Source organism: Megalobrama amblycephala, linkage group LG12 (assembly GCF_018812025.1).
Source record: "Megalobrama amblycephala isolate DHTTF-2021 linkage group LG12, ASM1881202v1, whole genome shotgun sequence".
NCBI lineage: Eukaryota > Metazoa > Chordata > Actinopteri > Cypriniformes > Xenocyprididae > Megalobrama > Megalobrama amblycephala.
Genome location: NC_063055.1, coordinates 37921272 through 38065450, shown reverse-complemented (window position 1 = coordinate 38065450; position 144179 = coordinate 37921272). Strand labels below are relative to the sequence as shown.

The window sequence follows — 144179 nt, the reverse complement described above, 5'->3', positions numbered from 1 at the left end:
CAGCTGTGACCGGACACAAATATGGCGGCGATAACATACAGTGACGTCACATGAAACCCAACCTGCCAGCCAATCTGAGCACATTGCGTATGTCGGAGGAAGTGGTATCTTAGAAGCAGGAAGTCAAACGAGCCATTCATATGACAGTGGAAACAGAGATGTAGAATTAAGATAAAATATATGAAAAATACAGCGTTTTCAAAAAAACATAGCATTAAAGGGATAGTTCACCCAAAAATGAAAATTTGATGTTTATTTGCTTACCCCCAGAGCATCCAAGATGAAGGTGACTTTGTTTCTTCAGTAGAACACAAATGATGATTTTTAACTCCAACCGCTGCCATCTGTCAGTCGTATAATGGCAGTAGATGGGAACTTCATCTATAAGAGTAAATAAAGCTTGCTTAGACAAATCCAAATTAAACCCTGTGGCTCGTGACGACACATTGATGTCCTAAGACACGAAACGATCGGTTTGTGTGAGAAACTGAACAGTATTTATATCATTTTTTACCTCTAATACACCACTATGTCCAACTCCGTTCATGACTCCTTTAGTGATGTCTGATCGCGCTCTGACAGCGGCAGTGATGTCTGACACTCATTGAAGTATATGCGCGAGACATCACTTCCGTTGTCAGAGCGCGATCAGACATCACTAAAGGATTTGGATTTGTCTAAGCAAGCTTTATTTACTCTTATAGATGAAGTTCCCATCTACTGCAATTATTTGACTGACAGACAGACATCTTGGATGCGCTGAGGGTAAGCAGATAAACATCAAATTTTCATTTTTGGGTGAACTATCCCTTTAAGACATGTTAAACTGTGCCCCAAAAACACAATCAAGCCTAGAAAAAAACACTGAACCACCCCTTTAATTGGTAAGCAGATACAGCTGGGAGCAATCAGCTACCTGCCAGGCAGATTGAGTAAGAGGAGCCAAGAAGAAACAAGGAAAGAAGAAAAAAAAAAAAACACAACACACAATAAAGAAAATATAAATCAATAAAGACTTCATCTCTGAACGTAATACATATTGGTATTTATTATGTAAAAAAGTTTTTTTTTATTTTTTTTTTTTTAAATGACTACTGCATTTACTGTACCTAAAACAAAGAGTCTATTTTATTCCCAAAAATGTTTTCTAATGTAAATTTTGCAGCCATCACAAATGAACAGTTTATTTGATTTATTTAGTGGAAATGACTATGGTGGAAATGTTTTTGATGTTTTAAGGAAAATGCTAAAAATGACAGAATTTGATATAGTGTCTGGACCAATCAGGCACACAATTATTCATTATATTTTATTAATAATCCAGAAAACTCTACCAACAAAGTTCTGTGAACACATCCCCCAAAACTGCAACATCCCAAATAAAACTAACACAAGGCAGAACCAGGCGTCCTGTTACAGATTTATGATCAGAAAGAATTTGCAGAGACATGTGACTTAATTCTTGTTGAGAAGGACAAATAAAATCTATTCTATATATAACCACATGAGAAATGTATAAACATGTATCCAATTTTCCCCTCTCATGAGTTTCCTTTTATAGGGTTTGGTTTATGTATTACTTCTCTCTGTAGTTACTTTAAGGGATTTTTTTTCATTACAGGATATTTAAGACAGTTGGCTGATGGTAATACTGTTTGCTACATCTCAGACCTCAAATACATAAAATATTACCCATTATAGACAGTTTTCAAAGTAAAAAGTAAAGGAAACACTGTACAGTACTTATTGAAACAACCAGTACTTAATGTACGTTTGTAAGTTCACAAGTACCTTGTAAGACCCCCCCCCCCATGGAAGCATATATGTAGCAATATTCAATTTAAAATGTAATATGTAAAATGGCAATGCATTTCTGTGTTTAAATTTACATTTTCCATTCCATATATGCAATGTTTGGAGCAAAATGATAATTCAAATTCAATAATAGAATTTACATTCGCCATTTCCTACACTACGTTTAACAAATAATTTAAACATATATTTTAATGCTTTATAAGTTGCAAAATTAAAAAGAAAATGTATTAAAGAAGTGATTATATATGTTTAACACGGTCAAGCCAAAATTGTAGCAAAATGATCATTTAAATGTTATTTTTCTTAATTGCATTTACACTCACAGTGCGGTTGCATTTTCATTAAATGAAGTAGCAAAATTCAATGTGGATTTGAAAATGCATTTCCAGCCGATCAAGTCCCCGCCCCGCCCTGTCAATCACTTCATTAAGGCGGGGCCAGGTGTTGGAAACATGGCGGCAGCAGAGTTATGAAGAGCGAGGCATAAACTGGCAGATGATGCTGATCAAGAACAGAGAAATGTCAATGTTCCTGCAGATGATGCGCTTCTGTCAGTCATAGAACCAGTACCTACGTTATTAGAAGCAGTGCCGCGTTAAGCCTTCGCGGGGCCCTGGGCTAACGATCGCAAAGGCCCCCCTCCCCCTCGACATCCATAATCGCGCGTCTTATGCGAATGAGTCCGAAGATTTTAATATGAATAAGATATTATCATATTTAAAACATGCAGACAAAAATGGTAAAAACTTTTCTATGATTGACAACAACTTTAGTCTACTACAGTAGGCTCATGTGCGCTCCTCCATCATTATGACTTTGCATTGCTGATCTAAAAATGTAAAAAATAAAATTAAAATTAAAAAAGGCTTTTTAACAAGTCCAAGTTTAAATTCGACCGATTCGACTCTGGCTTTGGAATTTCAGAATGGTCATATCATCATTTCAGATGCATATGTCTGAAGATTATTCTAGTTGATTAATTATTGTCACAGACTTTTTTTAATGCACGTTTTATACCTAATAAATGTACTGTTAGTTTCTTCTCTAAATATGTTTCCATCACATTTTATGTGCATTTTATTTCGTTGAATAAAACGTATCCACCCCAACGAGTGTACAAGTTACATTTATTCACATCTTGTGCAGTATCTTAAAATGTGCAGATGTAGCGGTTTTTTTCTTTTCTTTTTTATTTCTGAAAACCAATATGACTCATTTAAAATTCTGTACTACTTACATTACTGCATGCATAAGTTTCAGAAACCCACTTTAAAAATGACGGTCATGCAATAGATCATGGTTAAGACATTGTATGGACCCTTTCTTTGTCAATTTATTCAGCTTCTTAATGATTTTAGTAGTAACATTTAACATAGATAGGCTTTAGCAAGTTATTGACAACATTATTTCTATTATGCTTCATTTTTATGAACATGCACACGGCTTCTGTGTCGCGCACAGACGCGCGTGCGAGCCTTTAAAAGTATGTGGCTGCGGAAAGATGCGTTCGGCGTGTACACTGCGCACTATCTAGTGGACTTTTGTTTTCAATCACTCAATTCACTTTCGCATGGGCTGTTGTAGAGTACACACACGGTCCGTGCCATCACGAAAATTGGGCTGCACGCGGACGGGGAGTTCGGACGACCGCGAACTCTCCTGATGACGAAAATTACGCGATGCGAACGCCCGAAGTATACCTTGGTGTTAAGCCTGTAATAGCGGGGCACCAATCCACCCAGGCCCATATGCACGTGCATACCCAGACGCCACGACACTGTCCTGGTTGTATTCCTGCGTGCGTGTCCGCTGCGCCCGTGACTCTTGATTCAGGTGTGTGACGACGATTCGTTTTAAAACGCGAAAGAGGATTGTCTCAGCACGATAAATCAGAACGATAAAAAGAGAAAAACAGACATCATACTGATAGAGCAAGCAATAATCTCGGACATCTTGTTTAAGATTATTTCTATGAGTAAAGGAACCTGTTGTAAAGCACCGCTTACTCGACGCGTCTGTTTCAGCACTTCGAGCTGCGCGAGCGCGCTCACCTCACGAGCATCAGGCGAGTTCACTGCGAGACGCCTAACCATAAATATCTATGCTTCTAATAACGTAGGTACTGGTTCTATGACTGACAGAAGCGCATCATCTGCAGGAACATTGACATTTCTCTGTTCTTGATCAGCATCATCTGCCAGTTTATGCCTCGCTCTTCATAACTCTGCTGCCGCCATGTTTCCAACACCTGGCCCCGCCTTAATAAAGTGATTGACAGGGCGGGGCGGGGACTTGATCGGCTGGAAATGCATTTTCAAATGCACATTGAATTTTGCTACTTCATTGCGGGGCATTTAATGAAAATGCAATCGCACTGTGAGTGTAAATGCAATTAAGAAAAATAACATTTAAATGATAATTTTGCTACAGTTTTGGCTTGACCGTGTTAAACATATATAATCACTTCTTTAATACATTTTCATTTTAGTTTTGCAACTTATAAAGCATTAAAATATATGTTTAAATTATTTGTTAAACGTAGTGTAGGAAATGGCAAATGTAAATTCTATTATTGAATTTGAATTATCATTTTGCTCCAAACATTGCATATATGGAATGGAAAATGTAAATTTAAACACAGAAATGCATTGCCATTTTACATATTACATTTCAAACTGAATATTGCTACATATATGCTTCCATGGGGTATGAGAACGAGAACCGTGACAGGCCGTGTATGACGAGGCTGAATCCAGCTTCTTATTCGCAGCTTCTTATTGACGCTATCCGGTCCACCTTAAAAGACGCGACGCTTCCTCGTTTGTAGCTTCTTATTCACGCTCAACTTAGGGACAGTGCGGTTTTTCTCTTTTTCGCGCTTTTTTAAGGTATTGTGTGTTGCTTTTAGGGTCTATTTTCAGAATTAAAGGAAAATAAACTATTTTGAAATCCAAATAACACTGATATATCAGCGAAAATAGGCTGCAAAAATATAAGGCACTTAAAATATAGTATTCTTTGTTTATTGAACGTGTCATCAGCTCAACTTGAAGGACCGTGTGGTTTTTCTCTTTTCACGCTTTTTATTCTATATTATCTATTTTTAGAAAAAAACAATAAACTATTCTGAAATGTAAATAACACCGAAATATCAGTGAAAATTACTGTAAAATTACAAAGGTAGGCTATATAAAACACAATTACATCATTATTTTTGCACGTCATCATTTGAATGCATTAATGAATTAACTGAATAAAAAAATTAATTCAAGCAAATATTACAGATTTCAATGTCACAAGGTAACTAGAGACTATCAGCTCCAGCTCCAGCTCCAGATTGGATCCAGCCTGTTATGAAGACTTCAGATGAAGGATTCCAGAACATCAAACATGGATGATTAAACAAAATGATCATGTTATAATTGTTTTGCATGCACACTACTTTTGCTTAAAAGAAGTAATATAACTGTACGTTCTGATATCATCTCATAAAAGAAGACTATTCTGTTTTTGCTACAAGTGAATGTGAAATAAATTACCTTTGAGGGTGCGTTAAAAGTTCCACGGGGGCCTTATTCCCAATGTACTTGACTGTCACCATGCACATTTTTACTGTAGCATTTTAAAGTTATGGACCCATGAATTTGACAAATGTGAAAATACAGTTACAGGAGAAATTGCACTATTAGCCCAATTGGAGGCGCTATATCTCAGCTGCCTTTGAGGGTGCTTTAAAAGTTGCACTGGGGCCTGATTCCAAGTGCACCTGACTGTCACCATGCAACATTATGAGCAATTTTACTGTAGCATTTTAAAGTAATGGACCCATGAATTTGACAAATGTGACAAAAGTTTCATGAGAAATTGCACTTTTGGCCCAATTGGAGGCGCTATATCTCAGCTGTTTTTGAGGGTGAGTTAAAAGTTGTACTGGGGCCTTATTTCTAACGTACTTGAGTGTCACCATACACATTTTCAGACATTTTTACCGTAGCATTTTAAAGTTATGGACCCATGAATTTGACAAATGTAACAATACAGTTACAGGAGAAATTGCAGTATTAGCCCAATTGGAGGCGCTATATCTCAGCTGCCTTTGAGGGTGCGTTAAAAGTTGCACTAGAGTGTTATTCCCAATGTACTCGACTGTCACCATGCACATTTTCAGACATTTTTACTTTAGAATTTTAAAGTTATGGACCCATGAATTTGACAAATGTGACAATACAGTCACAGGAGAAATTGCATTATTTGCCCATTTAGATTCACTATATCTCAGCTGCTTTTGGTGTTAAGTTGCTTTTCTCAAATTCATGGATCCATAACTTTAAAATGCTACAGTAAAAATCTCTGAAAATGTGCATGGTGACAGTCGAGTACATTGGGAATCAGGCCCCAGTAAAACTTTTTACGCACCCTCAAAGGCAGCTGAGATATAGCGCCTCCAATTGGGCCAATAGTGCAATTTCTCCTGTGACTGTATTGTCACATTTGTCAAATTCATGGATCCATAACTTTAAAATGCTACAGTAAAAGTGTCTGAAAATGTGCATGGTGACAGTCGAGTACATTGGGAATAAGGCCCCAGTAAAACTTTTAACGCACCCTCAAAGGCAGCTGAGATACAGCGCCTCCAATTGGGCCAATAGTGCAATTTCTCTGGTAACTGTATTGTCACATTTGTCAAATTCATGGGTCCATAACTTTAAAATGCTACAGTAAAAGTGTCTGAAAATGTGCATGGTGACAGTCGAGTACATTGGGAATCAGGCCCCAGTGCAACTTTTAACGCACCCTCAAAGGCAGCTGAGATATAGCGCCTCCAATTGGGCTAATAGTGCAATTTCTCCTGTAACTGTATTTTCACATTTGTCAAATTCATGGGTCCATAACTTTAAAATGCTACAGTAAAAATGTGCATGGTGACAGTCAAGTACATTGGGAATAAGGCCCCCGTGGAACTTTTAATGCACCCTCAAAGGTAATTTATTTCACATTCACTTGTAGCAAAAACAGAATAGTCTTCTTTTATGAGATGATATCAGAACGTACAGTTATATTACTTCTTTTAAGCAAAAGTAGTGTGCATGCAAAACAATTATAACATGATCATTTTGTTTAATCATCCATGTTTGATGTTCTGGAGTCCTTCATCTGAAGTCTTCATAACAGGCTGGATCCAATCTGGAGCTGGAGCTGGAGCTGATAGTCTCTAGTTACCTTGTGACATTGAAATCTGTAATATTTGCTTGAATTAATTTTTTTATTCAGTTAATTCATTAATGCATTCAAATGATGACGTGCAAAAATAATGATGTAATTGTTTTTTATATAGCCTACCTTTGTAATTTTACAGTAATTTTCACTGATATTTCGGTGTTATTTACATTTCAGAATAGTTTATTATTTTTTTCTAAAAATAGATAATATAGAATAAAAAGCGTGAAAAGAGAAAAACCACACGGTCCTTCAAGTTGAGCTGATGACACGTTCAATAAACAAAGAATACTATATTTTAAGTGCCTTATATTTTTGCAGCCTATTTTCGCTGATATATCAGTGTTATGTGGATTTCAAAATAGTTTATTTTCCTTTAATTCTGAAAATAGACCCTAAAAGCAACACAATACCTTAAAAAAGCGCGAAAAAGAGAAAAACCGCACTGTCCCTAAGTTGAGCGTGAATAAGAAGCTACAAACGCGGAAGCGTCGCGTCTTTTAAGGTGGACCGGATAGCGTCAATAAGAAGCTGCGAATAAGAAGCTGGATTCAGCCTCCTTGTATGTTCGTTCGTGTGCGCCGCGCATGCGCACTCATATCAGCTGCTCTGCAGCTCGTGCCCATCATTATCAGTTCTCTCTTCACAGCAGGTTAAATCACTGTACTGTTGGAGTAACTGAATAACTCCGGAATGTTGGTTTATTTCGAGAGGTAGTGTCAGGCACGTCAAAAAGTGAGTAACTTTAGTAATTTGTGGATTCATGTTTGCTACTGGAGATGCGAACTGTTTGGAACGATTCAGACCGATTTGGTGAACTGGTTCAACGGAGTGGAGCTCCACTGAGACTGTGGGGAGATAGCCTTCTCCAACTTTTTGCTGCCAGCTCTCGATTTTTCGCTGTGAACACTGACCAATGTTTTGTGAAAGAAACGGACGTTACTAAAGCCTAACAGCTGGTAAGTAGTTTTTAGTGTTTTATTAAAAAAGAAAACTTTTAAACTACTAAATCACAGCACACAACAGGCTTTTGTTGTCCGTATTTTTAATTCAGTCGACAACTGACCAATTTATATAAATGGCTCCGTAACTCTTTTATGATTATAGCGAAAGTGAAAGTAGCCTAGGTTATTTCCTTCTTTGGCTTGGTGTTTTCCCGCTTGAAAAAAAAGTATGCTAAGTATACTTGCAGCCAGACATACTTGATTAGTGATATTAAAGTGTACTTAATTTGTGTTATAAGTATACTTTATCTGTGTTATAAGTACACTTTATTTGTGATTTAAAGCATAACCTGATTTTTGCTGAGCAACATGTTCCTGGGTCAACATTTTTGTTGATCCTGTAACAACATTCAAATCAACCAATCAGATTTCAGGGACAAGTTAACATATTGTGTCAAGTTTAGGCTTAAAATCATGAATTGGTGCTTCTACATCAGTGTTATTCATCTATCATTTCCCTCTGATTTTTGGGATAACTTATGGGTAGGGTTAGGTTTAGGGGTACGAATAGGGTTAAGACTAAATTTTCAGACTAGAATGTTGTTCCAGGATCAACAAAATATGTTGACCCAGGAATGCATCTAACTCAGCAATATCAGGACGTGCTGATTTAAGTACATTACAAAATAATTACGAGAGTCTTCCGAACACACAAGCAATATACACTGAATATATTATTTTACATGTAATAGTATATACTGTATGCTCAGTACCTTTGGCTTATTCCAAATACTAAAAGTTACACACTTTGCAGTCAATAACAATACACATTATTACTTATACTTTGTATAATATAGTCAACATTTGAAGTGGATCAAAACCTTTAATCAAAGTTGTCCTAAAACCTTCTTCTTAGGACAACTTTGATGAACGTTTTTGATCCACTTCAAATGTTGACTACTGTACTTTGAATTGCATAATCTCACACAATACAGTATTATAATTGTGCTACCATTTAAATACCGTTTAACAAATTACTTAGGTGACATTTTCCCAAAGTTGAATGCATTTGTTTTCAAGGCCATTTAAATAAATAAAAATGTAACAACATTATTAATGAAGAGACATATTTCATTAACAAATCTAATAGTTTTTATTAGGGCTGGACAATTATGGCCTAAAATCAAAATCTCGATTAATTGAACATTTTACCTCGATTACGATTAATGAACAATTATTTTGTTTCAGGTTTATTTTTTGTTTTGTTTTTTGCCCTCATAGTTCACTGTTTTGTGAAACAGTTACGACAGATTGTGTGTGCTTTGTCTACGGCACGAATTCTATTCCTGTACTCCACTGGAAAAGCAAAATGTTCCCACACAAGAGACTTAAATGTGTCCGGGGGATCTGCAATCTCAGGCGGAGCAGCCATCCTGCGTACACAGTAGTAACCGAGTGTGACGCTCACTCCCAAGTCACGTGGCAAGGCAAGGCAATTTTATTTGTATAGCACATTTCATACACAATGGTAATTCAAAGTGCTTTACATAAAGAAAAATAATAAAAATAGAACATAAGGAATAGAAATAGAAAAAACAGTAAAAACAGAGAATTTTGCTCTCTGGATGGATGAGCTAGGAAGTCTTAGGGAGTTTTTTTGTTGTTGTTGTTGTCGTCGTCCATCAGAGCGGATCAGAATGGATCTTCCTCACACGACAGGACTGCTACCTGTTAAGGCACTTCAAACTGATAAACACAGTTTCAATCTCCCCTTTTGCCAAGACACCTCAAACTGCACCACACAGCCCTAATCCCCCTTCCGGAGATATCTTATCTATGCAACGCAGTTCAAATTTCCCCCTTTTGGAAAGTGTCCTGACTGTAATCCAGAGATATCTTAACCATGCACCACAGCTCAGATTTCCCCATGGTTTGTCCCCTTATCCAAATTTACCAAATTTTAACCTAATCACAAAATAACTGACATGGGAAAATTATGTCGGTTAGAGGTTCTGAATTTCGGTTTCGATTACTTTTCAATTAATCGTCTAGCCCTAGTTTTTATTTAAACTTAACATGGTTTTAGCTAAACTTACCATGTTTTTCATTAAAGAAAAAAGATTATTGGACCAATGGTGATCCTCTATACACAAATACAAATAACACATTATATTCCATTTTCTGACGAGCTTCTCATTATTGCATCTGATGGCCGCTTACTCAGAGGCTGCAGAAACACATGAAGAACAGCATCTGTTAACAGAATATAACCACATACTCAGAATATTAACCACATACTCACACATACACGCGTTTCCTCCGAGTAGGCAAGGGAGGTAGTGCCTCCTCAAAAAAATAGGATGAGAAAGTCACGCGTATTTCTTAAGGAACACTGCCCAACAGCGACACCCGCAGGTGAAATTACACAGAGGAGTCATGCCTCTCTTTGCTCTCATAGAAAACCATAGAAAACCAACAGACCCCCGGCATGCGGTGGGTTTTGTGGGGGGTAATTGAGAATGAATGGGGGAAAGTCACGTGAGAGGAGGCAATGTCTCCATCGCGCTATGATTGGATGTAATTGGTTATGATTGGATATGATTGGTTTGTGCAATAAATCCCGCCTCTTGTTGACGTGCGCGTTCCACGTGTCAGTTTGACTGAACAAATGATGGCGGCAATGGAAGACTAATTGAAAAGTAAACAGATCATCCAGTTAGATATCACCGCTTTGTCACATCAAAATCAAACTTGAAATGGACTGAAAGCATGATCACTGCGGGGTTTTTAGTGCAATCAGCTTTGTGTCTGTGACAGATGGTGTTTACGGAGCATTGCTGATGATCTAAAATAGCCTAAACATCAATACACAAATAAAATATATTGTTTAAATTGTTATTGCCTTTAGTTATTATTTTGGAATGAAGTAGAAATGCTTAAAACACTAACTTGATGAGACTGACTTGGTTTTGATAAATAGAACATTTATTACAATACATTGTTAATGTAAAATTACAAAGTAGAATTGTATTTGGTTTCTTTTTTGATGTAATGTAAAGTAATGTTCATTTAACAAGGAAGATGTGTCAACGTTAAGAGTAATGCATGAATTTACATAGATTCATAAATCAATAAAAAATGTGCCTCCTCATTTCAGAACACCACTGCACTCCACTGATACACACCCTATCAACCAAATACTCTCTCACACACACACACCCTGTAAACCACATACTCTAGCAACACCCTAACAACTGCATGCGAAGAGCCAATCAACCATCCATCTCCTAACAACACTTCAGCAAACACCCAGAACATTATCTATTCTGACAAAACTATTTAAAACAAGACTTTAAATTAGCTTTATGACAAGCCAGCATAAATTTGTCTTTGAAAGAAGTTCTGTCTAGGGATGCACCGATCCGATATTCAGATCGGGATCGGCTCCGATACTGCCATTTTTGCCGGATCGGGTATCGGCCGGACGGGACCGATCCAAATCCGATACTGTGCGTGTACTATTCTGTTATTGTTAAGCTCCACAAAAGGCACAAAAACATTAAAAAGCACCATAAAGTTTCTGTGCACTATATTCCAAGTGTTCTGAAGCCATTCCATAATTTAATTTGAGGTACAGATAAATATGTAAGTTGTTAAATTTCACGTAAATGCCTGCCTCCGCTGCGGCTGTCAGTCATTCTCCATTCAGCATTCAGACTGCGTGTCGCGTTCGGTTACGACAGTCAACACAATGAAACTCTCTCCAAGATGAATCAATGTTTCTATTATTATACTTCATCAAGATAACGGTAATACAGTACGCATCAATATTATCTTCACTAGTTTGTGCTTTGAATTTTCACTGCGGAGCGCTGTGACTCCATGATGCTTCAAGCGCATCATTCTGCACACGGGATGCGCATAAGCGCTTTGTGCCGCTCTGTATGGGAGCCATTCATATTATAATACTTTTGCTCAATGAACGATTGTTAATAGCATTTTTTTTTTGTTCTGTCCTATCTATCATATGTTGCTGCATCATTTTAATTTTTATATTTTAATGATAACACATTTAATAGCTTCTGATTTCGTCCACATTTTCATATTTATTCACAAACTTATAGGATAAACAAATAGGCCTAGGCTATGCATTTATTTATATTATGAAAAGAAAGTATTATGAAAAAAAAGTTAAACAAAGTCTGCGTCACTTTTCATCTTTCATCTCATCTTAAACACTTTTTGAGGATCGTGAGTGAACGCGATCATCTCTTCCTCTTTACTACTTTACAGAAGGAAATAAACATGAATGAATATCAAAATAATATGTTGAAAGTTGCAGTAGCTTACCGAAATCTGTATAACGTCAGTTCAATCAGTGTTGTAAACAATGTCACGTATTTACCTCAGAAAAGCCATTCGTTGACCATAAACTTGTAGTCAGCTGCAAGAAATATAAAACAACCTATTTAAAACAAAACGGATTAGAAACTTAACTAGATGAAAAAAGTTCGTCGAGACAAACTTTAAGTTGGCTTGAAAAAGCCGGTCCAGAAAGTTTGAAGCAGTTATAAAAGTTTTAAAAGTTTCAGTTTGAAAGTTTTTAGTTTTAAAGTTTTAGTTTTAGTTTTAGTTTAGTAGTTTTGTTAGTTAGATGAGTTTATGAGTTTGAATGAGCCGGTCCAGAAAGTATGAAGTAGTTTTAAAAGTTTTCAGTTTGAAAGTTTTCAGTTTGAAAGTTTAAGTTTAGTAGTTGATAGATAGATAGATAGATAGATGATAGATAGATAGATAGATGGATAGATAGATAGGTAGATAGATAGATAGATAGATAGTTGTCACAGATGGTTACTATGGAGTTTTTATAGAGTTATTAGCATTTTCTTAGCCCAGTTTAGCACTTAGCTAATCACTATTAGCATGTAGCTATTCACTGCTAGCATGCTGTAAGTCCAGATTGCTAGAATGAGTCAAAAGAGCCAACCCCCATGTCTCTACGATGTTCTGATGCCGAGATATAGATCTTGCTAGATAGATAGTTAGATAGATACTGTAGATATAGATAGATAGATTGATTTAGTTTGATGGATAGATAGATAGATAGATAGATAGATTTAGTTTAATAGATAGATTTAGTTTGATAGATAGATAGATTTAGTTTGATAGATAGATAGATATATAGATAGATAGATTTAGTTTGATAGATAGATTTAGTTAGATAGATAGATAGATAGATAGATAGATAGATAGATATAGATAGAATTAGATAGAGATAGAATTAGATAGATAGATAGATAGATAGATAGATAGATAGATATAGATAGAATTAGATAGAGATAGAATTAGATAGATAGATAGATAGATAGATAGATAGATAGATATAGATAGAATTAGATAGAGATAGAATTAGATAGATAGATAGATAGATAGATAGATAGATAGATAGATAGATAGATAGATAGATAGATAGATAGATAGATAGATAGATAGAGTAGTTTAATGAGTTTGAATGAGTTTCAGTGGATTAGAAATAGTACATAGAATGGCACTTGAGTCTAATTGAGTTTTTGAGTCTAATGGGCTTCCGTAGTTTAAATTTTAATTTTGACAGTTGGAATTTGAAAGTCTTGGCTCATTTGAACATTCCGTCAATGAAAGTCAATGGGATTTTTCCGAGTTTTGATCGTCATTTTTAGGAAAACAGTAAGTCCGATAAGTTAGAAAAGATATAGCAACTAACTTCAGAACAGTCTGAAGGTCTGGTCTGAGTTTGGAGTTTATAGAGTTAAAGCTCTAGGAGGAGTTAGAGTTGATAATTTTAGGGTCAGAACAAAATAGCATAACAATATGTTGGCTTTTTCAAGCCAACTTAATTATGTAAGCATAAGTATTATAATATAATATAATATATAATAAAATGGACAAACTGGGTGCATGTAATCAAACGCATCGTTTTCATTTTGTTCTTAACTCGCGCTCTGCTGCCACACTGGAGCGTGCTCACCACCTACTGGACAGGGGTGGGAATTACAGTTACAAGCAACATCAGCCTCAGTAATCTGTTAAAATGACGGACAGGCTGATTTTTTCCGTCACTGCTAAAAAAAAAATTCCATCAATGACGGAAAATTTTTGGTTAACGCGACCTTTGAGATTATATATTATATAGGCTACATGGCACACTACCGCCGGTGACACTCCACAACCGCGGTGGCACGGTTGTCATGCCGACCGTCACAGCCCTAAGTGAGGCATACAGTTTATTTAGCACTTTTCTTCTTACTTGAATATCGGATCGGAATCGGCCGATACTGAATCCCAGGTATCGGTATCGGAAGCAAAAAAGGCGGATCAGTGCATCCCTAGTTGAGTCATATGTGTTATTTATTTAGTTTTCCTGCTGTTTTAGGTTTTTGCCATAGTATCGTTTAAGTATCGGTATCGTGATATTTAAGTTGGGTATCAATATCAAAGTCAAAATTTTGGTATCATGACAACAATACAAGGACCACATGACCACTTGATGAGATTCAGCACTGTAAGTGTAATTAAGAGAAATAATCAGTGGAGCAACGGGGCAATGGCTTCTCCCACACTGGTACACACAGAATATCTTTCGGGGAGAAGCGAAAATCACATGCGTCATCGGCCTCATACACAAGTAGACTGATATTATACAATAATGGAAAAGAATTATATAAATATAAATCAATTATACTGCTTATGAATATATAAATATCTTGTTTTTCTTATACATCAGATCAATATTCTTAATCTATTACAATAAATATATTACAATAGTGTATAATATAAAATAATTAGTATATTAAATACAATATCTATATTTTAACATATGCATTAATTCAAATATTCATACGATATAACATTCTGTAATAAAACAAATAAACAATTATAATACCATTTGTATGTATAACCCATATTTCCACACATTACGTATCAAAAATGGAATAAAACATGGGATATATTCAGCACCGTACCATATGCAGGCCGCACCAACTGCGTCACAGACAGCATAAACAATTTAAATCCGATTCTTTCTCCCATAACATACTCTCTGTACCATATACATTAATTATCAGTCAACTAAATCTCTTTCCTTTTTGAAACAGAACTGATTGATCAACATACCTGTAATTAAGAGAAATAATCAGTGGAGCAACGGGGTGACAGCTTCTCCCTCTCTGGTACACACTAAGCATACAATGCTAATTAGTTAGCGTCATGATATACATCATTTAAATCAAATAGCACATTAAACGATACATTTTCAACATAGCTAACATAATCAAATGTTACTATAAGTCAATCACATTCTTCCGGCAACAAATATGCGTTTTAAACAAGTAACATCACCATACCAGAATATTTTTCGGGAAGAAGCGAAAAGCACATGCGTCATCGGCCTCATACACAAGTAGACTGAGGCAATCGCATGTCGCGCAAGAGGAAGAGCTGAAATCTCGCTCTCCGTTTGTTAAAGAAAAAAAAAAGTTTGTTAAATGTGCTCTAAGCGATGTCACGCGTTTTTAGGCCAAAACATTTTTTTCTATCTCACTATCCGCTAGCTGTCTGTTCCCTGAACACTCTGTAAAAAACGCGGCCTCTGTAGTCGCCACAAGCTCCAAAAACGGCACCAAAAACAAACTGGTGCAGCCTGGACCACGAACCATAATAAACATGCTCCAGCCAATAACCGACAAGAATGATTTTAAATGCGCGTTCATGACTGTTTCAGGAAGCACGGAGGGGAGGGGAGGGAGGGTCTAGTTAGCCTCTGTTTTGTTGACAACACTTCGAACGTCAACAGGAAGTTACTCCACCCAGGATCGCTTAGAGCACCTTTAACTGGTAGACTACAACTTACCTCCAAATAGCAGCACTTTTCTCCGGTTCTTTCAGGATCATGTAGGCCATTAAATTCCTAGCTGGTTGTCGTCGCCATCTGTCATTCTGCGATGTCACTTGATTGAACTGGTCAGAATTCCCAAGATCGAGCGATGTATTGCGCTTTCAGTGTTTTATTAAATAAATTATACATTTCGACATTATACTTCACCTGAAAGCCCTGAGTGACTGAGCGAGGGGATTCAGACGAGTACCGTGACGTCAGCAGCTCTGATTGGCTGAAGGCAGTGAGCAGCAAAATCTGATTGGTCACAGACCATGTTGAAGAGACATTTGAAATCCTCAAGTTCAACCTTTTTTACAGTCTATGGTTCAACCACTCAGCATATTTTTTCGCATGTCACGTTACACCTGTTTCACACTGCAAGCGTGAGCGCTACTACATCGTCACTGCAGCTGCAGAGACGCGCAAGTATTCACACTGGAAGCGTTTGTACAGTGTCACAGCAGCAGCTTGAAGCTGCATATAAAGTGAGCATTTCTTTTCAAAGACAACTATGGATTTGTTTTTATAAGTTGGTCATTTATAAACTTGAGAGTCTTGAAAGTTTGTTAACATGGGGCGGTGTACAACATTCGCATATAAACGTAAAATAAATAAAAATAAATCAATAAAAGCCTTGTGTCATCCATTGCTGCACACGAATGAGGTAAGCTTTGTGTTTTACATCATCTGCCGCACGAACATGTTTACAAGACAGCAAACTTGGCGAAAAAAAGCCAGCAAACTCGGGTTTGATTTGGGTATGCTGCAGCCTATATATAATATTATTATAATTATTTTCTATACATATTTTCTGGCTAGTCTACTTTAGTTTTTTTTATAATACACCATACTTTAACCCAAACTGAATAGCCTAATTAAAAACAAGTTTAAATGGGTAAATCTTCTATAGTTATTTTTAAATCTTTTCTTTTCTGTCATACTTTAATTCTTGTTAAAACACACTAGAAATGTTTATTATGTGCATTTTGAACACTTTGTGTGTGAAATTATATTTATTTTGTCCATCAAAAGTGTGCTTTCACTTTAATTGAGCGTCAGCAGCGCAGCAAAAATAGACTCGGCGCCGAAACCCCCGCTTCACTGCTGCCTGTTTGAATGTATCCGTTGGTTAACATGCACACCGAAAAAAATACACGCTGCTTACGCACTGCTAATGCTTGCACAGGCGTGAAACAAGTGTTACTTGTGCTGCCGGTGTGTTGTTTAATATAGATTTGTGTGTACGATTGTGAAATGATTACCAGTGTAAACTTATTAAACATATTTACTCATATTTGGAAATCATAGCTACACTGCATATATTAAAAAATGGGCTTTTAATGCATTAGTCATACTGAAATAAATAAGCACAAGTAATAAAATGAATGAAGTAAACTTAAAAAAAATATATACTCAAATTTAACTTTAAATACACTACAACTTCAGGATATTAAATAATGTATTTTTAAAATATAATTTGTGTATTGATACAATGATCATTTTCAGCACACAGTTAAAATATACCTCAAATGAATGAAAAATCTTTATTTCGGTTGCATAACATAAATGTATAATTTACTTACATAAGCATACAAATATAAACAGAATCAACCGAAAAGGTGTAGGCTGAAGCCATAGCTTATTACACCTACCCTTATTACAGCGTCACATACCCTCCAACTGATATTAGGTGTGCAATTCCATCATCACAATTTACAACATATTTACACATTACAATACACAACTTAAGCTTCCATCTTATAATTCATATATATTTTGGATTTGAACATTTTTTTAAACTGAAAAATAGTGTTACTTCTCTTAAGTTCGTCAGTTAGACCGTTCCACAAGTCGACCCCTTGAACAGAAACACAATTCTTTTTTACATTAGTTCTGTTTTTTTAAACATATCCTTTCCTCTTAAATCATATTTACCTTCCTTAATTTCAAACAAACACAATATACTTGCTGGCATAATTTGTTTTTTAACTTTGTACATAAAGCTGTGTTAAGACTAAGTCGTAAAATTTTAGTGTTTTAAATTTAAGAAATATTAGTTTAGTTGATTCATTAAATGAGGAATAATTAACAATCATAATTGCTTTTTTTTTTTTTTTTTTTTTGCAAAGTAAATATAGATTTTGTATTTGATTTATAGCTATGCCCCCAAATTTCAATGCAATAGGTCATATATGGTACTAAGAGAGAACAATACAAAATATACAATGTAAATTTGTTTAGGAAATACTTGATTTTATGTAATATAGCAATGATTCTTGACATTTTTGACAATACATGTGTTATGTGTGGTTTCCAAGATAATTTGTGATCTATTATTACTCCTAGAAATTTTATTTCCATTACTCTTTCCAAAACCACATCATCAATCTTTAAGTTTGTAATATTATGTATTTGTCGATTACCAAATATAATATATTTGGTTTTAGTAATGTTTAAAGATAATTTATTTGCATCAAACCACAGTTTAATTTGAAATAGTTCTCTCGAAACATTTGTGAGAAGCTGGTGCAAATTCTCACCAGAACAGTATAAAGTTGTGTCGTCCACATATAAGACACACTTTAACAAATCAGACACTTTACAAAAGTCATTTATATATAAAGTAAACAATTTGGGACCCATCAGAGACCCCTGGGGCACCCCACATGTCACCCTACATATTTCAGAGTTTTCATCATTAAAGTGTACATACTGGTACCGATTGTCAAGATAACTCTCAAACCAAGAATAAGCGGGCCCTCTAAAGCCATACTTTTCCAACTTATTTAGTAATATTTTATGATTAATAGTGTCGAAAGCTTTTTTTAAATCAACACAAAACACCCACAGCATATTTTTTATCATCTATTGAAGAAGCAATATCATCTACTAATTGCATTACTGTCATTGAGGTAGATCTACCTGCCCTAAAACCATATTGTTCCTCTTGCAATAAATAATATTTTTCTATAAAATTATCCATTCTTTTAACAAAAAGTTTTTCCAATATCTTAGAAAATTGAGATAGCAGTGAGATAGGCCTGTAATTACAAAATAAATGACGGTCTCCACTTTTGAAAATTGGTATAATTTTTGCTATTTTCATATTATTTGGGAATACACCCATTTTAAAAGATTGGTTGAATATATAAGTTAATGGTTCGGCAATACACTCAATAGTGTTTTTAACTAATAACATGTCAATATCTGTCCAATCTTTTGACCTTTTATTTCTAAAACCATTCACAATTTGCAGAATTTCTTTTTTATTCACTTCTGATACAAACATTGAAAACATATTTATATTAACTCCATTATTCTTGTAATTTGACTCTTTTATGTCATTTGCTATCTTATTACCCACATTAGCAAAGTATTCATTGAATTAATTTGCTATGTCTTTTGAATTTCTGAAATAAGTTGGAAATAACTTGAAATAATATCCCTTTTGAAATAACTTGGACAATCTTGTTTGGCATTTGTATTTTTAATTAAATCGTTTAACACTTTCCATGTCTTTAACATATTTTGTCTTGATTGATCTAATAACTTATGATAATATTCATTTTTACTATTTCGGATTATACTAACTAATTTATTTCTTATATTTATTTTCTGCCTCTTTTGTCCTATTTTTTATAAATTGTTTATATAATATATTTTTCTCTTTACACGCATTTTCTATTCCTTTAGTAATCCATGGCTTTGTCTTATAATTCTCCTTTACTCTGACTTTTTGCATGGGACAGTTAATATTATACAACTCAATATATCTATGCAGGAAGACATCATATGCTACATTGACATTTGTTGTTGAGTAAATTTCACTCCATGTTTGAATCCAGAGATCCTTTTTAAATGCTTCTATATTTTCTACAGTGCAGCATCTTATAAAATTGTATTGGGTCTGTGTCCGTATTCTCTTTCTAAATACATTTTTAAACACTTTGAATACAGGCAGGTGATCACTTATATCACAAATAAACAGACCCCCCCAAAACGGTTTCCTCAATTCTGTTTGTAAAAATATTATCTATCAGTGTTGCACTTTCTGTTGTTATACGGCTTGGCTTATTGATGACTGGGCATAAACAATTGCTGTACATTGAATTAATGAACTCTGTAGTTGTTTTAAGTCCAAGTGGATTAACTAAATCAACATTGAAGTCTCCCCACACTATTTTCACTTTATTTGTGCCCATTATATTCACCAGTTCTGACATTTTATCATTAAAGGTAGCTACATTTGTTCCTGGTGGTCTGTACACACAAAGCATTACATTTTTTGAATTTTCAACTTCAATTTCCACCGTTATACATTCCAGAAAATTTTCAATAATATATGATACCTTTTTTTACAATTGTACTTCTTAGTGTTTTATCAATATACAAACCCACTCCTCCACCCTTCTTATCATTTCTATTTGTTGTATAGAACTCATACCCTTCAAGACTTATTTCTGCCACTTTGTCATTGTCAAGCCAATTGTCTCTGATACTGCAGTCGCATTAAACTTTTTCAAAGACTTAAGAAAATGTTTTATAGAAGAGTGATTTTTACATAAACTTCTACTGTTAAAATGTACAACTGATAAAGCTCCTTGAATATCTACACTGGTGTTAAATTGTTCCTCTGAGTAATATTCACAATTTATTTCAAGATTATTATGACAGTTTGTTTCAGGGTCAATGTCATTTTCAATATCATACATCTTGTGTTCAGTTTGATCAGAATTATTAAGATTAGTCTGATTACCCATTAACTGCAGATGGTAGTCAACATTATTCTTTCCATTGACCTCAGTGTCTCTGTTAAGTCCATCTGTGTTCCTTAAAGATCCATGATTTGACGTGTAAACCCCTTGTTCTGTTGTTCCCTTTGACACATGAGTATTTCACCAGTTTTGCCAACATTGTCCCCAGCAGTTGCCAACATACCTGATCAGTTGATCCAGTCATTTATAGCGGTCCAACTCTTTCAAGTTTCTTATTATAATTGATCGATTTTGTTCAGCTCCATTTGGTCGGATGTACACCTTCCCATTCCTTGTCCATGTGGCTTGTATTTTGTTTTGCTTCCTGAGTAAGTGACCACATTTTGCTAGGTCTGCATTTTTTTTGGTTAAATGTTCATTTATATAGACTCCTGTGCCTTTTAGTTTTTTAGATTGTCGCAGTAGGTCATTTTTTTGCTTAACTGACACTAGCTGAATCACAATGGCTGGTTTCCTTTTTCGATCTTTGTTTGGAATAGTATGACAACTGGAGATGTTATGCATTTCTAAATTGATGTTTTTACCATTTAGAAATAGCAAAAGCTGTTGTTCTAGTGTCTGTAGTTCCTCAGTAGGGGCATCCTCACCTTCATCCATTCCAGCTGCAGCTCTTGCATAGCTGCGATGTTTTGTCTCTAATCCAGTAATGATGAGTTCCCTTTCGAAGGGAACTCCACTCTGCGTTGAACAGAACGCATTGGGGAATCGTCACGTGACCCAGGTGTCGAAAGCACTATCCAACAACTCCAATTGCTATTGGCCGGCGACAGCCTATGACGTCATACGGCGCGACCCGGATGTATAAAGGGAGCGCCTGGAGAGACAGTCACTATCTTTTTCGTCTTTCGGGACTGTTTGTGTCGTTGCACTGTCGTTTTCTCCAAGTGAGTATTTCTGGTCTAGCTATGTCTGAGGACAAAGTTAAACGTTTCAGGAAGTGTGCGGATCCTTGCCCGAGGTTTTTGACTCCGGAGGATCCTCACACCTTATGTGTCATCTGTTTGGGAGAGGAGCATGCATGGGCAGCGTTTGAGGACGCTGGCTGTGAGAAGTGTGAACGTTTTCCTATGAAAACGCTCCGTTCCCGCCTGGCTCTCTTCTCGAGGGAAGAGACGTCGACACCTGTGCCCGGTGGATCCGGTCCCGCTCGCGCTGAGGCAGAGCGGCGGCTGCATTCATGGGGCTCACAGGTGGAGCTCGCCGCCAAGTTTGAGAGAGGTGTTACGGTCTCTCAACCTCAGGCAGCGGCTGGCGGGGATGAGCTCCTGGATGACGATGATGTCCTTTCTTTGACATCATCGGATCCAGGGGCGAGTGCTCTTCTGGCGGAAAGCCCCCGAGAGCAGGAGGTGGCTATGGAAGAGGAAGAAGGGACCGAGGTCGCTTCTGTTTCCTCCAAGCCCCCCTGTCCAGCATATGTCGAATTACTGGAGGTTGTGGAGCGCGCCGCCGGCAGGCTGCAGCTGCCGTGGGAGCGCGTGAGAAGAGAGCCCGCTCGCGGCAGGCTGGACGAGCGGTTTCTCTCCGATCACAACCCTGCAATTCCAGTGAGCCTTCCATTCCTTCCGGACCTGCATTCTGAGGTTAAGAAGGCATGGAAGAACCCGTATTCGGCCAGGATTCATCTGCATCAGCGGGGGAATTTCGCTGATGTGGAGGGATTGGGCCAGTACGGGTATGTGTCGATGCCTCCCATTGACGAGACGTTCGCGAACTATCTCGCCACGGGCAGTGCACCGACACTTAAAGCTCCGGTTCTGCCGTCCAGACCCCTTAGAATGACATCTCGTCTGAATGGCAGAGCATATGCTGCTGCAGGTCAGGCTGGTGCTGCTTTACACACTATGGCGGTGTTACAAGCATACCAGGCTGACCTGCTGAAGGACCTGGATCAGGGGCAGGGTTTGTCCCCTGAAGCGGTGGCTGAGCTGCGCCACACCACAGATCTCGCTCTCCGGGCCACCAAGCAGACGGCCGCCTCGATTGGTAGATCGATGGCGGCTATGGTGGCCACGGAGAGGCATCTGTGGTTGAACATGGCGGACATCGGGGAGAGAGAAAAGGGCTCTCTCCTCGATGCCCCGATCTCGCCATCTGAACTTTTCGGCGGTTCCGTTGAGGTGGTAGTCGGAAGGTTCAGGGAAGCGAGGGCGCGCTCAGCAGCATTTAAGAAGTGCATTCCGCTCAGGTCCGATTCTGGGCCCAGACAGCCGGGAGGCTCTGGCCCGCCTCGAGCCGAGGCTCAGAGGCAGGGTCAGAGATCCAGTGTCGCCGCTCGAGCGCCTCCTCCACCACGGAGTAAGTCGCAAAAGCGACAGGATGCGAAGAGAAGGAGAGGTGATCTGAGAGAGGTGATCGATCGCCGGCGCGATCAGCGTCGCTGATCGATCCCCTCTCCTGGCGAGGGAAATTTTGTTTTAGTTAAAATTTCCTTCGCCCCTTCTCTTTGTCCTCCCGGGATACATTTTTAACTATGCACGTTCGGGATAACACCTTTGAACAGTCAGGCCGGTGGCCGGCCGATGATGAATTTTCTTTCTGAAGGCCCGCCTTCTGGCTTGATAGTGAAAAGGTTCGGTGGTTTACGGAACCAGGGATATCGTTCTTCCCCTTTGATAAGGAATGAAGACGGATTCTTTGGTCTGCGAGCCACGGGAAGGTAAGACAGGGTCTGGTTTAAATTTGACCTTGTTTTTTATTCCTGTTTCATTTCCTGAATGTGTAACAGTAAATGTGTTAGGGGTTCTTTGGGCAGAACTGGAGTGTGAGATTGACTGAGCAAGCCACAAAATAGCTGCTGTTCAGTTTTTCTCTGTATGCTCAGCCGTTCAGCTATCTTCAGTATAGTTTGAGCTGGCACTCATCACTTCAGTTGCTTGGGCTAGGACTATGGTGCGTATGGTATATGTGAAGTTAAGTTCTCATATGTATTGTAGTTCTGGCCTCCTCCTGAGGGAGTGGCCTGTTTTCTGTTTGCCCATATTATCCCCTTGCTATAATATGTAGGTGCAATTATGAGTGTAACAGCTAGGTTGTAGACTGTTTTGTTAGAACCTGATGCTGTTTTCTCAGGTGGTAGGCTATATGTTGTCTAGGCCCCACTCTCTAGAACTTTCATGCTGTGAGAAAATGTTCTCTTCCGAGCTCCTTGTTTTCCTTGAGTTGACGATGCGATTAGCTCCGTCCTCTAGGCTTGGAACAGATTTGAGAATCTGTGGTTGGGATACGTTTTTCTCCTTTTCTTAAAGCATGCATATCAAAGTTCCTTTGAAGTTCTAGACGTTTGCCCTACATTTGTATGTGAGCTTAATATGCTGCCACAGGTTGACACCTGCTTTTGTATAGTAGGCCCTTTTTGAGAAGAGCCTGGCCTCTATCTAAGTGTTTGGTGACCCCCTTTAAGCCCCAGCTAGGAGAGTTTTTTGTTGTCACTGAGTGCTTCACCTGTTGGTTTGCATACTCAGGGTGGATAGATCACTTTCTGTTTAAAGTGTGTATCTGTCAGCTCCCTTTCAGTTATCTGTCTGTAGCAGCTATATCTATAGCAGCTTTCTGCAGTCACTCTTACCTACTATCTTCCTGAAGAATGCGTTTTAGAGGCTCTGTATTCAGACAGGGTTGGCCTGAACTGAGTCTGTTCCCTGAGAAGACCAGGTCGGCCTCCCTGGTGGCAATGAGGGTGACCTCGCTCCCCTCATGAGTGACTGGCCGAGGTTCCCTTTGGTTCCTTGGCCACATTCCCTTAAAGGAACCACTTTTCTCACAAGAAAATTGGGTTCTAGACGCCTTAGCGTCTCTAGGCTCTATTTGTTAAAGAGAAAGGTAGAAGCCTGTGGGAAGGTCTGCTTGGGCTGTTGGCCAAAGGGAATGCTGTCACTGACAACCTGGTGTGACCCGAGGGGGAGTTGCTGGGCAGTTTGAGAACTGCTTTGAGGTCTTTGCCTCAGCCATATTTTTTGGCAGGCACTCCCCTCCAGCATGGCGGCGTGGGTATATCGTTCCCCAATGCGTTCTGTTCAACGCAGAGTGGAGTTCCCTTCGAAAGGGACGTCTCAGGTTACGTATGTAACCATAGTTCCCTGAGAACAGGGAACGAGACTCTGCGTTCCTTTGCCATGCTTCAGGTTGCCTGCCTTCAGAACAGTCCCTCAAGACGATAAGATAGTGACTGTCTCTCCAGGCGCTCCCTTTATACATCCGGGTCGCGCCGTATGACGTCATAGGCTGTCGCCGGCCAATAGCAATTGGAGTTGTTGGATAGTGCTTTCGACACCTGGGTCACGTGACGATTCCCCAATGCGTTCTGTTCAACGCAGAGTCTCGTTCCCTGTTCTCAGGGAACTATGGTTACATACGTAACCTGAGACGGTCTTTGCTCCAAGTCATCAGTCCATTGTTCCAACTGTTCAATCTTTTGGTCCCTTTGAATTATTTTTCTTTCAGCAGCCTTATTTCTTCCATGAGATCCATGAGGCTTTTTTGTTGATTCACATCATTTCAGATGGATTATGTTATATCCAGTTGATTTTTGATGAATTGTGGAGGGCCTCTAAGCAGTGACGAACAGTTGCAGCCATCTTGAAAATGGCTATAAAAAATATATTTTTATAAAGTGCAAATAAATACACTTTTAAAAAATAAACTGAACTTTCACTTCAAATATATTTTTCTAAAATATATATTTTTTTAAAATATACTAAAGTACAATTATGTTAAAGTGTGTTAAACGTTGAATTGTGAAAATATGATCCTAATATACTTTTTATATATTTAAAGATAGTACATTTTTGTTAGTTTATTTACAATGTACTATAGAAAAGGGAATATATTTAAAATAAGTCATACTGGCATATCACTGTGTACTGTATCTTAAATTTAACTGCAACTTTTCAATGGGGTAAAGTGCTGAAACCATTTTATACTGTATTTAATATTGTATGTACTCTTTCGCTAACTATATAAACTAACTCTGTTAAAGGTTGTACATTTACAGTTGTATTTCTGATGCTTTTGATATTCTCAGTAAAGAAAGTCATAAAGTCATCACTACAGAACTGTAATGAAATGTTTTGTTCTGGTGATGTCTGTTTATTTGTTAATCTAGCCACTGTACTAAACAAGAACCTTGGATTGTTTTGGTTATGTTCTATGAGTTTGCGGAGATGCCCGGCCCTGGCTGCTTTTAGAGTCTTTCTATAACGAGACGAGCTGTCTTAACTGTCTTTCCACGTGATTCTGAAGACCTCTAAATGAGTTTGTCTCCATTTGCGTTCTAGATTACGGATTTCTTTTTTGATAGCGCGAGTAAAACTGTTGTACCAAGGTACAGTATTTTTCTCTCTAACCTTTTTAAATCTCATCGGTTCAACAGTATCTAACGTACTAGTGAAAATGGTGCACATGCTGCTAGTCATTTTCTCGAGATCATGTGTGTGTTTAGGTACGATGAGCAGCTGAGACAGATCAGGCAGGTTATTTGTGAATTTATCTATAGTTGTCGGGAGAATTGTTCTACCTAGTCGATATCGCGGCGCAATAGGGATGACGCATTTTTGTAGGCAAAACCCGGAAGCGAGTTAGCATTTTAGGACTTCCGGTTCCAACGCCGTAAAGTCTATGGGTTTTTTGAGCTGGTTTTTGCTAAATCGCCTGAAATAAGGTCTGTGGTTAACAAAGCCTCTAAATACTTTCACGTTTTGATCTATGACATAAAACACATCAGTTATAACCCACATGTGATTTTTTTTTTTTAAACCTTTACTGTGTCTTAAAAACGGCAGTTGCTAACAAATTGCTAAAAGGGACTACTTCCTTTGGCGGGGACTTTAGATGTCATCATTAAAAACGGGACATTTGGACAGCATTTCTCATGAAAAAGTGGATAAGTGTTCATACACAGCACAGATCATAATCAGCGAGCATGTTTATAAATAAAGTTGTTTTTAAATACAGTTTGAGGAAGCTTGGTGGTGACGACGTTAAAGGTGCTAAAGAGGATGTTTTGTTTTATACATTTTTGCAATATTACTTGAAACTGTCTTTACTAACTGATAAAAGACTATTTATTAGGTGCACTGAAAGGTACGATCATCGCGTAACTGATTGGCCCTCTGGCTTGTCAATCACTGCCGTGACGTTCCTTGTGAGAGACGAGCGCGGCTGCACACTCCAGTAACTTTCCACACTCCACAGGCACCGCATGCAATGTTTTTGTCAGGAGACAGCAGTAAAGACTGCAGATTATGAGTTACCTGCGGTGAGTCCGACATAGGGCTGGGCGATATATCGCATGCGATTCTCACGCGCATTTCGTCAGTAAAGCCGGTTCCCTGATTGCCGCTAAATCGCCATCACCTGCTTTCAGATGGAGCGGCATTTAATAGACAGAGCCGTAGTTCACTGATAAGCCACGCAATATTGCGTTCATTATCGAAGGCGATTCATCTGCGATATGAATGCGATATTGCGTGGCTTATCAGTGATCTACGGCTCTGTCTATTAAATGCCGCTCCATCTGAAAGCAGGTGATGGCGATTTATCGGCAATCAGGGAACCGGCTTTACTGGGTAAACACTCGTGTTCCCATACTCCTGCACGAGTTTTGGGAGGTGTTCCCTTGAAATGAGCTGTGAAGGAGGGGGGCTGTTCTTACGCATGCGCTCATTTCAAAAACTCACTAACAGTCTTTGGTTTCTCAGTCGACGAAAAGATCCTCTTTAGCACCTTTAAGCCATGTTTCAGTAAGGCAAATTACATCAAGACTGTTATCTGTGATCATTTCATTTATAATAACCGCCTTAGGTGTCAGCGATCTAATGTTTAGTAGCCCTAGCTTTAGAAATTGTTTTTGTTCAGTAATTTCACGGTCAGATTTTTTTCTAGATCCTTTATTTTTATTGTTAGACCTCACTATTCGGGAAATAGACACAGTTTCTATAGACTGTACTACACTTACATTTCTATCAATTAAGTGGGCAGAACACAGACTGTGATTTGAGGTTTGACTTACTAGTCATACGGTGCAAAGCGTCTTAGAGATGTTTTCCGACAGAAGATCAGCTCCGATTCTGCTGGGGTGCAGGCCATCCGCACGGAAGAGCCTAGGTCGCTCCCAGAAAAGATTCCAATTATTTATAAAGAGCAGCTTCTGTTCATTACACCAAGACATTAACCATTCATTTAAAGCAAATAATCTACTGAACCTTTCATGTCTTCGTCGGTACGTCGGAAGTGGTCCAGACACGATGATCCTCGTCGCGGGCGATGTGGCTCGTACCGTCTCGATCAGGCTCCTGAAGTCCTGCTTCAGAACCTCAGAACCTTAAAACCCCAAGCAACCCACAAAACAACAAAAACAAATTGCACTTCAACATGAACATCGCGCATCAACGTTTTAACTAAAGTCCATCCCACAAAAGTCCAGTGGTCCATGACTCGTTCAAGAGAAGTTCCGCAACACTTTGCTACTCCAAAAAATCAAGGCCAATTAAGTAAAAAAAAAAAAAAAACTCTCTCAATTTTTAAATGTAACTGTCATGAATTTGGCCTCTGTGGCTCCCTCCGATCGCCACCAGATGGCTCCCTCACCTGAGTATTAACCTTACATGGACTGCAATTCCCATAACCCCGTACCTGGGCTGATTACACACACCTGACTTCCATAACCCAGACTTTTTAAGATTCACACACTCGCCCATTGCGAAGTCTTGTTTTGCCCCGGCTGACACTACTGAGCATTTTTCCCTGTTATCTGTATTCCTGTGTATGACCTTGGACTGTTTATTACCCTCGTGTTTGTTGGCTGCCTGCCCTGTGATTTACCTGCCTGTTTATTGGATTACTCTGCCTTGTCTGCTGCCTGCCCTGACCCTTTGCCTGTTCCCGTTTACATTACTTCTTTGCCTTGGACACTGTTGTTGCTGGTATTTGACCCCTGTACGACTACGATTGTTTATAATAAAGCTGCATATGGATCCTATCGAGTCTGCCGCCTCATTACAGTAACCAATAACCACAGTGTCACATGTCTCATGTTTTCGTTGACCTAGTTTCTGTCTGTCAGTCTGTTAATCATGTAATTAATTTCCACCTGTGTTCATTATCTCCCTCATTAATTACTTTGTTTGATACTTGTATTTATACCCTATGTTCACTTTCAGTCTTCGTCCGTTCTCGTTTATGTTGGATGTGTATTTTGAGTTTCCTGCCTGTTGCTATTATTAAAGGATTAGTTCACCTCAGAATTAAAATTTCCTGATAATTTACTCACCCTCATGTCATCCAAGATGTTCATGTCCTTCTCTCTTCAGTCGAAAAGAAATGAAGGTTTTTGATGAAAACATTCCAGGATTTTTCTCCTTATAGTGGACTTCACTGGCCTCTAAACGATTGAAGGTCAAAATTACAGTTTCATTGCAGCTTCAAAGCGTTCTACACGATCCCAGACAAGGAATAAGGGTTTTATATAGAGAAACCATAGGTCATTTTCTACAAAAAAAATTAACCATAAATGCTCATCTTGAACTAGCTCTGTCAGAAGGGCTCGACTTGCCCCCACCATGTGCTTAACCCGGAGAGAAAGAACTCTTTCCCACTACAAGAGTCAAATTAACAGCTTAAGTTGTTTCATATTTATTCATCAAATGCAGAAGATATTGATTATAGATATTAATTACAACTTTGAACCGAACAATCAAGAATTTCTTCTCAGCCTGCAGATCTGGACACTCCTCATAGCTCCTTTTCCTGGTCTCACTTCAGTTTCCACTCTTTCATTTCACATTTTACCCATGTGTGACGTGTGTGTATGTATGTGTTTGTTAGTTTATGTGTTTGTGATTTAGGTAATAAAATTTGTGCACAATACATATTTGGTTCTGACTTCTGTTTGCTCATGGTTGTCACTTAAATGATTTAGATCAAGCTCTAAGAGCTGTAAATGCTGAGAAAGAATTATTTTTCTGTGGCCATGAAAGATGCCCTTCTCTTAGAATCAATTAATAATCAATACTGAGTGTTCACAGAATTAACTGATTGATTGATTGTAATTTTAATGTAGCTACATCAAGTTAATCTGATTAACTGATTCAATTAATCATAATTAATAATCATAATGAGTTATAAATAATTATTAATATTTCCCCTTTGAGCTAATTCATAACATTGATGCAGGTCCACAGCAGACAATTAAGTAAACTAATGAGAATGTGAAACTTGTTTTCAGAGATTTACTTCCTAAATATTCTCAAGACAAAGTGCCATTTTATTTGAAGAATAACCCAAAAAAGTTCAACGTGAGCTGATTCTTTTCTTCTTCTCTTTCTTTTTTCAGTTTGTTTGTCAAAGAATGGAAATATCTGCAAGATGCTTGTGGAAAAACAACCTGCACAAGATCTGATTTTTGAACTACTGTCTTCATGTCTCTCAGTTTTCAACAAAATCCCCCTATACTGTCAGCTGCTGTAAAATCATCCATCAGATCTACTAATGTCACAGCAAGTTGAGGAAATGTTTCTTCACTGCTCATATTAGCTGATGAGACTCCACTGACATTTATGTGACATGTTCACTTTGAAGATTATTGTTCTCTTTACTGTTATTGTTCCACTTCACTATGAACTTTGCTGGTGTCGATGTGTTGATGCTGAATATGAGATGGATGGGCAATGCTGCCCAATGTGTGCTGCTGGTAAGACTGAAAAGTTATACCATATAGATTACATATTTAACACAATTTGTATAATTTCAAAGTTCCTAATTTTTGATGTTTTTTTATTTTTCAGGTTTGTTAAATATATTACTTCAGTGATGATAATCTGCTTTATTCTGCATTAATGAATATATATTTTCTGCATAAAAGCATTTGTTTGGTTAGAGGGGAAAAAACTAAATTATAAAGTCAGTATACATTTTGCATCACATTGCCAAAGTGGCTTCTGTTAAAATTAAATAACTTTTATGTGCTGCTTTTTAGGAAATCATGTTTCTAGCCACTGCACAGATGACACCAGCACAACTTGTGGTCCATGCCCTAAATTCACTTACATTGATGAACCCAGCGGCTTAACAAAATGCTTTGCCTGTACTGTGTGTGATGCAAGTGAGTGTTTCACCCTTTAAATATGTTCATCCGGAAATTAAGAAGTTGTTATAGATTTTATTCATTTGAATCTGTTGGATCTTTTAATGCAGGTGATTTAGTATCTGAAGAGATGCAAGCTAGTTGTTCCTAACAGTACTGTATGTAAAATGTTTTCTGTTGACTCATTTCTATCTTAGGTCGAGGGTTAAGAGTGAATAAAGCCTGTACTCGAGGGTCAGATACTGTTTGTGAGCCACTGGAACAATTCTACTGCACTGAACGAATTAAAGGTAGCTGTAGAAACGCTGAGAAACACTCTGAATGCAGCCCTGGACAATATATCAAACAAGCAGGTAAATGATAAAATGATATAAATATGCTGTTTATTGTTATCTGTGCTGCATTAGGAGCAGTTTAGGAAACAAACACAATATCTTTTCTGTAATTGTATGTCATTGTCTTCACAGGAACTCCCTCCACAGATACAGTATGTGCGGATTGTGAAGCTGACACATATTCAGACGGCTCTTTTTCATCCTGTTTACCACACACACAGTAAGTGTTCATTTATACTGTTGGTGTGTGCTGTTGATCATCATCTTCATCTGATCCTGGATATTATTCACAGATGTGAAGCTCTGGGACTTACTGAAACAACTCCAGGAACACGATCATCTGACCGTGAATGTGGAAATACTACTGCACGCATTGCTATTGGTGTTACAGTTACTTTAATAATAATAATAATTGCAGTAGTAAGTTTTACAATTGTACTTATTCGAAAGAAGAAACGATCTGGTAGAGGTAAGCTTAATTGAATTTGTTCAGAATGTTTTTGTAGTATGAGATGTATAGTTGTTTTTCATATAATAGGTTTTTTTCTATGCAAACAGCCAGATTTAAAAATATATATATACAGTCATGGAGCTGGAATACTTTTTGACAATCACTCATGTACACTATATATTTGCTACAATGAGAAAAAAAGAAGGTGATGCAGTGAGGAATATACTAATGATTAAATTACTATTTTGTCTTCCTTCTGTTGCAGGAAAACATGCAGGAACACAGGTATAATGAAAGTTTATTTCTTTTTAAACATTAAAGATAAAAACATAAAATACATTTCTTTTATTGTGTTTTTTTTAAGATGTATGTTTATTTGTTTTTTGTTAAAAGGAAATGGGAAATGATTCCAAGGAAAGAGTCAGTATGGGTAAGTGTTCATATAGACACATCACAGTTAATCAGCTCATGTACATGATGAGAAACTTAACTGACATAATATTAGATTTCAATTGTGAATAATTTAATAATATTTCGGTCTTCAGTGGTTTGACTGTGAGAAAGCAATGCAAATCATTCTCTCTGTTTGTGCGAGCTGAAGTAGCTAATGCTTTCCTTCACTGTGCTTTCAGCTGATGATGGCTGTATAAATTCTGAGCCAAACAGATTGGAATAAGAAGTCCTAACAAATGAGCAATCACTATCGATTCCAGTCTAGAGACTCCTCAGAAATGTCTCCATCAGGGAGAAAATCAAGTGAGCTAAACCTGAAATTCCAATGCAGCAAAAACTAGATAAAAACAAACATTATTATCTTGACATTAGAATTACATCTTTATTATTTATGTTATCAATTAGTGGACAGAAATGGATAGTATTAGTGGTCAAGCTGCATTTTTCTCACTGATGCTCTCAGAATATACATTCAGCAAATGTCTACATAATACAGAAGTAAAATGATAAGTTACAGAAGTCAGATAATTCCCAACACATAGAAACTCTTCCACCTAGATATTATCACTGTGTCTGCACCCCTAATTAGTAAAAACAAAAAACTTCATAACCCATTTCAGGGTTAGGCTGCATAAATTAGGTCAGCCGGAACCGGGAACACTTCCTATAACACCAGATATACTCATTACATCAGAAGAAGAATGGCATCTATGCTAATATTAGTCTTTCTGTTTATCCCGAGGTTTACCGTAGTCAGCCGGATCTGGGCCGTATCCAGGTGAGATCGAGGACCTGCGCCTTGACGCGACCACAACGCAGCCCTGAAGTATCAACATAGATCGAGTCGACTAGATCATCCACTGTGAAGGCCTCATCAACACGACAACCAGTGGCACAGTTCCTCAACAGACTTATTGTCTGTACCTCTCACTGAGAGAAAAGAACATGTTATCAGTATGTTTTGGGAAACTTTCCTACTCAGAGCAGATCTCAGATCAACTTCAGCCTTGAAGAAGCTGTGAAACATGTATCTGTGTATGTGTGCTAAGAGTTCTGTGCAGGTCCATTTGTACTGGACAACTGGCATTCTGCTTGAGACCAGCAGACGCCATGTTATGACCCCAAAAGGACATCCAGTACCCAAATCCAGGGTCCCCTCGTCAACATCGTGACGAATGGAGATATGCTTCTGACTATCTGTCCATGTGTGGAAGATTACCAAATTTGTCTATTTTTCTTAGCCAATCAGGATCATTCAACCTGAAGTAATGACGTAGTTAGTTGACTCTGTTAGAGTATAATTGTTGTGGAAATGTGAATGTTTGCAGAGCGGCCTACGAAATCCTTGTGAGACTTGAAGCTGGCTTCTGCTGATGAAACTGCAAACTGTTCTTCATTGAAGTTTTCTTCAATTTATTAATTTTTTAAAACTTTGACTCCGGGTCTTTATTCAACATATCTGGTCTCAAGGGTCCTAAACTGTTTATCCCCAACAATGCCAAAGAAGGTGTTCCTAGGTTTTTTGAGTTACCCAGTGAGAGTTTATGTTCCAAAACTATTGAGATGTTTTAACTGTCAAAGATTTGGTCACACAGCTAGGAACTGTAAAGAGCAGAGAAGATGTGCAAGATGTGGGGAGGATCATGAATATGGAATGTGTGGAGCAGGAGTACAGCCAAAGTGCTGTAATTGTGGTGGAGATCATAATGTGGCCTACGGAGATTGTGAGATTATGAAACGGGAGAATGAAATCCAGAAGACAAAAGTAGAAAGAAAGATTACCTATGCTGAAGCAGCAAGTATGGTAAATGGAAAGAACAAAGGTATTAACAGTCAAGGGACAATCAGGAACCAAGAGAGGGAAAAAAGATCAAGTGACAGGGTGTACGTGGATAAAAGAGACCTGGTTACATTCATTGCAGGTGTTATTAATAGTACTGCGGATGTTAAATCTAAAAATGACAAAATTCAGCTAGTAGTTAAAGCAGGGGTGAATCACCTTGGATTAATAGGACTGACATGGAAAGAGGTGAGGGAAAACCTTGCCATTCAGTCAAGTCAGGATGCACCATGGATTGGTTAATCTTAATTATGGTAATCCTCCTACAATGGAATGCCAGGAGTTTACTGGCTAATGGTCAGGAGTTCAAACACTTCATTAAAACACTGGCAGTGAAACCAGACATAATCTGTATTCAAGAAACATGGCTGAAACCAAACCTAGATTTTATAATTTATGGATATTCAGGGATAAGGAAAGATAGAGATCTTGGAAAAGGCGGGGCTTGTGCTACAGGCAAGGAATTCCATGGGGGGGCATAATAAATTATTACAATCCCTGCAAAGGTTTGGATCTGAATAACAAAAATAAAGTGGTATGGTGTGCAGACTTTAATGCTCACAGCACAGTGTGGGGGGGGCTATCATACTCACTCAAATGGAAGAGTAATTGAAGAGTTGATGGAGGATAGGAATTTAGTATGTATGAATGATGGTAGAGATACAAGAATAAGTGTAAATACGGGGAAAGAATCGGCAATAGATCTTACCTTAGTATCTAACTCGCTAGCTGGTTTTAGTAACTGGGAGATTTGGACATATGATACAATAGGTAGTGATCATTACCCAGTTGTTTGTTCAACTGGAGAAAGAGGGGAAAAAACACAAGGTGATGGAAGTCTGAAATGGATATTTGAGAAGGCAGATTGGGACAAGTTTCAGATATTGAATGAGGGGGTAATAATGAGGATGGCGTTATCTGAAGATGTCGATGAACTAAATAATCAGGGTACATCAGCAATTATAATAGCAGCAGAGAGTTCTATTCCAAAAAGTAAAAATAGGAAGAAGAGAAAATTGGTACCATGGTGGACAGAGGAATGCCAACAGGCAGTAAGGGATAGGAATAAAGCATTCAGATTAGTCAAAAGAACCCATAATATGCAACATTAAATCCAGTACAAGAAGGCACAGGCTATAGTGAGAAGAACAACTCCAGTGGGTGATGTATGGGGAATGATAAAGAGGATGGGAGGAGATAGAAGGGCTATGTGATGTTAAAAAATTCATGAGAAAATGCGCTATTGAAATTGTTGCATCTGTATAATAGAGTCTGGGAAGAGGGAAGATTGCCAAAAACATGGAAAGAAGCAGTTGTAATTCCGATAAGGAAACCTGGCAAGGATCCATCAAAACCCACCAGCTATAGACCAATAGCATTAACCTCTAATTTATGCAAAATTATGGAAAGAATGATAACAGAAAGGTTATCATATAAGCTCGAGAAGAAGGGAAAGATAGCAAATTATCAGAGTGGGTTAGGAAGGGTAGGAGTACTATGGATGCAGTTGTTAGACTAGAAAATGAAATAAGGAAAGCTCAGGAAAATAAGGAGGCAGTAATTGCAGTGTTTTTGGATATAGAAAAAGCTTATGATGTGATGTGGAAGGAAGGAGTTCTAATTAAGTTACACAAGTTGGGGATTGGAGGGAGAGTTTTCAATTGGATAAAAGATTTTTTGTGTGAAAGGAATATCCAAGTAAGAATAGGATCAGAATTGTCATATCAGTATACTGTAGAAAATGGTACACCTCAAGATAGTGTAGTAAGCCCACTACTATTCATAATAATGATGAAAAATATGGATTATGTAGTTGGGAAAGTTCAAGGAGCTGTAGATAAAGTGGTGGAGTGGGGGAAAGAATGGGGATGTAGATTCTCAGTGGAAAAAACCCAAAGTGTTTTCTTTACTACAGTTTTTCTCAATTGCTTAAACACATTTCTTGAAACTATGCCTCGTATTCTCAAAACAGTAAACACAAATCCATAACGTCTCACCCAATTCCCCAAACATCCTATTTTCAGGTCATAATGAAGCTCTACACTCAAAACCATTCACTCTTGCTGAAAAACCAAACTTTGCCCTCAGACATCACACACAAGCCCTCAAAAACACACACACTACAACATAGTCTTACACACTGGTGCAATAAATTCAAAACAACATTTCCAAAACTGGTAAGTTATGTTGCTTGTGGTTCACCCCCTCATAAACCTTTTCACATAATGAACACAAAAGACACAACCAATGTACACATTGCACATTTTTATTCATTCATAACACAGTACAAAAATTATAATAAAATAATAAAAATTATTCCACCTCAGCAGCTCTTTGGTCTGGGTCAAGCCAGAGAATCTCATCCACATCACAATTGGCCCTAGCCAGGCAGCGGAGGTAAAATCCTCTACATGACTGCCTGATCCACCCCTGGCACGCATATGTCTAGGCAGGCTTCTTCGATAGCCTGGAGGAGGTGAACACGGATATGGAAGGTTCTCGGTCATACACTTTTCACCGGCATGCAGAAAAACACTCCTCTATTGGGTTTAGAACTGAAACTCTATCTGTATGCGAGGCAATTTGATGCATTTCTTGTACAGTAGCATAGTGCAACAGTGTACTGTATTGTATGTGTTGCCACAGCACAGAGTACAGCACTCAAAGATTACTGTACAGAGCAGTCTTACTGTAAGTACACCTGTTTTCCTCCCTGAAGGTTCTGATGATGGAGGCGATGATGAAATGACTCAAATTTGGCTGTACTCGTTGCCCAGCCTCCCTCATAGTCATACCATGGACAAGGTCAACTAGAGTGGCTCGAATTTCATCCGAGACTGCTTGTCTCCTTGCCCTTCCCCTTCCTTGTTCTCGTCCTCCTTCTCCACCTCCTCCATTTTCTCCTCTTCCTCCTCCTCCTCGACATATTCCTTAATTTCTCTGTGGATCCATTGTTCCAAAACTCAGTGAACTGATTAGGGCCCTTGTATCTATCTATTGAAGGATCTGATTGATGTGTGTTCAATTTTGACTCTTAGTGTTTTCATCTGGGGAATTGTGTGCTAACTGAGCTCAAACTGTGCTGACTTCAATGAACAGTATTGAATGCTAGTGCTTTCAAAATGACCACATGGTGTACGCAATAAGATATTAAGGGAATTTTGTGTAGAGTTCTGCAGTGACAGCTAAACAAATCTGAGTCATGTGTCAAAACAGGGGAGTAGTGTTTAGAGTTTAGGGAATTGGGTGTGCTTTTTGATAAATGGTGTTATGGTTTTGAAATTTTAGTTCAAAAGCCTGGTTATAGTGTTTTAGCAATTGAGAAAAACTGTAATAAAAGAATAGATGAAAGATTGAAAATAACGATGTATGGGGGAAAAAAAGCGTGGGAACATTCAAATTCCTGGGGGTGTTTTTTGATTGAGTCTAACATGGGCAGATCATATTAGAAGAATAGTGGAAAAATTAAAAAAAAAAAGTAATAAATGTAATGAGATGCTTGACTGGTAGAGAATGGGGGGCAAGTTGCCAAGCACTGAAAAGAATGTATGTGGCTCTGATAAGATCTATGGTGGACTATGACAGAATAGTGTATACTTCAGCAGCTGGATCCCATTTAAAACAATTGGATGTGATTCAGGCTCAAGCGTTGAGAGTGTCTAGTGGAGCTATTAAGACATCGCCTGTCTCAGCTATCTAGGTAGAGGTAGGAGAGATGCCACTGGAACTAAGGAGATGGCATATAATAGCAAATTACTGGGTTAACTTGCAGGGGCATAATGACTTGCACGCCACAAAAGAAGTGCTGAAGGAATGCTGGAGGAAAAAGAGAAGTAAAAAGGACAAATTTAGTCATATAGGGAATAAAACAGCAAAAGAGATTGGGGTATCTGATATGAAAATCAGCTCTTCAATACTACATCAAGTCATAGCCCCGTGGAAGATGAGATGTCCGGAGGTAGATTGGTATGTATTAGAGGTAAAAAGGAAAGAAGAAAGTGCTGATCTGGTTGGGGTGTTTAATGACTATATTACTGAAGTATATAAAAACTATACTCAAATATATACAGATGGCACTAAGAACCCTGAAACAGAGGTAACAGGAATGGGTGTGGTGGTGCAGCAAGAGGAACTGAAATCAATAGAAGAACATCTAATAATTTAGCAGTATGTACAGTGGAGATGGTTGCAATTTTAGTTGCATTACGTTGGGTGGAAAAAGCAAAAATTGACAAAGTCATAATATGTACAGACTCAGCTTCAGCTCTAGTTAGTCTCATTTCGTTCCATTCAAGTCGACAGGATATACTATATGAAATTCTCTACTCAGTTACAAGAATAACACACCAGGGAGGACCAGTTACATTTGTATGGGTTCTGGCGCACATAGGAGGGAAGGGGAATGAAAAAGTGGACAAGGTCGCAAAGAAGGCATTACAGTTTTTTACAGACGCTAGGACACATTTCTCAATACTTAGGTCACTTTTGTAAAACTCTTCACACAGTGAGCACAACAGAAGTCTATGTGGGCTAAACTGAGGATCAGTTATCATTGCTTTGACACAAAATGCATTCAATGACTACATCTCTCAAATTTCATGAATTCTTTTCTCACTCAGACACAACAACTGCCAAAACTCTTTGTACGTACATGCCAATTTGCACATGCTTACATACTGCTTTCAAAACTGTTAAACTTATGTTCAAAACAATAACATAATACAAAACTGAATAAGACAGCAATTTGCTACATTCCTACAGTAATATTTTAATAAAATATATTTGAAATCTTAAAATTAAATGCTATAAAAACAATTGAATTGTATCTGTATCAGTGGATGGTGTGTATACAAATTCTTGTATTTTGGAATTATAAAAAAATATAAAAATAAATAAACGACATAAAAAATTGACAAATTCTGCATCATGTCTGATTCATTCCAGTAACATATATTGCAGTGAATTATAAACAGAGATATGTCCTTGTTTTACATAAGAAAACATTGTATAATGCTACATGTTGTTAGTGTTTTTCAGGTCATTGTTTTGTGGGTGACAAAGTGTGTTTGTCGGCTGTCAACCTTTGCTAGTGTTCTGAAAGAATAAGTTGATTTGAGACCTGAATACAGTGTTTTGGTAGTTGTAGTGCATTTTGAATGTGAAATGAACTGCTTTGCCAAGATGAAAGTTGGTTAGGAGAACTGTGTGAAGAGTTTTGCAAAAGTGACCTAAGTATTGAGAAATGTGTCCTAGCGTCTGTAAAAAACTGTAAAGAGGGAAAATGTAGAAATGCAAATAAGAATCAGTAAAGTGGAAGTAAAATGTATAATTTGGAAAAAAATTAACCAAAAATGGCAAGAAATGTGGGATAGTGAGGGGAAAGGGAGACATTTATACCATATCCAAAAGAGTATTACAGTTTTTTTCAGTTGCCAACAAGCATTGTTCAATACCGAAACCACATTTTCAAAACTCTTCACACAGTCAGCGAAACAGAAGTCAATGCAGACCAAACTGTGAACCATTTTTCATTGCTTTTAGACAAAATGCATTCAGTGACCACACTTTTCAAAATTCAGGAACTCTTTTCCCATTCGTACTCCACAACATGCAAAATACTATGTATTTTCAGCACATTTTTCTAATGCTAACACACTGCATTCAAAATGATTAAAAACAAATTCAAAACAGAATGATGGCAAATTCCAAGCATTTATGCAGTAATTATTTTAAAATATTCTCAATTTTATAGCCAAAAATTAAAAAAAAAAAAAAAAAAAAAATCATTACAAGCTAATTGCAATTTTAGCTGAAATTCCACCCACTCCAATGCAAGAGAGAGAGCAGACTAGAACCATCTAATGAACAACTACACATGTTGTTACAGTAATGTGTAGAATGTATTTTATTTATTCTTTTTTTATTATCATTGCAGCCCTGGAGTTTTTTTCCCTCTTTTTTCACCTTTTGGTTATAGTTTTCAAGTACTATATTCATAAAAAAAAAAAATGAAATTTTGATTAATTTCTGATTCATTCGTGTTACAAATGCTTTCAATAAAGTGAACTTGTGTTACAGTATTCTATATGAAGAACTGATTTATGTGGAAAATCATTGAAACTTTAAAAAAGAAAAGTTCATCAATTATGTAACGCTTCGTGTTGTTAGTGTTTTTTAGGTCAGTGTGTTGTGAATGAAATGTGTGTTTTCTGAATGAGAATTGTTGCCAGAGTTATGTTGGTCTGAGTGAGTTTTGTAGGTGAGATTAACTGTTTGGCCAACATTCATGCTGCTAATGCAGACTGTGTGAAGAGTTTTGAAAATGTGGTTTCGGTATTGAACAATGCTTGTTAGCAACTGAAAAAAACTGTAAAGTAAATAAGGTAGGAGGTGGAGACAGGAAAGAGGAAACTGTACTAACGAGACTAAGGCTGGGACACTGTGCTCTAAATAAAACATTAAAAATGGTGGGGAGACATCAGACGGGTCTGTGTGAGGAGTGTCAGGAAGAGGAATCGGTGGAACATGTAATTCTACATTGTAGGAAATATCAAAGGGAGAGGGTGATAATGGATAATAGACTAAAGGAACTAGGGGTGCAGAAACTCACTTTAAAAACAATACTAAGTATGAATTATAGAGCACAGGTGAAAAGTTTTTTTAAGGGATACTGGGCTTTATTTTAGGATATAATGATAAGGGTTTTTTTGTGTGTTTGTGTGTGTGTGTGTGTGTGTGTGTGTGTGTGTGTTTACCTTCCCCCCTCAATCCCTGAAAAATTGTAGACTATATTGTGAATTTACTGACTGATCCACACTCCGGAACAGAAGGTGGCCGTAATGCACCATTAAACTGGATGCCAACCGCCATTAAAAAAGAAGAAGAAGAAGGAAGAAGCGCATTGCAATTCTCCTTGCTTTACAGTGGGTGGAGGAAATGAATATTGAGATAGCAGTTATATGTACTGATTCTATGGCAGCCCTGGAAAGTTTACAATCTGGTCATTCTGATATAGACAAGATATTGTATTTGAAATTTTACAGTCATTATACAGGCTAAATAATAAAGGAAATGACATTAGATTTCTTTGTTTTCCGGCACACGTAGGGGTGGAGGGCAATGAGGTGGTAGATATTCTGGCAAAGAACTCACTTAAAAGCAGAAATGTAGAGATTCACATTGATATGAGTAAATCAGAAGCAAAAACATGTATTCATAAGGCGGCACATGACATCTGGCAGAAGCGTTGGGAAAGAGAGATGAAGGGGAGACACCTGTTTCAGATTCAGAAAAAAAGTGGGGAAAGGAGATTGATTGGAATTCAATATTAAGAAGGAAAGAATTATCATTAATTTTTAGACTTCGCATAGGACACACAGGGTTAAATTATAGTTTACATAAAATTAATAAACATCCTACAGGGAAGTGCAATTAGTGTAATGAACCAGAAACAGTTGAACATGTTCTCATTAATTGCATAGCATATAAAAATAAAAGACAAGAGTTAAAGGATAAGATGAAGGAAATGGAGCATAATACAATATCATTAGTATGTATTTTAAATGCATAATTTTCAGTGTTATATCCGCTGTGCGTTTCTATTAATTACTGCATTTATTTAGTTCAAGTGAAACAAGTAAAGAGCATCTGTTGCATAAATCTGTCTCGTCTAACAACAGAAAATGTATTTTACCAGGGGTAAAAAAAAAACTTAAACTACCTATATTAAGCTGTTTGTGCTACAGTTAAAAATGTAAATTAATCACAATCTTTTCACAGCCCTTGTTTTTATCTAAAAAGATAATTGATGGAAAGAAATCGTAAAGTGAAAATATATGCTCAGAATTGAGAAATATCACACTCACAAACGTGTGAATGTTCACAAGGCATATTATGCAGACAACTCATAACTCATAACAGTGTCGTAGTTGTATATTATTGCATTATTGTCATTGTATATGCGTATGCACCATGAGTTCGTTAATCTATTCTAACCAATGCATGCATGCATTTAAATGCCATTGGTTCATGTGATTGTACTGTATATCTTAGTTGTTTTTAAGTGATATAACAGATTCTTCGGCTTTCCGAAACCGGAAGTGTAACTAGTCCATATGAAGACGTGACGTGACCGGAGTGCTAATTTGCAGAGCTTGTGCTAACATTCCCATGTTGTTATGATCAGACGCTTTTCTGATGCTTTGTGTAATAAATGCTTGCTGTTTTCTCATTTTGTTGTTTATTTTGTTACTGAGAAGAAAGTGCACGGCACATATTTACATATTCATGTAACCGTCGCTCTCAGCAGTGTGGGCGGCGTCAGATGTTCGTTTACAGTAGCATTTCGAACTTCGTTTTACCCCTAAACAAAGAACGAAAAAGAAGTTTGTTTGAAGTATACCGGGGCCTTAATGAACTGTATGCAAAACGTACGACGATGGGCGCTGACATTACGCAAAAACGTCAGTTTGGCGCCTGGGCATGCGCAGAAGGAATCGTCAGTGGCGCCCGGAGGCGGAGTCGCGGTATCAAACTTCCGCCCACTTCATCATTGATGTATTTTAAATAGGCTACACAAATTATACACAATTTAAAATTCTACATATAAAATAATATCCTGTTATGTTTATAGAGCAATAATATTTTTGAAACGGCAAATTCAGTAGATATACTATAGATAGATAAATAGATATGTAGATAAATATAATGTGACACTAGAAACAACTCTAAAATGTCAGAAATGGTCCTGCCATTTTAAATAAAGTTCAACTAACGTTACAGGAGATCGATTGCTGTAGTAGACAGTGCTCTATAATTAATTAGAGTCATTAGTTTTCCCCTGCTAATTATTATTTTATACCCATAAAAATAATTAGTAACTGCCAGATAACGATCATCTGCTTTTTTCACATTTATTAATTAGCTTATGAAGTCCACATTTAACGTTACCGAAAAAAGTTCAATGATCCGTCAGATCCTGTAGGTTGGTTAGTACAGTTTACTGCTGAACAACTCATTTTGTCAGTGAGAAATAACAAAAAAATTGAAAATTAATAGTTAGTTATAGCTTCAATCTCCCCTCGAAGCCCCGACATTCCTCAGAGAAGCAGTCAGTCACAACTGTGTTTACCCACACTGTTAGCCCGGATAAGTTGAATTTACTTAAAAAATTTGAGGAAACTGGTTGCCCTAAAAAAATTAAGTAATGATTAAGTAATGTGAACTTAAAAATTCAAGTTCATTTAACTTAAAATGTTTTGTAATATTAATTACTTTGTAGTTATTACACATAGTATAGTTAAGTTCAATGTACTAAGCAAGTTAATTTATAGCAACTTCTATTTTACTACAAAATTAAGAAAAAAAGCAAATAAAAGGTACATTAATTCAATTTTATGTTTTATTTTAATTCAATTCCAAATACAACAACATTTTATGTCCTGAAAACATTTCCTTATAAAACATGAAAAAAATAGTTTTAACAAATCAGCTTATTGTTAAGCACATAAATAGTCTATCTCAGAATCACAACAAATTGCATCAAAACTATATGGTTTGTTCACACTCCTGAGTTCACAATAGTGGCAGTATTCCATTTTAGGTGCCAGCTCACATTTTCCTAGGTTGAGCATTACCTGCTGAATAAAATATAAAGTATTTTTCATACAGTTAGGGTAGTCCAGTTGCAGGGCATAAATCAGTCAGAAAAAAGGACACAGAAGTCCTGAGGTTGGTCGGTTCATCCATCACCAAACATCCTTCCAAGACGATCTTCACTCATGATGGGTTTAGCTGAGCACTTTATAGATCAACACAGACGATTCTCACTGAAGTTTGCCTGTATGAGTCCTTGTCAGCTGCAACCTAGTAGAGGAAGACAAAGATCGACAAAGACATTATCATATAATAATGCATCAGATAATGGTATTGTCAAATACTCCATGCATCAATACATACCTGGTTTACTGTAGAAAGAGCTGGCCATTGAAGTACCATCAGGCTGATGTCAGGCTCGTCGTTGACAACTTTTCTGTGAGGAGCAAACATTAAAGTTAAAGTCTTGATTATGGCACCTGATTTTATGGTTTACATGTAATTGTGCACTGTGCAGTATGCAGATTAATAAAATAATCAGCCAAAGAACAGGTCTCAGTAAACCCACATGACACACAGCTGATATGGAGTTTTTGGTGAAGGCTGTATAAGTGTACATATTGTGCATAACGTGTGATATAAATGTACATGTATATGTTCCAGATGTAAACAAGGAAATTGTTCTGTTCTTGTATAACTTCATTGTTTGAGCCTATAATGTTTAAATAGCTGAGCTTTTTCACAGTTATAAGGGCAATACTTACACTTCTAATCCAAAGCATCTCTTCTTGACCTGCAACACAAAACAAGATAGTCTGTTGTTAAGAAAGCTATGAACCTAGATAAAACAGTATATCTGTTTTTGTTTTCAACTCGTTAATTAACTTTAACTTAATCTTTCAAGCCGTGTCGAAATAAAACACGGTCGTTAAATTATTGCACTCACCATTTTCGCGCTTCATCCTCCCTCCTCTGCTGGAAACGCGGGTGCGGGTGCGGGCGCGGGCGCGGTGTTCGCCGACAGCCAGAGGTTCAAACTAAGTTTACACGCCCAACAACAGCTCCTCGTGTGAAAAAGAAACAAACGACGAAATAACGCGCGTCGAACTCGCCGATCAGGGGTTCATGCACGGTGATCCACCGCACGCGAGAGAGAACACAAGCTAACCGGAGAAAACAGTTCCGTCGTTTAAACTTTAACAAACGATTTTCACTGCTCACAAACAGTCTCTCAGGGGGGGAAACGATAAAAAGGCAAATGTTTGGAAAAAAATGTCTGTAGAACTTGCGAAAACAAATGTTCCAACTTCTCATCAACAGCTCCTTGAATTCACACACACCACGACAAAATGGCGTCATTACCTGCCGTAAACCAATGTGTAAGAGGCGTGGTCAGGAGAAAAACTTCATAATTTAAGTGCATTTAACTTAAATTTATTAACACATTCAAATTACATCCACAATTTAGTAGAATATACTTATATTTTATAAGTAATGCAATCAAACTTAAATATTTTAAGTATATTGTAATTATATAGTTTAAGTAAATATAAAATCCGGGCTAAGAGTGCATTTTTTTGATGAACTTATCTAAATATTGAACTGCAAATGATAACGTCACACTTATTTGAAATTGAACCATGACACTATATCACTAATTGGACAGGACTACTTTTCAAATGTCATTTGAGTTACAATTCTTATTACCAACACCTGTGATTTCATGTTCTGATTCATACAAGACTTAAATCTTTTTGTTTTGTTTTTACAGAGGAGAGTGTGTGTTTTCTAGACATGGGTTTTATAGAAAGCCATGTACTGTGTTTGCAAACATCATGTACAACGCATGTCTTTAAATTAATTATTTATTGATATAATGTAAATTTCACTTAATTTTATAAAAGTGGCTGTTTAAAATAAACTTGCATAAGTGAGCAGAAAAATTTAGACATGTACCTTACTATTACCTGAGACTGATATTAAAATCATCTGCAGGTTCTGTGGTTTGGCTCTATTTATTAATTTTATTTATTTATTTTCGTCGTATACCACACATATTGAAATTAAATGAAAGCATGCTTTTGAAGCATAAGACTTTTGCACAAACGATAGTTCAGGGAGGTCAAAAAACACATGAAGAGATGTGTTAGAATACAACATCAGCAATCACAGACATTTACATTAGACTGGATTAGATTTCACAGAGCACTGTGGAGTTTGAGCAAATAACAGTATATAATTTGCTCTGTAATTTTTATTGACACTAAATAAACACTAAAAAATATGGCATATTTAATTTGTTTACATGCACGTCACTGTAACATAGTTCGTATGTACGGGAAGAAGGAGGCGGGAACCGGCGAACATTCAACAAAACTTTAATAAAATAAACAAAGAACAAAACGAAAGTAATGCCGGCAGACCCTCGCGGACGACTGCCGGCCACACAAACATAATAAAACATAAAATAAAGTCATGGCCTGGTCCTCTGTCGTCCTTTACTGTCGTCGCTCCTCCTTTATGCTCCCGGAGCTCCTCCGTGAGAGACTCAAGGCCGGTGCGCCTCACAGGTGAAGATCATTAACACTCGCGTCACCGGCCTCGCGCCGTTCCCTCACGGCTCTCGCCCGCCCTGCTGGTCACAGTCACATTAACCAACATCAGAGCACAGTGAACATGAAAGTGTTGTTGAATTATTGAAATATTAACTTTATTAATCTCAGGGGGAGTCTTTAGGTCAACAGAGTTTGGCTGACAAAAACGTTTGGAATCCCTGCCCTATATTGTTGAAGAACAGAAATGGTATAATTGTATGTACTGGTAAAATAAATAATGTTTTCAAATCTTAAACACGATTAACACAACATTATGGGTCATTAAATTTTGGATGATTTCACTTACCATTATAAAACACGTCATGTAAGTAGGTTGTTTTTCAGTGCAACATATGTTCAAAGTACAGACATGATGTATGCTTTATATATATATATATATATATATATATATATATAAGTGTGTGTGAGAAATATTTATTAATATAATATTTATTAGTACTAGTTATTTCTCTAAACTGTATTTTATTGTTAACTGTATTTTAAACTGTATTTTAACTGTATTCTAAACTGTATTTTATTAACTAAATACAACCTGTTTTTGTTCACGAAATTCAAAGTTGTATGACTTTTTCATGGGACATATTTTGAAAAATGTATCAATGTATTTTTCATACAAAGGAAATGAATGGGCACCAAAATTAGTTCTACTGGTTCCCAATGTTCTTCAGAATATCTTCCTCACAGAAGAAAAGAAAACATGCTGGTTTTGAACGGGTAAGTTGTTTGGATGGACTATACCTTTAATCTAATCTACTTGGAGTCTTGGGTTTCCCAAATAGGTGAGGAAAGATTTTGATGTTGCTTTGTTAATATTATTATTATTTTTTTTTTTACATAATATCCAGTATATGAAAAAAACAGGAAAAATGTTTGAGCCTTACCGACTTGGATGTGGAGGCTGGGAAACACTGACTATAAAATAAATTAAGAGTTACACAAATACTCACCATCAGGCTAGCTTATATACATTTTATTAGAGCACAGATACACAGGAGTTTATTTCATTCATTGTTGTCAACATTCTGCTGCAGTCACCGAATGGCAACATACAGGATAGGCTACAAACCAAAATATTCAAATTAAATTGAAAACTTCACAAATGAAATAAAATAAAATAAATGAATAAAAAAAGCTAAAGACATCAAATAATAAACTGTACTAGCCTAGATGAGAATAGTTTATTCGCTGATTGTTTGCTCTGCTGTTTATCTAAATATCTGTAATCAATCAGGCAAAACAGCAAAGATGATTTATCATATTACACAAACTATTCATTGTTTTGAACATGTGAACACTGTTGCAGTTAATGGTTAACTTCATTACTTTTTCGAAATAATCCAAACGCCCACAACCGGGAAAACATCATGAATATTCACATATACTCCACCCACTGGAACAGTTTCTACAGGAACTGAATACCGGACACTGCAGTCAGAATCTCGTTACACCTGTTTGTCTCCACACCTGTCAGGTACTGTCGGCTGTCAGTGCTGCAACTTCCTGCTGTCAGCTCTCGATATTTCGCTCTGACAACTGACCAGTGTTTTGTGAAAGAAACAGACGTGAAATTACTCTATTCTATCAGCTGGTAAGTAGTTTTAGTGTTTTATTAAAAAGGAAAACCTTTAAACTACTAAATAATCACGGCACACAACAGGCTTTTGTTGTCAGTATTTTAAAGTCAGTCGACAACTGACCAATTAATGGCTCTGTTTATCTTTTAGTCGCTTTGATATATGTATTATTTCTAAGTTTCATTCACATTTCGACTAAAGATCTAAAGTGAAAGAATTTTCCTTATTTCCTCTTTTTGCTCCTCCCACGTGTTTTCAGGGTTTAAATTCTATTAAAATGCTTTTTTGCTTTTTATGTGCAGTTTTATAAAAAAAATTGATTTAGTGATTTACTTAATTTACACTTTTAATATGAAAATCCACGATAGTAAAATATGAATTAATGTTTATTTATTCCAAATTAGTATTTATTATGTAAAAACACTTGATTGTTTTTAAAATCACTGCATTTCCTCTGCATTTACAGTACCTAAAACAAAGAGTCATCTGTTTTATTCCCAAAAATGTTTAAAAATGAAATTTTGCAACCATCATTTCCATCACAAAATGCTATTGAACAATATATTTGATTTATTTAGTGGAAATGACACTGTGGTGGAAATATCTTTGATGTTTTAAAGAAAATGTTACAAATAACAGAATTTGATATAGCGTCTGGACCAATCTTCACAATTTTTCATTATATTTTATGAATAATCCAGAAAACTCTCCTAACAATGTTCTGTGAACACATCCCCCAAAACTGCAACTAACACCCTAAATGAAACTAACACAAGGCAGAAGCAGGTCTTCTGTTACAGGACACAGGAAAACTGAAAATGTATGATCAGAAAGAATTTGCAGAGACATGTGACTCTGAGTTAAAGTGATAGTTCACCTTAAAATGAAAATGTGATGTTTATCTGCTTACCCCAGGGCATCCAAGATGTAGGTGACTTTGTTTCTTCAGTAGAACACAAATTATGATTTTTAACTCCAACCGTTGTCAATGGTAACTTCTTCTATAAGAGTAAAAAAAAAACACGACAGACAAATCCAAATTAAACCCTGCGGCTCGTGACGACACATTGATGTCCTAAGACACGAAACAATCGGTTTGTACGAGAAATCGAACAGTATTTATATCATTTTATACCTCTAAAACACCACTATGTCCAACTGCCTTGAGCATCCGGTGTGTGAGGTGTGTACGCAACTGGCATAGTTTAAAGCGTCGGAAGTGATCTCTCGCGTGTATACGTCACTCATTGTTTACACAGTGCACAAACATTGCTAATCAAAATGGCACTTGCGCTTATCTGGATTGTTCAAACCGACTTAAAACTTAAAGATTATGTTCTCTCGCGCACGCACTCATTCTGGAGTGGTGACTTTCCACGTATTCCCAACTTCTGAGTCTGCTCACCTGAAGGTGTGGTTGATTGCTCTTCGGCTGGATATCAACACACACATTAACGTACTAAAGTTGTTGAGGGTCTGCTGCGATCATTTTTCCCTGGATGATTTTACATACCCAGGAGAGGATCACGTACGACTTAAAGGCTCATGAACCCCCCTGTTTTAGCCTGATCATTCACACCTCTGAGCTGGAAAACCTCTGTAAAAATGGGCATGTAAAGCTCTGGAAAAGTGGGAGAAAAGAACCAGTGAAACAGAGACATACAACACACTCATTATACACAATAATGAATATTAATATATGAGCATGAAGAAAAATGACAACAAACACCCAAGCACAAGGGAGAAATGCGAAAGAATATTTAAAAAGGCTAATACAGTTTTTTTCGATTGCTAAACGACAGTGAGCACAACTGGAGCTACATGTGCAAAACTCTAACTACAGTCTGCACTACCAACAGTCACCTGAGCTAAACAGTTAACACATGACTCAAAACAGGCTCAGTGCAGCCAAACACTATGCACAACCCTCACTGAGATACACACACACTTACACACACACACACACTGAGATAACACACACTGTCACTCAGAACACACTGAGAGTAAAAACACTAGCATCAAACTCCAACACAGAAAATACAAACTTTTCATCTTTACAGTTTGAACAATTTCAGTGACTTCATACAAAGTAATATTTTCTTCAAAGAAAAGAGTGACATTCTTTCACATGATTTATTTATATTTTTAGAACATAACAATTCTTTAAGGTAAATGAAAATGAGCAGTTTGCTTCAATAGTCTGTAGTAATTTACGGAATTACAGTAATGAGAAAAAAAAGGTAGAAACTAAAAGTACATACTGTAATTCGAACAAATAATTGAGGGGCTAATCCTGCAAAATTACAATCAGCAGTGTTTTAAAGGCACAAGGCTGAAATCTATTCTGTTTTGAATGTGTGGGTCACAGTTTTGACAGCAGTGTGTTAGCATTTGAACAAAGTGCTGTAAATCCACAGTGTTGTGCAGGTTGTGGTTAAAGTCATGGGATAAGTATGTAGAGTTTTGAAAACTGTGTTCAAGCAATGAAAAACGAACTAGAGTTTGGTCCACATGAACTGCTGCTGTGCAGACTGTACTTAGAGTTTTGCACATGTGACTCCAGTTGTGCCCACTGTCGTTTAGCAATCGAAAAAAACTGTAATACTTTAATTACGTTTGCGAGCACTACAGTCTCATGATAAACGACACATAGTTTAACACAAAGAATAAAGACTGTTTATTTTTTCTCCATTTTTCTTTGCATTTTTGATCTAAATCAGTCTTTTGTCTGTTAGAAGGCATCGTGTTCAGATTGGCTACACCACTGTATCAGTGTCCAGTTTGCTCATATATTTAATTTTAAGAAGACTTGATGAAATATGTATGCAAACACAATGCTGGTTCATGTTTGGTGCAGGAGAATGTGTGAAATAAAAACTTTAAACACGGATACTTTATTCTGTATGAGTTATGAGCCACGTGGCTAGTGTTGTTAAACTCATCAGCGGAGCTGAAACCGATCACTTGCACGCTCCGCGTTTAACAATTGTATTTTTAATGTGTTTGTATTCAGACTCCAGTTCTGAACGCATCGCGGACAAAATACAAACAACACTCGTGTTGCTGTACCGAAGGAAATATACACACGGCTCGCAGCGCAGGCAGAGGTGAATGAACAGCATTTTTGTGACATTTGAATTGTCCGCTGAAATGAATATATATGTATATGAAATATTTTCCATTTGTGCTGGTAGATCACAGCAAAACAACACATTGTGTTGAAGCATTGAGGAAACAAGCACCGACCCATGTCTCTGAATGACAATAGAGGCAAGAGAAGTGATACTTCCTCATGCATAGTACCGCAATTATAATCTTATGGATACTACAGCACAGTGATTGGATTAAATGAGCTTTTTCTCATGAATAAATGTAGAAACTGTTGACGTCAGCATGTTCAACCAGCCCTTACTGGAACCAACCAGCACTCCTGATCTTGCCGGTAGTACACGATGACATCAGATTTTGCTTTTCAAACCGGAAGAAAGAAATTACTCTGAAAAATGCAAAAATAACTAATTTCAACTTTTAAATAAAATTAATGAGTACCTTTAGTGTTTTCAATGATGTTTAGTCTATACATATCTGTTCACAGCTCAAAAAATGTGTTCTGGGGTTTCATGACCCTTCAGCTGTGCCTGTGGTTTTCCCACATCCAACTGAGGTATGTGAACAAGATCTTTGTATGTGTCCTTTTTATTTGTAAAGCTGCCCTTATGAAAAGTAACAAAATAAAATGTTTTGATGTAATAAAACCATGTTTTTTAGTGGTTTACTTCCATTTGTATAACAATTGTTATGCTACAGTCGCGTACACACCTCAAGCGTCGGATGCTGTGCGCACGCTCAAAGCAGTTGGACATTAGAGGTATAAAATGATATAAATACTGTTCGATTTCTCATACAAACCGATTGTTTCGTGTCTTAGGACATCAATGTGTCGTCACGAGCCGCAGGGTTTAATTTGGATTTGTCTGTGCATGTTTTTTTTGACTCTTATAGATGAAGTTCCCATTGACATGCATTATACGACTGACAGACGGCAACGGTTGGAGTTAAAAATCATCATTTGTGTTCTACTGAAGAAACAAAGTCACCTACATCTTGGATGCTCTGGGGGTAAGCAGATAAACATCACATTTTCATTTTAGGGTGAACTATCCCTTTAATTCTTGTTGAGAAGGACAAATAAACCCTTTTAATCCTATATATTCTATATATAACCACATGAGATATGTATAAACATGTATCCAATTTCCCCTCTCATGATTTTCCTTTTATAGGGTTTGGTTTTTGTGTTACTTCTCTCTTTCGAGCTCCTTTGTATTAATGTTTCAGTTTTGCATTCTACTGTATGGTTCACTAAAATCACATGGGTATCATGTTTGGTATCGATGGACTCCAACTTTCGTTTCCCCATTTGGTAATTTATGTTACATGCTGCTAACTCTGTGACACATTAGTATTATAAGAATCTAGAAGATTCTTCTTTCAAACATCCAATCCAATGTCTTATGCTAATATCCTGCTAGAGCTTAAAGGATCGTAAATTTTCCTTTTGAAAACTTGGATATGATTGGCCCAGAGAAGGAGAGACCAGCACCATAGGTTAAAATCCAGCACACAGTCTCCTCCCTCTCTCTTGCATCTTCGACTGTCCCAAGACAACTCCTGCTGGCATCTTCTCAGGCCTTGACCTGCCCCCACAATGTGCTTAACCCAGAGAAAAAGACTCTTTCCCACTACAAGAGTCAAATTAACAGCTTAAGTTGTTTCATATTTCTTCATCCAACGCAGAAGATATTGATTACTTCAGACCGAACCATCAAGAATTTCTCCTCAGCCTGCAGATCCGATGGTCCTCAACAGCTAGGGCATTGTGCAAGTATCGTACGTTTGAACATTAAAGTGGCTATATGTAAGATTTTCACTTTAATAAAGCATAAAAATATCCCAATATGTTTGCAGATATTTAGGAAACATGCTAAGTTCAGCTACTGTTTCTCAGAAAAACGATGCTACAGCCAGATATTCTACTTTGAAATGTGCGTTCCGTGTCGGAATGTCTGTGCCAGTTTATCCAATAGTATTTCAACATCACAGGTTGCCAGTTGGCGGAAAACACCACGTATTGCAGCCATGGAAACCAGCAAACAAACTGGGTCAGAGAATCGCAGATTCTACCTGACCAAAAAGCCTCTGCATCCATCAAAAATCTCTATGAACAATAGCATATTAAAACACAGATAAATCAACTCATCAGCTTACAGTGTGTACGTCTCCTCAGCTTTCATTGTCAATTGCGGGTCATCAAAATGTGGGTCATCAAGCTGGCAACCCTTGTCTTTGAAGGAGGGGGCGTGCTTACAATATTTTGAATTTGGACCGCAGTACCTATTTCAACCACTGGGTGTCATTCCTACATAGAGCCCCTTTAAATAGCAATTTAGTTATAATTTGTGTATATTACTGAGGAAACTGATGGTCCTTCCAGCGTGTTTTTGACTTTTCTTCATGGCTCCATTTCCTGTTCCCACTTCAGTTTCCACTCTTTCATTTCTCATTTTACCTATGTACGTGTGACTTGTGTCTATGTATGTGTTTGTTAGTTTAGTTAATAAAATGCACAATACATATTTGGTTCTGACTTCCTGTCTGCTCATGGTTGTCACTTAGATCAAGCTCTAAGTGCAGTAAATGCTAAGAAAGAATTATTTTTTTGTGACCATAAAAGATGCCCTTCTCTTAGAATCAATTAATAATCAATACTGAGTGTTCACAGAATGAACTGATTGATTGATTGTAATTTTAATGTAGCTACATCAAGTTAATCTGATTAACTGATTCAAATATTCATAATTAATGAGTTATGAATAATTATTAATATTTCCCTTTTGAGCTAATTCACAACATTGATGCAGGTCCACAGCAGACAATTAAGTAAACTCATGAGAATGTGAAACGTGTTTTCAGAGATTTATATCCTAAATATTCTCAAGACAAAAGTGCCGTTTTATTTGAAGAATAACCCAAAAAAGTTCAACGTGAGCTGATTCTTTTCTTCTTCTCTTTCTTTTTTCAGTTTGTTTGACAAAGAATGGAAATATCTGTAAGATGCTTGTGGAAACAGCCTGCACAAGATCTGATTTTTGAACTAATGTCATTGTGTCTCTCAGTTTTCAACAAAACCCCCCAATACTGTCAGCTGCTGTAAAATCATCCATCAGATCTACTAATGTCACAGCAAGCTGAGGAAATGTTTCTTCAATGCTCATATTAGCTGATGAGCCTCCACTGACATTTATGTGACATGTTCACTTTGAAGATTATTGTTCTCTTTACTATTATTGTTCCACTTCACTATGATTTTTGCTGGTGTCGATGTGCTGATGCTGAATATGAGATGAATGGGCAATGCTGTCCAATGTGTGCTGCTGGTAAGACTGCTAATGAAAAGTTATACCATATAGTACAGTGGTTTCTGTTGAAATTAAATAACTTTTATGTACTGCTTTTTAGGAAATCGTGTTTATAGCCACTGCACAGATGACACCAGCACAACTTGTGCTCCATGCCCTGAATTCACTTTCATTGATGAACCCAACGGCCTCTCAAAATGCTTTGCCTGTACTGTGTGTGATGCAAGTGAGTGTTTCCCTTTAAATACACTATATTGCCAAAAGTATTGGGAAACCCCTCCAAATCATTGAATTCAGGTGTTCCAATCACTTCCATGGCCACAGGTGTATAAATCAAGCACCTAGGCATGCAGACTGCTTCTACAAATGTGAAAGAATGGGTCGCTCTCAGGAGCTCAGTGAATTCAAGCGTGGTACTGTGATAGGTTGCACCTGTGCAATAAGTCCATTCGTGAAATTTCCTCACTACTAAATATTCCACGGTCAGCTGTTAGTGGTATCTTTACAAAGTGGAAGCAATTGGGAACAACAGCAACTCACCACGAAGTGTTTGGCCACGTAAAATCACAGAGCGGGGTCAGCACATGCTGAGGCACACAGTGCGCAGAAGTCACCAACTTTCTGCAGAGTCAATAGCTACAGACCTCCAAACTTCGTGTGGCCTTCAGATTAGCTCAAGAACAGTGGATAGAGAGCTTCATGGAATGAGTTTCCATGGCCGAGCAGCTGCATCCAAGCCTTACATCACCAAGTGCAATGCAAAGCATCGGATGCAGTGGTGTAAAGCACGCCGCCACTGGACTCTAGAGCAGTGGAGACGTGTTCTCGTGACGAATCACGCTTCTCTGTCTGGCAATCCGATGGATGAGTCTGGGTTTGGCGGTTGCCAGGAGAACGGTATTGAGGGGGATTATGGTGTGGGGGTGTTTTTCAGAGGTTGAGCTTGACCCTTAGTTCCAGTGAAAGGCACTCTTAATGCTTCAGCATTGGGCTGGGCGATATATCGCATGCGATTGTCACGCGCATTTCATAGACAGAGCTGCATTTAATAGACAGAGCCGTAGATCACTGATAAGCTACGCAATATCGCGTTCATTATCGCAGATGAATCGCCTTCGATAATGAACGCGATATTGCGTAGCTTATCAGTGAACTACGGCTCTGTTTATTAAATGCCGCTCCATTTGAAAGCAGGTGATGGCGATTTAGCGGCAATAAGGGAACCGGCTTTACTGACGAAATGCGCGTGACAATCGCATGCGATATATCGCCCAGCCCTACTTCAGCATACCAAGACATTTTGGACAACTTCATGCTCCCAACTTTGTGGGAACAGTTTGGGGATGGCCCCTTCCTGCTCCAACATGACTGCGCACCAGTGCACAAAGCAAGGTCCATAAAGACATGGATGAGCGAGTTTGGTGTGGAGGAACTTGAGTCCTGACCTCAACCTGACAGAACACCTTTGGGATGAATTAGAGCGGAGACTGCGAGCCAGGCCTTCTCGCCAACATCACTGCCTGACCTCACAAATGTGCTTCTAGAAGAATGGTCAAAAATTCCCATAAACACACTCCTAAACCTTGTGGAAAGCCTTCCCAGAAGAGTTGAGGCTGTTATAGCTGCAAAGGGTGGGCCAACTCCATATTAAACACTATGGATTAAGAATGGGATGTCATTAAAGTTCATGTGCATGTAAAGGCAGGCATCCCAAAACCTTTGGCAATATAGTGTATGTTCATCTGGAAATTAAATAGTTGTTATAGATTTTATTAATTTGAATCTGTTGAATCTTTTAATGCAGGGGATTTAACATGTGAAGAGATACAAGCTAGTTGTTCAGGGTTAACTGTTCCTAACAGTACTGTATGTAATATGTTTTCTGTTGACTCATTTCTATCTTAGGTCGAGGGTTAAGAGTGAAAAAAGCCTGTATTTGGTGGTCAGATACTGTTTGTGAGCCACGGGAACAATTCTACTGCATTGAAAAAAATAAAGGTAGCTGTAGAAACGCTGAGAAACACTCTGAATGCAGCCCTGGACAATATATCAAACAAGCAGGTAAATGATAAAATGATATAAATATGCTTTTTATTGTTATCTGTGCTGCATTAGCAGCAGTTTAGGAAACAAACACAATATCTTTTCTGTAACTGTATGTCATTGTCTTCACAGGAACTCCCTCCACAGATACAGTATGTGCGGATTGTGAAGCTGACACATATTCAAACGGCTCTTTTTCATCCTGTTTACCACACACACAGTAAGTGTTCATTTATACTGTTGGTGTGTGCTGTTGATCATCATCTTCATCTGATCCTGGATATTATTCACAGATGTGAAGCTCTGGGACTCACTGAAACAACTCCAGGAACACGATCATCTGACCGTGAATGTGGAAATACTACTGCACGCATTGCTATTGGTGTTACAGTTACTTTAATAATAATAATTGCAGTAGTAAGTTTTACAACTGTACATATTCGAAAGAAGAGACGATCTGGTAGAGGTAAGCTTTATTGAATTTGTTCAGAATGTTTTTGTAGTATTAGAAATACAGTGGTTTTACGTATAATTGTTTTTTCAATGCAAACTCAGCCAGATTAAAAGATTTACTTTTTGACAATCACTCATATACACACTCTCAGAAATAAAGGTACAGAAAAGACCAAAAAAAGGTACAAATGCTCGTCGCTGGGGCAGTACCCCCAAGGGGAACAAACTTGTACCATATTAATGGGTACAAAGAAGTACCCCTACAGTTTGTGCCTTTTAGGTACAAATATGTACCTATGAGGGTACAAATGGCTCATCGCTGGGGTGGTACCCCCGAGGTACAGCAATGGTACCCTTTTATATTGTACCTTTTGAGAGACAATTTGGTACCTTAGCAATACATTTGTACCTTAATCCACTGGTACAAAAATGTACCCCATTAGATGGTACCAATTTGTTCTCGTTAGGGGTACCACCCCAGCGACGATGCAATTGTACCTATAAAGTGGCAAAAATGTCCTTGATAAATAGAAAAGAATGAGAGCAAAAGAAAGCAATGTTTTGTTTTCCCACAATCAATGATTTAAAAGAAGTTAAACTGTACAAATTAAAATACTGGAAAGAGAATAACGACCGCACACCACAATCTTCGTTTGCAATAAACTTTAATAAACAAAGTTTTTCACATTTAAACAACTTTAATAGAGAATCACTTTATGAATGCATTACTTACTGCAGTGTAAGAACATAACATAAGATAACATAACGCTTTATATTGACTAAAAGCTACTGTGAGTGTTCATTGTATGCTTAAAGGATTAGTTCACCCCAAAAAGAAAATTTCCTAATAATTTACTCACCCAATGCCATCCAAGATATCCATGTCTTTCTTTCCTCAGTGGGAGAGAAATTTTGTTTTTTGAGGAAAACATTTCTGGATTTTTCTTCTAACAATGGAGTTCACTGGTTACCATCGTTTTTAAGTCCAAATCAATGCAGTTTTAAAAGTCTTTGAAGTGTTTAAACGGGCTGTACGCAATCACAGCTGAAGAAGAGGTTGTTTTCTAGCGAAACGATGTCAGTTTTAAAAAGAAGAGAATGTGGTGTTTCAATATTAGATGCTCCAGTCTTAGAAAGAAAAGACCAAACTAATCTGTGGTGGACAGGACAAGTTTCACACCTAGAATATATTGTCCACAGCACATCAGGCCCTCATCCACAGGAATGGTTACTCTGTCAATCCTCGTAATGATGTACTGTCATGCTGTGCTCTTCAAACTTCCAATGTAGATCGGCTGTGGTCTGGTCTTTGATGCGGTCTCAAAACTGCTGCAGAGGGATGCAATAGTGGCTCCACGCTAAGAGTTAAGGGAAAAAATAAATACATTTTAGGAGTTTATAATGCATCAAGACATCATTACAAAAATAACGGTCCATGTAAAACTTACCGGTACAAAATTAAATTGAAAGAAATGAAATTTCAGATTTAACATTGCATCGACTTCCATGCAACGGTGGCAGAAGATATGCAAGAACAACCATCATTGTGTAGCACTTTTTAATCTGAAAATTAATGAAAACAGACTAGAGATGCAACAAATGTTTAAGTGTAGGATTAAGAGTAGGGCTGCACGATTAATTGCATGCGATTGTCACGCGCATTTCGTCAGTAAAGCCGGTTCCCTGATTACCGCTAAATCGCCATCACCTGCTTTCAAATGGAGCGGCATTTAATAGCCGTAGTTCACTGACAAGCCACACAATATCACGTTCATCTGCGATATGAACTTGATATTGCGTGGCTTGTCAGTGATCTACGGTTCTGTCTATTAAATGCCGCTTCATTTGAAAGCAGATGATGGCGATTTAGCGGTAATCAGGGAACGGTTTTACTGACGAAATGCGCGTGACAATCGCATGCAATTAATCGTGCAGCCCTAATTAAGAGCAGCCTATGGGCCTAGGGTTGTTGTGATAACCACAATATTACAATACTGACAAGCCAGCCACAGAGGATGGCAACCATGAAGTTTATTTTATTTATTTTTTTAAGACTAAACTGTCCACATTTTACACTCAATGCATGTGTTTTTAAGGTTAAATAAGTTAGTAAGGGTGAAGAGTTTTTTTTTTTTTCATTAAGACTTGAATGTGTACCATTACCATTATTATGTATTTACAGCAGCTCCATAGATTTGCACTAAAGAAACCTAAACAGTCAGAGATCAACATGTGCAATTACCTGCATCTGTCCTCCTTCACGTCAAGTCATATTAATGAATATTTGTTATGATAAATTAAACAAGAGATGTGCGTGTAAGTAAAGACTTCACACTTACATAGTATCTGCTTGGTCTTCCATCCCCTCTAAAAGAGAAAATTACTCCTTTCCAGGGTAGAATCAGCTTTCAACTCCTCAGTCTTTCCATCTGTTATTTATCCAAAAGAGGAAACATTTTCAAAATATATCAGTATCAGCAAATATATCAACTTTTGCATTGTCTATTAAAATATCTTAAAGGGATATTACACCAAAAAATGAAAATGTTATTGTTACTCCCCCTCATGTTCCAAACCTGCATGAGTTTCTTTCTTCTGCTGAACATAAAAGATATTTTTAAAGAATGCTGGTAACCAGACAGTTGACGGTAGCCTGTGACTTACATAGTTGGGAAAAAAATATATAAAAATACTATAAGTCAATGGATAGAATCAAGTGTCCTGTTACCAACATTCTTCAGAACGTCTTCTTGTGTGTTCAACAGAAGAAACTCACACAGGTTTGTAACAGTATGAGGGTGAGTAGAATTATTTTTTTATAACTTTATGTAAAAGAAGAAAATAAGTAAATACTGAAATGCAATGAGACCTACACACACAGCATATCCGAGCAGCATTAGTAATAGGGCTGCACGATTAATCGCATGAGATTGTCATGAGTGTCTCGTCAGTAAAGCCGGTTCTGTGATTAGCGGTAAATGTTCATCACCTGCTTTCAAATGGAGCGGCACTTAACATACAGAGCCGTAGTTCGCGGACAAGCTACGCAATATCGCGTTCATAATTGAAGGCGATTCATATCGATATTGAACGCGACATTGCGTAGCTTGTCCGCGAACTACGGCTCTGTCTATTAAGTGCCGCTCCATTTGAAAGCAGGTGATGGACATTTACCGCTAATCACAGAACCGGCTTTACTGACGAGACACGCATGACAATCTCATGCGATTAATCGTGCAGCCCTAATAGTACTCAAGCCATTGTGGGAGTCCCCTTAGATGTTCATCTTCACTGCTGATTAAATCAAAGAACAAAAAATTTAAGAACAAAGTATTGATCTCAACAAAATACATTCATTTCTAATATCTATCAAACAGTCAGATGATGTTGTAAGCTGCATGTTAATAAGTTATAAAATGAGAAATTTAGAGGCCAGCTGACAACAACCAAGGCATAAGATAGATTGACAGACAGAACATAGATTGCAAATTATATTGCCTAAAAAGTCATCTAAAATATCCTCACATTAAAAATACATTTACTATACAAAAAACAAAATACGTTACCTGGATTTGACGGCACTCTCCAGCATTTGTGGTAGGGCTCCTATGCTTGACGTGAAATCGGTCAAACCTTCATCTCTGTCGACATCAAATCAAATTCTTGACAACGTCCTTGAAGAAAATTCATACCGTAGAAAGTAATGCGATGAGAACAGACAGCATTTCACTCGGTCAAACGCAAAACACATCACAGGAGCACTGTGAACGTACCTGATGCAGCAAAGCAAACGCTCCACGTTAAATCCTTCACTTATAATGCACTCTTTTAACGTTAGTTGTTTATAATGATCTGGTGTGCTGGGCAGCTTGTCGTGCGCTCTGCCTGGCTAACACTTCACTAACGCTACACAGCTCGACGCACGTCGCCACTCTCCAACTAATTAACAACATATTTGTTAGCTAACTATTTCTATGATCGTTTTTTTCAGCACTACGCATTTTAACAAGTATTATCTACCGTAACTTACGGAACGGTCCAAAGCATCGCGATTCCCCTCAAACCAGGCCGGAGTGAAAAGAGCGCGATCCGCCGCAGTTTGAAAAGACGAGAGGCGTGACGTGATTGGCCGACAAAAAAACAGGCCGTTAACATTTCGTGTAATAAATTATAATATATATATAATGTATATTTATTTTTATAAATGATTATTCATTATTTATAGAGCTTTTTATGTGCTACCATATGAAATATATGTATTGTTTTTATTTTCATAAACACAAACTGCTCGCCCAGGAGATAACACATTTATTGTGTCAATCTGTCCAAGACATACCACATTTACAAATTATGACAAGCTCTATCAGTCTTAGAAAAGGCACGCATAAGTAGCTGCTACCCCAGAGGATTGTGTACCCTGTAACTTGAAAAGTACTTCTTAGTACCCCACAGGAAGTGTACCCTTTGACTTGAATAAGGTACTTTTTTGTACCCTACAGGATGTGTACCCAAAAGGTACTTCTAAGTACCCCATGGGAACACGATAGGACCTTTAATGGTACATTTGTGAATGTTGTACCTTAACTATTACTTTATATGACAATGTACCTTTTCAAAGGGTACATATATGTACCTTTCACCATGCATATTTCATTGTGTACCCCTTTTCTTTGGAAAGGTACTTTTTGGTACTCAGCTGGATACATGTTTGTTCCTTTGCTGGCACATTTGTGAAATTTGTACCTTAAAGTACTTAATTGTACCCTCACTGTACCTTTATTTCTGAGAGTGCACTATATATTTGCTACAATGAGAAAAAAAGAAAGTGTTGCAGTGAGGAATATACTAATGATTGAATTACTATTTTGTCTTCCTTCTGTTCATGCAGGAACACAGGTATAATAAAAGTTTATTTCTTTTTTCACATTAAAGAGAAAAAAATGAAACAAATTTCTTTTATTATGTTTTAAAAAACAAGATGTATGTTTATTTGTTTTTTTGTTTGTTTGTTTGTTTGTTTTTTTGTTAAAAGGAAACAGGAAATTATTCCAAGGAAAAAGCCAGTATGGGTAAGAGTACTAAATCATATAGATACATCACAGTTAATCAGCTCATGTACATGATGAGAAACTTAACTGACATAATATTAGATTTCAGTTGTGATTTATTCAATAATATTTCGGTCTTCAGTGGTTTGACTGTGAGAAAGCAATGGAAAACATTCTCTGAGCTTGTGCGAACTGAAGTAGCTAATGCTTTCCTTCACTGTGCTTTCAGTTGTTGGTGACTATGTAAATGCTGAGCCAAACAGATTGGAAGAAGTCCTAACAAATCGGGAATCACTATTGATTCCAGTCACTATTGATTCCAGTCTAGAGACTCCTCAGAAATGTCTCCAAATCAGGGAGAAAATCAAATGAGCTAAACCTGAAATTCCAATCCAGCAAAAAGTAGATAAAAACAAACATTCTCTTGACATTAGAATTACATCTGTATTATTTACTTTATCAAGTAGTGGACAGAAATGGATAATGCAAGACTTATTTAGACTTTGTCTGAATGACAAAAGATTGAATTTAAGAGTGGAACTATCAAGGCGCCGCGTTTAACGGTCATCACCATCGTAAATCCTGCAAAGTTTTTTTTATATTTTCATTAAAAAAAAAAAAATGTATGTACATTTATATCACTATACTTTGTATTATAGTACCTTTGCATTAAATTACAAATAAACCAGTTAACGCTGCTGTCAGAGTGTTTGTAATACAGCGACTGTGAGAGTGACAGTAAAAATGACATCCTTCTTTCTTCTGACTGCCGTTATCAATCTCTCTTTCTGTTGTTTTACACGCCGTGGCGAGTGAAAGTCTTGAGAGAGAGTGAGACAGAGAGAGAGTGAGACCGACAGAGTGCTCCACACAGTGCAGAATATAACTAGATATACTTTACAGATAAACAAAAGGTACAGATTATACATATAATACACAATTATACACATAATAAAGTTGCAGATGTGCAGTGGGATGATAAGCAAGTGATGGCAGAGTTGATTCTTGTGTTAAAGTGCTGTGAGAGCAACATTAGAGTCCAGTTCAGTGGAAACTGTATTGATGGAGTGCAGTGCATGGCGTAGGATAGAGTGTGCTGTGTAAGACGTATCAGTTCTGGGTGTTCAGCAGCCTGAGAGATAAAGCTGTCACTCAGTCGGCTCATGCGGGTCCTGGTGCTGCTGAACTGTCTGCCTGAGGACAGCAGAGAGAGCAGTCTGTGGCTGGAGTCATCGATCTTTCCTCATACACCGCCTGGTGTCCTGGATGGAGGGAAGCTCACCTCCTACAACGTGGCGGGCAGACCTTTGCTGTTGCCAGTGATGCTGTGTCTGCCAGTCAGGATGTTCTTTACAGTACAGGTGTAGATTGATCTGAGATGTTGAGGCTCATTTCAAACTTCCTCAGGAACCTGAGTTAAAAGAGGGTCTGAAGTGTCTTCCTCAGCACTCTAAGCGGGACTCTAAACCGGGTCCGCCGGTGTGTGAGTCAGACGCTCTAACAAGGAGGCTAAAGATTGCACACAGCAAAATCCCCAGAGTTAAACCAACTCTGCTCAGATTACATATGGTCCCTCTCTACATAGTGTTAAAGTAACACTGAAGCAGAGTTGAAGTTAATGAGATAATTAAGTGATTAATTAAGTTATGATTGAGCATTAGTGATGAACACCTGCTGTTAACAAGCAGAATCACTGAAGAGAAACATAATAACTACAAATGACTTCCAGCCACAGCCTTAGATGAAATCAACTGAAGATAAAAGACATTAAATTAAACAACTCCACAAACAGCATATTATCTCATTAACTTTAACTCTGCTTCGGTGTTATTTTAACTATGTAGAGAGGGACCATATGTTCTCTGAACAGAGTTGATTTAACTCTGGGGATTTTGCTGTGCAGTCTCTAGTGTCAGTCGCTAGAGCTCCTTTTGACATCAGGCGAGTGAGGATTACACGCACAGCTCTTACCAACCTACATCTGTTACACTAACACCAGTGTTTCTGACTGGAAGCATCTCTTTCCATTGTCCTCTTTCAGTGTAGCCTAGAGGATTCATAAGAAAACTGTTACACAATATTTAAATTACCTTATTAACATTCTGAAAAGTAAAGCCAACACGTTTCAATCGCCCCCCAGGTTTCTGGATGCAGTACAGGTCATAAACTCCTCCTTCTCAATGTAATCTAATGGGACGTGAGACAAATGAAACAATCAAATTACACTTTAAATAACTTTTTCCAATGATGGTTTCTGTCATTTCAGGCAGTTTTTATCATGCTGATGTAAGTTCAAGTGTTCGTTTTTTAAATAAGTTTGATTTTAGTTAGTTATTTGATGCTATAAAACGGGGGGTGTGAGGTCATGATTGACAACTGAGATTGACAGCTTCTCTGAGTGAGGCACCAAAAAGCTTAGTTAGTGGTTAGTAGTTTATTTTACCTTATTTTAATAAGACTTCAGTTGTGCTACAATCAGCAGACATCAAAATTAGAGCAGTCAGGCAAAATTGGAGCAGTCACTCCCTGCGGGAGTGTGGGTGGGATCTTGATTCTGCAGCTCCACTTCACACTCAATACTGTGCAGACTCCGGCTCCTAACAACATAATCAGCACGAAATGTCAGCGCCATCTTGGGGCTTCAGTTTTCTACAATAGAAGAGAGTGAATGTGCGTCGTCACACAGTCATGTAAATACTATTCTTGTTGCATTTTGCCATCAAATACCTAAATACTCACGATCTAACCCAGTGTCAGCCCTGTTCCTGGAGGAACACCAAGGGTGCGTTTCAATCAGCTCCCTAGCTCAAGAATCAGTATATCATGTACACGACTTTGGGCACTGGTAGACACCCTGACTCACTACTGACAACAGCTCCATTTCTGGCGACATGGCAACATTCTGAATGTTCAACATCACTACTGGTATTACTGGTACTGGTCACTACTGCCCTCTGATGGTGGCATTTGTCAGCCACATACATCAAGGATGTGTCATTTCAGAAATGTAACCATAAAATTGACCGTTGTCCTTGTGAAATCTAAATTGTTGTAATTTCTTTATGACTTTGGAATGTAATGTTTACTGTACTGAAATGAGGCAGCCTCAAAGACGACACGTATTCTGCTGACAAATGCAACCTGCAGAGGACACAGCCTTAGCCTTAGTACTCCTGAAGACACTGATCAGATGGTACAGGTGTGTTTGATCAAGGTTGGAGCTGAACTCTGCAGGACAGTAGCCCTCCATGATCGAGGCTGTACATGCCTGCTCCAAGGCCTGAAATGGATGGGACGTGTAAGAGAAACATTCAAAATGTGTGCTGTTGGTGTGCCTCCAGAAACAGGGTTGGGAAACACTGATCAGGCATAACATTATGAGCACTGACAGGTGAAGTGAATAACACTGATTATCTCTTCATCACGGCACCTGTTAGTGGGTGGATATATTAGGCAGCAAGTGAACATTTTGTCCTCAAAGTTGATGTGTTGGGCCCTGTCCACACGGAGACGCGTTTTTGTGAATACGCACAAAGTTTGTATCGGATAGGCATTTCATCCACACGGATCCAGCATTTTCGGAAGGTGAAACTGCTATTTTTTGAAACCGGGTCCCAGAGTGGATAAATCTGAAAACGCTGTCTTTGCGTTTTCATGTGGACAGCCTATCCGTATATTTTGTGAAACGATGATGTCATCACCCTATGTGTCGACCCTAGTCATTAACAGCAACAGCAGACTATAGATGCTTGTGTTCGTGCTGCAGAAGCTACTGAGCCAAAATAAAGCGATATTTCTAAGCTTTACTATAGTTTGTATACAGCGCACAAGGTTTATGCACATGCTCCCAGTCTTATTCGCTGTTTTAGGTGTATCTCTGTGGCAGAATTACAGCGCCACATGTTGGTCTGACATGTATAGTACATCGTTTTGAGTCGTTTCAGTGGTTTCGTGTGGACAGATATTTTTTGAGACGAGAAAAAAAAAAAGATTGGATAAGGTAAGCTCCGGCTTCGTGTGGACGTAGCCTTAGAAGCAGGAAAAATGGGCAAGCATAAGGATTTGAGCGAGTTTGACAAGGGCCAAATTGTGATGGCTAGCGGACTAGGTCAGAGCATCTCCAAAACTGCAGCTCTTGTGGGGTGTTCCCGGTCTGCAGTGGTCAGTATCTAATCAAAAGTGCTCCAAGGAAGGAACAGTGGTGAACCGGCGACAGGGTCATTGGCGGCCAAGACTCACTGATGCACGTGGGGAGCGAAGGCTGGTCCGTGTGGTCCGATCCAACAGACGAGCTACTGTAGCTCAAATTGCTCAAGAAGTTAAAGCTCCACCTCACAACTTACAGGACTTAAAGGATCTGCTGCTAACATCTTGGTGCAGATACCACAGCACACCTTCAGGGGTCTAGTGGAGTCCATGCCTCGACGGGTCAGGGCTGTTTTGGCAGCAAAAGGAGACCAACACAATATTAGGAAGGTGCTCATAATGTTATGCCTGATCAGTGTAAATATATTTATGTTTATAACAGTATGTGCCTGCTATGTGCTGTCCACTTTCACGGTTTTCCTAAAGATAAATGTCACTTTGTACAATATTCATATTACATTCCTGCATAATAAATCTTCAATTGTTGATGCTTTTTTTTTTTTTCACATGAAAGTGTAAAAACTGTAAAACTCGAATTAAATTTAGCTGAGGAGGCCCGGCAGTGAGTTGGCACTCACTTGTGACCTTGAGACTGAAGTCCTGCATCTCCCATCATCCCTCGCCCTCACGCTGACTCAAATATATCACATTATATTGAACCGACCAACAAGCTCTACCTCAAGAGTGCAACAGTGAAAGCCTTTCAGTATGTGACCGTTACCCTAGAAATATTGTGTTGTAGTTTACAGAAAGATGCATTATGGGACTTTGAGTTCCAAAGACATTTGCCTGAAAAATGCCTTTCTTTTTTTAAACCATAATTTAAAAACATTTGAGCACTTCATGATGATTCCAATGGATACAATCCAAGACATTTTAAACCTCCAAATTCTCTCAATTCAATTTTTATAACTTATGAGGACAATATCTACAGCATTGAACGATCCTTTCTCATGGAAGACGCGATCCTTGATCGAATGCAACAGCTGATATCAAGACAGTCTCTGAATCCCTGAATATTCTCAGAGTCCGGGTCACATTTATGAATTCCATTCGGATCTGGTTTAAAACTTCTCCCTGATAATGCAGTTATTGATATGAATGGGAATATTCTGTTCCCACAGCTCATTATTGCAGTCATGACAATCAGCTTCTCCTCAATATCCTTTATTTATTATTTCATTGCGTCTAACTCTAAAGTCCATACACATGTAGAAGATCTGATCTGCTTGATTTCAAAAATCATCTGTTATTAAATGACATTTGATCAGTTTCTTTATAGCATTCGACCGCTGCTGCAATGTACAAAAGGTGCCGTTTCAGATGTAATGTATGCACAACCATGATGGTTTAATGCACTTAGATTACTAACATGCTTTAATTTGCAGATCTGTGCACAGTTAGACTTTTGTAAATTTCATCGTCATTTCAAAACAACAGAATGTCTCATTTTGTCCCAGTTTTAGCAACTGACAACATGCACTTATTTAACAGGATATATTCATCTAGGCTATATTTATTTGGGTTTAAAATTAGTAGCTTGAAAAGAAAAAGTAGATATACTTGAACTTCCAGACTATGTTGGGCTGACACATTACTGCTTTTTAGGTTCAAACTAACTATAAAATAATAAACCTCACACACTCACTGTAACATGGTAAAGCATGTCAAGTCAGTGAATATTTAATCATTAATGCCACACTTGTGAGGTGAGCAGAAGCATTTGAATGCTTGGATTCATTTCAGTTTCAGTTCTCACCAACAACTAAGATTTCCCCAAATGTGCCTCATGTATTTGGAAACCTTCAAACTAACTCACAAAACTGATGGTTTTGCATTTGTCTCTTTATGAGAAATGGGAACGCGGGGGCACTTTCACTTTCGTGATCAAAGGGGCAGGGGCTTAAGCTCAGTTGATTTTTCATGATTTGGAAATGCACACTAGGTTGTAGCAAAACTCGACTGAAGGCAGCCCTCCAGGAACAGGTTGGACACCGGTAGCCTAAATAAATTTTAAAAAGTGGTTCCAAAAAGGACCATTTGAGTTCACAAAAACAACCAATAAAACACAGACCTGCTACACATTCATTAATACATGAATATTAAAATATGAGCGGAGGGTGAAAAATATGAGGGCACCTTGATGTGTTTCAAAATGTAATCTTTGACGGAACGGCTGCCTCTCCCTTATTATCAGCGCCACCCCATCGCCAGGTCCCTGACTGGAGTAGGTACGAGAGAGAAGAGGGGCTCTGAAACAACTAGGTCTGTCGGCGTGTGATGAGGCACACCTAAAGATAATGAAGAGAGAGAGAAGCGCAGGACACCCATTGTGCTGTGCTGGATTGTGTCAAAGCAGCTTTACAGGGATAACTGGTATATAATTTTGGCAGCTCTTAAAGAAAATGCAGGCAGATCAAAGCACTGTTGAATATCAAATGTCAAGTGTCCCCGAGTAAGGAAGCCAAAGGCGACAGCGGCAAGGAACCCAAACTCCAACAGGTGACATAAGGTGGCAAATAGGTGTTAAATTGGAGAGAAAAACCTTGGGAGAAACCAGGCTCAGTCGGGGGGCCAGTTCTCTGGTGAACAATGCTTTGTTACGATTCAGGTTGCTATCATAAGTCCGATAGGATCGCAACATTCAAAGTATTTATTTCAGTTCCATCCAGTTGAGGATCGTATTCATCACGCCAGTATGGACGGTTTGTTGAGGAACTGTGCTACTGGCTGTCGTGTCGATGATGTCTTCACAATGGATGATCTAGTTGACTCGATCTCTGCTGATACTTCAGGGCTGCGTTGTGGTCGTGTTATGGCACCGGTCCTTGGTCTCAGCTGGATACTGCCCGGATCCGGTTGACTACGGTAAACCTCGGGATAAACAGAAAGTCTAATATTACCGTAGATGCCATTCTTCTTCTGATGTAATGAGTACATCTGGTGTTATAGGAAGTGTTCCCGGTTCCGGCTGACCTAATTTATGCAGCCTAACATTCCTTTAACGGATTTGAAAATATAAATTGATAATGTGTTATGTGTATGCCAGGTTAAAGAGATGCGTTTTTAGTCTAGATTTAAACTGACAGAGTGTGTCTGCTTCCCGAACAATGCTAGGAAGATTGTTCCAGAGTTTAGGTGCCAAACAGGAGAAGGATCTACCGCCTGCGGTTGATTTTGATATTCTAGGTATTATCAGCTGGCCTGAATTCTGAGATCGCAATAAACGTGAAGGATTATAATGCTTTAAGAGCTCGCTTAGGTACTGGGGGGCTAAACCATTTAGTGCTTTGTAAGTAATTAGCAAGATTTTAAAATCTATACGATGTTTAACAGGAAGCCAATGCAGTGATGACAGAACTGGGCTAATATGGTCATACTTCCTAGTTCTAGTAAGAACTCTAGCTGTTGCATTTTGTACGAGCTGTAGTTTATTTATCAAGCGTGAGGAACAACCACCCAGTAGAGCATTACAGTAATCTAGCCTTGAGGTCATAAACGCATGAACTAACTGTTCTGCATTTTTCATTGAGAGCATATGTCGTAGTTTAGATATATTTTTAAGATGGAAGAATGCGGTTTTACAGATGCTAGAAACATGGCCTTCAAATGAAAGATTGGTATCAAAGAGCACAGCCAGGTTCCTAACTGACGACGAAGACTTAACAGAGCAGCCATCAAGTGTTAGACAGTATTCTAGGTTATTGCGTGAAGTAGTTTTTGGTCCAAAAATTACAATCTCTGTTTTTTCTGAATTTAGTAGTAGGAAATTACTGGTCATCCAGTTTTTTATATCAGCTATACATTCTGTTAATTTAGCGAATTGGTAAGTTTCGTCAGGGCGCGAAGAAATATAGAGCTGAGTATCATCAGCGTTACAGTGAAAACTAACGCCATGCTTCCTAATGATATCTCCCAAGGGTAGCATGTACAGAGTGAAAAGCAACGGTCTTAGTACTGAGCCTTGCGGTACTCCATATTTAACTTGTGATTGATATGACATCTCATCGTTTACTACTACAAACTGATAACGGTCAGATAAGTATGATTTAAACCATGACAATGCAATTCCACTAATGCCAACATAATTTTCGAGTCTATTTAAAAGAATATTGTGGTCAAGTGTGTCAAATGCAGCACTAAGATCCAGTAACACTAATAGAGAGATATAACCACGATCTAATGCAAATCATTAGTAACTCTACTGAGAGCAGTCTCAGTACTATGGTACGGTCTAAATCCTCACAGATACTATTTCTTTCTAAAAAGGAACACAGTTGTGATGAAACTGCCTTTTCAAGTATTTTTGACAGAAAAGTGAGATTTGAGATCGGCCTGTAATCTACTAATTCTTTAGGATCAAGTTGTGTTTTTTTTAATAAGAGGTTTAATAACAGCCAGCTTAAAACTTTTTGGTACGTATCCTAGTGATAAAGATGAATTAACAATATTACGAAGAGGATCTATGACCTCTGGAAGCATCTCTTTCAATAGCTTAGTCGGTATAGGGTCTAACATACATGTGGATGATTTTGATGATTTAACAAGTTTAGACAATTCTTCCTCTCCTAAAGCAGTAAATGAATTGAATTTTTCTTTAGGGACACTACAGTGCACTATCTGACGTGATACTGTAGTAGACGGTTGCATGGTAATAATTTTCTTTCTAATATGGTCAATCTTGCAAGTAAAGAAGTTCATAAAGTCATTACTGCTGTGCTGTTTGGAAACATCAGAAGTTGAAGCTTTATTTCTTGTTAATTTAGCCACTGTATCAAATAAATACCTAGGGTTGTGTTTATTTTCTTCTAAAAGATTTGAAAAATAGGCAGATCTAGCAGTTTTTAAGGCCTTTCTGTACTCAATCTCAATCTCTCTCCATGAATTGCAAAAAAATTCTAGTTTTGTTTTCTTCCATCTGCGCTCCATTTTTCTGGCAGCTCCCTTAAGGGCCCGAGTGTGCTCGTTGTACCACGGCATTGGATTAATTTCCTTAATCTTTTTTAAGCACAAAGGAGCAACTGAGTCTAATGTGCTGGAAAAGACAGATTTGCAGGTAACTGATTGATGAAACATGATTAAAATTAAGATACATTTTTTTACAAAACGAAATTCACTTTAAAAAAAGGCTTTCTAACAAAACTTAATGAAGTGGTCAAAATTGTGTCTGACCCACTCCATTTCTCCCGATATATTGTGTATCATATGATGTATCCTCTTATCTTACTCATGCTGTTCAACTTTCATTATCAAATAGATGAAATAAAAAAATAACATTATAATAGACCTATTTAAACATAAATATGAAACTAAATAAGTTTTCTTTAATGGCTACAAACAGTAGGCTAGTCTACAGTACAGAGAAATTTCATGTTGTGAGCAAGAGCAGATCATGAGTCGAGTCGGATCAAGCATAATTTATTTTTAGACTTATTTGTTGGCCAGTTGTGGTCTGTGCAATAAATATTAAAAGTTAAAAGTTCTAAACCATCTACTGTGTTTTATTGTTCCACTATAGTAATGATAATATTTACAATAATATATTGAATTTGATAGTTGTCTCTCACATGGCCCCACAGCAACATTAAAATAGTGTAGATTAGGTATAATGTTTAATAATATTAATATTAGAGATGCACACTTATTGTCCTGAACCTCTTCAACTACGAATTTAGAGTCATTTAAATACAAAATCAGATTGATAGTATCGATTAAGGAAACATAATTATCAGGTTCGTCAAAACGGATAGTGCTCTCGTCCAGTCCGTCCGGAAACAGGGCGTTTAAGCAAGCATTCGACCAGTTCGTCAACCAAGCCAACTCAACAAACTCCTCCACATACCTCTCCAGCGAACGTCCGTACTGGAGGAGCCCAATGAGCCGGTCCGCCGCGGACATTGTAGTGGGAGGCACTGGAGGAGCGGGAACTTCCTTGAGGAAACATAAATCCATGTTGACAGTTGGATTACCCGTCGGTTTTGGTCCGTTCATCTGTTACGTGCTGGGCCGGATGGAAGAGACAATGCACGGTAATCCACAAAAGAAGTACTTTAATGATAACGAATGGAGATGAACACGCTTAACATAAATGTAACACAACAGTGAACGGACAGGGAGTGAAGGGAGTGAGTCCATTATAAAGGGTGTGCTGACAATCAGGAACAGGTGCAGGCAATCCGTGATGAGGAGGAGAAGACGAGGGAAGTGAGTGCAGGTGTGGAGAACAGGAGGATCATGGGAATTGGAGTTCAGGAGACAAGGGATCTGTGACACTTTATTTCTGTATTTTATATTATGTATATTCCCAAATTGATGGAAATGAACAAAGTGTCACACCTTGTCCCTTTATCAAGATCATATTTCAGAATGCTAATGTTTGTTGTGTGACTCATGTACTTTGGAGTGGCAACTGTCTTTAAAATGCTCCATCTAAAGCTTAAATGAATCTTGTCAACAGTTGAGTGACAACATACAACTCCATCCTTTTAGTCTTTAATACAAAGTTTCTTACAACCACCCAGCTTCAAGGTGAGTGTGAGATATTTTATGTAAGTTTGCAGTATGTGATCACACACAAAACAATGTTGTTTGTTTTTCAGTAAAGTTTGTACACATCAACCCGTATAATGTGAACTGAACCCAGAGAAAACCATTACTGCTTTATACAGACTCTTTTGCTTCTGTCTGTTTTTAAGTGTTTAGGGTAGGTGAACGTCCTTGTATTTAACATCAAATCATGAAGTGTGCTCTAGAACATTGTTTCTCAAATAATGAGCCATGACCAGTTCCAAGTGGATCACGGAGTGCCTGAGAAAAATGTGTTGTCCTGATTCTGTATTTGTGGTCAAATGATATGTTGTCAGGCTATGTCAGTGTCATTATTCTAACGCTATTTTAATGCTATGCTTATCAGCTAGTTGAGAATCACTGCTTTAGAATCACACAAGATTTAAAGCAGACAGATACTCTGATTGATCTAAGACCAAAACTCTGCTTGTGACATGTCTAATAGAAATAAAATGCTGTTATGAATTAGTCATAGTCAGTTGATTTCTCAAAAATGACCTGAGGCATTTTCATCATCTAAGACTGAACTGTTCTTGTTTGTTTGTTTTGTAACAACGCATAATTATTTAAATTATTTGATGGATAAATAGAGTCCAAAAAGATTTTCCATTTATTATTATGTCAGTATAATATATATATATATATATATATATATATATATATATATATATATATTTATATTTATATTATTAATGTGTTTTTCATTAAATCCTCAATAAGACAGTTTAAACAAATATTCTGGTTGTGATTTGTGGTCTTTTAGGTAATTTTCAAGATGAGCAAACACAAGAAGCTTCGTTTTGTCTCCTGGAACACAATGGGAATCAGGTTCACAAAAGAAAAAAGCTCCAAGCTCCAACCTGTGTTAGATGAACTCATCAAATTGAACGCTGATGTTGTCTTTGTACAAGAGACACACATTGGACCTCAGTCTTACAAAGTACTAGAGAACATAAAAGGCTGGAGGTCTTTCTTCACTGTCCACCATCCTCGCAGCAAAGGAGTTGCTATCTTGATAAAGAATGACACAATATTTCGCTACATATGCCATGATGAGGATTACAGCGGTGGCTATATTGTCCTTTTCTGTCGCCTCCATTGTCAGTTGTATACTCTTGTTAATGTGTACAACCACAAGGCAGACAGACAAATGCTGAACAGATTGAGAGACTATTTGAGAGCTGTTAACACTAAAGGTGTGCTTGTGGTTGGTGGGGACTTCAACACTGTACTGGACCCAAATATTGATAGGATATCATCAGCAGATCAAACGTACCATTCCTCACTTAGAAGCATTCTTGAACATTTCACAGAATCTCTGAGTCTCATAGATGCATTTGCATTAAAGCATCCAATGGAAGAAGACTTCACACGATCTCAGAATCAGAGTCATTCAAGATTGGATATGTTTTTCATGACAACCAACACAGTAACTCTTATCAAAAACTGTTACACCATCAATGCAGAAATGAGAAAAACTACAAGTGGGTACAAGAGAATTTCTGATCATGATCCTCTAGTTTTAGATGTAGAATTTCCATCACCACAAAGTATTGCAGTGCCGGAAGTTTCCACAATGTTATGCGTATTTAGACAGAGGATATATCGGCTGTTTTTAAACTACCCATTATTGGTTGATATTAGGGCTGGGTAAAAAATATTGATTTCTTGATTTTAATCGATTGTCATTTTTAAGAACCGATATCGATTCTTAAATCCCAAGAATCGATTAGTCTAGTCTGTTTTCAGTTGATGAATGAGCAGAATATGTAGCGCCTCCCATCCAATAAATCACAATCATCTTTGTGCTTTGGTACTTTTGATATGAAGCAAAGTCTCAGATTTCAAATGACGTCCATCTTATTATGAGATTCAAAAAATAAATACCGTTTTGGCACTGTTTAATGTGGCGTGACAGATCGCTTTAGCGCCTCAGTTAAAGAGAAGCATATGATCATCCTCTCCTCCGCTTTAATACCAGTTACAGCATGAAATAAACATGCATGAACATCTGAAGGTATGATAAAATATATGGTACAACTTACTGAAATCTGTATCATGTCTCGTGTAATCGATCAATCAGTGTTTCAACCTCGGAAAGACGTCAATAAAACAGCTTCAATGTCGCGTAACGTCACATTTACCTCAGAAAAACATATTCAGTGACCATAAACTCATTAGTCAGCTAGAAAATGAACTCTAGAGAGCAGCATTCTTATAAATATAGCTATGCACCGTTACATATTCATTATCATTTTTAATGTTCTTCAATATTTAATGCATGTTTGAATAAATCAGTTATGACAGCCGCGATTTAAATGTTTATATTTCAAAAAAATGAATTGGAGTAGAAATATGATTATGTAATTCTAAACTTTATTTATAATAAAACCATCATTGAGTGTAATTTAAGTGTTTGTGTATAAATAAGTTCATTTAACCTTCAATATTATTACAGTAGTACCAGCTGACTCTCATGTGTAGTTTACAGCATTAGTTGAGAGATTTTTTTTCCTCTAGAAAATTTGTCATGTACTGTAACTGAAATACTACATCCAAAATAATCTATATCGAATCGCAATCGTAATCGAATCGAATCTAAAGCATGTAAATAGTAATTGAATCGAATCGTGAAAATTGTGACAATACCCAGCCCTAGTTGATATATTAGCGCATCTCTAGTTAGTATATAGTTGTTAGTCAGTCGCTAGTTCAGCCTTTTCAGTGACATCACACGCTTCGTTAAAGATGGCAAGCGATGATTGGTCGGGAAACAATGTGTAGTCTGACATGTTTCTTGATGACACAACAAGAATTTAGAAGTCAAAATCACATAAAAATGTTGTGTAGTCTGAATCCGCCATAAGACAAAAAAATACACAACTGCATCGGTCTTGGAAAAAAAATCAGCATTGATTGATATGTTAGTTATTTTCAAAGCTTATTGGCACAATGTATTTTATTATAAAAAGAACATTGATCTGTTTTGTCATTACGTTGAAACCGCTAAATATAGGGCATGTTCACAGTTCCTCAAGGCGCTACTCTGACGCTGTGCCGTTCCTTCATTTTTTTGTTGAACTACTCCTTTGAGTGTGTGAAGATATAATTTCATTTCCTTTATTTTTTAGTTCCAGTTTAATTTATAGTAAAAAAAAAAAAAAAGTCAGTTTAGAATGGATCTGCCTTGTGTAGTTGTAGTGAAACTTATTTAATAGCACCACCTAGCAGCCAACCAGTGCTAATACCAACATTCCCTGGTTAAACGTGCATCCCATCCTGATCACAGTGAGATTTGAGGTAATGTGTCTGTCTCTGTCTCTTTCTGCCCACAGTAAAGTTCTTGAAGCTGAAGCTCTGGCTAAAATGGAGTTGTCAAACCCCGCTAACTTTGGACCCAAGAAATATTTCCTGTGGGAGTGTATGAGTGAAGTGGAGGGTCAAGTTCCTCATCCCGGTCTGGTCCCGCTTCCCAAAGAGATGACTGGCAAATACAGGGCCAAACCGGCTGCAGTCTCTGACGATTAAAAACTGTTTGGTGAATGTGAGAAACACTTTGGACTCTTTACAGTAAAAAATTCATTTAAAGCTAAACTGAAACAGAAACCTGCATTATAACCTACCTCTCTAATTTGGCACAAATCCAAATGTTGATTTGGAGGCTATAACTATATTTATTATTTAAACGCTTTTTTTACACACATAACCTTTTATATGTTTGGTTGAATGTATGTTGTTTTGACAATTAACAACTGTGATGTCAAGTTATTAAAACTGATATGTTTTGTGTCCGCGTGATGAGGCGCCGACGCGTTCACTTGAATTTTCTTATTAAAGCGGAAACAACTTAAAATAATCAGACATTTATGGTCACATAGATGCAACACCATTCGAATCTGTGAAGTGTTAAATAGGCCTATTAGTTTTGTACACTCATAATAAAGACAAAACTTTGCTCGTAAAATAAACAAAGAATTTTCTGCCATCTCGGTTTCCTTTCTGTGAACTTCTCAAATGAACCGAAACTCATATAGTCTAGTCTATTGTCACATTTTCCCCCTTTCATTTTGTTAATAGGCTATGTTAAGTTATGCGCATAGACATAGGCTATTTATTCCTTTTATATAGGGCTAATTCAATCCTTTTTTTTTCATTCACAGAAGCGCTGCAGATGCGTGATTATTATGAATCCTCATGTTCTGTTGTTTATTTTGATATTTGTTCATGCAGGCTAAAACTAAACCCCTGGGATTTATTTTAATGATTCACAGACACGTATCAATTCTAATTTCATTTAATTAATTTAATTTAATCTTGTCGGTTAATGAAAAGATGATCGCGTCAGTTGAAAGTCATGGGGAAAACCCCCAGAAATGATACTGACAAGGCAACAATAATTTTCATTCAGTTTAAGTTTTTCAACTAATATTTATATTTTCTTATATTTCAGGTTTATTTCGATTAGCATAAATGTTTTAATAGTTTTTGTTATTAATGAACTATAATAACCCTGCCTAGGCAAAACCACAGAACTGCATTACAGTAAATTTTCCCAAATTATCTACTCTGTTTCTGGTGGTGTTAAAACATAGTTATTTTATATTATTATTTTAATTTTACAAACTTTTACAACTTTTACAACATATTTCCTTGTTTGTGCGGTCTTACTTGGAGGGGAAAAAAAGTCTTAAGATTGTTTTAAAGTTATATTTTTGACTTGACACCCCACTTATTTTGTTTTATGCTTGAACATTTTGTGAAGTAACTGTTGTTTTTCAATAAATACTTAAGAATACCCTCTTGTTCTGTCATTTTGTGCCAATGTTAAGTTTTGCTTAGTCTTATGTAACTTTATTACTTTGAGTTTGATTAACTTAAACCATTTAAGTAACGCAACATAACGCAATCGGTTTCCTCAAACTATTTAAGTAACGATATAGTTGTTATAACTTAGTTAGATTTGTTACCGAATTCAAACTGAATGAGTGGAATAAACTTAAAATCTTTAAGTTGACTTTACTCTTATGATTGACTAAACCAACTCTAAAATTTAAGTGAATGTAACTCAATGCATATGAGTTTAGAGTACTTATACATAATAGTTTTAAAACTTAAATGGTTTGCAGAAATTAGTTTCCTCAAATGGTTTGAGTTACCACAACTTATCGGGTTTTACAGTGTATAAGTCACAAATATTTACAAAGATTCACAAATTATTTAATTCCGTCTGGGACACAATCTCAGGCCGGGAGTCTCATGCTCATTGAGGCCAATAAACCTACAGCTATTGTTGGAAACATAATTTACATTTACATTACGTTTAAGAAATTTGTGATTAGAATAGTATTTTCCTATATTTTGTTATATTCGATTTCTTGAAAATAATAGGCTATTAAAATGACTTAATCTCCTGAAAACAATATCACATATAGTCTGATATTGTGAGCTAATTTATTCACACATTGTATAGTCAGCTTTTTAATTAAAATTCTTACCACTATCAAAAGTAAAAGCTCAGAATGACATATCCCAGAATATTATGTTTATAGATTATACATTTATGTGCTTGAATTTGAAGTTGGTAATAGTCGTGACTCGTGAACATAACATAAAATTGCGACTTTGGTGGTGTATAATTTGTACAGTCATTAATCTCAAAGAGAAAGTGAATGATTTTTTTTTTTTTTTTAATTATTAGGTTTTTAAACAGTCGGCTACTACATACAACTTTGTAATGCAATGCACCATTTGTATCAAGGATATATCCAGTGTCATCAGAACGCAGAAAAGTCAAAGGAAAAAAAGTGATTGATAAAGAAAATACGAACACAGAAAAAAACATGAGGGTAAGATATTAATTTATTGTGGTGGCGACGTGCCCCTTCTCCTGCGTTGGTCTCACGCGTCTGTGTTGCGACGTACCCCTTCTCACACGTAAAAAGTACACGACCGTTTCCTTTGGTTGGTAATCAATGGCACGATTCAACCCTCATACACCTGAGGAGTCATGAGCGAGGATACAGAGGTGTATCCTTTGGGGAAGTCTTTTTTGTCGAGAAACCTGACGCACGTATAGGCGGATCGATCCCAAAGTATCGATAGCCTACTTTCGATACTGGCGTTGTATCAAAAAGATCGCTTCTCAAATAGAAGTATCGATCCTATCTGTTTTTGTTGTTGTTGTTGTTGTTGTTCTTGTTTTTTGTGATTTTGGGATATTTTAATAATAGTAGTACGCCGTATATTATTGCAATATTTACTTAAATAGGAACGGCAATGGGAACTACATCTTTTCCCGCTGTATCTCCGCTTGTCGAGACAGTGTTCGCTCACTCTGTCAAAGACAAGCAAGCACGCACAGCGCAGGATTTTAAACGGAGTCGTGTGCGTGGGTGCGGTCCTGACTGAAAGAAAAAGAAGCATAATCTGGAGTTATTACACTCCAGTTAACAATGAAGCTTCGTGTGACGTTTGTCAAAAAACAATACGCCACACTTGATCAGTCAAAGAAAAACAGGCTGAAGAGGAGAATGTCAACATTCACTTTGTTTCATCTCAAAAACCTATAAAGGGAAGAATGTTTTGTGACAATTATTGAGAAAAGGTTTGTGAGACGTTACATTTTTTTGTTACATTTGTTATATTTTGTTGTTAGCCTACAGTGATATCTTTGTTCATTTAATTAATAATGTTCGGTATTTTTTTTTTAATAAATGTAAAAAAAGAATCATGTCCATTGCAGTTTATTTAATTAATAATGATGGCTATCAAAAAAAAAAAAAAAAAAAAAAAAACAATATAAAATCACTCACATGAAAATATTTCATTGGAGTATCGGTATCGATATTGACAATACTTGTTTTGAAAGTACTTGGTATTGGATCGGAAAGAAAATAATTGGTATCGCTCATCCCTAATTCTCCTCCCCCTTCATATCTGTCACAATAATTTAAATGTATTCTTTACTTTTGCAGTTTAAATAAACTTTATATATCATATATTTCAACAGGGCATCTTGCTTTATTAATATTTATTATATATATTTTTTAAATAACCAAACTTTAAAAACATGTGGGTAGATCCCTCGAGCGCAGCTGATGACGCTTTGAAGTGACGCTAAAGGGAGCGATGATATCATTTCACTTGATTCAATTCCTCCGTCCTCGCATCTTTTCCTTGCGTCCTTCCCTCGCATACTGAAGGGGTGGAGGGGTGACGACGCGAGGAAAGGAAACGAGGATGCACAAATAAGAATTGAGAAGCATGTTTGTTTGTTTTTTCTCCCTGTTTTTGAACGTTTTATGTTGATTTCTGTTAAATAAAAGCCTCTCCGAGGCCTGACGCCACACCCACTGTGTCTGTCGTTTGCTCCCCTCGCCACAAATCCTATCACAACAAACAAGGGAGAAACAGAAGATAATAATTCGTCATGCTGTCCTTATTTGCACATAATATATATTTTATTTGAAGACATGATGAAATATGTGTGCATATGTTGCTGGTTTATGTTTAGAGCACTAGAGCATGGGTTCCCAAACCTGTCCTGGAGGACCCCCAGCCCTGCACATTTTGGATGTCTCTCTCATCTAACACACCTGATTCAACTCATTAGTAGAGACCGCATGACCTGAAGTCGGTGTGTCAGATAAGGCCGACATACAAAATGTGCAGTGCTGGGTGCCCTTCAGGACAGGTTTGGTAACCACTGCACTAGAGTATATGAAATGTCCATAACATGTCGTACCAAACCTGTAAGATCTTCGGACAACACATACGCAGCAACTTCAATGAGCTAACACAATAAATCTTTACTATGACAAGATGTTCTTATTGTTCTTTAGAGGGATAATATTTGAATACAAACTCAAACACCCATACACTGCAAACAGAGTAATGACTTGAATGAGTTTTAAAAGAAGTCCCTGTTAATAGCCTACATTGTTCTTTAAATCCAACTCAGTCTCTGTCTTTATCACTGGAATGGCCAGATCTATTTAGAAGAGCATCCACTGTCCTGCTTTTGGCCATTTTTATATTATGTATATTCCAATACTGATTGAAATGAAAAAAATGCCACACTTTGACACTCTATCAAGTCAAGTCACCTTTATTTATATAGCGCTTTTTACAATGCAGATTGTGTCAAAGCAGCTTTACATTGATAACTGGTACATTATTTTGGCAGATCAAAGCACTGTTGAATATCAAATGTCAAGTGTCCCCAACTAAGCAAGCCAAAGGCGACAGCGGCAAGGAACCCAACATTGGTGGGATGGGATCGCAACAATCAAAGTATTTATTTCAGTTCCATCCAGCTGAGGATCGTATTCATCACGCCGGTATGGACGGTCTGTTGAGGAACTGTGCTACTGGCTGTCGTGTTGATGAGGCCTTCACAGTGGATGATCTAGTCGACTCGATCTATGTTGATACTTCAGGGCTGCGTTGTGGTCGCGTCAAGGCGCAGGTCCTCTGTCTCATCTGGATACGGCCCGGATCCGGTTGACTACGGTAAACCTCGGGATAAACAGAAAGACTAATATTTGCGTAGATGCCATTCTTCTTCTGATGTAATGAGTACATCTTGTGTTATAGGAAGTGTTCCCGGGTTCCAGCTGACCTAATTTATGCACAGATACTATTTCTTTCTTAAAAGGAACATAGTTGTGATGATACTGCCTTTTCTAATATTTTTGACAGAAAAGTGAGATTTGAGATTGGCCTGTAATTGATTAATTCTCTAGGATCAATTTGTGTTTTTTAATAAGAGGTTTAATAATAGCCAGCTTAAAACTTTTTGGTACATACCCTAGTGATAAAGATGATCAAGATCATATTTCAGAATGATAATGTTTGTTGTGTGACTCATGTACCTTTCCATAGGGAGTGGCAACTCTCTTTAAAATGCTCCATCTACAGGTTAAATGAATCTTATCAACAGTTGAGTGACAACGTACAACTCCATCCTCAGTCTTTTATATAGAGTTTCTTTCAACTACCCAGCTTCAAGGTGAGTGTGAGATATTTTATAATATATAATAAGTTTTCAGTATGTAATTTGTTTTTCAGTAAAGTTTTTACACATCAACCCGTATAACTGAACCCAGAGGAAACCATTACTGTTTTATACAGACTCTTTTGCTTCTGTCTGTTTTTAAGTGTTTAGGGTAGGTGAATGTTCTAGTATTTAACATTAAATCATGAAGTGTGCTTTAGAACAGTGTTTCCCAAATAATGAGCCATGACCAGTTCCAAGTGGATCACAGAGTGCCTGAGAAAAATGTGTTGTCCTGATTCTGTATTTGTGGTCAAATGATATGTTGTCAGGCTATGTCAGTGTCATTATTCTAACGCTATTTTAATGCTATGCTTTTAATCTCTAGTTGAGAACCACTGCTTTAGAATCACACAAGATTTAAAGCAGACAGATACTCTGATTGATCTAAGACCAAAACTCTGCTTGTGACATGTCTAATAGAAAGAAAATGCTGTTATGAATTAGTCATAGTCAGTTGATTTCTCAAAAATGACCTGAGGCATTTTCATCATCTAAGACTGAGCTGTTCTTGTTTGTTTGTTTTGTAACAACGCATAATTATTTAAATTATTTGATGGATAAATAGAGTCCAAAAAGATTTTCCATTCATTATTATGTCAGTATAATATATATATATTTATATTATTAATGTGTTTTTCATTAAATCCTCAATAAGACAGTTTAAACAAATATTCTGGTTGTGATTTGTGGTCTTTTAGGTAATTTTCAAGATGAGCAAACACAAGAAGCTTCGTTTTGTCTCCTGGAACACAATGGGAATCAGGTTCACAAAAGACAAAAGCTCCAAGCTCCAACCTGTGTTAGATGAACTCATCAAACTGAAGGCTGATGTTGTCTTTGTACAAGAGACACACATTGGACCACAGTCTTACAAAGTACTAGAGAACATAAAAGGCTGGAGGTCTTTCTTCACTGTCCACCATCCTCGCAGCAAAGGAGTTGCTATCTTGATAAAGAATGACACAATATTTCGCTACATATGCCATGATGAGGATTACAGCGGTGGCTATATTGTCCTTTTCTGTCGCCTCCATTGTCAGTTGTATACTCTTGTTAATGTGTACAACCACAAGGCAGACAGACAGATGCTGTACAGATTGGGAGACTATTTGAGAGCTGTTAACACTAAAGGTGTGCTTGTGGTTGGTGGGGACTTCAACACTGTACTGGACCCAAATATTGATAGGATATCATCAGCAGATCAAATGGACCATTCCTCACTTAGAATCATTCTTGAACATTTCACTGAATCTCTGAGTCTCAAAGATGTATTTGCATTAAAGCATCCAATGGAAGAAGGCTGCACACGATCTCTGAATAAGAGTCATTCGAGATTGGATATGTTTTTCATGCCAAACAACACAGAACATCTTGTCAAAAACTGTGACACCATCAAAGCACAAATTTCTGATCATGATCCTCTAGTTTTAGATGTAGAATTTCCATCACCACAAAGTATTGCAGTGCCGGAAGTTTCCACAATGTTACGCACATTTAGACAGAAAATGGGGGGAGCCAGTCTAAAACCAGACAGAAGTACAGAGAAAATAAACTGTGCAGAAATACTAAGTGCCATCAGATCTTTGCCTGACTCACAAGAACAAACTCCTGATAATCTCAGAGTTTGTGACTACAAGAAGAATGACCTTCCAAAGACAGAAATATTAAAGATAATCTACAACATAATGCTGAAGTCTAAACATGTTCCTGAACGTTTCGTGAAATCATTGCTTACTTCAGACGGAACACATTCTTTCATTGTTGACTATTTGATATTGGCTCAGATTTTAGCCAAACGCCTTAAAGTGTTTCTAACACCATCTTTTAGGAAAAGAAAAAGGGTAGTACGCAGTAGTCGCATTTGTGTGACTATTGCAAAATGCCCCCAAATAATCAAGATGTCTTTCCTTCAGCAATGTCTCAAATCACTTACGTCTCTTAAACATATTACCCCTTCACCACCAAAGGACTTCAGCATTCTGAAAAACTTGCTCGCTAAGGCCAACCACTCCAATGGTGACTACAGAGAACTCCGTCAAGGCTGCCCTCTGACCACAGCCATTCTCACAATGGCATTGAAACACCTGGAAAGTGACATAATGGCAACAAGCAAAAACTCTGTCAACACTAGTGTCTGCTACTTCAGACAGACTCTGGTCATTTGTACAGACAATCAGACAATTGAAAGGATTATTGTATTGTGTAAACAATTTGAGAAATATTCTGGGATTAGAATATGCTTCAAAAGAATATGTCTCAGGCCCCGTTTACACTAGTGCGTTTTTGTTCTAAAACACATAAGTTACTAATAACACATAATTCTGCATTTTTATACTGCAGCTGCCTATATGCGCAAAAGGCAACTGTTTACACTTGTAGGCTCATGCCCAGTGTGCGTGAATGGTCATGTGACATACATTTGTAGACGGAGATCGTTTATGAAATGCTGTGGAAATGCCAGCGTAGACGAGGATCATTTTCATTTTAAAACAAAAACGCACTAGTGTAAACGGGGCCTCAGACTTTTGTATGGTTTTTGAAATTTTACAAAAAGTCTACTTAAATATTTAATCATTTTGTAATTAATCAATTTCAATTTATTAATGTTAAATGGGTTTTCTTATATCTTACCTTTCTGTTAATGTGTAATATAACTGCATGTAAACAATCTGCAAAGTTACAAAGCGAAGTCATTAGTAAACATTAACAAGCACATTATCTCATATTTCTAGCTATTTGAATAAATATTAACTAATCCGTTATATGTCTGTTAATGATTTTTAAATGAAAGTAATTATTAAGTGTTACCGATCCATTTTGAAAAACCCATAAACTATGAATCAAACCATCAAATCCAGTGGTGGAGCCAAGATTTTTTCATTGGTTTGGATGGGCAGGGGCCAGCAATTACTCTGTGGTGGCACAGAAAACATCATTATACAAACAAATGATGTATAACTTATGTATGGGGTATGGGGGGGGGGGGGGGGGGGCACTTGACATTTGACTTGACATTTGATATTCAACAGTGCTTTGATCTGCCAAAATAATGTACCAGTTATCAATGTAAAGCTGCTTTGACACAATCTGCATTGTAAAAAGCGCTATATAAATAAAGGTGACTTGACTTGATAGAGTGTCAAAGTGTGGCATTTAGTTACTTGCATTTGGATATATATTTAGATATTATTAAAGACTACTTTCGTCAAAGTTGTTTTTTATGTTGATTTAAACTGTTTTGCATTAGTCAAATCTGGACACAAAGAAAGCATTTTGTTACTAAACTAGCTACATATAATAGTTTGATCAGTCACACGAAAGTAATCAGAGTCAATATTGACTCCAGAGCAATATTTCAAAATACTTGAGTGTTAAATACCATGAACAGAGGCGTGTTCTGAAACTCTGCATCAGAAATCAATCAGCGATTTACAAATTCAGATTTAAGTATTTATTGCCATAGTAAAAAGGCTTTACATTCCCAAAGCATATCGCTCTGATACCATAAGCATTGTCAGATAATAATTTATATTAACTATTTATTAATTATTACTAGTAGGCTAATTAATATATAGATTAACAGTACTCTAGCCTCAATGGAGTTTTGATTTTAAAGTTGATGTAACTCATTATTTTGATTATAAACTTAACATTATAGGTCAGTGCAGCAGGTTATATGATACGAAATTTCAATGTAATGCCAAACCAATCCAACTATGTTAACACCAGCTCGAAATTCATTATGGGAGTCAGCCTAATGTTACAAGAACCTCGTTTGATTGGCAAGGACCCGCTTTCCTCCTCACGCTTGCAAAACTCAGTGGCTGCGTCCGAAAACTGGAAAATGCTGCCTTTGGAGGGCACATTTCAAGGTAGGAAGGCATCAAGGCACGTCCGAATCCAATGTTAGCTTCACTTCCTGTTTCCTGAGATACCTTCATCTGATTGATTTCTGAAGGCAGCATAGATGTATCCTTCACTGTCTTTGATATCCCACAATCCTGTGCTTCCATTCTGTGACAGTTGAGCTAGAAAAATAAAGATGGTGTCCGAAAGTTGCGTTTGCTGGCCAGTTTGTGAGTAAATGTACATTTTTGACCAACATTTTCCACTTTTGATGTCATTTCTAGCAAGAAATTACTACTGTAGTAATTAAATATTTGTTTAGTTCTCACCAAAGCTCGCGCTATTTTGCTGTAGATCATTAAACTTACTCTGCCTCAGAAGTCTGTCCGAAATCCGTTTCCTGAGGTGCCTTCATGCACAAACGCTGACTTACAAGTCATTGCTTGATAAGGCAGCGAGGCAGCAAGTCATCTACCTTTTTTGGACGCAGCCAGTGAGTGAGAGAGAATCGTGCCAAAACTGTAAGCGCAGCTTAAAGAAAGACGGAAATGTACAGATCAGGTTATTTCGGGACCTTTTTGCCCTGCATACACAAGAAGACATTTGCTACAGTATTTTTTTACACATACAGATCCGTTTTGCAATTCATTAAACTGTTGTTTTCGCTTGCAAATCACTGTTCACAGGCTTGCAATGCTTTTGGCCGAATGCCAAAAGTGGAAGCGCGGAAAAAAATGGAAGTCAGAAAAATACAGATCATATTTATTTTGCCTTGGTATGAAGCTGCAGTTTCACAATTCATGAAATGCACTTACGAATAACAGTAAAATGCCGCAAATCGTTTTTTCTTTCGCTTGAAACGCGATTTACAACTTTACAAATCTAAGCTTGCGCATGCAAATTTAATTTACGCTTACAATCTTGTGTACACTTCCACAAATCTTTCCTTGTGCATGCAATTCTTTATGGCATTATCTTATTACCTTAATAGAAATCCACAAATTGTCCACAGTGCTTAGTTAATGATCCGACAAGTTTAATTTATGATGGTGGTCCGCCAGTGAGCCTGAAGTAGTGGTCCGATATCCGGAAATCTGATCTTATATGGGCTTTTGCTTACAGACAGACACACACACACACACACACACACACACACACTTTGAAAATGTCTCCTGCGCCCCTGGTCAAACCAGCTCGCGCGTCAACATGATCAGCCCCCTTTACCTTAAAGTGTCAAATTTCTCGGTTTCTGAATTAACGGTTTGGCTTGATTGACATGTTCCCGCTGACTTTCGGGCATGATTTATATACCATCAACCTGTCCTAAAACGTTAGCACGCTTTGATCGATTGTTTGGAGATCGCGTGATTCTCCGTTCGAGAGCGCATTCTTCACATCCGCGACAAAACAGTTGATTATTTACGAACGAAAGCTCACAGAAACGTGAAAATGGTCTCAGTTGAAAGAAAATATCCTAAGCTAAAATATGATATAGTGTGACTGAGCCCTTATCAAAAGAGCGGGGGTCGATTTCTCTCTTTTCAAAACTGCGGGGGTCCTGACCCCCTGTCCCCCGTGTCAACGGCACCCCTGCATGTCACTGTCGACTGTCAATGCTGTCAACTTCCTGCTTTCAGCTGACGATTTTGTTTTCGCTGTGACCACTGACCAGTGTTTTGTGAAAGAAACAGACGTGAAATTACTCTATAATCTATCAGCTGGTATTGGTAAGTAGTTTTAGTGTTTTATTAAAAATGAAAACCTGTAGCTGACATGGAGCTTTAAACTACTAAATAATCACGAACACAACAGCCTTTTGCTGTCCATATTTTTAAGGCAGTCGACAACTGACCAATTGATATTATGGCTCCGTTATGAGTCGCTTTGATAAGTGTTATTTCTAAGTTTCATTCACATTTTGACTAAACTTCTAAAGTGAAAGTATTCTTGCCTTATTTCCTGCTTTTGCTCCTCTCACGTGTTTTCAGGGTTTAATTTCTATTAAAATGCTTTTTTTGCTTTTTATGTGCAGTTTTATAATATATACAGGGCTGGAAATGGCTGAGATTCACTGGGGGGACTCTATATGGGAATTTTTTTTACTTTCAATGACTTTTCAGATGTATTTAAATATAAAATATTATACAATTATATAATCTGCTAACATCAAACAGGCCTATTTCATGTTTCCTCCAAACAATATTTTCTTAATTATCAAGCAAGCACATTGAAAGGCCAATGAACAACATTTATGAACTGTGTGTGGCACAAACATGTTCATTCATCAGAATCTTTGCTTGGAGAAAATAACCTGTTTGATTTTGGCCAAATTAAAGATACATTGTCTAGGAATTTGCATATGTGGTGCATACTGAATTGAACAGGTCAGAAACATTTTAAATACATTTGTCCTCAGGTTAAAGAAAACTGAATGTTTTGGATGGTTACTTACCTCTCAATTTAGTATACTTTGAAAATCAACAATTACACATTTAAAGGTGAATCCAGTTTTAATGCAAAAGGAAGCTGATGTGCATTGTAAAAAGCTAAATAATTTGGATAATAATGTAAATATAATAATATTTACTCATCCCTTTTCTTAAACAATGGTTAAAAGGGTTGAAATGTGATGTTTATCATTTTATAAAACTTTTTGTTTTGAGGATGTTACCATAGACCATAGAGTTTAAAAAAAAAAACATTGCTACCTGAACATGCAGTTTTATTCTAATATTCGCTGAAATAATTTCAACTGCTGATTTTTACTCAATAAGCTGCAAGATTCTGGAAATTGAGAATCACCTTTTTTAAAATAGTCTTCACAATTCTCCCATGATTCTGAATAGACAAAAAAAAATGTAATTTACTGATTCTGACATCATGTTAATTGCTGCAGTCTATTTACAAAAAACATTAATTTTTTTGAATGAATTATTATTTTATAAAAATTGGTTTGAATAAATGATTCAATGACTCAATTAAAAAGATGTCACTTGTTTCATAGATGAATCAACGTTTTTGAACAGTTCTTTGTAATGAATGAATCAATGACAAATACATTTTAACAATCATTTTTCGCCACCTACTGGTGTAACAATGTAATTGATGCAATCTTTATTTGAAGTATCAAGTTACTTTCAAAGGGTAATTTACTCTATTTTGTTCACTTCCAATTGGGATGGGGGACTGGTTGTCTTCCTTGGTTGCGAGGAGTTTGGGTTTGCTCCCTCATGAGGTTTATTTATTTGTTTGTTGCTTTATTTTTGCAAAATGGTCCACACATGCAAAGCTGGTTGATAACACAACTGCAATAAAATAAAAAACAGCCTATAGTTAACAATTAATTGTTTACAAAGTACCATGGGAAGTCAAACTATCTACATAAAATGTTCTTATACCGAACTTGTTGATTCTTGGAATACAGCCAGGTTTTTCCTAATGGGCATATCTGTCATATTAGCAGAACACATTTTACACATGAGGAAAACTAAAGTTTAGTCAATAATTCAAGAAGATCCATGATTCTAACTTGTACTTGGCCTTATGAAAAAGTAGTTCTTGTAATTGTTTAACCATAGCATTTGTTACAATAAGGATATAATTAAAGCTAGACCATTGATGACTCTTCATTGCATGCTTAGGGCAATGTTAACTTTTTTTCTCTCTTTTTTAAATCTATTGTCTTAATAGATTATATATTATAAATTCTTGAACAAGTTAGTTAAAATGTACCACAATAAATACAACAGAACGTGATAAATTCTAGTAAAGGTGGTCATGAGACGTTTAAAAAGCTTGCAGGATCATCATCATGTTTTCCCCTCTTTTCATCAGTCTTTTTACTGGCTGTTTTTAGATCATGACGACTTTCTCCATAACGTTTTACAACATTCTGAATAGAATTCAAATGAAACCCATTTGAATTCTATTGAGAACGTTCTATTTTATCATAGGAACGGCTCGCGCAAATTTTATCACACTTTGGAGCGCGCTGGTGAACGCGCCTGCGGTGATTCGCGTGCGGTGCGCCACTCATGCTTATAAAAGCTCCGAACACGCGATTTATAAAATTAATTAACCGCCTGATTCTGTTTCTGTGGGGTGGTTAGATCGAGTATGGCAACATGGGAGAAGTGCAGGTATGCAAGACAAAGCGTGGGTAGGCCTATGCTACAGATTAACCGTACCGGCTCACTTCGAGCACTGAGTAAGATCGCGTGGGTGTTTGAATTCAGATTGCGATCTTTTTATGATTAATCATGCAATTTTATTACGCTATGTTTTTGCGCTGAATCGGTTTCGTTTTCGTAGGCTATTGAGTGTTAATACAGAAATCCCTTCATTTCTATAAAAAAAATCAAACCAAATTTGAACTGGAACGCCGTCCCCCCTTGAAATTCACTCCGGGGACACCGTCCCCCCGCGTTACCCCCCATTTCCACCCCTGAATATATATATATATATACAGTCAAACAAAGATTTATTCAGACGCCTTAAACATTTAATTCATTATTACAGTTTATTCACTATAGTTGTTTATTTACACTATGTCAGAAAATTAATCTTAATTCTGATAACACTTAAGCAAAACATGGTCAGGTCAAATTCATGTCGTTTTCACACAAAATGCAGTCAATTAACACATTTCTAATATGCTTACATTTTCTTTTCATATAAGCTCACCCCATAACAAAATCATGGATCTTTCTCATCTTATTTGCAAATGCTTAAACACAGCATGTCAGAAATGAAATGTTCCAATCACTAAATATAGTAAATATATAAAAAAAATTGCAACAACAGCAGCTCAAAAGTATTGAAAAAAATATTTAAAACAAATACTGAAACAATTGATAAGCATTGTTACAGTTTTTTTCAATTGTTTACACGCAATTTTGAAAACCGGGTTCCTTTTTTCAAAATATAATCGCAATTATCCAAACACCATTGAATAATTCCTAGATTGTTTGCAAAATGACACACTTCAGTCAAAACATATACACATTTGTGAAAATGCTATTAGTTTTCATTTAACCAACACAGTCCTCAATGATCAGACACTATTGCAGCCAGTTTCACACTGCTGTGATAAATAAACACATTTGTAAAAAAACTAATTTTAGGAAATAGCATGTGCTAGATTTTTGGCCAGACATTGTCATGTAAGGGATAATTTAGATGAAAAAAAAAAAAATGGTGACAAACCCCCAACATTCTTCGTGATTAGTTTGAGATATAGGGAGAATGTACACAAATAGGCCTACTATAAACTTACCAGGCACTGCACAACACTGATGCTGCAGATTGAATATTTCAAGTATTTATTTCAATACTTACAGTATTTCTTACCATAATTAGTTACAGTAATCAGCCAACAATGAAATCAATGAAACAAATAAAATCTGTACACAAATAAAAATTACTGCATGAAGTACATACACTTTGACTCTGAAGAAAAACTACTGTAAAAGCAACAAGAATACTGTAACTATTCATCACCTCTCCGTCTAGCTGGATCAGGCCATAAGATTTTATCCACATCACAGGCTATGTCTTCATTGGCAAGGCACCATTGGAAGAATCGCCTCGTGTGACGAATCCACCCCTGCACAGAAGCTGCTTCGATATGATCACAGGCCTGCTCCATGGCCTGAATGAGGGGCAAACGGTCATAGGGCCGCAGGTCGTATACCTTCCACCGCCATGCTGAAAAAAACTCTTCTATTGGATTCAGGAAGGGGGAGTATGGGGGAAGGTATAAGACTTCAAATAGGCCTTTTTCACAAGAATCGGAAATCACGTGACGCAGGGTAAAGTTAGTTCCGCTATGCGTCTACGGCTATTAGATTGATATGCTCTTTTCTCAAATATCGCTTCTTACCTTTTCTGTTTTGTCTGTTTTCCAAGTCGCTTTTGTATAATCTACAAAGAAATTATTTTCTACTGGTTTGTAGCTTGTACGGCCGCTCAGACCGTTGCTCGAATTTACCGGCAGGTGGATTTATATTACCAGCTGTCATACAGTAAAGGCTACGCAGCTCATTCATCAATTTCCCCGATCGTATTACATACGACGAACATTATTTATATAATTTATTCATTAAAAAAAAAAAAAACTCCCAATAGGCTATATACTTTAATGGGGGATATAAAATCGAGATACATAATATTGTCGTGAGTTTAATATGTTTTAAAAATATATAGCATGTAATCTCATATGGCATCACATCCCACATTCAAGCATATGTTATAACTAATCCTGATCGATTAAAATGATTAAACTAAGACATAATTAATTTCCAACACCACACTGTACAACTATCAGTCTTTGCATTAATGCTGCAACAGCACAATAATATTGCGCATAATACACACTTTAAGATGATGATGACAGGAAAATGAGTGAGACTGAAGTGTTTATATCCAGAAATATCAGGGTGCGAGCGGCCTATTCAGGGTGCTCATGGAACCAATTCTGGACCAGAGCAGCCCGATGGAATGAGACATTGTCCCAAATGACAATGTACCGCATCTGGTTCACTTGGTTTAATGCTGTGACAATCTTGTGCAATCTGTCCAGAAATGCAAGTATTAGATTTGCATTATAGGGTCCCAGATTTGCATGGTGGTGAAGGACCCCATTTTGTGTAATAGCAGCGCAAAGGGTGATGTTTACCTCCTCGCTGCCCTGGCACATTTGTGATTGCCCTGTGTCCAATTACATTTCTCCCTCTTCTTCTTCTTTTTCTTCTTCTTCTAGCTCCTTCCATTTTTGTTGAAGACAGGTGAACTCACCTGCTGCCTTTTATAGCACACCTAAGTGCTGCGTTTTCAAATTAGCACATTTGTGCTTCCACGCCTGGTGGATGTGATTATCCAATTCATTCATTAGTGTGGTCATTGGCAATCCAGGGCTTTGTAATGACAAGGAAGTAACCTCACAATCCTTATCTGTGTCTAAGGTTTGAAAATGTGTGTAGAGTTTTACAAATCACTGTGTGTAATGTTTTGCGGAAAGGGTTAAGCAGACATTGTGTGTAATGTTGTGCAAATCTGTGGAGGTGTTTTGCTCATTGGAGTAGAATTTTGCAAATTGTGTGGAAATTTTTATTTTAGTGTGTAAACAATTGAAAAAAAAAACTGTAATTAGCAGATCACTGAAATATTGAGAAATAGCATATTCTAATCTCAGTTGGAGGAATAGTCAGGTGTTGAATTTATTTTCATTACATGGACACAGTATGACTCTTTGAATCGGTTTTGTTCAATGTGTATGAAGAACAACAGAGAGGAGCAGAGAGAAAATAATATCTGGGTGAGGGAGAGGAAGAGATGGAGGAGAGGAGAAGTTGGATCAGGACAAGGGAGAAGAAGAGGTATGGGAGAGGAGGAAGAATGTGTGCTGGATTGTTACACATGTGGAACCTATGAAAGCTTATTTCTGCCATGAATAGAAAATAAAAAAGGTAATTGTGACTTTTTATCTCACAATTCTGACTTTTTATCTCAATTCCTATAGTTTATATATCACAATTCTGAGGAAAAAAAAGTCAGAATTGTGAGATGAAAACCCACACACCCACCCCCAGAAAGAGATTTCAACAGAGGGTCAACTGAAGTTCTGCAGGGGACACATTTGACCAGTAGCTGCCCTGAGCAATTCTGTTACTTTCTTCTTCTTCTCTTTTTCTACTATTCTAAAACATAATGACTCTCTTCTGTTGCCAAGAATGCACAGATTCAACACTCAACCAAAAATGAAGAAAGGCTTACATGTATTATACTATTACTGCAGTAAAAAAAGCAAAGTGAATTTTAAAAACTATGGATTTCATATTTTCTGCAGTAGAACTGAAACATGACAGTAATGCAGTTTTCATAATGCCATCAACTGTTAGTATTTTGACAGTCATTGCGCTTTGATTGACTGTATGTTCATGTTGAATAGAAAACTTAGTGCTAGTGTTTGACAGAAAGACTCGATTTAGAATCAGCTTTGCTGTGTTTTGATACTGTGTTTAGCATTTTGAAATGTAGAGTTTCTGTTTATTTAACAAAATATGGTTTTAGGCAGAAAATTAACTGGCTAATTGTGTGATGAAGGAGTGTTGCTGTGTTAAGAGTTTAGAAAAAGTACTTTAAGTATTGATAAACGCTTGTTAGCAATTGGAAAAAACTGTAGTATTTATGTAAAAAAACTGATGTTTTTTTTTTAATTACTACATTTCCTCTGCATTTACTGTACTTAAAACAAAGAGTCATCTATTTTATTCCCAGAAATGTTTTCTAATGTAAATTTTGCAACAGTCATTTCCATCACAAAATGCTATTGAACAATATATTTGATTTATTTAGTGGAAATGACGCTGTGGTGGAAATATTTTTGATGTTTTTAGGAAAACATTAAAATGACAGAATTTGACGCAGGTCCACAGGTTTAGTTCATCCAGGAATGAAATTTCTGTCATTAATTACTCACCCTCATGTCGTTCCACACCCGAGACTGGACGTAAACAAAATATGAGAATGACACAGAAGAAAAGAGATTGTTTAATAAAGTTATTTTTGTTTTGTTTTTGCACACAAAAAGTATTCTTGTCTCTTCATAACATTAAGGTTGAACCACTGCAGTCACATGACTGTTTTAACAATGTCTTACCTTTCTGGACCTTAAAAGTGTTGATTATATTTCTGTCTATGGATGAGTCATACCTCTCAGATTTCAACAAAAATATCTTAATTTGTGTTCTGAAGATGAACGAAGGTCTTACGGGTGTGGAACGACACGAGGGTGAGTAATTAATGACTGAAATTTCATTTTTGGGTGAACAAATCCTTTAAGTAAACTAATGAGAATGTGAAGCGTGTTTTCAGAGATTTATTTCCTAAATATTCTCAAGACAAAAGTGCCTTTTTAATTTAAGAATAACCCAAAGGTATAGGCAAGAAAGTTCACAGTGAGCTGATTCTTTTCTTCTTTTCTTTCTTTTTTTCAGTTTGTTTGACAAAGAATGGAAATATCTGCAAGATGCTTGTGGAAAAAACAACCTGCACAAGATCTGATTTTTGAACTACTGTCTTCGTGTCTCTCAGTTTTCAACAAAACCCCCCTATACTGTCAGCTGCTGTAAAATCATCCATCAGATCTACTAATGGCACAGCAAGCTGAGGAAATGTTTCCTCAATGCTCATATTAGCTGATGAGACTCCACTGACATTTATGTGACATGATCACTTTGAAGATTATTGTTCTCTTTACTGTTATTGTTCCACTTCACTATGATTTTTGCTGGTGTAGATGTGCTGATGCTGAATATGAGATAGATGGGAGATGCTGTCCAATGTGTGCTCCTGGTAAGACTGAAAAGTTATACATATTTAACACAATATGTATAATTTCAAAGTTCCTAACTTTTGATTATTATTTTTTTTTTTCAGGTTTGTTAAATATATTACTTCAGTGATGATAAACTGCTTTATTCTGCAATCTGCATTAATGAATATATTTTCTGCATAAAAGCATTTGTTTGGTTTGAGAGGGGAAAAAAATAAATAAATTAGAAAGTCAGTATACAATGACAATGCATTTTTCATCACATTGGCAAAGTGGTTTCTGTTGAAATTAAATAAATTTTATGTGCTGCTTTTTAGGAGCCCGTGTTTATAGGCACTGCACAGAAAATATCAGCACAACTTGTGCTGCATCCCCTGAATTCACTTACACTGATGAACCCAATAGCTACACAAAATGCTTCACCTGTTCTGTGTGTGATTCAAGTGAGTGTTTCACATTTAACTTCATCTGGAAATTAAAAATAGATTTTATTCTTTTGAATCTGTTGGATCTTTTAATGCAGGTGATTCAGCATCCGAAGAGATACAAGCTAGATGTTCCTAATAGTAACTTGTGTAATATGGTTTGTTCTGACTCATTTCTATCTTAGGTCGAGGGTTAAGAGTGAAAAAAGCCTGTAGATGGTGGTCAGATACTGTTTGTGAGCCACTGGAACAATTCTACTGCACTGAACGAATTAAAGGTAGCTGTAGAAACGCTGTGAAACACTCTGAATGCAGCGCTGGACAATATATCAAACAAGCAGGTAAATGATAAAATGATATAACTATGCATGTTTAGTATCATCTGTGCTGCATTAGTTGCAGTTGAGGAAACAGAGCTGTCGTAGCCGTTTGTCTGTAAGTTTGAAATGGAGTTTATTTATTATAAGTTATGTATATTATTATTATTATTATATGTGCATATTTGTATTTTTATTTTGTGAGCTTATTTAGTTAATTATCATTCACCTGTTGGGTTGTACGGATGTATATGTCACCGCGTAAGGGTGGATAGGGAAGTGACATAAAGGAACAAATGTTTGATTTGGGGATGGTGGTTCCTAACAGTTTTTTGGCCACTTCTTTATTTTTCTTGGATTTTCTTAATTTAGAAATGCTTTTGAAACGAAACTTTTTGCTTTTAATAAACAAAATTAATTTTGAAAGGAAAGAATGCGTGTGGAGTGGAGTTTGTGCAAAATAGGCTAATCGCTACACCGGAATCCATGGCCTACAAAGAAAGGCCGACACATTTAAGTAAAAAAACTTAAGGGAATGTGGAGTTTGCGCCACAAGCTAGAGGAGAACGTGGATTTCCGTGAGTACATGGTGAAGAGTGCAATCGCTGATTCACAATGCTGATGTAGCGGAAAATTGTTGAGTTATTGCACAAGCATGATTTGGTGAAATTAAGTTTATGTTTGATGGACAATGGATGATGTTGCTAAAAAAGCGATTATGGACGAAAGGAAATTGTTTAAGTTACTCGCATCTCGCAGAGGAAAACTTGGCTCTTTGACGAGAAAGCAAAACGAAATAAATGCTACGATTGAAGCGGGCGAAAATAAAGAATCTGTTGCTAACATGTTGAAACTTTTAACACTGTGTTGGCGGATTTTATGGAATTGCAAGTGTCTGTGCAGAGTTTGTTGAATGATGATGATGAGGAGGCTGACCACGTAGACTGATATGAGCCGAAGTTAATTCTCTTCTGGGAATTTCTGAATGGGATTGAAGCATGGATGGATGAAAATCCAAATGGTAAAAGTGATGTCTTGGAAGGTGCTGTTGGGCCTATGGATAGTGTATCTCAGGCCACTAATAAGCCTTCTAAAAGAAGTTCCCGAAAGTCATCTAGAGTTTCTTCTAAAAGTAAAGTGAGTGCCTTTGCTATTTTCTGCAAGCAGAAGCGGAACGAGCTGCATTAAAAGCTAAAGCTCATGCTTTGGAGAAAAAACATGATTTGGACATGGAAGAGGCTCAACTTAAAGCAAAAAAAGAAAAGCTTGCTTTGGAATCTGAAATGGCTGCAGCAGATGCTAAGGTAAATGTTTTCCTGAAATCTGAATCGCTCCTCGAAAAAATGAGCTCAAAAAGCACAAAAGGAAGTGCAAAGTCTGACACAAGCAGTACTTATCCATCTACTGAATATATTGCACCTGCAAGAACACCAACGGTTCAAATAAGGGGAAAAAAGAGAAACAAGGGGAAAAAAAAGTAAATCTACTCCGACAGTGAAAACGCATCAAAGCCATGAAAAAACTCAGAAACATAAAAGGGACTCATCCACTTTGGACAATACAGTTCTTGCAGATGTTTTGAAAAAAACAAATTGAAATAACTGCTTTGTTGATAAAGCAACAGCAAACATTCCTTCTTCCAACAAGGGAAATTCCTGTGTTCGGTGGAGATTGCTGTTCAGATCCTTTATTAAAGCATTTGAACAGGGTATTGAAAGCAAGACTGACCGTATGCAAGACAGGCTCTATTACAATTTACAGTTGGACAACCCAAAAATCTGGTCTGCAGTTACTTGCGCATGGATCCTGTAATGGGATACAAGAAAGCAAAGCAGCAACTTGAATGGAATTTTGGTAACAGTATTAAAAATATCATCTGCTTTCATTGAAAAGGCTTTGAATTGGACCGCTTTAAAGGCAGAGGATGGACCAGCTCTAAGATCTTATGCACTCTTTCTTCATAGCTGTTTAAACACTATGCAAGAGGTTAAATTTCTGGAGGAGCTGGAAAATTCAGCCAACTTGAGAACGATTGTTTCCAAACTGCCTCATAAGCTTCGTGACAAGTGGAGAACAATTGCTTGCAGCATACAGGATAGCCACAATAGAAAAGTCAAGTTTAAAGATCTTCTTGAATTCATTGAAAGAGATACATGAGCTGCATTGGATCCTGTATTTGGTGACATACAAACCGCAACAGACGAGAGGAATTTCTAAAGTAACCACAACTACAAAGCCCAATGGCAAAGGCAGCAGTTACTACTGTAGCAGAAAACATGAACGACCAAACTCCTAAAATCTTTTCAGATAACAAGTGCATTGGTTTCCTTAAAAGATGGGAAATAAATTGGGCCTGTTTCAAAAGATTGTGCTCTATCTATAGTTCCTGTTAATGTGAAATTGAGTAAGGGAACCAAAGTTGTGCAGACGTATGCGTTTCTAGATCCAGGTAGTTCTGCAACGTTTTCCACAGAAGAATTGATGTCTCAATTAAATGCTGCAGGAAGAAAGATGAAAATACTTCTGAAAACTATGGGTCAGGTAAAGCTTGTGGCCAGTTACAGAGTTTCTGGATTAGAAGCGGCTTCCTTCAAGTCGATCTCAGTCACCAAAGACAACATTCCTACAGAAAAGGACATTAGAAAATGGTCTTACCTGAGGGATGTTGATTTGACGCCAATAAATGCAAGCATTGGGCTACTTATAGGCATCAATGTTCCAAAGGCATTGGAACCATGGAGAATCGTCAACAGTGAAGGTAATGGACCATACGCTGTGAAACTCTCCTTGGTTGGGTCATTAACGGTCCACTTAATCATGGTATGAATGATGATGAGGATAATGTCCCTGAAATGCAAGTTGGAGGAACTGTTGATCAATCAAGATTTCATTGAACAGCAGTACGATGAAAAGACAGAAATGTCAGTAGAAGATCGGCAATTCGTGGACATGATCTCAAAGACTGCAGAACTCAAAGACAGACATTATTATTAAAATTTGCCTTTTCATGAGTCCAATGTAAAAATGCCAAACAATAAGAGCATGGTACATACACGTCCTCGGCACTTGTTGAAAAGATTCAAAAGAGACATATCGTTCTATGCTGAGTACAAAAAGTTTATGGATGATGTGATTGCAAAGGGGTATACAGGAGACTGTACCAAGTGACCAGCTGAATCTAGAAAATGGAAAGGTATGGTATATACCACACCATGGAGTTAGGCACCCACGCAAAAAGACGCTGCGTGTGGTATTCGACTGTGCATCAATGTTTGGTGTGACTGTTGCAAGGCCCAAACTTGACAAATAATTTGATAGGAGTTTTACTTTACTATTTCTGATTTCGTCAAGGCCCCATTGCCTTTTATGACTGATATTGAAGGTATGTTCCACCAGGTGGCCACGGAAGATGTAGATTTTCAGCATTTTCTTTGGTGGTCTGATGGAGACATAACAAAGGACCTTAAAGAGCGCAGAATGGTTGTCCATATATTTGGTGCAGTATCATCACCAAGCTGAGCGACCTTTGCCTTGCTAAAGACAGCTAATGATAACCAAAGGGATTATACAGAAGCTGTAACTAACACCATCAGGCAGATGTCGATGATTGTTTAAAAGCTGTAAATATGGTGGACCAAGCTTTATCTTTGTATGATCAACTAACAGCACTGTGTAGCAAGGGAGGATTTTGACTTAACAAATGGATTTGCAAAGACCGTTCCATTCTCAGTGTAATTCCTCAGGAAAACCGAGCCAAGGCAGTGAAGATGCTGGACCTCAGTAAAGACCAGCTTCCCATGGAGAGAGCTCTGGGTGTTCAGTGGGACATAGAAAAGGATGTGTTCACCTTCAGTGTAACAATCAAACAACACTCAATGACAAGACGTGGCATTTTATCCATTGTGAGTTCAATTTACGATCCATTGGGGTTTCTGTCACCCATCGTTCTTTCTGCCAAGCAAATTCTGCAGAATCTATGTAGGATCAAACTTCCCTGGGATGAAAAGGTCCCTTTGAATACTGCTTTAAGGTGCTAAAAATGGCTTGATGAGTTGATTCCTTTAAACACCTTTAGCGTGAACAAATGCTTCACATCCAAAGATTTCGGGATCATAGCATCCGCACAGTTGCACAACTTTTCGGATGCAAGTGAGGCTGGGTATGGAGCAGTGTCATACCTAAGACTCCTAAATGACAAAGGAGTGAATGTGACATTCGCCAAGGGAAAGGCCAAGGTAGCACCGCTTAAACAAACGACCATACCTAGATTGGAATTGGCAGCAGCCATCCTAGCTGTACGCTTGGATAGGTTGTTGAAAGCAGAGGTGCAGTTTCATCTGGATGAATCTTTCTTTTGGTCAGACAGTGCTACAGTGCTGAAATACATAGCTAACACAACGAAAAGATTCAAAACTTTCCATTGTGAATAATTTCCATTATTCACACCCATTCTAAGGCCTCACAGTGGAAGTACATCTGCTCTAAATTAAATCTGGCAGATGCAGCATCAAGAGGCATGAAAACTGAAGAATTCCTTCGATCTCAAGTTTGGATAAATGGACCTGACTTCCTCTCGAAGTCACCATCTCAATGGCCTGAAGCAGAGGAAGAGGTGAGCTTAATTCTGGATAATGATCCAGAAGTGAAAAGAAAAAATATGTGCTTGTGTTTCTGTGACTGATGAAAAGGAACCTCCAACAAGTCAACTCTTGAACTACTTCTCGTACTGGACTCATCTAAAAAGAGTGGTAGCATGGATTCGTAAGTTTGTAGAAGTCTTAAAATGGAAAGTGAAGGAAAATAAAATGCAGAACCAACTCAGGGCACAGAGAAGTTGTAAGCAGAAAACAAAGCCACAATTACCTGAGAATCTGAGTTTGACATTTTTTGTTGAAGATTTTATTGTGGCAGAAAAAGCTATTGTATCTTTTGTGCAAAATGGGTTAGTGCAAAATTTCAGTGAGGAAATTTCGGCTTTAAAAGGAGGCATTCAAAAAAGATACAGTCATTTGTACAAACTTGACCCTGAGATTGTTGGAGTATTGAGAGTGGGTGGAAGGCTAAGCAAGTCAGCTTTGCCTGAAGAGGTGAAACATCCTGTCATTTTACTGAAATCTAGTCATGTTTCAAAACTCATTCTTCGAAATGTGCATGAGAAAATAGGGCATAGAGTAAGAAACCACATGCTTTCAACCCTTTGTCGACACTACTGAATTCCGCATGCTAACTCTGCTTCTAGGAAAATAATCAAAGAATGTGTGATTTGTCAACGAAAGGGACAAAAGCCAGGTGAACAAAAAATGTCAGGCCTACCTGCTGACAGAGTTTCTATGGACCACCCTCCATTTACGTACGTTGGTATGGATTACTTGGCCAATGGCCAATCGAGACTAAGCGAGGAAGGAGCACTGTTAAAATATATGGTGTTATATTTACATGTTTGACATGTCAAGCAGTTAACATTGAAATGGCCCATACTCTTGATACAGACTCCTGTATCAATGCGATCAGAAGATATGTATGTCGACGAGGGCAAGTGAAGGAAATTCGCTCAGATAATGGCACCAATTTTGTCAGTGCTAATCGGGAATTGAAAAATGCTTTGAAAGAATTAAATCAAAGTAAGATTCAAAGTTACCTTATCAACAACGGCGTCAAATGGACATTCAACCCGCCTCATGGTGCCCATCATGGGGGTGTCTGGGAACACTTAGTCCAGCAAATAAAAAAGGTGCTTTTCTCAGTTGTGAAACAGCAGATGCTGGATGATGAAACTTTACATACTGTTTTGTGCAAAAGTGGAATCAATACTGAATGATCGTCCAATCACTCCATCTTCCAAGATCCAGAAGATCTCTCTTACACCCAATCACATCTTACAACTCAGAGCTAAACCCATTTTACCATCTGGTCTGTTTAAAAGGGAAGACTTGTACATTAAAAGACGGTAGAGACAAGTTCAGTACTTGGCTGATTTGTTTTGGAAAAGGTGGATAAAAGAATCCCTCCCTTTAATGCAACAAAGCCAGAAGTGGAACCAACAACGCCGGAACTTCAGCATTGGGAATCTGGTGCTTGTGGTTGATGAGGTGGCACCTAGAAATTCTTGGCCCCTGGGACACATTACAAAAACGTTAGCGGATTCAAAAGGATTTGTTCATCGTGTGCGTGTGAAGACCCAAACAAGTGAGCTAAAAAGGCCTATCAATATCTGTTAATGGAGACAGTATGCTGAACTTTAGAGTCAAATATTAATATTTTTGACTCTACATTTACACTGATTCATATACAGTGCCCTCCACAATTATTGGCACCCTTAGTAATTATGAGCAAAGGCGGCTGTGAAAATAAATCTGCATTGTTTATCCTTTTGATCTTTCATTCAAAAAATTCACAAAATTGTAAAGTTTCATTGAAGGAAAAGAATTGAAAGTGGGGGGAAAATCACATTATGAAATAAATGTTTTCCTCCAAAACACATTGGCCACAATTATTGGCACCTTTTTATTCAAAACTTTTTGCAACCTCCTTTTGCCAAGATAACAACTCTGAGTCTTCTTCTATAAAGCCTGATGAGTTTGGAGAACACCTGACAAGAGATCAGAGACCATTCCTTCATGCAAAATCATTTCAGATTCTGGAAGATCCAACCACGGCCCATTATTGGATTTCTAGCAGAAGCGGTCAGGTTTTCATTTTTTATCTGTTGGTATTTGCTAGTATCCATGATACCATGTATCTGAACAAGATGTCCAGGACCTCCAGCAGAAAAATAGGCCCACAACATTAAAGATATAGCAGTATATTTAACCGTGGGCATGGGGTACTTTTTATCCATGTGTGCACCAAACCCATCTGGTGGGTTTGCTGCCAAAAAGCTCTTTTTTTAGTTTCATACATAGAAGCCAGTCCCGTTTGAAGTTCCAGTCTTGTCTGACAACTGAATATGCTGGAGATTGTTTCTGGATGAGAGCAGAGGATTTTTCTTGAACCCCTCCCGAACAACTTGTGGTAATGTAGGTGCTGTTTGATCATTTTTTTAGGCTTTCTGAAACTCAAGACTCAACTAATCTCTGTGATCCTTGGAGAGTCTTTGTCCACTCAAACTCTCCTCCTCACCGCGCATTAGGACCATTTAGACACACGTCCTCTTCCAGGCAGATTTGTAACATCTTTAGTTGATTGGAACTTCTTAATTATTGCCCTGATGGTGGAAATGGGGATTTTCAATGCTTTAGCTATTTTAGGAATTTGGCCTTTGTGTTTCCTCATCTTTGTACTCCTGTGGAACAGGAAGTCATGGCTGGACAATTTCATGTTCATGATCACTGTGGTGTGCTAAAAAATGTAAATATGAATGGGAATATACTTCAGAGATATTTTACTCATAGAATTTCTAGGGGTGCCAATAATTGTGGCCAACAAGTATTGGAGAAAAATATTTATTTCATAATGTGAGTTTCCCTCCACTTTCAATTGATTTACTTCAATGAAAGGTTAGAATTTTGTAAAAATTTTTTAATGAAAGATCAAAAGGATAAACAATGCAGATTTATTTTCACAGCTGCCTTTGCTTATATTTACTAAGGGTGCCAATAATTGTGGAGGGCACTGTATACTGATAAACCTACATACACATCAAACACTGAAACACTGGCCTAATTTATTTATTTATTTATTTATTTGAAAGAAGATTTTTCCAAAGGATATTTTTTGGACATTGAATCGAACGTCTAAATATTTTGTTTGAATCTAAATGTATAACCCTATGGATGTCACAGACACGCCAGGCTCCAGCACCCTCCAATCACAGTGCACTCCCTCTCCAGAATACTAACCACCGTCACCTGCACCTCATCAGCACACTCATTACCAGCACTACTTAAGACACACTCACACACAGTCACATTGTCTGGTCTTGTTTGCATCCAAGGACTTACCTGAATGCTTACCTCAAGGACTCCTCTTGCTACTTACCTGTACTCCATGTACCCAAGCTCTGCTCCTCGTCTTCTATCTGGTGTGAAGTGTTGTCTGAAGTCATCTACTCCATTCAGCAAGTATCATTCTACATTGTCACTCTGCAATCACAAAAGGACTGTGTCATTCTCCATATCATTCATCAGTCATGAACTTGCAACTGTTTACTCACCTGTTGTCCTCCTGATACTCTGCTTGTGTTCAATAAACAACCTGTTAACCTATCTTCTGTCTCTCGACTGGTACTATTGTAACAATGGACTTGAGATGAACAATGTGAAATGAACTATTTTTCTTTGTTTAGTAGTTACTAAAGTTCTTGTTATTACTTGTAAACAAGAATTAGGGGCTGGAATGTCGTAGCCATTTGTCTATAAGTCTGAAATGGAGTTTATTTATTATAAGTTATGATTATTATTATGTCCATATTTGTATTTTTATTTTGTGAGCTTATTTAGTTCATTATCATTCACCTGTTGGGTTGTACGGATGTATACGTCACCGCGTAAGGGCGGATAGGGAAGTGACATAAAGGAACAAATGTTTGATTTGGGGATGGTCACTAGTGTTTTTTTGTTTTTGTTTTTTTTTTTAACCACTTTAATTTTTCTTGTATTTTTGTTTGTATTATGAACTTAATTTAGAAATGATTTTGAAACAACTTTGCTTTTAATAAACTAAATTAATTTTGAAAGGAAAGAACGCGTGTGGAGTGTGTGCAAAATAGGCTTATCGCTATACCTGAATCCACGGCCTACAAAGAAAGGCTGGCATGAGCGTTTTTTTTAAAAACACTATCTTTTCTGTAACTGTATGTCATTGTCTTCACAGGAACTCCCTCCACAGATACAGTATGTGCGGATTGTGAAGCTGACACCTATTCAAACGGATCTTTTTCATCCTGTTTACCACACACAGTAAGTGTTCATTTATACTGTTGGTGTGTGCTGTTGATCATCATCTTCATCTGATCCTGGATATTATTCACAGATGTGAAGCTCTGGGACTTACTGAAACAACTCCAGGAACACGATCATCTGACTGTGAATGTGGAAACACCACTACTGCTTTATCAGTCATTGTCCCTAGTGTTTTAGTTACTTTAATAATAATTGCAGTAGTAATTGTTTTTACAGTTATTCAGAAGAAGAAACAATCTAATCATTCAGGTAAGCTTTATTCAATTTGTCAAGAATGTTTGTAGTATGAAATATACAGTTATTTTTTGAAAAACCTTTAGTGACATAATATTAGATTTCAATTGTGATTTATTTAATACTATTTTGTGGTTTGACTGTGAGAAAGCAATGCAAATCATTCTCTGTGCTTGTTCAAGCTGAAATAGCTAATGATTTCCTTCACTGTTTTTAGTTGATGATGACTGTGTAAATTTTGACCCAAACGGATTGGAAGAAGTCCCAACAAATGAGGAATCACTACAGATTCCAGACTCCTCAGAATTGTCTCCACATCAGGGTAGATGCCAAGACTAAAATATTTAAAAACAATACTTTTAAATAAAGTCACTTTTCTGTTCATATAATATACATAAAATATCATGATGTAGGCTACAATGAGCAAAATTTTAAAACGTAGCCTATTGATTATGCTTAATGTCAATGAATGGATACAAACATTTTAGTTTATATTTCATATATATATATATATATATATATATATATGTGTGTGTGTGTAACATGTTGTAAAGTATTTCCCATTTGACTGTATACATATTATTAGCCTATTATTATTATTTTTTTGTTTAAAAATATACTAATAAATGTGTAACATGTTGTAAAGTTTCCTGTTTGACTAGGCCTATGTAATCGTATTATTTCCTTCATGTTGTTACAAATAATATTTAGACACCAAGTATGTGATTTATTTCATGTTAAATAAAAATAACCATTTAATACAAAGCTTTGAACTTTGAGCCTTGAAAGCTTTCAAAAGTGTATTTTAAGCAAATACACATTTAATATATAAATTAGTTCACCACATCATGACACAAATATCACACAACTCACCGTCATGCTTCTGTTGTCAAATGTCTCATTGGCTTAAATGCATGTTTTATTTGTTCAAGGATTTGCAATGATTAAATGCATGTAGGCCTATATTTGACATTGAGTATCAGTTTAATGATTTACAATTTACAACTACAGTATTAGCTTTTAAAGTGGAACATGTTATAATCTATACAGTAAGAACACTATATTTCTCACCGTCCATATCCACTTCACCTGTATGAAGCAATAGTATCCAGCTGCAGAACCGCAGCCACAGGGGCGGGGCTTAATCAGTCAAAGATGCGCTACACATACACGTCATTTTCTTTTGTTAAATATAAGCTGTTTTCACATGGATTTTGATTGGATCGATGTCTACAATATTTAACAACAATACTTTAAAATAAAGTCACGTGTCTGTTTATAAGATATGATAATGTACAATTACTATTAGGGATGTCCCGATCACGTTTTTTTGCCCTCGAGTCCGAGTCCGAGTCATTTGATTTTGAGTATCTACCGATACCGAGTCCCGATCCGATACTTCTATAATACATGAAAAAGAATAAAGAGCGAAAAAAAAAAACAGATCCAGGAACAGTGCTTTTCAGGTTTTTCAGGAATCTAACAATCGTTTTCACATACAGAAAATGGATAAAGTAATCAAATATAAAATATCACTGCATATTATCTTTACTGTATAAAATAAATAAAGATTAATCATTATTGAAGTTACAAAAACTATTCAGTCAAGAGCAGTGAGTGATTTCTTTGTTATTTGTTGTTTGATTTAACATTAAAAACAGGCAGCAGGAATAGTTTTTTTTCCCTATAAGACATGCACGATCCAGTACATATACTGTTACACATGCGCTGTCTTTCTCGACTAATATACGTTCACTTAAGACATAACCGACTATGTTTGCTAGGATACTCGCTAAGACGAGCATGTTGACATAATTTTTGTATGAATTTGTCCGCTGAAGCGCAAGACTTGAAAGAGAACTCAGTATTTGCGCGCTGACTGAAATTAGCGTGTGCGCGCTTCGGATGAGCGCACACAAATCTTCTCACAGCGCGTGCGAGTTCTCTTTCGCGTCGTGTTCTTGAAGGTTTAAATCAGCAAGGCTTAAATGAGTTAGTTTAAACACAGACAGCAACGTGTGCTGTTCAGGTCTCACCTGTATCAACACCCGGGTGATGACGGTGTAAATGACTGGACATTAGAGCATACGGCACTCGCAGTTAACAGTTTACAAAGAGTGACTGTTTTGTCCACGCCTCTATGGTCCACGCTTTCTGATTATCGTTGTTGTAACGTTTTGCGCATCCATCGACTGAAACATACATTATTTGAACTCTGTCTGTCTGTTTTCCACGTTGCTATTTTAAACAAACCATTAACCAATAGATGCGTCGTCATTCGAGATGGACCGCGGTGCAAGTGCGTACCGAACCGTAAGTGGAGAACCATAGGGTTCGATTTTTTACTGAGAACCGTTGCACCCCTAATATATATATATCCGAGTCCTGATCGGGAGGTAACGTCCGATTCCGATCGAGTCTGAAACCACGTGATCGGGCCCAATTTCCGATCACGTGATCGGATCTGGACATCCCTAATTACTATATTAATGTAAAGCCTAATACAAACTATTTGTTCATATGGCATGAACTAATTTGCATAAACTGAGAACAAATACTTTTAGTTGAAGGAGAACAACTGCACACTCACTTAGGCTTTACCAACGTTTCGGCTAGTAGCGTTTATCAAGGTTTTACAAAATGAAGATGTCACTCTATGTGTTTCTACATGTATTTCAGCCCAATTCACATCAGATATCACTACTTTAAGTTCCATCTCCCATTTTGACTTTATATAATGTGTGTTGTCTTTCTTCATATCCTCCAGAGCACTGTATGTACAGCTAATTGGTCTAAGGATCTTGCTTCCAGTCTAATTGCTGATGGGGTAGTTTTTAACTTTTTCCAATTCGGATGTTTAAAAAGGAAACTTCGAATCTGGAGATACCTATAAAAGTCAGTCTTAGGGAGAGCGAATTCAGTAGCAAGTTGTTCAAAAGTTTTAAGTGTTTCTTCTTCAAATAGTTATTGAACATATTGCAATTGCTTCTGGGCCCAGACTTTGAAACCAGAATCCATTTTCAAGGGAGTGAAATTTCTAATTTGTCTTATGCTTGTTAACAAAGAAAGCCCCCTAGGAAGATTGTAAATCTTTTGGACCTCTCTCCATACCAAACAAGTAACCTCTGACCATTTTCTCAGTTTATACTTGCTTATCGCCTTTTCTTCACTAAATGGAAAAGCTGCTAAGGAGAAAGATTTGGAATTTTCAATTTCTAGCCACCTAGTCCCACATCGTCGGACAACCAAACTACCATGGATCACAGCTGTGATGCTATCCAGTAGTTCTTGAAGTTCGGTAGCGCCCAGCCTCCTTGAGACTTACATACCTGCAATGTTTTGTACCGGACTCTGGGACGTCTCCCTTGCTAGATGAACCTAGAAATCAGCTTATCTAGACGAGAGAACATGGATACCGGAGGCAAGAGTCTGGAAAAGGAATAAGAACCGTGATAATATATTCATTATAATAGTTTCTATTCTACCAGATAAAGAAAAAGGTAATATATTCCATCTCCTCAAATCTGAAATAATTTTATCAAATAGCTTTGCATAATTCACATCATACACTGAACACTTTTGTTTTTGCCCCCATTTTTCATGAGCTGACTTTTTCTATGTACACACAAGGCCTATTTCTCTCAAGCATTGTTCACAAATCTGTCTAAATCTGTGTTAGTGAGCACTTCTCCTTTGCCGAGATAATCCATCCACCTCACAGGTGTGGCGTATCAAGATACTGATTAGACAGCATGATTACTGCACAGGTGTGCCTTAGGCTGGCCACAATAAAAGGCCACTCTAAACTGTGCAGTTTTATCACACAGCACAATGCCACAGATGTCGCAAGTTTTGAAGGAGCGTGCAATTGGCATGCTGACTGCAGGAATGTCCACCAGAGCTGTTGCACGTGAATTATATGTTCATTTCTCTAACATAAGTGAAGTGCAGACCAATGAGCGTATGACATCAAAGTACTGCGAGAACGATTCAAAAGCGTAAGGAGTCGTATGCTCTCCAAACGCTATTGCGGTACTTTGATGTCATTCTGATCGGTCTGTGCAGCGCTGATGCATCTCGAACAAGCCTACTGTCATTAGGCTTGTTCAACTTCATGCAGCGCTGCACAGACCTATCAGCATCTGACTTGAAGCAGTGCATGCCAGTTAGAAATTTTGTCAACACCGAACGCCATGTGACTGTGACATATGACTTCAAAGTGTCGCGAAAGAGATTCGAGAGCAGCCGGCTGCTTTCATTCACAACTACACCGATCAGGCATAACATTGTGACCACCTTCCTAATATTGTGATGCCAAAACAGCCCTGACCCGTCGAGGCATGGACTCCTCTAGACCCCTGAGGGTGTGCTGTGGCATCTGGACCAAGATGTTAGCAGCAGATCCTTTAAGTCCTGTGAGTTGTGAGGTGGAGCCTCCATGGATCGGATTTGTTTGTTCAGCACATCCCACAGATGCTCGACTGGATTGAGATCTGGGGAATTTGGAGGCCAAGTCAACACCTCAAACTTGTTGTTGTGCTCCTCAAACCATTCCTTAACCATTTCTGCTTTGTGGCAGGAGCATTATCCTGCTGAAAGAGGACACAGCCACCAGGGAATACCATTTCCATTGTAACGAATGTAGCGGTTATTAATAAATTTATGGATGAAATATGAATATAATAATTCATAAGGTTATGAATAAATTATGATTCATATATCGACCCAACGGGGAATTAAACATATATTGTGAATCAATTACAACGAATTATAATCAATTACATATATGATTAGTTCTGGTTTAATAATTATTTAGAGAAACTGTTCGTTTGTCCAGCAAACTAAGTCCCTCACAGAATATTATAAACAGAGTTATTCTCTGGCCATGAAAATAACTAAAGCATAAAGCGATCGAAAAACGTTAAAGTGACTTGGTCTTCAGTTGAAAGAACAACAGAACAATCGAGCATGAATTAAGTGTTTAATATATGCAGCTACGGCTACCGAGATTATACGTCTAAAATATATACAGAAGTATACACATATATATACACAAGAGTGAGAATGAAGAAAAGACATGGAAAGAAAGATGATCAAAGGATGGCAAATTCTTTGTTAAACCTTTTTGAGAGAGAGAGAGCCAGCACAGAAATCAGTTTAGACAAATTCAGATAAATGATAATACTTGCTTATTGGTTCAAGTCCGTGTGTAGCAGTTTCAATGCGCCTGGCTGGGTTGGTCCTTTCAGAGAGGGTTTCTCCGGCGGGGTTTTCAAAAGAGGTTTAAGCTTAAGTAACTTAGCCGAAGAGAGAGAGAGAGTCTAAAGAAGTGGTCCTCCCGAACTGCGCGCGTGGTTGGGAAGCGCGGTCACCTGAGGCGTCCGTGCACGAGGTGCTCGTGAGTCAGTCGGGAGACAAAGGAAAAGAAGAAGAGAGCGAGCGAAGGTGTGTGTCGTTGTCTTTATGGAAACCCAAGCTAACACACCTCCTGAATTGTGGCGGCCAATAGAGGCGCAGCACTATTTGGCGGGCAGAGTTCCTTGGCTTGGTCTCCTAGATGAATTTGCATACTTAATGGCTATCAGCCCGGATTTCGAGATCGAGTGCTTTCTTCACAGTATCATTAAACACATAGAAAAATGCATATGTCAGCCATGTGACCCACCTCAGTGAATAGCTCGAGTCCGGAGCTTTACGGAGAGATCAAACTCGACAGATCAGAAAGGCATAGACAAGAAGTTATGGTTTACAGACAGGATTCCCCTATTAAAATGCACACTAGCACAAATACACTCATTTAAACACTAGGAAACATGCATAGGCTGGAATATATATCATATATATATTCCAGCATAGTGGTAGTTCACATATATAGTTAAAAATGTATGATTGTGTGTTTCTGTATGTGCCTGTGTGTGTGTTTTTGTGTGTCCCTGTGTGTGTGGGGTGTTGGAATGTGGATCTGGTCAGTCTCTGGGGGGGGGTGCTCCTTTTGAAGTCACCAAAGTGAGGAAGTTGGACTTTTCTGTTTACCATCGCAGGCCCACAAACCTGCCGAAAGTCACAGCCGTCCGGCGCCGATTTAGTGATTTATAAACAAAGTTCACCAGGTTAAAAGCGTTCTGAAAACTCCAAAGTTTATTGACTCTGAACGGATCCATCCAGACGTTACACCATGAAAGGGTGTACATGGTCTGAACAATGCTTAGGTAGGTGGTACGTGTCAAAGTAACATCCACATGGATGGCAGGACCCAAGGTTTCCCAGCAGAACATTGCCCAAAGCATCATACTGCCTCCGCCGGCTTGCCTTCTTCCCATAGTGCATCCTGGTGCCATGTGTTCCCCAGGTAAGAGACCCACACCCGGCCATTCACATGATTCATCAGACCAGGCCACCTTCTTCCATTGCTCCGTGGTCCAGTTCTGATGCTCTCATGTCCACTGTTGGCTCTTTCGGTGGTGGACAGGGGTCAGCAGGGGCACCCTGACTGGTCTGCAGCTATGCAGCTCCATACGCAACAAACTCTGATGCACTGTGTATTCTGACACCTTTCTATCAGAACCAGCATTAACTTCTGGAGCAATTTGAGCTACAGGAGCTCGTCTGTTGGGTCGGACCATACGGGCCAGCCATCGCTCCCCACCTTTGCCGCCCATGACCCTGTCACCGGTTCACCACTGTTCCTTCCTTGGAGCACTTTTGATAGATACTGACCACTGCAGACCGGGAACACCCCACAAGAGCTGCAGTTTTGGAGATGCTCTGATCCAGTCGTCTAGCCATCACAATTTGGTCCTTGTCAAACTCACTCAAATCCTTACGCTTGCCCATTTTCCTGCTTCTAACACATCAACTTTGAGGATTAAATGTTCACTTGCTGTCTAATATATCCACCCACTTACAGGAGCCGTGATGAAGAGATAATCAGTGTTATTCACTTCACCTGCCAGTGTCATAATGTTATGCCTGATAAGTAAAGCCAAACTCCCAGTTCAGCACAATATGTAGGCTATAGTAGAGACTGTCATAAAGTTATTTTTTTCTCTCACTTTCTGTAACAATTATGAATATGGATCAAACTGGAGATTTGATAACACATATCCCTTAGGACCAGCCTGATGTTCACAACTGGTTATATCCCTTGTCCAACATTAATGTTGTGTTGGGGGAAACAGAACCTGCTAGTCATTTACTTCTTACCATTAACATATATATTCCACAGTCGCTCGACTCTTCTTCTTCTGTTTTGATAAGTTAATATTAGACAATATACTAGGACTGATGCAAATTATAAATGTAACATAAGCTACAGAACAAAAACCCTGGTTTTAAACAAATTTATTTAACAACAGTAGGTGGCGTTATACTGTCGTTTGCTGGTATTAAAGTTAATAAACCTATCGAGACTTATCGAACGCCAGATTTTCTTTACTGCAATCATAATATCTATCAATTTACTCATAAACACACCTATTATATAGACAGCTATTATATATTGTACATATTTGTAGACTGTTTATATTCTGTATTGTACTGCATAAATCGTGTGTGTATATTTGAATATTGTATTGTGTACATTCTGTATTATGTGTATATAGTGTATTGTGTTTTGTGTGCTGTATGTTTATTTGTATTTTGTATATTTTTGGGTGAAGTCAGCTAAAATGGGCCACGTTTTTAGTAAATGATTTAAAATACCATTTTTTTTTTCTAAATTATGAGAGTTAGAGTATCAGCTGGTCTCTTCTTGAGCCACGGCACAACATTCAGGTAAAATGGGCCAATATAAAAAAAATGAGATCAACACAGGTAATTTTGGCTGAAATCATTTTATTTTTAACAGTAAACTGACACTATTGTCTTTAGTGTGCCATAGCAACAACACTATAAATTTATTTCATTAAATAGAAAGTTGAATAAATATTTCATTAAAAAAAATGCAATTAAAAATGAACTGATCATGTTGTACAGGTGTGTTTCTGTGCATTGGTGTCTTTTGTGTGTGTGTGTGTGTGTGTGTGTGTGTGTGTGTGTGTGTGTGTGTGCGCATGTATGTGTGTATGCTTGTCAAATATCTGTCAAACGTTTTGTTAAAGATTAGAACATCTTTGACAAAAAAAAAAAAAAATCACTTTCCTGTAGCTATAGGTCTTAAGATTGTATTGTACTGACATCTTCCTTTCTTTTTCTTTCTCTTCTTTCTTATTATCTCTCTGTTTCCTTCCTTTGCTTGTCCTCCTGCCATACTGTCTGCAATGCATTTTTTTTTTTAAAGACTGTTATGATTTTGTATGGATACTTGTCTGGCTATCACCAGACCAAGCTCAATTTAAAAATGAACATTGGTCTGGGGAGTTTGCTATGTATTTCCTTCTGCACAAGAGGCATGATCAACGAGCATTATTCACGCAATTGGATAGTCCTTCAACCAATCAGATCAACGATTCGGGTGACGTACTTTTGCAGAGCGACGTGAAAACTCCAGACAGGTTTAGTTTGTATTGGTTTGTAGCATTGATCAGCGGTTTGCAGAAGCAGCAATGGCATCGACCGATTTTTGCAGGTTGTGCAAAAAAACATGAAAGAGAGTGATATTTACACCCAGTCGAGCGATTTGTTTGCTAAACTAAAGAAGTCATTTAGCATCATTGAGAGGTTAAAAGGAATTGGATTGATGGTCGTGCGAGAGACGTCATCGTGTTATACCCGCCCAGAGCCAAAGAAAGAGCTCGGTACCTGCCAATAGCGAGCAAGGTCGATAAAGCCAGTCTGTGATTGGTTCCCGCAAAAGTGTAACAGATGCAGCAGAAATGAATGTACGGGTTTCCAGACTGAGTTGCTGGGCGAAATCAAATCGCCGGCAGATCAGGCTGGGTTTACCCAGTCTGGATACATCTAGGCCTATAAACCTATTTTTACCCTCAATTTCTGTGTAAAAGTGTGTGTGTGTGTGGTGTGGTGTGTATGCAGCCCAATTTACCTGATAGCCCATTTTAGCTGACTTCACCATATTTATGCACGTCATGCCTTGTAAGTGTACTGTTCGGCTGTACCAAAAGACTTTCACCTATCACTACACTTCTTGTGTTTTGGTAGTGTGACAATAAAGGTGATTTGATTTTATTTGAGCTCTGCAGCAGTACGATTGTTTACACGCTGTGTTTCTGTCACTCTTTTTTGGACGCTCGTGATTGAAGATCGCGAATCCTGCTGCTGATTTTTTTCTGAACCCCTTTTTCTGCAACAAATAATTGCGTATTTAATGTAATTGTCTATGAATTAATTTATTATTTAATCTAGTCCTGTTAAATCTCTCCATTGTGTTCGCTGCTCCAGCCCTCTAGGTGGCGCCCGATGGCGCGTGTAGCGGACGTCATCAATAAGCGCGAGGCAGGAGCAGCATGAGCTGATGTGTTCAGATCACAGTCGTTCAGTGTCATAATTCACACTAATTAATCATATAATCATGCCGATGAAGGGAAGATTTCCCATTCGCAGGACGCTGGAGTATCTGCAGAAAGGAGAAATTGTGTTTAAAAAAACGGTGAAGATTATGACTGTCAATTATAACACACACGGAGACCTGAGTGAAGGAGCAAGGTCAGAAACACTGCATCAATGTGTGCTCTTTAATGAGATAAAGTCTTACTGAAAGAGTGTTTTCACTGCAATACAAATACTATATAATGTCAGAAGAAGATAACTGATATTAAAAATCACTCATGTATGAGAAGAATAATGTTTAATGTTATTTGACAGGAAATTTGTGTTCTTCAACATTCCTCAAATCCAGTACAAAAACCCCTGGGTTCAGATAATGATGTTCAAAAACATGACTCCATCACCTTTCCTGCGCTTTTACCTCGGTGAGTGTTTGATTCACTGTTTCCCTCGCTGTGACCGTGTTTATCTGTAACTTCTGCCTCTGTGTTCAGATGATGGAGAGCAAGTGCTGGTGGATGTAGAAGGAAAACACCATAAAGAAATCACACAGCATGTCAGGAAGATCCTTGGCAAGTCAGAGTAAGTAGTGCATAATGTGCTGTAAAGTCCCCATGAGATCAAACATGTGTCACACTTTATATTAGCTGTGTTTATAACTAAAAACTACTAAATACAGATGTTCATGTTATTCACTGACACTACATTTCTCCGCCGATTATTCAGAGATATCTGCTGATACCGATAGTTTGAGGGTTCTGCCTTTTATACCTTAATATCATTATAATTAATAATTTATCATATTTGTAATTATTATATTTTGAAAGAAATGCTATTAAATACTTCATTTCATCATCTTGTTTCAGAGTAACTGGTATCAGTTTTAAACACATTACTCAAATTAATATTAACACACATTAACTAAATTCTGAAGATTAAAATAATATTTCTTAACTTTCTGAATGTTATTAATTCATGTAATTACTATACGTGACCGTGGACCATAAAACTAGTCATAAGGTCAATTTTTTTGAAATTGAGATTCATATGCAATCTGAAATCTGAATAAATAATCTTTGCATTGATGTATTGTTTGTTAGGATCGGACAATATTTGGTCGAGATACAACTATTGGAAAATCTGCAATCTGAGGGTGCAAAAAAAATCTAAATATTGAGAAAATCACCTTTAAAGTCCTTAGCAATGCATATCCACTCACAAAAATACATTTTTGATATATTTACAGTAGTAAATGTACAAAATATCTTCATGGAACATGATCTTTATTTAATGTCCTAATGATTTTTGGCATAAAAGAAAAATCGATCATTTTGACCCATACAATGAATTGTTGGCTATTGCTACAAATATATTTTGTGGTCCAGGGTCACATATTGAATATCAAACTGGTTTCTTGGCATTATCTTTACACAAAGCACAAATTCAGTGCCCTCTTTTGATTGACAGGATATATCGGCTGTTTTTAAACTACCCATTATTGGTTGATATATTAGTGCATCTCTAGTTAGTACATAGTTGTTACTCTTGTTTCCAGAAGTCAGTCGCTAGTTCAGCCTTTTCAGTGACATCACACGCTTCGTTAAAGATGGCAAGCGATGACTGTGTAGTCTGACATGTTTCTTGATGACATGACGAGAATTTAGGAGTCAAAATCGCATAAAAATGTTGTGTTGTCTGAACCTGGCAAAAAATACACAACTTCTTGGAAAAAAATCTGAATTGATTCATATGTTAGTTATTTTCAAAGCTTATTAGCACAATGTATTTTATATAAAAAACATTGATCTGTTTTGTCATCATGTTAAAACCGCTAAATATGGGGCATGTTCACAGTTCCTCAATGTTTCCACACAGGCGCTACTCTGACGCTGTGCTGTTTCTTGAATTTTTGTTGAACTACTCCTTTGAGTGTGTGAAGTTATAATTTCATTTCCTTTATTTTTCAGTTTCATTTTAATTTGTAAAAATAAAAAGTCAAAGTTTAGAATGGATCTGCCTTGTCTAGTTTTAGTGAAACTTATTTAATAGCACCACCTAGCGGCCACTTAGTGCTAATATTCCCTGGTTAAACGTGCATCCCATCCTGATCACAGTGAGATTTGAGGTAATGTGTCTGTCTCTGTCTCTTTCTGCCCACAGTAAAGTTCTTGAAGCTGAAGCTCTGGCTAAAATGGAGTTGTCAAACCCCGCTAACTTTGGGCCCAAGAAATATTTCCTGCGGGAGTGTATGAGTGAAGTGGAGGGTCAAGTTCCTCATCCCGGTCTGGTCCCGCTTCCCAAAGAGATGACTGGCAAATACAGGGCCAAACTGGCTGCGGTCTCTGATGATTAAAAACTGTTATGGTGAATGTGAGAAACACTTTGGACTCTTTACAGTAAAAAAAAACAACTTTCTTTTTTTGGGTGTGTGAACAAGATTTTGTGTAAACTGTGATGGACTATGGAAAGCAGACTTATTTTATAAACTTACAAATGATTTATTCTTGGGTTAAAAATGAATACTTCCTGACCACATTTTCATTCAGTCTGTTTTATTAATTATTAGTGTTACATTTATGATACCTGATATTGCTCAATGTAAACACACAACATTATCCAAAAGCTAATGGACAGGTTGTTAATATTGTTGCTTTGTTGACAAAAACATGAATAATTACAATTGCAAAAAGCGTTTCATTCAGCCACAATATGCTGCTGTTGTGTGTCTCACTGTATTATAATGGAATACTGCTTAAATTCATCAGAAATAAATGTTGAAACTAAAGCTCTTCAAATACAGTATGTATTCTGTACAGGAAAGCCTTGACGAGTTCATGTTAGTCAGCACTCGTCAGTCTGTCTGTGATGGGTACAATTAAATGAAGAATTAATAAAACATGCAATCAAAACGGAGGAGATTTAAGCAGAGCAGGAGGCAATTATGATCACTTTAAGCACAGGTTCAACACTTGATGTGTCTGTATTAGTGCTAAATCATTTTGCTGCAACAGAAAATCAGTATATAAATAGAAAAAAAGATATATACAGATCTAAATTACATACACTACGATATCCGACATTAATTAGACTAATCAAATTTTGTGTTTCAAACAAGAAAAACGATACAGAAAGGTTTGGTAAACAGAATTTTCACGTTTGAGTGAACAATCACTGATGTTTTTGAGATAAAAACACATGACATCAGGATTTCTATCTAGTGAAATGCTGCTTATCCATTAGATTAATATCATAAGAAAATTATTCAAAGCTGCAGGTGTGTATTCATTAAGGCTGGGACAATAAATCATTCAATCGTGAAATGATTCTGGTTCGATTCTGAGATTTTCCGAATCCACCGCGATTCTCTCTCGTATCGATTCTGAGCCTATGCCAAGTTCACACTAGAGGATTTTAAGCCCGATTTAACGAGTTCGCCATCAGGTCTGGCTGAGATCGGGGGCAAATCAGCGCTTGCCAATCTTTCTGTGTGAACAACACATCAAAATCGCTCGCTGATGCCAGAAAAAATACCTAGCATGCTAAATATCTGGAGCTGTCGGCCGCCTCGACATTCTGTGGCGTCACGTGTCACGACGAGAGCATAGGCGCCGATCCCGAGCACCCATGGAAAAACACGAGATATTCTTCATTCATTTTAAGCATTAACAAAAAAAAAAAAAAAAAAAAAAAAAGATTGCAGCTTTCAGACACAACTTTCTCGTTTTCATAGGTAATTTAAGGGCATCTCTATGGCGTTATTTTAATGATAATTGAGTTAGTTAGGAAAATAATACGGAAATAATAGAAATAGACAAACGGCAGAATTTACAGATACAAGTTTTGACATGGAAAAAAAAGAAAATAAGATAATGAGCGCCTCCTCCGCCATGGTGCCATTATATAAAACGGTTGTCATGCCAACTCGCAACGCTTGCCCCGCCTCCAAGTACTTCTGATTGGTCCACTGTTTTGGAACTGACATTGATGAGCGGCGCTGCGTGACGGTCGTGCACGTCCGTCAAGCGCGTGTTTACATAGAAAAACAATGGGAAAGTAGCGCATTGGAATAGAAAAACGCGTTCTGTGTGAACGGCCCCTTATTACTGTTGCTACGTCCGACAAGCCATGCCGCGCTCATGTTCTTACGCCACGAAAAATACATCGCGGAGCAAAAAGGACACTGACAACACGTCTACAGACAAGACAAGGCAAGTTACTACTAGTTAATTTATAGCATCAAATAAACATGCATGAACATCAGAAGGAATGCTGTTTCAACTGCGGAAAGACATCAGTACACACCATTTTCAAGTTCAAGTCCACCGACGTTTATCTACAAAGTCCCCTGACTTCTTTGTCGGACAAAATGGTGGATTGGGCATTATGATTGGTTAGATTGCCTGTCAATCAAACTCCCAGGGAAGGGTCAATTGTCAAGAGTGCATTATTGTTATGCGAAAACAATATATATGTATAGTAGGGATGACCGATATATCGCATGCGATTGTCACGCGCATTTCGTCAGTAATCGCCATCACCTGCTTTCAAATGGAGCGGCATCACTGACAAGCCACGCAATATCGCGTTCATTATCGTAGGCGATTCATCTGCGATATGAACGCGATATTGCGTAGCTTGTCAGTGATCTACGGCTCTGTCTATTAAATGCCGCTCCATTTGAAAGCAGGTGATGGCGATTTAGCGATAATCAGGGAATCGGCTTTACTGACGAAATGCGCGTGACAATCGCATGCGATATATCGGTCAGCCCTAATGTATAGTATTTCAGTTATCATTTGCTCATGGAAACCGAGGTGAATAAAAACGTGTTTTATATGCATGCGTTTTCGTGACAAAATGTGGTTTGGGACTGGATCGAGTCGTTGAGAGCTTGTGTAGTGTGTAACCCCCTGATTCAGATCATTTACGTAGTGTGAACACCACAACGACTTCAAGACTCCACAGCAAGTCATGTAGTCTGAACAGCACAGCGATCTGCCGACATTTAGAGTCGTGTAGTCTGAACTAGGTAGTTTTTAACAGCAGATGGCACTGCGTTCCTTACACACACCACTTGAACCTTCTCCAAAATAATCATTCATAAAGTTTGAAAAGGTTGAAGTGAATTACAGGGGTGTTTGCAGTGGGCCGTTTCATAAAAGCATTCTGAGGTGCAAGTACATTCTCAGACTCAGACGAACACACGAGCGCTCTTCTTCCTGAGCATGCAATTAAAAACTAGCCTAGAGCGCCATCTGCTGTTAATAACTAATTTGGAAAATCTCAAACGATCCAAGAATCGAGATGAATCGATTTATTCTCCCAGTCCTAGTGTTCATGCTACACTCCGCAAGACAAAAGTGATTCAGAATAAACGAAATCTAAAAGTAGCTTTGTGCACGAAATACTGACTTTGTTGAACAAAAGCTTTACTTCAGATATTTCAAGCGCTTTGCATAAAAACCTACCCATTTATATGACTTGAAACAACCTATCAAAAGGAAAATAACACTAAGGTTTTGTTCACATAAAACATGAATTTGAATATCTACAATACTTTTTTTTGTTTGTTTTTTTAGAATTTATTAAATTGCAAATTTAAGTCAATGCAATTTGATTACAATTCTCTGTCTTTGTGTTTCTACGACTATTCTTGCACAGAAAATTCTCATTTGTTTTGCATTTTTGTCTAGTGCATCAGTGTGTGTTTGTAACTGAAAGCAAGCCTTGTCAGTTGCAAAAACGAGTTTGCATCGGCCGCTATTTTTTTCTTTTCTGCTCTTGTAGTGTGCGTTGCAGCTCCTTCAGGTTCTCCGACAAAAGCTCCACTTCATCCGAACGTCCGCTTAGCTTGGCGTCAAAGATATACGCCCGGATATTATCAATCTGTTGTAGCAGCAGCTCTTCCTCGATCGTGTCTTCAACTGCCGTGCCATCCTCGTCATCATCTTCATCAAACGGATTGGTCGACGTAGCTGGAATCTCATCAGAAACCTCTTTAAAAGGGTTCCCGCCATCTTCACAATCTTCATCTTCAAAGGGATTTCTAGGCGACTTCGCTTTACCTGTATCTGGATCTTCAGTGTCGTCATCCTCTTCCTCAAATGGGTTGTACTCTTTCTTTCCATTGGCCGTCTGAGAGTTTGTTGGTTTCTCCTCAACTGGAGAGAAGTGCTCCTCTTCGAAGGGGTTTCTGGCCTGTGGAGTCGGTGTATGTTTTTCTCTCTGTCTGTCCAAGGGAGGAGAGTTTCCTAACAGACGTGAGAAAGACTCAGGGCTTCCGATCAAACGTTCACCTTCCTCCTCTTCTCTCTTTTGGTCTCTTAAGTCTGAGGAGGTGGTTTTAGTGTGGGCTCTGTGCTCCAGCTCTCTTTGCTGTAGATGTTCGATCTGGCTCTGCTGAAAGTCTGTCTCCTCGGCCAGCCTCTGTGAAAGTCGGATGGCTCGACTGGTCTGTTGAGCGTCAAACTCGTCCTGAAGCTGCCGCAGGTTCTCCTCCAGCATGGCCACTTCATCGGTGCGGTTGGCGGAGCGCGCCTGCCGTAAGAAAGACTCGATGTTTTTGATCTGCTGCAGCAGAGGGTCGTCCAGCTCCGAGCGAGTATGAAGAGAGTCTGATTGTGGCAGCCAGCCTGCAGCTTTGGTCACGCGTGGACCGGGAATATCCCCGTTTGCACTGAGGGTCGGCCTGTTCTTTTCATTTTCCAATCGACGTTTTTGTGACTCCAGGCCTGCCTAAGTGACGCAAGACAAGAACAGAGTTACAATAGGGCTTTATGTCAAATGTCACGTAGACAGGAAAACAGGTCTTGTCAATTTTTTTTTATTGTTGGCATTATTTTATTCAATTTTAATATGTTAGTGAGAAGAAAAATTTTAGATATCAATCCGCAAATGAGATGAACATTGATTAAGCTCGCTAATTTGAAGGCATCTTAATGGATTAGTTCACTTCTGAATTCAGATTTCCTGATAATTTACTCACCTCCATGTCATCCAAGATGTTCATGTCTTTCTTTCTTCAGTGGAAAAGAAATGAAGGTTTTTTGAGGAAAACATTCCAGGATTTTTCTCCATATAGTGGACTTCACTGGGGTTCAACGGGTTGAAGGTCCAAATGTGAGTTTCAGTGCAGCTTCAAAGAGCTCTACATGATCCCAGACGAGGAATAAGAGTCTTATCTAGAGAAACCATCGCTCATTTTCTAAGAAAAATAAAAATTATATACTTTTTAACCACAAATGCTCGTCTTGCACTGCTCTGTGATGCTCCACGCATTACGTAATCACGTTGAAAAGGTCACACGTGACGTAGGTGGAAGTACCGCGGTAGGGCAAAAAAAATTCTCTTTTTCTCTACCTACTTCAAAATCGTCCAACATCGTTGTTTTACCTTTACGGTAAAGGCCGTTTGATTTAGTCTTTGCACGTTCACTTTGTAAACACCGGATCGGTACTTCCACCTACGTCATCATGCGTGACCTTTCCATTGTGATTATGTCATGCGTGGAGCATCACAGAGCAGTGCAAGATGAGCATTTGTGGTTAAAAAGTATGTATTTTTATTATTTTTAGAAAATGGCCAATGGTTTCTCTAGATAAGACTCTAATTCCTCGTCTGGGATCATGTAGAGCTCTTTGAAGCTGCACTGAAACTGACATTTGGACCTTCAACCCGTTGAACCCCAGTGAAGTCCACTATATGGAGAAAAATCCTGGAATGTTTTCCTCAAAAACCTTTTATTTCTTTTCGACTGAAGAAAGAAAGACATGAACATCTTGAATGACATGGTGGTGAGTGAATTATCAGGACATTTGAATTCTGAAGTGAATAATCTTTAAGTAAAAAGGCTCTTTTTAATGAAGCGCATACAAAAAACCTGAACTTGATGCAATGCAGCCTTTTTTGCATAACCCGTATATGACCCTCAAAATAATTAATGCACCAGACCAGCCTTTTATCCAGCTATTTCACCAGTGTTACTGTACAAGAATGAAAGTATGATTATTTATTGGAAATTCATACGTAGTGTACAGAATAATCAATCAGGCTCATCGTTGATTCACTGATATAATTGTTAAAATAAATTCACTGAATTAATTAAGTTCATTGAAATTGGATCATCTCATAAAAACTTGAATCTGACCAAAGCTGAGAAATATGTCGACACTTGTGGACTTTATAAATTATTTCTCCGTGCACATCATTTTTTTTTTTTTAATTCGTGTTCCTCATAATCTTGAATCAGAATAACTTCTCCTCCCTCTTGCAGCATCTCTTCTCTGATGATGAGGGCGGGGCAACCTGTCACTCACATGAGATCCACCAATAGCAAACCACAACCATCTAATCAATTCCCCACGGACAAAATCAAGCCCTGCCCTACATCTGTTCTTGTCCCAGAAACTGTTTCACTCAGATATATGTCACAACAGAGAACAAAAGACTACCGCAACTTCTGTTTCATGCTGGCTTTGAAGTTTACCACAAAGAAAAACTGACCAGCAAACTGTATGATATCAGAAACAGAATATGATCATGTTGCTGTTCTTTCACCTGTCTCTCCTGCTGAGCTCTTTTCTCCAGCTCCTCTCTTCTCTTCTCTTTAAGCTCCTCGTGTTTCTCCTTGGTGGGGAGGGACGTCAGACCCAACAGTTTCTCCTATGGGATCATGTAAGAAAGCAAGTGTCGAATGTGAGTTTCTACCTGTATATACAGTTGCACAAATACGTTTGTAAACCTGCAAGATGTTTAACATTTAAAAATATATAGGAGGGATCATGAAAATTTAATTAGGTTTTTTTTTTTTCAGTACTGCCATAGCCAAGCTATTTCACATAACAAATGTCTACACCAGACAAATTAATTGAATGTATACAAATTATCCATTTCAAAAAGATTTTGTCTTCTGGGAAATATGTAAACATCCTACTACCCTTCAGAAGTCAAATAAGATGTTGTTTGCATCACCTGTATAAAGAGCGTAGCTGTGTAGCGCACCATCCTCTGCAGCTGCAGGGCTTTCGGGTGAGGCTGGACCTCTTCTTTCAGCCCGAGTGTGAGTATCTTCTTACTAATGCCAACAGAAACCCACAGCAATGCATTCTGAGAATCCTGATTTAGATATATTCATCACATCAGTCAGTATATGAGCCTTTAGTTTACCTCAGAACATCAATGAGCTCGTAGTATTTCTGTATCTCCATCCTCAGTCCAGCAGCATTCTCCAGACTATAGGTCGTCTCCCCGGCACTACAGAGGAAAAGAGAATAAATGATATATAAACACTGTATTTATACACATTCTCTGTATATACAGTATAGACAAAACTGTGGAGTCTGGCAATGTTTGGGATGTACCACCAGGCATTAAAAGATCATTAAATAAGTTGAGGGCTTACTTGAGCGACTCTGCCATGCGAGTGTATTCTGGAGCCTTAGCTTCAACTTTCTCCATACACGTCCTTAACCTCTGCACAGCAAACACAAACAATACTGTGGTAAAGTCTATGCTGTTTATTAAGAGATAAAATCACAATGCATATAGCTGCATGCGACAATCATTGGTCCAATCACCAATGTGGGCGATTAGATAAATTACATATAAACCTAAAAAGGACTTAAAGGGATAGTTCACCCAAAAATGAAAATTATCCCATGATTTACTCACCCTCAAGCCATCCTAGGTGTATATGACTCTATTCTTTCAAACAAACACAATCGGAGATATATTTCAAAATATCCTGACTTTTCCAAGCTTTATAATGCTAGTGAATGGGGGGTGAGATTTTGAAGCCTGAAAAAATGAATCCATCCATCATAAAAATAATCCATACGGCTCCAGGGGGTTAATAAAGGCCTTCTGAAGTGAAGTGATGGGTTTTTGTAAGAAAAATATCCATATTTAAAAATTGTATGAACTATAATAAAGCTTGGAGTTGGCAGGATATTTTTAAATGTATCTCTGATTGTGTTTATCAGAAAGAAGATAGTCATATACACCTAAAATGGCTTGAGGGTGAGTAAATCATGGGATAATTTTCATTTTTGGGAGAACTAACCTGTTAGGCAAGGATTCAGAAGAAACGCGCATTCTGATTCCATCATTCATGGTTGTGGAGTTATTACAGCACCATCTACTGGACGATTTTCACAAAATTTGGTACACATACTCATTTTTGCATGATGTATGAATATGTCCATTTTCATAACATAGGCCATTCAAATTTTAAGTTATTAGCTGCTGAAATTTGATGTTTTTTATGTAACCAAGTCATATTTAAGGATACTACATGACATCCACCAAAGAAGATTTATACCAATTTTTTTCCAGTTGTAGCACCCCCTATAGGTGCAATTTTGGCGCTCATTGGTGTGTGTTCTCAGGATGTCCTGTGGTCTATGTGGTTCAAGTTTTATTAAGTTTGGACATTGCTTTCAGAAGTTATAGGGCAATTTGTGGAAAACGAGTGGCGCCAGACCATTTAATACACTTATATCTTCATAACGCTTTGACAAACAACCCTCTATGCACACAGTGACTATATAGTCAATGCCGATTCTATTGCCAGTGTGTGCATAGAGGGTTGTTTGAGCAATAGATGCCATTTACAAAGTAATTGAAAATAGCAGTATTTGTTATCGCAGTAAACAAATAGTAGTTAGAACTAAAATGTGGTGGTGATGCTTGATATTGTTGGTCATTCAATGATTAATAATAACAATATAAAACACTAAGGTCTTAGAGACTGTTGGCCTCATGAATATTAATCATCTTTAACTCTGAAGTTTGTACCTCATATAGTTTGACGATATCAGGCACGTGGTCTTTTTCCTCCAGTTTGCGCTGGTGCCGGAGCAGTGCGTCCATGCAGTGACGGCAACAGCGCACACGGTCCTCATCTTTCTCCTCCAACACAGAGGTGACAGACGAGATGCTGCTTATGGAGCCGCGTCGAAGAGTCTGCTGCACCACCGGGCCTGTGCTTCCTGGAGAGCCACTCTGGCCCGGAGCCCACAGCGCCTCTCTGGTTCCACTGGTTAATTTGTCTGAAAGCACATTACAGTACGTTCTGAAAATCTGACCGACCTGCTCAGGATGACCTACCAGCAGTTAAAAGTACTAACTGACTCAAGCAGTTGATCAATTAACTGATGTCTAATGTGTCTGACACTTTGACTTGAAAGGTAGAGTCATTTATTCTAAAGTCTAGTGATGTCTGCTTTTGCTAACTATTTTGTTCCAGCCAGTTCGCAAAGTGGATAGATGCAGTTCTCGAGTCACAAAACACTGAACTGAGAACAGTCTTAACTGCCTAAGTGGCCCACCACCACAGTCTAATCTGTCCCACAACAGTTTCACAATAAATCAAAAATAAGTTTACTTATAATAACATAAAAGATCTCTAACATTGTGTTTTGTGCACTGCTTTGGCAAAGCATCGGTCAATTGAAATATAACTTAGTGCGCTAAAGGTTGCAATTTAAGTACAGTAAATAGTCAATAATTCAGTGGGTTAAATGCTCTCGATCAACTCATGGTTTAATACAGAGTTTATGATTAACTCTGCAAAAGACGGACAATTTGGCCTCTAAAATGCTTTCACTATGAACTGCTTAAATTTGGGCAAGTGATACAGGTGCAGTGACTTTATTACGTCAGATATATGTTACTTTACTCACATGTGAAATGAACTGCCTGAAAGAACCGATTCATGAAAGTCAATTGGACCTCCCATCACTACTATATAGACTTCTGAATCAGTATCATTTGAGTTAGAATGCTGTATTATATCTTAAAATGCAGGCAGAGACAGAAAGGCAACTAACTATTTCAGGGGAAAAAAAAAAAGTCTTAATTTATAGTCCTTTCCATTTAACCCTCTGGTGCTCTTTTGTAATTTTTGACCGAAAAATTTCACATTTTAATTTTTAAAATGTTTTACTTCTTCAGAATGGCACACGTAGTGACTTTTGTGGCACTTGATATTTGAACACACACACACAAAAATTGTGGAGATGATTCGAAAAGGTTACATCGTCCTAAAAATAGTCACACTTGTACTCCTCGAAAAATGAACGCCATAAAAATGAATGGGAATTTGTTTTTAAAATACAGAATTTTTGGGAGGTACAATCAACAGATCTGCCACAATGCAGAAAACTAGCAAACAGCAATGAAGGGGTTAATTGAAAAATATTTTTTAAAAATGAACAACAACAAAAAAAAAAAATTGTATTGTAAAAACTGTGGGGAAAATGGGTCATAATTATTGCATAAATACTGTACTACTTGGTACCATAAAATTTCCTCAAAAAATTAAATAAACAAATTTTATTGAACAACGATATATTACATTAATTTTAAAGGAGAAAAAAGTTCAATAAGGTGTTGGACCACTTTTGACTAAGAAGAGTATGAGTGTGTCCCTTAAATGAGGAGCACCAGAGGGTTTGATCATATCTAAACGTGTGTAACTCACATGCCAGTGGCAGGGGCACAAACTCTGTGCACTTTCTGCACATGATGGAACCACAGAGTCGGCAATGGTGGCGCCGGTTACGGATGTTGAATTTGCCCCCACAATCAGGGCAAAATGGCACATCCTGGTCATTCACCCATGATACCACAGATTTCTCAAGTGCTGAGAAAACAAAGAAGCATAGTAGTCACATTTTAACTTATTACTTAAGTGGTACAGAGCACATTTTTGATCTTTTGTTCACATACATCTTATTTGCGCTGCATCCATGCTGGTTCTGTCAAAGGAGGTTAGCTGAAAATGAAAAGCAAAAGTAGTAATGTTAAACAACTTGATTAAATAGACAGTTCTATTTAAGATTTAACCCATTATCTGAATTTATCAGACTGTTAAAACTTAAGCCCAAAAAAATCTGCTTATGTATGTGAATTCAGACACTTCTAGCTTTGCAAGCTCATGTGTTCCAAAACACATTTCATGTATTCTTTGCATTTCCAGCTTTGGCACAAGGTGCAGTTGCATGAGCGTAAACTGAAACTACCATTTGACACGGCAAGTTTGAAGAGAATTTAGCAAAGCAAGTCAGTTAAGGTTAGTAAAACTGTTATGTTTATAGCTAGCTTCCTGAAAAATAACATCCGGTTTAATGTTCCTTTAGGGCTTTTCACACTGCACTTAACCATGGGTTACTGTCATTCTAAACCCAGCTTTTAACCCTGTGTTATTGTCGGTCTAAACCAATCTTTTAACTTTGGGTTACTGTCATTCTAAACCCAGCTTTTAACCCTGGGTTACTGTCATTCTAAACCCAGCTTTTAACCCCGTGTTATTGTCAGTCTAAACCAATCTTTTAACTTCGGGTTACTGTCATTCTAAACCCAGCTTTTAACCCTGGGTTACTGTCATTCTAAACCCAGCTTTTAACCCCGTGTTATTGTCAGTCTAAACCAATCTTTTAACTTCGGGTTACTGTCATTCTAAACCCAGCTTTTAACCCTGGGTTACTGTCATTCTAAACCCAGCTTTTAACCCCGTGTTACGGTCATTCTAAACCCAGCTTTTAACCCCGTGTTACGGTCATTTTAAACACAGCTTTTAACCCGGTCTTATTGTCGTTCTAAATTCAGCTTTTAACCCCATGTTATTGTCGTTCTAAACTCAGCTTTTAACCCTGTGTTACTGTCATTCTAAACCCAGCTTTTAACCCCGTGTTACGGTCATTCTAAACCCAGCTTTTAACCCTGTCTTATTGTCATTCTAAATTCAGATTTAAACCCTATGTTACTGTTGTTCTAAATTCAGCTTTTAACCTTGTGTTACTGTCATTCTAAACCCAGCGTTTAACCCAGTGTTATTGTCATTCTAAACGCAGCTTTTAACCCTGTGTTATTGTCATTCTAAACTCAGCTTTTAACCCCGTGTTAGGGTCATTCTAAACCCAGCTTTTAACCCTGTCTTATTGTCGTTCTAAACTCAGCTTTTAACCCTGTGTTACTGTCATTCTAAACCCAGCTTTTAACCCTGTTTTACTGTCATTCTAAACCCAGCATTTAACCCAGTGTTATTGTCATTCTAAACTCAGCTTTTAACCCAGAGTTACTGTCATTGTAAACCCAGCTTTTAACCCTGTTTTACTGTCATTCTAAACCCAGCTTTTAACCCTGTTTTACTGTCATTCTAAACCCAGCATTTAACCCAGTGTTATTGTCATTCTAAACCCAGCTTTTAACCCAGAGTTACTGTCATTGTAAACCCAGCTTTTAACTCTGTGTTATTGTCATTCTAAACTCAGCTTTTAACCCCGTGTTAGGGTCATTCTAAACCCAGCTTTTAACCCTGTCTTATTGTCGTTCTAAACTCAGCTTTTAACCCTGTGTTACTGTCATTCTAAACCCAGCTTTTAACCCTGTTTTACTGTCATTCTAAACCCAGCATTTAACCCAGTGTTATTGTCATTCTAAACTCAGCTTTTAACCCAGAGTTACTGTCATTGTAAACCCAGCTTTTAACCCTGTGTTACTGTCATTCTAAACCCAGCTTTTAACCCTGTTTTACTGTCATTCTAAACCCAGCATTTAACCCAGTGTTATTGTCATTCTAAACCCAGCTTTTAACCCAGAGTTACTGTCATTGTAAACCCAGCTTTTAACTCTGTGTTATTGTCATTCTAAACTCAGCTTTTAACCCCGTGTTATTGTCGTTCTAAACCCACCTTTTAACCCTGTGTTATTGTCATTCTTAACCCAGCTTTTAACCCTGTGTTACTGTCATTCTAAACTCAGCTTTTAACCCTGTGTTATTGTCATTCTTAACCCAACTTTTAAGTAACCCCGGGTTACTGTCATTCTAAACCCAGCTTTTAACCCTGTGTTACTGTCATTCTAAACTCAGCTTTTAACCCCGTGTTATTGTCATTCTTAACCCAACTTTTAAGTAACCCCGGGTTACTGTCATTCTAAGCCCAGCTTTTAACCCTGTGTTATTGTCATTCTTAACCCAACTTTTAAGTAACCCCGGGTTATTGTCATTCTTAACACAGCTTTTAACCCTGGGTTACTGTCATTCTAAGCCCAGCTTTTAACCCTGTGTTATTGTCATTCTAAACCTAGCTTTTAACCCCGGGGTACTGTCGTTCTAAACCCAGCTTTTAAGTAACCCCGGGTTATTGACATTCTAAACACAGCTTTTAGCCTTGTGTTACTGTCATTCTAAACCCAGCTTTAGAATGACAGTAGAAGAATGTTTCACACTTGTCATTTTGGAGTAGCCGGGTTAGCACCGCTTTTGCAAGTCACTATGAAATCAAAATGGACAAGTCTTATTTTTTTATGGAATACTGCAGTATTTATTATACGTGCACATTATTATTTATTTAAGTTCATATTCCTCGTCATCTTGAATCAGAATAACTTCCCCTCCCTCTTGCAGCATCTCTTCACTGATGATGAGGGCGGGGCAACTCACCAACAGCAAACCACAAACATCCAAACAATTCCCCAGACAAAATCAAGCCCCGCCCTACATTTGGTCTTGTTGCAGAAGCCGTTTCACTCAGATATACGGCACAACAGGGAAGAAAAGACTACCACAACTTCTGTTTCATGCTGCATTGCGGTGCCAAACGTGTGCAGTGTGAAACAACTCAAGTGTTAGAATGTTACAGTTAGACGTTTAGCAAAAGACAACAAATCACGTGCCTCACATCAACCCAGGGTTAAGGAATGTACAGAGTGAAATGTCAGGGTATGAATACACAGGATTATTTGTTAAAATATGAGCAGTGTAAAATGTGAAGCCAGATAACCCAGGATTCTGTTAAAACAGGGTTTAGAATGACCCAGGGTTAACTAGTTCAAGTGTAAAAAGGTCTTTTGAGAACTGGGGTTTGTTACAGTAACATTAAAGTGCCCCATTATGCTTTTTCAAATATTATCTTTCACGCAGTGTGTGATAGCTGTTTGTGAATCTAAAAGCTCTGCAAAGTTTCAAAGATCAAAGTGCACGACAAATAAAGTTGTCTCCTGAAAGAAAGAAGTGATTCTGAGCTGCCTGAAACGACTCGTCTGCAATTCCAGCCTCACCTCCTGTTACAAACCTATGTAACAATAAAATTTGCATAATGTCAGCCTATGGTTTTCATTGGCTGCTCATGAAAAACATCTACTTCCAGTTGAGACTGGAAGAGTTTCACAGATCAGAGCAGAGGAGGCTCACGGAAGGCTCGGTTTAAAGAGAACCATTTTTCTTACGAACCGTTTTCAGACTCTTTTTGTAGGAGACTCCAAAATAAAATCAGGAACCTTCAAAGTAGCATAATAGGGGCACTTTAAGCATGTTCAACAGAGCCTGCACTTGCAATGTGATGCTGGCAAAGCATTTGTGTCCGATTTTCTAAAGTACATCAACAATCACGAGATGAAATTATTAGGAGGGCAATGCTCAAACATTCACCTTTTCCAGTCGTATAATGCATTTGTTGACCTCAATAACATAATGGTCGATTCTTGCAGCTCTTTGCTTCTTGAAAGAATCCAAGTGACTGCGGGTGGCTCCTATTTTAACAGAAGACATATTACAGTCTGACAATGACAACTGATTGTAGTCAACACCCAATGATCCAGGAACAGCTTGAATGTGTGTACAGTAACACTACCGACATTTCACTGAACAGCACTGAAAGCAATGTGAATGACTTCTGGCTGAAGAATGTTATCCATCTGTCTTTGGCAGTAAGAGTCTTACCGAGCTCCTGCGGCTCCCACATGTACGGGTCCACTCCTCCGTAATAAAATGACTCATAGCTGCTGTCTGTCCGCTCATCTCCATCCCGCTTTAACAGCTTGTCTTTGGCTTTCTTTGCCTTTTGAACCAGGCCTGAGAAACAATGTGAAAAATACATCAATTCCTCCACTTACTAGGATGTAAACTAATGTCATGTCCACATTTAGATGAATAGTAAACAAAAAAAGCTGCCAAATTCAGGAACAACAAAAGCGACAATGCAAATACCAGTTACAAATTGTGAGCATTCATTTCATCAATTCGTTATCCCCAAAAACAACTGCTCCACTAATACAAACTCTGGAATTGGAGTTACTACTTTCTGTGCTCCGATAACATATTGCTCAATTTAACACAAAACATAAATCATTTCACATTCACTACTCTTCCTCGTTGCAGACCGATGTCGATCTCAGTTACAAAGTGCTGTCTTCATCTTTCAAACGCATCTCCAATATTTATCCTTGTTTTATTATGCCTCTGGTCATGAAGCTTTTTAAATGGATGCGGAGGCTTTTTAGGTTGTGTTGAATCTGCTATCTCTGATCCAGTTTATGCTGCTTTCATGTCTGCAGCACGCTGTGTTTGCCCACCAACTGGGAACCCTGGGTGTCGAAAGACTAATGAGAAAACGTACAGCTGTGGATCACACAGGCCTTGGCTATTTATTGATGACAGAGTTTGGTCTTTGGTGAAAAGTAATTGGGGAATCGTGTTATAGACTTTTTTTTTTAAAATAAGCATGACTTGTGCCCCTATTATGCTATTTTAAAGGTTCCTAATTTTGTTTCGGAGTCTCCTGCAGTAGGTTTCCATGCATCTAAGGTCAAAAAACACTTTAATTTCTCATCATCTCTTTTCTCAGTGTCTGAAATGGTTCGATCAAGGATTCAGTCTCTCTAAACTTTGGCTTTCTGAGAGTATGCTCTGCTCTGATTGGTCAGATGGCCCAGTCTGTTGTGATTAGTGTTGCAAAGAGGCGGAAAGTTTACAGTAAATTTCCAGAAACTTTCCACGGGAACTTAACCTGGGGAATTTTGGAAATATTCCAATTTAGAAACTTAACAGGAATTTATGGGAATTTATTGGAAATTTATAAACATTTATAATATTTATATAAAATGTATCTATATAAAAAATGTTAATATTTTGTTGAAATAAGCTATTTATTTATTGCATTTAATTAATTCTAATGTAGTAAATAATATGTAAAATAAATATATTTTCATTGCAGCAATTGTTATGTGTTTATTTCAGTGTCACATGATCCTTCAGAAATCATTCATATGATGATTTGATACTCAGTTATTATCAATGTTGGAAACAGTTGTGCTGCTGAATATTTTTTTGGAAACTGTAATATTATTTTCAGGATTCACTGATTAATGAAAAGTTAAAAAGAACAGAATTTATTCAAAATAGAAATCTTTTCTAACAATATCACTTTTTATCAATTTTACACATCCTTGCTGAACAAAATGTATTAAGTATTAATAATAATATTCATTAAGTATTAATTTCTTTCAAAAAAAGCAGGAAAAAAAAATACTGACCCCAAAATTTTGAACGGTAGTGTATATTGTTACAAAAGATTTCTATTTTAAATAAACGCTGTTCTTTAAATTTTTATTCATCAAAGAATCGTGAAAAAAAGCATCACAGGTTATAAAATAATATTAAGCAACACAACCGTTTCCAACATTGATAATTGAGTATCAAATCATCATATCAGAATGATTTCTGAAGGATCATGTGACACTGAAGACTGGAGTAATGATGCTGAAAATTCAGCTTTGATCACAGGAATAAATTATATTTTTATGTATATCAAAATAGAAAACCATTATTTTAAATTGTAGTTATATTTCACAATATTACTGTTCTTTCTGTATTTTTGATCAAATCTGCATGTTATGGACTGCGGGAATGCACAGTGCATGCAGGGGTGTGGCCTCAATATCCCTGCAGTAAGTCATGTGCTGTGTGACTGTGATTGAGGAATGTGCAGGGGAAAAATTCAACTGAAATTGCATAAATTTTTTTTTAACCAAAATTATGCTGCAAGATGTTTTTTTTTTTTTTCAACTACATTTAAGTACCCAGTTATAGGCTAACCTGCAATTTTGCAAATTCCCTGTTTATTCCCATTAATTCCCGTTAATTCCCATGGAAAGTTTCCAGCTTTGAACCAAACATGAACCAAACTCTTCCAGTCTCCAGTCGCGTGCAGCCAGTGAAGACCATAGGCGGGCATTATGCAAATTTGTAACAACCCTACGTAGGTTTGTGCAGGAAATAAGAATTACTGATGACTCGTTTCAGGCAGTTCAAAATTGATTCTTTCTTTTAGGAGACGATAACTCCATTTATCTGCACTTTGATCTTTAAAACTTTGCAGACCGTTTACATTCACAAACAACTACATTACACACTACATGAAAAGTAATATCTGAAAATGCATAATAGGGGCACTTTAATAAACAAGGAAATCCCTAGAAAGGATAACAATATATGACATTATTTTTCCTCTGTTTTATAAAATATTATTAGGTAAATAAATTTGATAGTTACACCATGTCTACACCAGACGTGAGCGGCGCAACGCAACAAAAGCAAACCGAACCCATTATAATCAGTGATGCTGTCTACACTGGATGTGACACAACATTCCCGACAGTAAACTGATGCCTCGTTCTATTTCTGATGTACTTCAAGCACTCGAGCTACTTCTGACACAAAGAACAAAAGGATTTGCAACCTGTACTCTGACTCATCAAACCCTTTTCAGTAAACATTTCTACTGGTCAATATGTCTTCTAAACTAAAGACTGACAAAATGCATTAAATCGGAACATCCTGCAGCGTCGTCACACACACTTGAGTCACGCACATAAGAGGAGTTTGAGGTATGATAGCATAATATACTTCAGTTAAAAAAATGCAATATAAATTACCATACTTTTATTTAATATACACATTGTATATAATGCATCCATGCGTGTATAAATAAATATTAAGCTTTCATTAATTTAATTTATATAAACTGTCATTTGAAAGAGCTAAACTGAGTGAGTGATAAGTGTCAGTTGTGATGTTTAATATAAAATGGTTTTATTAGATGTGTATTTTGTGTAATTATGATACTTGCACTGTAACAGCCATATCTTGTGCACTTTATACCGTGTAGGGTTACAAAATTCCAGGAATTTTCAAAGCTGGAAACTTTCCATGGGAATTAACGGGTATATATGGGAATTAACAGGAATATATGGGAATTAATGGGAACAAACAGGGATTTTGCAAAATTGCAGGTTAGCCTATAACAGGGTACTTAAATACAGTTGGAAAAAAAAAACATCTTACAGCTTAATTTTGGTTAAAACAACGAGATTTAATGCAATTTCAGTTGAATTTTTACATTAAAATATAATTTATTCCTGTGATCAAAGCTGAATTTTCAGCATCATTACTCCAGTCTTCAGTGTCACATGATGCTTCAGAAATCGTTCTAATATGCTGACTTGATACTCAATTATCAATGTTGGAAACAGTTGTGCTGCTTAATATTTTTTATAACCTGTGATACTTTTTTCAGGATTCATTGATGAATACAAATTTAAAGAACAGCATTTATTTAAAATAGAAATATTTTGTAATATGCACTACCATTATTATTAAATATACACTACTGATCAAAATTTTGGGGGTCAGTAATTTTTTTTTTTTTTTTTTTTTTAGAATGAATTTAATACTTTTATTCAGCAACTATGTGTGGAATTGATCAAAACTGATATTAAAGTGATATTGTTAGAAAAGATTTCTATTTAGAATAAATTCTGTTCTTTTTTATTCATCAATGAATCCTGAAAAAAAATATTACAGGTTCCAAAAAAATATTAAGCAGCACAACTGTTTCCAACACTGATAATTGAGTATCAAATCAGCATATTAGAATGATTTCTGAAGGATCATGTGACACTGAAATAAATAACACATAACAATTGCTGCAATGAAAATATGTTTATTTTACATATTTACTAAATTAAAATTATTTGAATGTGAAAAAGAAATAACTGTTATTTCATGTTAAAATGTTTATATGTATGTTTGTATATGATAAATTTTAAATAAATATTATACATTTATATCCACCTTACTCCTACGCCCCATGACGCTTTGCGCAAATTATGGGAGTAACTTCCTTTAAGCTGTAAACAGTCAGTGAAAGGCTCACTCTATGAACGCAATAATACATTTATTTTTAAACTGGGTACAATGAGATGACATTATTCTACTCACCCCTTCAACCAACGAACATTAAAAGGACATTTAAAAGTGTAAAAGCATCAACAAGGTACTTTCTACAGACCATGAAAAAGCGTGATTCTTTCCACAGCAATAATGGACAAGTTAAATATAACTATAGTGATATATATCTGTATTATGTAATATACGTTGCCTTAATAAAAAATGTTCATGAACTTCAGCATTGCGGGATACTATTTCACAGTGATTTCCATCATTTTTACAGATAATAAATTGTATTTACCTGTGAAAACAATCCTGGAAAGAGAAGTGAGGCTTTGATGAGAAAACGAGAGATTCTTCATGCATTCCAGTGAATTATTAATGGGATATATCGTAAATTATATCGGGAGAACAGACCACAAATGTGCAGTATATGTTGCAATATATACTATTATAGCGGTAAGCAAAGAGACAAAAGAAAATAATCACGAGAATAGAAAGCAGCGACTGAAAAGAGCTCTTGCCATAGATATTCTTGTTACGTTAAAATACCAAGCGTTACGTTATTCTTGTGATGTCTGAAAATAAAACATGAAAGAAACATTGACAGCTCATTCAGTCAAACTGACGGAGAAGCTTTATTTGTTGGGCAACCTTATGATTTGAAACAATTCATTTCAGTCTTTTTAAATGGAAGTTCCCCAAACCAGAAGTGCAACCCATAATTCGAAATGCAGTAGGCTAGTCAGGAATTTCCCAAAATTTCCAATTAATTCCCATAAATTTCTGTTAAGTTTCCAAATTGGAATATTTCCAAAATTCCCCAGGTTAAAGGGTTAGTTCACCCAAAAATGAAAATAATGTCATTAATTACTCTCCCTCATGCTGTTCCACACCCGTAAGACCTTCGTTCATCTTCAGAACACAAATAAAGATATTTTTGTTGAATATCATTTCCTCTCTCAAGATCCATTAATGTACTAAAAACATATTTAAATCAGTTCATGTGAGTACAGTGGTTCAATATTAATATTATAAAGCGACAAGAATATTTTTGGTGCAGCAAAAAAAAACATAATAAAGACTTATTTAGTGATGGCCGATTTCAAAACACTGCTTCAGGAAGCTTCGGAGCGTTATGAATCTTTTGTGTCGAATCAGAGGTTCGGAGCGCCAATGTCACATGACTTCAGCAGTTTGGCGGTTTGACACCCAATCCGAATCATGATTTGATATACTGATTCATTTGTGCTCTGAAGCTTCCTGAAGCAGTGTTTTGAAATCGGCCATCACTAAATAAGTCGTTATTTTGGTTTTTTTGGTGCACCAAAAATATTCTCGTGGCTTTATAATATTAATATTGAACCACTGTACTCACATGAACTGATTTAAATATGTTTTTAGTACATTAATGGATCTTGAGAGAGGAAATGATATTCAACAAAAATATCTTTATTTGTGTTCTGAAGATGAACGAAGGTCTTACGGGTTTGGAACGACATGAGGGGGAGTAATAAATGACAGAATTTTCATTTTTGGGTGAACTAACCCTTTAAGTTCCTGTGGAAAGTTTCCGGAAATGTTCCGCCCCTTTGCAACCCTAATACCGTGTACAAACCACATCCAGGACTAATTATACTCAATAAAGACACTAGCACCTCATTTTCACAGTGTTACTGCAGTACTAAGTGGTGCATAAATTCGTAACGTGTTCCCTTATTCCCTTTCGCCATTCATCAATCTCACCCAAGATGGCGGAAGTCCACTTATGATCGAATGGAACACACCATGTTATACGTTTAACACAAAAGACACCCTATTCTTGTTGGAGAGTAAGAAATGGCAACCAATCTGACTTAATCCAACTTACTTTTCAGCTGGCCGCTGACGTGCCGGTTGTCTCCGGAGTGTTCCTCTTCATAATGGTCCTGAAGCTGGTAGAACGACTGAAGGTCTTTCAGACAGAGTGGGCACAGGAAGCCCTCCTTCACCTCAGCTGACTCCTCTAATGATGGAGGGTACATGGAGGCCATAAGGTGGGTTTGGATGTGAGAGGCTGGATCCAACGCTTCTGAGATTACGCTGCACCTGTCTGACAGCACCGGCCACCCCAGACCCTCTCCATCACTCAAACAATACAAAAATATTAATATTACATAAACAACTGTGATATCTCAAGATAAAATATGTGTTATATACAAAATTCAACCACTACTCTGGCAAAAATCAACTGAACATCATTTATAAAGAGGCAATTAATAACAACATCTACAGACCTATGGGCATCACTGCAGTAAATGATAGAGGGAATATGAATTTTCATAGGTTTGGAGTCATTCTTATTATCTACATTTTAACAAAAAAGACTACTTCGATGTTTAGCAGACCCATTGTTAGTGATTTAACAGCTTGTTCTTAGCTTAGCATCTCTCTTATGTGGATTTTTACATCAAACCCTTTTATCTCCGCAGAAGAAAGTATTTTTTCTTATTATTGTGTGTTAACTTGCATCGAATAAATAAATGTGCAATGTGTCCTCTATTGTAAACATCCATAGCAGTGTATAACAATTTGTAAACAGGCCTAACACAAACACACTGACAGATGAGAAAGAAACACGCTCATCTACCTTATTCCTCAGAGACAAGCCTTCAGTCTATTTAACATCTTCTTAAGAGTCAATGCTTAGAGATATGAAGAATAAATGCGCTGTAAATGGAGAGTAAACCGCTGATCGTACAGATGATCGTGTGACTCTCGGTTCACTAGGCGTGATCACAGGAACACTGAACTGCGCGTGCGCGTCACTTCAGCGTGTCAAAATAAAAGTCCGCTCTGAAATTAACAAAAAATTGTCTGGACAGAACATGCAGGTACTGACAGAACACAGCACCGTACAACTGAATATTCTTTTAAAAGCTTGTTACACCTTTATATGCCATATATAAATATATATATATATTTAAATGAGTACGGAAAATAAAGTTGGTTAAATCTAAAAGGTTTTTAGAATCATAGAATAATCTGGCATCTTTCTGAAGGCACTCTGCCTGCGCTTGAGATGCTCTGTTGAATATTATGTTAATTACACAAACAATATGTTAAGCGTACATTTATTGAACAGTGATTGATTAGCCTATATGTATTTATGTATTGTAAACTTTATTATTAAGTGAAGTAAATATTTAGCTGAAATATCCGCAAGATATGAGTGCATGATTTATCCGTTACTATAGCAACTAGCAACAGTAGAATCCGGGTACAGTGTGTTTCAGAATCAATCATTGTAAAAAGAACTTTTATGTCGTGATCACGAGAAAACAACTTTTGTTATCTCGTGATCATGAGAAAATAAATCGTGATCAAGAGAAAACAAGATAGAAAAAATAATAATAATACATGGCCGTTTAGGGCTTCCGTAGCACTCGCGTCGCTTTATAAAACTGAGGTTAAACCACTGGAGTCACATGGATTACTTTAATGATGCTTTTGCTAGCTTTCTGGGCCTAGAAAGTGTCGATTGCAGACTGTCAATGGAGGGACAGAATTAAAGCTCTCAGATTTCTTCAAATGAATAAAAGTCTCACGGGTGTGGAACGACATGAGGGTGAGTAATTAATGACATAATTTTCATTTTTGGGTGAAATAACCCTTTAATACGAATTTTCCCGCCGGAACACGCTCCCTCAGCTGGACTGAGTGGCAGAAGAACCTGCTGCGTGACTGGATTTAATAGAGGAAACTGAGAAAACACGAGTAAAACAAACAATTACACTAAAGGTTGGGCTAGAAACTGTGCCTTATAACATGTCAAAGAAACCTAATCCATGGATATTGACATGCAGCCAGGAGTCGTGTTTCCTGACATTTAACGTTACATGTGCCTGATTTCGACGGCGGGGAAATACATGAAGCATCTGCCTGTGAATATTTTATTTAACTACAATATAGGTAGGTTTAAATCCGAGAAATCACTTATATCCATGTATCGTCATATTGTCCAGCTCTAAAACTTGTATAGTTTTTGTCAGTGTTTATTTAAAAACACCCAATTATGCAGAATATAAGATGGTAAATATTTATTTGATGATTTGTCAACACAATATATAACAATACAATATATACGGTATGATTTTACCTCAAAATTCACCATTTTGACACAAAATGATAATTTAACATGTTTCTCTGCTGGAGTCCAGCTGTTTCTGTGAATTGCAGTGATCCATTTGCTTATTTTTTTCTGTAGCTTTCGGCAGTCTGTAAAAATATACCTCAGGTTTTGTGTCAAATCTATCTGTACAGTCAATCACAAAGCTCTTTCCCGTTTTGGGTGTGTTTTGTGTGTTTTTCACATGCTGCCGCTCAGTCTTTTGCCACTCAGTGGGCGTGACCGCAGTCATAACCATAAACATATAATTAAATGTTCATTATAATGTCTATGGTCATAACGGTCGACGATGACGTCACATGCGACAAATGAGATAATTCCACCAAATTACCTGTATAATGTAATACATGTGTGGGTTCATATTTAAAATGAACATTATAAATATTATACATTTTATAATACATAATATCCCCCGTCAGGTGGGTCAAAAGTAACACAACAATACAAGCTAAATTTTTTTGTGTTAGTCTTGTTTTTATTAAATATACCTGACTATGACCTTGTTAATATGTAACTACAAGCATATTTTGTCATTTATCTTTGCAAAAAAAATATTAAATTACATTTTCATTTTTAATTGAGAATTTCAGTTTCATCAAATGTTTCAAAAGTAACCGGAATGTACAAACTTGAATTGTTTAGAATATATATATATATATATATATTTTTTTTTTGGCAATGTCAATTTATTTTATAAAACATTTTTTCAGCAGTATGAACAATATGACAATTAAATTAAATCAACATAATGTAGCAGTAGGCCTAGTCATGTTTCCAATCCAGCTGTTTTTATGCATGAATTCAAAATATGCATAAAAACATCTGAATGGAAACACTGCAAATTCATAGGTGGGTGTGGAAAAGCTAAGGTATGGCTAAAAACTAAATGTGACTATGGTAAATGTAAACAGATTAAGTGAATAAATGGAGACATACAGAAATCAGCAACAGATATTTCCAGAAACGCCCTCTCATAAACTGCCTTTCTGACCCTCACTCTTGGCATATTCTGCTAGTATAATATGACATAAACATGTTTTAATAAATGCTGCAACGCAGAGAAAGCCACCACATTAGCAGTGGGACAAAAGAAACGCTTGTTGTCACTGGAGCGGGACGAAAGTAACACTTTCAGGAAATGTCAGGAACTCCTGACATTTAAACCCGATTTACTTTCATACTGAAAAATACTGACAAGTCAAACTTCAGGATGTGTTACAGCTAAATAACCTGTAGATTGATCATTATTGTGACACATGAAATGAGAAACACAACTTGTAATTAGAAAGCCTTATTTAGCCTACCGTACTCGTAAATTGCTTTCCGGACCTAACCGCGGGAAACAATGACGAAATCACATGATATTTGGCAGCTCCGTCAAGGGTTGCGTGCTGAACGTGCTGTCATAACTTGAAATGCAAGTATTGTGAAAAGCGCTATACAAATAAATGTGAATTGAATTGAATATTAGGATAAGGGACCTAATTGTTTGTTAGGTGCACAAACAATTTGTGACGCACAATAAGTGTGATATTTGGCTTCTCTCTTAGTTCAACACTCCTCTGAAAAGATCACAGTGCTTGATGGCTTCCGAAATGTGATTAAAATATGATAATCCCTTTAAAGATGAGAATTCTGCTGACCTGAGATCTTTTTTGAAAAGTATATGGATGATTTTATGATTCTAAACCATTTTTTAGGAGTTTGTGTCCTTTGCGTTGCTGTTTGGAGATGAAGAACGTACCGGTGCCTTGTCACGAGAATATCTTTTTAGATTTCCCAGTAGAATCCCGCTCCAAAGGGGGTCGATAGACATCATATACTTTTCCAAAAGGAATGTGATGAGATGGTAATATGGATTTTCATCACTATTTTGGTATTTCAATACTCTCCTTTTCTTGGTCAGATCAACACAATCTTTCCTGAAAGCTTTGGTGTATATAGAAATTGTTTTTGCTGTACTCTCATTCCCTTCCAATGGCGCCACCAGGGGGTGGCCAGGGGTGGCCGTGGCGCTCTAGACGCTCTAGACCTTCAATCACACACAGTAGCCCGCCCCTCCCCCGATGCCGCTGTTGCGCGCTCAGACAGCAACAGGTCAGCGCGTGCCCGTCAGTCACCAATTTCAAAAGAAGTTAGAAGACGAAGAAGACTACCGGTAAGTAAATAAGTCAAAAAATATTCTTTAGTAAAAGAAGACGGGGAATTATGTGTCGTGACGTGCTTTTTAAGTGCCAAATGGTTACAGTATACTGTTACAGCAGCTTTTTGATGTGTCTTTGACACGTTTTGACAAGAGTTAACGTTATCTAGCTAATGTCGTTAGCTGGTGCATGTTATGTCAATTTTCAGACAATGAAGAGAAAGTCCACAGACATCTCTTCTTATTTTAAGAAGAAAAGTACAGAAGGAGGAGTGAAAGAGATGACAGGGGAGCAAGAGAGGCTTAGTAATAGTGAGGATGAGGATGAGGAGGAGGAGGAGGATGGAGGAGAGGAACAGACAGAGCAGCATGACAAGGATACACAGCCAGCATTAGTGACAGAACACAATGACGAGGAAAAACAGACAGCAGCAGCCCAGGGACAGTCAGCACCATTGGTCACAGAAGTGTGGCAGGACACGGCAAAAGCAGGTGTTAGAAGTGTTCCTGGACCAACAGGTGAAGTAACGATCACGTGGCCCTAATAATGAAATTGATGGCTAGCCTAGATAGTAACATCATCTGGAGAAATGTATGTTTTGTTTAGTGTGTTTCCATTAAAATACAAATCATAATCACTTAAAGCGTTTTGATTCATGTTTATTAGTAGTTGAGTTTTATTAGTCTGAATAGAAATGCCTATAGGTCATTATTACAGCTATGATTGATAATTACGAGAGGGGCTTATTATTATTATTGTTATTATTATCATTATTATCATTATTATTTTAATATCAGAATAACTGATTTTGCCTCTTGTTTCATTATAGATATCTCCCAGTCAAGAGCAGAGCAGCCCAAGCAGCCACATCTGAAAATCTTCCCTCATACCTATCAAGGAGACAGAAGACGATGCTTCTCTAAAGACTGGTACAACACACATAAATGGCTGGAATATTCTCAGAGTAAAGACTCTGCCTACTGTTATGCCTGCCGGCACTTCAGTCTCCCCTCCTCAGGTGATTCAGTATTTACATCTGAAGAGGGGTTCAAACATTGGAAAAAGGCAACCTTCAAAGATAGGGGACTTTTAGGTCATGCCAAATCTAAAGCACATACCAGTGCAATGTTAGCATGGGCAGAGTATGAAAAATCCACTGCAAGCACATCCTCTCTCTCAGCCTCCTTAAATGCGGAATACAATAAATTAGTGAAGGAAAATAGGGAGTACATTAAAGTTGTTGGAGAAACCCTGCTTCTCACAGCTACACAGAACATAGCACAGAGAGCACATAAAGAATCAGAAGGTGAGAATAAAGGAAACTTTCTCGCTATTATGGAACTGCTAGCCAAACACAATCCCACAGTCAAAAGAAAAATGACAAGTCAAAGAAATGCAACATATGTTGGGCATGACACACAAAATGAAATAATTGATTGTCTAGCTGAAATGGTCCGCACTTCAGTAACTAGTGAAGTTTCCCAAAGTGAGGCTTTCAGCATTTTGGTTGATGAGACTAAAGACCTAAGCAAAAAAGAACAGCTGTCCTTTGTAATAAGATACTATTACAATGGGTCAGTATGTGAGAGCTTCCTTGCCTTTGAGGCAGCACAGCGCCTTGATGCTGCAGCACTTTCACAGAAAATAATTCAAATTTTGCAGAAGCATGGTCTTCACTACAAAAACCACCTTGTAGGGCAAGCATATGACGGAGCCTCAGTCATGAGCGGAAAACACAGGTGTGCAAGCACGCATAAAATCAGAGGCCCCATTAGCTTTTTATGTGCACTGCAATGCACATTGTTTAAATTTAGTATTAGTTGACAGTGTGAAATGCATCCCTGAAGCTAATTGCTTCTTTTCTCTTTTGCAGAAACTGTATGTTTTTGTGTCAGGGTCATATGTGCACCAAAGATGGCTTGAGGTACAGAGGGAGATGTTTCAGGGGGCCCCAAGAGAGTTACAAAGACTGATAGAGACACGGTGGGCATGTAGGTATAATGCTTGCAAGACAGTGAGAGACAGACTGTCAGCCATCATACGTCTACTAAAAGAAATATCAGAAGAGCAAAATGGTGACAGAGCTGTAGAGGCAAGAGGTTTATTAGCCCAAATAGATCTCAAGTTTGTTAGCCTCCTTGTAACATTCACCAGTGTTCTTGGTGAGATAAAATATCTGTCAGATATTTTACAGTCCCCACAGCTTGATTTGGGCACAGCTGTCACACTTGTTGACTCTCTTGTTGACACATTGGAGAGTTACAGAGAGGGCTCTCTCTTTAATGAGATCTGGGACAATACTTTAACTCTTACTGAGCAATGCAACATCAGTGCCACACCTTCAGGTCGTCAGGTCAGACCAAGCTCTTTGCTTGAAGGGCATTACTTACTTACTCCAATAGTTCAAAGACAAGAGAGAACAGAGAAAGAGTCCTTTCGGACAGGTTCATTCATTCCAGTTATTGATGTGCTTCTCTCTGAGGTGAAGAGAAGATTTTCTAAAGAAAATTGTGTCATAATGAAATGGGATACAGGCCTTGAATCCGTGCAGTGCCATATTTTGTGAGAAAGATGTAGTGTTTCCATTTGCCTCACAATACAACTGCAGTACTGAGGATCTACAATATGAGATCCCTCAGCTTAAGCGCATTCTTGAGAGGAAGCAAAGTAGTGGTCAGGAAACACCAAAGACATTAATAGAGCTCACTGTCTTTCTGGAGCCATTTAAGGAGGTCTTCCACCAAATGTTTAAACTGTGCAAAATTGCACTTGCACTACCCGTGAGCACTGCATCCTGTGAGCGCAGTTTTTCTAAGCTAAAGTTAATCAAAACTGCCTTGAGAAGTACCATGACTGATGAGCGTTTAAGCAATTTGGGTGTGCTGAGTGTAGAATCAAGAAGGGCTAGGGCCATAAATCTTGATGACTTTGTGGATGTGTTTGCCAAAAAACATAGCAACAGGCGAATAAAGCTATTCTGAAGCCTGGTAATCAGAATCAGAGACTATTGATCCCTG

At 37.5% G+C, this 144179-nt stretch overlaps 6 protein-coding genes and 3 long non-coding RNA genes across 18 annotated transcripts; 5 read left to right on the top strand and 4 right to left on the bottom strand.

Moving 5' to 3' along the window:
• The first annotated feature begins 7624 nt into the window (after positions 1–7624).
• LOC125280475 (tumor necrosis factor receptor superfamily member 14-like) lies at positions 7625–32785 on the top strand. Of its 3 annotated transcripts, XR_007187616.1 has the most exons (10): positions 7625–7991; positions 29995–30351; positions 30637–30762; positions 30942–31097; positions 31212–31299; positions 31373–31548; positions 31796–31815; positions 31924–31960; positions 32163–32286; positions 32726–32785. XR_007187616.1 is itself a non-coding variant. In XM_048211040.1 (9 exons), the coding sequence occupies exons 2-9, from the start codon at positions 30225–30227 to the stop codon at positions 32204–32206; spliced, it is 774 nt and encodes a 257-aa protein (XP_048066997.1). In that variant the 5' UTR covers positions 7625–7991; positions 29995–30224; the 3' UTR covers positions 32207–32620. The 3 variants fall into 3 exon arrangements, 2 of the variants coding, with proteins under 2 accessions (XP_048066997.1, XP_048066998.1); XM_048211040.1 differs by lacking the exon at positions 32726–32785 and having other exon boundaries at positions 32163–32620; XM_048211041.1 differs by lacking the exons at positions 7625–7991; positions 32726–32785 and having other exon boundaries at positions 30233–30351; positions 30446–30762; positions 32163–32620.
• A 10361-nt stretch (positions 32786–43146) lies between these two features.
• LOC125280477 lies at positions 43147–44810 on the bottom strand. Its single transcript, XR_007187617.1, has 4 exons — positions 44364–44810; positions 44182–44210; positions 43781–43853; positions 43147–43687 (listed from the first exon to the last, which is right to left on the bottom strand). It is a non-coding gene; the product is annotated as an uncharacterized LOC125280477 (long non-coding RNA).
• A 2609-nt stretch (positions 44811–47419) lies between these two features.
• On the top strand, positions 47420–62287 carry LOC125280474 (tumor necrosis factor receptor superfamily member 14-like). Of its 3 annotated transcripts, none has more exons than XM_048211039.1 (9): positions 47420–47620; positions 53783–54043; positions 54126–54251; positions 55931–56086; positions 56201–56288; positions 56362–56534; positions 61410–61417; positions 61554–61590; positions 61799–62287. In XM_048211039.1, exons 2-9 carry the CDS (start codon positions 53917–53919, stop codon positions 61939–61941), a joined length of 858 nt encoding a protein of 285 aa, XP_048066996.1. In that variant the 5' UTR covers positions 47420–47620; positions 53783–53916; the 3' UTR covers positions 61942–62287. The 3 variants fall into 3 exon arrangements, with proteins under 3 accessions (XP_048066996.1, XP_048066993.1, XP_048066994.1); XM_048211036.1 differs by having other exon boundaries at positions 53689–54043; XM_048211037.1 differs by lacking the exon at positions 47420–47620 and adding an exon at positions 51666–51725 and having other exon boundaries at positions 53689–54043.
• LOC125280479 lies at positions 57492–60430 on the bottom strand. Of its 3 annotated transcripts, XR_007187621.1 has the most exons (5): positions 60295–60430; positions 60088–60195; positions 58861–58950; positions 57970–58084; positions 57492–57879 (listed from the first exon to the last, which is right to left on the bottom strand). It is a non-coding gene; the product is annotated as an uncharacterized LOC125280479 (long non-coding RNA). The 3 variants fall into 3 exon arrangements; XR_007187623.1 differs by lacking the exon at positions 57970–58084; XR_007187622.1 differs by lacking the exons at positions 60088–60195; positions 60295–60430 and adding an exon at positions 59395–59472.
• An 18708-nt stretch (positions 62288–80995) lies between the features above and the next one.
• On the bottom strand, positions 80996–86439 carry LOC125280671. Its single transcript, XR_007187688.1, has 3 exons — positions 86170–86439; positions 83972–84252; positions 80996–83424 (listed from the first exon to the last, which is right to left on the bottom strand). It is a non-coding gene; the product is annotated as an uncharacterized LOC125280671 (long non-coding RNA).
• A 156-nt stretch (positions 86440–86595) lies between these two features.
• LOC125280488 (tumor necrosis factor receptor superfamily member 14-like) lies at positions 86596–105118 on the top strand. Its single transcript, XM_048211059.1, has 7 exons — positions 86596–86913; positions 94183–94540; positions 94838–94963; positions 95131–95286; positions 104074–104159; positions 104233–104411; positions 104614–105118. The coding sequence occupies exons 2-6, from the start codon at positions 94414–94416 to the stop codon at positions 104236–104238; spliced, it is 501 nt and encodes a 166-aa protein (XP_048067016.1). The 5' UTR covers positions 86596–86913; positions 94183–94413; the 3' UTR covers positions 104239–104411; positions 104614–105118.
• An 8645-nt stretch (positions 105119–113763) lies between these two features.
• mrps25 (mitochondrial ribosomal protein S25) lies at positions 113764–116625 on the top strand. Its single transcript, XM_048211031.1, has 4 exons — positions 113764–113999; positions 114159–114265; positions 114335–114422; positions 116001–116625. Exons 1-4 carry the CDS (start codon positions 113866–113868, stop codon positions 116191–116193), a joined length of 522 nt encoding a protein of 173 aa, XP_048066988.1. The 5' UTR covers positions 113764–113865; the 3' UTR covers positions 116194–116625.
• Positions 116626–119252: 2627 nt separating this feature from the next.
• LOC125280468 (rabenosyn-5) lies at positions 119253–137632 on the bottom strand. Its single transcript, XM_048211025.1, has 12 exons — positions 137480–137632; positions 136721–136977; positions 130564–130695; positions 130273–130373; positions 126570–126615; positions 126322–126483; positions 124635–124888; positions 123241–123311; positions 123006–123092; positions 122811–122913; positions 122397–122501; positions 119253–120575 (listed from the first exon to the last, which is right to left on the bottom strand). Exons 2-12 carry the CDS (start codon positions 136881–136883, stop codon positions 119601–119603), a joined length of 2199 nt encoding a protein of 732 aa, XP_048066982.1. The 5' UTR covers positions 136884–136977; positions 137480–137632; the 3' UTR covers positions 119253–119600.
• A 148-nt stretch (positions 137633–137780) lies between these two features.
• LOC125280469 lies at positions 137781–143691 on the top strand. 4 transcript variants are annotated; one of them, XM_048211028.1, is made up of 4 exons: positions 137781–138457; positions 140719–141176; positions 141371–141680; positions 141992–143691. In XM_048211028.1, the coding sequence occupies exons 2-4, from the start codon at positions 140865–140867 to the stop codon at positions 142984–142986; spliced, it is 1617 nt and encodes a 538-aa protein (XP_048066985.1). In that variant the 5' UTR covers positions 137781–138457; positions 140719–140864; the 3' UTR covers positions 142987–143691. The 4 variants fall into 4 exon arrangements, with proteins under 4 accessions (XP_048066985.1, XP_048066986.1, XP_048066987.1 ...); XM_048211029.1 differs by lacking the exon at positions 137781–138457 and having other exon boundaries at positions 139133–140867; positions 141009–141176; XM_048211030.1 differs by lacking the exon at positions 137781–138457 and having other exon boundaries at positions 139133–141176; positions 141992–142091; positions 143036–143691.
• Positions 143692–144179: the final 488 nt, after the last annotated feature.

Bases quoted from the DNA above. Each gene is read 5' to 3' on its own strand.
- LOC125280475 (XM_048211040.1), top strand. From the start codon at position 30,225: ATGTTCACTTTGAAGATTATTGTTCTCTTTACTGTTATTGTTCCACTT. The intron at 30,763-30,941 runs GTGAGTGTTTCA...TTTCTATCTTAG, and splicing joins CTGTACTGTGTGTGATGCAA to GTCGAGGGTTAAGAGTGAAT. The intron at 31,549-31,795 runs GTAAGCTTAATT...CTTCTGTTGCAG, and splicing joins GAAGAAACGATCTGGTAGAG to GAAAACATGCAGGAACACAG.
- LOC125280474 (XM_048211039.1), top strand. From the start codon at position 53,917: ATGTTCACTTTGAAGATTATTGTTCTCTTTACTATTATTGTTCCACTT. The intron at 54,044-54,125 runs GTAAGACTGCTA...ACTGCTTTTTAG, and splicing joins CTGTCCAATGTGTGCTGCTG to GAAATCGTGTTTATAGCCAC. The intron at 56,087-56,200 runs GTAAATGATAAA...TTGTCTTCACAG, and splicing joins ACAATATATCAAACAAGCAG to GAACTCCCTCCACAGATACA.
- LOC125280488 (XM_048211059.1), top strand. From the start codon at position 94,414: ATGATCACTTTGAAGATTATTGTTCTCTTTACTGTTATTGTTCCACTT. The intron at 94,541-94,837 runs GTAAGACTGAAA...GCTGCTTTTTAG, and splicing joins CTGTCCAATGTGTGCTCCTG to GAGCCCGTGTTTATAGGCAC. The intron at 95,287-104,073 runs GTAAATGATAAA...TTGTCTTCACAG, and splicing joins ACAATATATCAAACAAGCAG to GAACTCCCTCCACAGATACA.
- mrps25 (XM_048211031.1), top strand. From the start codon at position 113,866: ATGCCGATGAAGGGAAGATTTCCCATTCGCAGGACGCTGGAGTATCTG. The intron at 114,000-114,158 runs GTCAGAAACACT...GTTATTTGACAG, and splicing joins GACCTGAGTGAAGGAGCAAG to GAAATTTGTGTTCTTCAACA. The intron at 114,423-116,000 runs GTAAGTAGTGCA...TTCTGCCCACAG, and splicing joins AAGATCCTTGGCAAGTCAGA to TAAAGTTCTTGAAGCTGAAG.
- LOC125280468 (XM_048211025.1), bottom strand. From the start codon at position 136,883: ATGGCCTCCATGTACCCTCCATCATTAGAGGAGTCAGCTGAGGTGAAG. The intron at 123,093-123,240 runs GTAAGCCCTCAA...TTTCCTCTGTAG, and splicing joins CGCATGGCAGAGTCGCTCAA to TGCCGGGGAGACGACCTATA. The intron at 120,576-122,396 runs GTGAAAGAACAG...TGCGTCACTTAG, and splicing joins GAGCTCAGCAGGAGAGACAG to GCAGGCCTGGAGTCACAAAA.
- LOC125280469 (XM_048211028.1), top strand. From the start codon at position 140,865: ATGGTAATATGGATTTTCATCACTATTTTGGTATTTCAATACTCTCCT. The intron at 141,177-141,370 runs GTAAGTAAATAA...GTCAATTTTCAG, and splicing joins GAAGACGAAGAAGACTACCG to ACAATGAAGAGAAAGTCCAC. The intron at 141,681-141,991 runs GTGAAGTAACGA...GTTTCATTATAG, and splicing joins AAGTGTTCCTGGACCAACAG to ATATCTCCCAGTCAAGAGCA.